The sequence below is a fragment of the Aquarana catesbeiana genome, linkage group LG06 (genome assembly GCF_042186555.1).
Source record: "Aquarana catesbeiana isolate 2022-GZ linkage group LG06, ASM4218655v1, whole genome shotgun sequence".
Lineage (NCBI taxonomy): Eukaryota > Metazoa > Chordata > Amphibia > Anura > Ranidae > Aquarana > Aquarana catesbeiana.
This window is the reverse complement of record NC_133329.1, coordinates 188878687-189022865: the sequence shown is the minus strand read 5'-3', so window position 1 is coordinate 189022865 and position 144179 is coordinate 188878687.

The following is a 144179-nucleotide window of genomic DNA, read 5'->3' as shown; positions in this document are numbered from 1 at the left end:
TAAGCTAGTGATGTAGCTGGGGGCGAAATTGTGGATGACTTTGTACGTAGTTGTTAGAATTTTGAATGTAATTCTTTGGCCGAGCGGAAGCCAGTGGAGGGATTGACAGAGAGGAGTGGCAGACACAGAGCGATTGGTAAGGTGGATGAGTCTGGCAGCGGCATTCATAATGGATTGAAGAGGTGATAGACTATGTAGAGGTAAGCCAATGAGAAGGGGGTTGCAGTAGTCGAGGCGAGAGATGACCAGCGAGTGAATTAAGAGCTTTGTTGTGTCATTGGTTAGAAAGGGGCATATTTTGGAGATGTTGCGGAGGTTGAGGCGGCAGGATTTGGACAGTGGTTGGATGTGTTGATTGAAGGAGAGTTCAGAGTCTAGGACTACACCTAGAACCTTGGCATGTGGGGATGGGCTTATAGTTGTGCCATCGATTTTGACAGAGAGATCAGGGGAAGAGGCATAGGGGGGAGGAAAAATTAGAAGTTCGGTTTTGGCTAGATTGAGTTTAAGGAAGTGGTGAGACATCCAGACTGATATATCTGAGAGTAAATTACTGATACGTGAGGAGACAGAGGGAGTGAGCTGAGGGGTAGAGAAATAGATGTGGGTGTCATCAGCGTAGAGGTGGTATTGGAAGCCATGGGAGGCTATCAGTTGACCCAGGGAGGCAGTGTAGATTGAAAATAGTAGAGGTCCAAGAACAGAACCCTGAGGGACCCCAACAGAGAAAGGAAGAGGAGAGGAGGAAGTAGAGTTATAAGAAATGCTAAAGGTGCGGTTGGATAAGTAGGAAGAGAACCAGCGAAGTGTACAGTCACGGAGACCAAAGGCGTGTAGTTTGAGGAGGAGGGGGTGGTCAACCATATCAAAGGCAGCAGAGAGGTCCAGGAGTAGGAGTACAGAATAGTGTCGATTGGTTTTGGCCGTTAGTAGATCGTTTGTTAGTTTTAGGAGAGCAGTTTCTGTGGAGTGTTGAGGACGAAATCCAGACTGAAGGGGATCGAGAAGGCCATTATCAGCGAGGTGGACGCTCAGTCGGTTGTAGACCAGACGTTCGAGGAGTTTGGATAAGAAGGGGAGCAAGGAGATGGGGCGTAGGTTGTTAAGATTGGATGGGTCCAGTGAGGGCTTTTTAAGTATGGGTCTGACAAGTGCATGTTTTAGAGAGTTAGGGAAGATGCCAGAAGAGAGGGAGAGATTGAAGATGTGGGTTAGAGAGTGTATTATAGGGCCAGAGGGTGAACGTAGCATTTGTGAGGGAACAGGATCCAAAGGGCAGGTGGTAAGGTGGACTTAGCAAGTAGTTTAGCAACTTCGTCTGTAGTGGTGGGGTTGAAAGAGGGAAATAATGATTGTGCCTGTGGGCATGAAGTGTAAAGCGTGGAGGGTGTCGGCACAGTAGAGATCTCAGCGCAAATAGTATCAATCTTCTGTTTGAAGTGATTGGCGATCTCCTGTGCAGTGAGTGAGTTGGTGGATGGAGGCGGTGGAGGACGAAGTAGAGAGTTGAAGGTGGAGAAGAGTTGACGGGGACAGGATGATAAGTTGCTAATGAGAGTGGTAAAATAGGTCTGCTTGGCAGAGAGGAGGCTGGAGTTGTATTTTTGGAGGGCAGATTTATATTGGTAGAAATCTCTCTGGGACTTAGTCTTACGCCACAGGCGCTCCAGAGCACGACTACGTTTTTTCAGACTTCTAGTATCATCTGTTTGCCAAGGTTGAAGGGGTCTGGGCTTGATTCTGTGTGTAGTGAGGGGGGCAAGTGAGTTCAGTGAGGCTAGAAGTGAAGCGTTGTACACAGAAGTGGCTAGGTTGGTGCAGGATAGGGGTGAGATTTTGTCGTAGAGGTTGTTGATAGCAGAGTAGATAAGAGAAGGGTTGAGATGACGTAGGTTTCTGCAGGTAACTTTAAGGTGGTTGGAGGGAGAGGAGGTGAAGGAGAGGGAGAGAGTGAAACTAATAAGGTGGTGATCAGAGAGAGGGGATGGATAGTTAGAGAGGTTGCATGGAGTGCAAAGGTGAGAGAACACGAGGTCAAGGATATTGCCTTCTGAGTGAGTTGGAGCATGTATCCACTGCTTCAGGTCAAAGGAGGATGTTAGGCTGAGAAGTTTGGAAGTGGAAGGAGTGTTAGTATTAATAGGGATATTGAAGTCCCCGAGAATGTTAGTGGGGATTTCAGACGAAAGAAAGTAGGGTAGCCAGGCAGAGAAGTCTTCAAGAAAGGTTGATACTGGTCCAGGGGGCCTGTAGATCACAGCTATCCTTAGAGAAATTGGAGTGAAAAGGCGAATACAGTGTGCTTCGAAAGAGGAGAGTGACAGAGAGGGAGGTGGCTGAAGTACCTGAAAGGTGCTATGTGGGGCTAGAAGGATTCTGACACCTCCTCCCTTACGTCCTCTGGATCTGGGGGAGTGAGTCCAGAGAAGACCGCCATGGGATAGGGCAGCAGAAGATGCAGTGTCGGATTCGTGGAGCCAGGTTTCGGTAATGGCGAGTAGGTTAAATGAGTTGGCAATAAAGAGGTCATGGAGAGAGGTGAGCTTGTTGCAGACAGAGCGCGAGTTCCAAAGGGCACAAGAGAAAGGGAGTCTGGATTTGGGAAGAATAGAAATGGGAATTAAATTGTGTTGATTGTGGTGGCTGCTGCCAGAGGGTGCAGGGTGATGGGTGCATGGGGTACAGTTAAATGATGGAGGCCCAGGGTTTGGGGATATATCTCCAGAGGTTAGGAGAAGCAAGAGGGTGAGGGAGGTAATATGGGAGTGGGATTTATATGAAGTGACATGCCCCAGGGTCTTGGAGATTTTTAGTGTATGTGGATTTAGAATTAGCAGGAGTTGGTGGGTGCAGTAATAAGGACAGGACAGGAGTGAGGGTGATATATATATATGCTGTGGGGGGGGGGGGGTGAAGGAGAGATAGTTTTAGGATGGAGGACAGAGTTGTCAAAAGCATGTTACAAGGGAAAAGAGCTAAAGGAGTAAACAAGTTCACCTGATGTCTGTGTGCTGTTTTTCAAAGTGTTTATCTTGTGTTCTTTCATTTGTGCCTTCGCTGAAGTGCAGAGTCAGAAGTGCATTTCACTTGTAGAAATCGCCACTTTGAGAAAGAGCCAAGTTGCAAATGTGTACCCCCCTGCAAATACTTCCCCCAAGAGAAGCTTAAATATATACTGATAGGGGTAGGGTGTGGGCGGATTCAAGAGGTTATAAAGCTTGGCTGGTTAATAGGGCAAAATTCGTAAGTCACAAACAGACTAGCAAGAGGGCACTAAAGTTAAGAGAGCCATAATTTTGGGTAAGACAAGGGAGATAATAAAGCATTGTGGACAGGTCTACAGACAGTTAAGTAAAAATAACATACCAGCATTATTAGAGACACATAAGAAAAAAAAGATAGCAGTGTTTCAGTTTTTGGCTGGAGTTGTAGCAGTAGGAGCATACCAGAGTTAAGAGACATAGGAAACAGATTTCACTAATGCGATTCTGGCTGGAGTTGTAGCATTAGGAGCATGACCTCTTCTGTGCGTTCAGCCCTTCTTGGTGTTTCCATCTCATGAGCAACATCATCTGTAGTAGCAAGTGCACCCTTGCATATAAGTTGCTCTGCAGGTCCTTCATCTGGCACCACAGAAATCATGTCTGCTCCACTTTTACCAACAGAGACCTTTTCCAACAAAGCCAACAGGCTTTTTGCCCACCTGTCCCAGTCTTATCTCTGTGCTCTCAGAGGTACCACGCAGTACCGCTCCTACTCCACAAGGAGACCCAGAGGGTTCAGAGTGGTCCACCAACAGACACATTGCACATATCACTTTGGTTCAAATAAGACTGTGGCACTACATTTTTAACCATAGCAGACTGCAATACCACACCTTCACCACCTTGCTCTGGTGACGCTTTATGAAACGCATGAACGCTTTCATACCTGTCATTGCCAGACTGCAATAACCCATTTCCACCATGAGCGTTTTCAATCATTTCAGTTTTAACATTTAACATCCTGTAATCACCATGTTCAGGTACCCGCTTATCCCTCAGAGCGGCACCATAGCAGTTCCAGGCAACCTCCGGCTCCAAAACGCAGAGCTCCCTGGGGGTTTCTAGGGACACCTCTGTGGCCTTTGTCACAGTTGCTAGGGGAGATAGCACATCTTTAACCACATTCACAGCAATGTTTTTATCTCTAGTGAGCTGCACAACTGGACCATTCACTTTAGCCAACACAATATTAGCAATTTTACCCATCACATTGGTAAACTTGAATGTAACACTTGCCTCCCCACTGGACAGAGCATTGTAGCAAGGCAAGTCCTTTTCCACACAGACAGTGGATCTCTCATTTGAGGTCACTTCCACTCCAGTGTGCACAGCCACATAGTCTCCTTCATGCATTTACCAGCATCAGTCTTACCCATCACTGTAACAGGGGTTTCCATGTTCACTTGAGTACGTGGTCTATCCTTTGTTACACTTTCACTGGCCAACTCTCCCTGGTGACCACAGGATGAAGAAGTTGTAGCAGCCATTTCTGACTCCTTAGCACCCCCTGCAGGCACAACAGGTACTGTTGCCAGGGGTGACTGCAAACATTTTTTCCACAGCTTACCTGTAAAATCCTTTCCTTGGAGTAGCCATAATAACTAACTGGGTTATAAGCCACCTATAGATGAATGTACACCGGCAAACCCAAAAAAAAAAAAAAAGACAGGAAGTCCTCCCCTATATAACCCCTCCTACACAGGAAGTACCTCAGTTTTGTAGCAAGCAATAAACTCCCCAGACAAGAGGGGCGGGATCTGTGTCCCGTGATGTACTCCAAGAAAAGGATTTTACAGGTAAGCTGTAGAAAAAAAATCCTAAATTTCTTTATCGTACATCACGGGACACAGAGCAGCCATAATAACTAACTGGGATGTCCCCAAGCAATGCTTTGAGGGGAGGGAAACCATTATTATCAAAGAAACATCATCAGAACAACAGGATCTATATTGCTGCCTGCAGTACACTGCGTCCAAATGCAACATCCTCCTGAGTCCTAACATTCACTTGATAAAACCTAGTGAATGTATGTACCGAAGACCAAGTAGCAGCCTTGCAAATCTGAGCCATTGTTGCTTGATGATGAACTGCCCATGAAAGCCTTACCCTTTAAACCATACGCCTGAACAATCACTTGGCAGATCCACTGAGAAATAGTGGACTTAGATGCTGCCTGTCCCATCTTGGGACCTTCTGGCAATATAAACACAACATCAGTCTTCCGCATCTGAGCCGACATTCTCAGATAGACTCTGATAGCCCGTACTACGCCAAGAGAATGAAATAATCTCTCTTCTGCAGACTGTGGATTCGGAAAAAAGGAAGGTAAAATAACATCCTGATTTAGATGAAAACTGGACACTACCTTGGGCAAAAATTCTGGTTGTGGCTGCAAAACCGCCCTATCCTTGTGCAAGATCAAATAAGGTTCTTTACAGGACAGAGCTGCCAACTCCAACACCCTCTACTAAGGGTTCACCCTCTACTAATTTTCTTCTTAAGAGGACTAAAGGAATCTGCTGGATAGGCTCAAGGGGCTGCCTATGTAAAACCCCCAGTACTAAATTTAAATCCCAAAGGCACAGAGACAGCTTGACCGGTAGAAGCACACGAATCATCCCCTGTGCAAACGTTCTTACTAAGAAGTGAGAAGTAATAGGCCTCTGTAAAAAGATTGCTAAGGCCAAGATTTGACCCTTAAATTGTACTTAAGGCCAGATTCATATCCTCCCCTTTTTGCAGAAAAGAAAATATTACACCCTGCTTTACAGTCTCTAAGAGCCCTTTCACACTGGGGCGGGCGTCGGCGGTAAAGCGCCGCTATTGTAAGCGGCGCTTTACCGTCGGTATGCGGCCACTAGCGGGGCGGTTTTACCCCCCGCTAGCGGCCGAGAAATGGTTAAAAACCACCGCAAAGCGCCTCTGCAGAGGCGGTATAGCCGCGCCATCCCATTGATTTCAATGGGCAGGAGTGGTAAAGGAGCGGTATACACTCCGCTCCTTCACCGCTCCGAAGATGCTGCTGGCAGGACTTTTTTTACCGTCCTGCCAGCGCATCACTCCCCGAGGGCTTTCACACTGGAATGAAAGCAGCGGCACTTTCGGGTCGGTTTGCAGGCGCTATTAGTAATAATACACTGAGGCGGTTTGCAGGCGCTATTGCGCTAATAATAGCGCCTGCAAACCGACCCGAAACAGCCGCTGCTTTAATTCCAGTGTGAAAGCCCCGAGGGTAAAAAAAGTCCTGCCAGCAGCATCTTCGGAGCGGTGAGGGAGCGGAGTGTATACCGCTCCTTTACCGCTCCTGCCCATTGAAATCAATGGGACGGCGCGGCTATACCGCCGGCAAAGCACCTCTGCAGAGGCACTTTGCGGTGGTTTTAACCTTTTCTCGGCCGCTAGCAGGGGGGTAAAACCGCCCCCGCTAGCGGCCGCATACCGACGGTAAGGCGCCACTTACAATAGCGGCGCTTTACCTCCGACAATGCCCCCGTCCCAGTGTGAAAGGGCTCTAAGTTTAACGGTTTGGCTCCCGATGACACATCTACGGGGGGGTGCCACCTCCTGGCCTCACACCAGGCAATATAGGATCTCCAGACTCTATCAGGAGATACTTCTGGAAATTGGCTTTCTAGCATACAACATGGTAGACAATACTGACCCAGAAATGCACTGGTCCTTTAAGATCCTGGTTTCAACAGCCAAACAATTAAACTTAGAGACCGTAAAGCAGGGTGGAATATTGGACCCTGTGAGAGCAGATCCGGACAGGGTGGAAGAACCCAGGGATTTCCCACCGCCAGTCTTTCAACCTGTGTGTACCAAGTCCTTCCTGGGCCAGGCCAGAGCTACTAGGATTACCGGCTTTCTCTCTTCCCAAATCCTGGGTAGTAGCCTTGGCAACAGCCGGATTGGAGGGGGGGCATATATCAGGGAAAACTGATCCCACGGAATTATCAGGGCATCTGCCCCTAATGACAGCAGGTCCCTCGTTCTGGACACAAAGTTGTCTAGTTCCCTGTTGAACCTGGACCCCAGCAGGTCTACATCCGGAACCCCCCCATTGGCGGCAGATTGATGCAAAGATCTTGGGATTTAGGGAGTACTCCCCTGGTAACATCTGCTGGCGACTCAGAAAGTCCGCCTGCCAATTCTCCACTTCCAGAATAAACACCGCCGATAGGGATGGAACAAATCTTTCAGCCCAGGTCAGCATGCGATCCACTTCCTTCTGGGCTGTCTGACTTCTGATGCCCCCCTGGTGATTGATATATGCCACAGCCATGGCTTTGTCTGACTGGACCCTTACAGGACATCCCTGTAGTCTGGAAGTCCTGAAGCTTAGAACCAAGCGAGCTGCCCGAATCTCCAAAATGTTGATGGGCAAGCTCTTCTCCCTCCAGGACCACTCCTCTAGGACTGCCCCCCATCCAGAGAGACTGGTGTCTGGTCTGGAAGGTGGTGATGACATAGGTAGAAAGGACCTTCCTTTTACCAGATTCCTGGTTACATCCACCAACTGAGACTGACGCACCCTCAGCTGAAGAAACATGTGCCAGTCCAGAGTCTGGACAGTCTTGTTCCAGACAGACAGAATGTTGCTCTGAAGTGGTCTGGAGTGGAACTGTGCATAAGGGACTGCTTCGAATGAAGATACCATCTTCCCCAGTAGCCTCATACACAGGCGAATGGAGGGATATCTTTTCCCCTTTATGACCTGGATGACCTTTTTCAGGACTCTGACCTTCTCTGGTGGCAATAATATCTTTGCCTTGACTGTGTCTAGTATTAGCCCCAAATACTCTAGGCGCTGAACCAGCTGCAGGGCCGATTTTGACCAATTCAGAACCCAACCCAGACGCTCCAAGAATTGAACTGCCCAAGCTACATTCTGCCTCAGGTCTGGAACAGTTTCATCTATCAATAGTAGATTGTCCAGGTATCCTGCAACCGATATTCCCTGATATCTCAGAACTGCCAATACCGGAGCCAATATCTTTGTGAATACCCGAGGTGCCATGGCTAATCCGAAGGGCAGTGCCACAAACTGAAAATATTGGTCGCCCACCACAAATCGCAGAAACCTTTGACGGGACCTGCAGATGTAGGTATGCATCCTTGATGTCTATGGATGCCAGGAATTCCTCCTCGTGTAAGGACGCTACCACTGATCGAATTGACTCCATTCAGAAAGAACGAATGACCAGAAATTGATTCAGAGCCTTGAGGTCCAGAATAGGCCTTACATCTCCATTTGGCTTTGGGATTATGAAAAGATTTGAGTAAAAACCCTTGAATCTTTCGATGATTGGAACCTCTGAAATCACTCCTTGTGACCATAGTTGATCTATTGCCTGAAGAAAAGACCTCTTCTTTACTGGGTCTATGGGGATGTTGGTCCATAGGAACCGAGCGGGGGGGGGGGGGGGGGTTGGGGGGAGGGCCCCCCGGAATTCTATTTTGTACCCCTGAGACACAGTAGAAATAACCCACCTGTCTCGGATCACTTCTTCCCAGGCATCTGAGAACCTTAATAGCCTCCCCCCCACCCGCGTGAGTGGGGGTGCCCCTTCATAAGGAAGGCTTGGGACTGACCTTAGGGGGTCTCTGGGCCCAGGGCTTTTCTGCCCCTGGCCTTGAGGCTTTCCCCTAGAACCAGACGACTGAGGACGTCTATACTGCCTGAAATTAGAAGTGCTGGGTACTGAATCACTAGACACCTTGAAGGAAGGTCGTCTGCTACTCTTCTTAAATGGTAGAAGCGCACTCTTACCCCCTGAAATCTTCTGGATATAGTTATCCAGGTCTTCTCCAAATAGTCGCTCCCCATGAAAGGGAAAATCAGCTAGTAATCTTTTGCAGGGTAACTCTGCAGCCCAGCTTTTTAACCAAAGAATCCTGCGCATATGTACTGACAGCAGGGCCAACCGGGACATGTTGTATGGAAACCTTAATGGCATCTACTAAGAAACATAAGGCCCGAGGTAATTCTGCCAAATCCTCTGCAGGTACCCCTTGATCGGGAACAGTCTTAGTTACCCGCTTCACCTGATCCTTTAAAGACTGACAGATACCGATAGCACTGCCGGTTGTACAGAAGATCCGGCAATAGCAAATTAAGTCTTTAATAAAGACTCCGATTTCTTATCTGCTGGATCCTTAAACACCTGGGCATTATCTACAGAACAGGTAAAACTCTTATTCACAGAGGAAATGGCAGCGTCCACAGATGGCATGCTCCATTTTCTTATAAACTTTTCCTCCATAGGGTACAAAAGTGCAAACCTCTTAGGAGTAATAAACAGCTTATTCAGGTGATCCCAGTCAGCATACATGATTTGCTCTAACAATGGATGCAAGGAAAAAAAACCTGCAAACTCTGTGGAGGCCACAGAGAGCCTAAAGAAGAAAAGGAATCTTAAGGGACCTCCACAGGTGGCAATTTGAAACCTGATCCGACTATCTCCATGAGGGACTGGATCAACAGTCTCTGGGATTGAGAGGCTGAAAATGGTTCTTCAGAACCTGACTCCTCAGAAGTCTGTGGCCTGAACTTCCTCCCGGTCATTAATGATGTGGGAAGATTGGAATCTAGCTTTTTATCAGAATTCTGTGGCGGGACTGGTAAGTGTTTTAAAAGCTTTTTTGCACTTGTTAAACCGTAAGATGTATTTTCAGTCTCTACCCTTTTTTTTTTTTTTTTTTCATAACCTGGTGTCATAATTTTTCTGTCCACTGGGGGCAGTGGTGCTGTGGACGGTGTCGCTTCTTTGTGGAGCTTCCAGCCAGGTTCATCCTATTAGGAGGCGGGCGGTTCTTCGGATTCCCCCACCCCTGTGCATCTAGTTCTTACGCCAGCGCCTTCTGTGGCCCTTTCCTGCCGCTGTTTATGTAGTCGGATGGGGCGTGCGCGGGAATGGCGCAAAAGAATGTGCACGAGGGCTTCAGAACCTGACTCCTCAGAAGTCTGTGGCCTGAACTTCCTCCCAGTCATTCACTGCCACTTCTTCCACATTTTCTGCCCAATCCTGTACCAATGCAGGTGGGGGCTCAGGTGAAGGGGATCTATCCCGTTTCCTTCCCCCTTGGGAAACTGAAGCAATCATACCTGCCATTTTCCCCCTCTATCCCAGCTAAATCTGATGCTAAGTCATCCTTTGTAACGTAGGTTGAGGCAGAAGCATTAGCTGTTGCTACAACGCCTGACAAGCGTAATGGCTCAGACTGGCCAGTTACCTCAGGTCTTTCAGGAAAGTTAAACACAGAAGATCTAAGACTAGCATCCTCCAATAGGGATGGTGGTGCATTTGCACCGCTTCCTGTTGCGCCTTCCCCACTCCTCTTCCGGGAAGACATACCTGAAACAAAAAATTTGAGGTAAAGAAAACCCCACCTTTATGCACTTCAACCGCTCTGTAAATACTACAGCTCTAACAGCACCTGTGGTGCCCTGGTCCATCCACCCACAGTGACTCATGTGCCCAGCTGATGCCGCTCTGTGTCCCCTTCAGCCTGCTTACAGAAGCCTAGGGCTGGAACAGCTCCTAATATGGCCGCTTCCGCCCCTACTGCGCATGTCTGGTGTGCACGCTTGTAGCACCCTGTGCAACTATGCAACTCTCACGCCCCTCCCATGTGCACATTCTTTTGCGCCATTCCCGCGCACGCCCCATCCGACTACATAAACAGCGGCGGGAAAGGGCCACAGAAGGCACCGGCGTAAGAACTAGATGCACAGGGGTGGGGGAATCCGCAGAACCGCCCGCCTCCTAATAGGATCAACCTGGCTGGAAGCTCCACAAAGAAGCGACACCGTCCACAGCACAACTGCCCCCAGTGGACAGAAAAATTATGACACCGGGTTATAAAAAAAAAAAAAAAGGTAGAGACTGAAAATACATCTTACGGTTTAACAAGTGCAAAAAAGCTTTTAAAACACTTACCAGTCCCGCCACAGGATTCTGATAAAAAGCTAGATTCCAATCTTCCCCCATCATGGCGGGTCTCTGTCTCTTGGACCTTCAAGGACCGGGACTTGAATATGGGGCCACTCCCTTGGACCTGTAAAGCACCCTGCTGGAACTCCTTTGGGATCATTTATCTTACCAAGGATCCAGATCCCCAAGGTCCAGTGCCCAAAGAGTCACATTACAGGCAATACCACGTAATCTTCTTGTGTAAGGAGGTTCGGGTACCATCCATTTAATATATCACCGTCCAGATGGATCCAATTATACAGCCCTTTAAATCCTTCAGGATCTATTCCAGGACCATCTTCTTAGCTAGCTCATGGAGTGCTTTTCCAAACCGTGACCATCACCTTACAAGACACTGGCGAAAAAACTGAGGTACTCCCTGTGTAGGAGGGATTATATAGGGGAAGACTTCCTGTCTTTTTTTTTTGGTTTACCAGTGTCCATTCACCTATGGGTGGCGTATAACCCAGTTAGTGTTTATGGCTGCTCTGTGTCCCGTGATGTATGATAAAGAATAGACTTTTGACCAGTAGCACTATCACCAGCTCTATGTTCCACAACCTGGGACAAGAGAAGATTCCATGCCCCAGTTGACCACATTCCAGGCATGATACATTTATGCACATATCTTTAGTGGGACGCTGCACATCTCCACTGTGGCTCCTCCTTTCGGTTAACACTCGATCTTTCGTTGCTAAGGGAGATGGCACTCTTCCAGCTATACTTTGCTGACTCTCCCAAATGCAGCAACTTTGCGCTCCTTGAAGCATTTGCTTTCAACTTGCCGTGATCCTTTGTTGACAATACATTTCTCACGTGGTCCACAGACTTGACATCACCGCCGTTGTCACGGGCAACCACATACCTCTCGAACTTCCGGTCAGGCTGCTGGTCACTCCTGGCACTCAAAATCAGGATTCCCAAACATTGTTGCAGACCTTTGTCTGGCCATGTCACCTTGTATTGGAAACTGAGACAAAGGGCACCTGGAGACAACATGCTCCCACTCTCTGCACCGCAAACAGCACTCTTGCTTCTTGACAGGGCCTCTCCAATCGCATTCTCTTGTAAGCTTGGGACTTTGCACATTCGTAGCTGGCCTGCTTGCACCAGCTTTGCCAGGGGCAACAGCATGCACTTCACCTTTAACTGGAGTTGGTGTAGCAAAAAACAGTCTGCAATACTCGCCGGCAGGCTCAAACCCTTGCTTCATCTTCGCAGTCACTCCACAAAACTTTTGTGCCGCCCAGCAACAAAATGGAGCACTGTCACTTTAAAGCACATTGCTTTTCTCTTCATGCAAGCTTTTCCCACGTGCACACACAGATTGTGCTGTCTTGTGCACACAAACACAGTTCATAAAACAGATGAACACACTTTTTTTTCCCAGGGATCTCTAGTTCTGTCCGTATCCGAGCACCACTGCTCAAGTTTCCACATGGGGCCTTCCTGACTCTTGTCAGCAACCTCAGACACCGGTCTCTGGCTTTTGCAGTGCAGCCTGCACTCTCTAGCTACTCCAGTGCACACCTGCACTCTCTGGGTTCTCCCTTGCAAGCCTGGATTCCTCATGAGGGTGGAGCCCAGAACCATGGTCCTGACTCCAATATCAGGCCCACACACACCTGAACAATCAGTGTGCTGGTGAATCTCAAAACCTGGACCCAGGACTGAGGATTTCATCCCACCTGGATCTCTAAGAAATCCCCGGGCTCCAGGTCCCAAAGTAAACTTTTTTAAATAATGAGTAAATAATGAGGAAACTGAAAAGCCAGTTTCCTCTCAAACAAGCAAATACACTGGAGCCCCTCAACCTGCCTGGTGGAGAATCCTGGACCCATACACTGGTGGGGTACAACACTACCAATATATATACACACACACATACATACATACATACATACACACAGTGCAGTCTGTGAACAGTATATAATACATTTCAGTCAGTGTACAGTATATAATACAGTGCAGTCGGGGTGCACTACATACGGTTGTTTACACGGCGGCCATATGTAGTGTGATACGTGGAGGAGACTGAGAGAACTTGAGCTAGATTAGGCAGGTTAATATATATATAAGATAGATAGATAGATAGATCTGTAGAGGAGAGCCGCACCCAGCCTTAAATTCAGTGCTAGCAAACAGGTCTTCCCACTGACCTTGTATATAAAGAAGAAAATCCGAGAGGTTGCTGCACTTAAAAATCTTTGTTGCTTTATTTCATCAAGTCTTGAAAGAAGATTACAAAGCAGATATAATCATTCCAGACGATATAAATATAATCGGTATCCATTCATATCCGTTTATATCTATATTGTCTGGAATGATTATATCTGCTTTGTAATCTTCTTTCAAGACTTGATGAAATAAAGCAAAGATTTTTAAGTGCAGCAACCTCTCGGATTTTCATATATATATATATTTTCATATATATATTATACAGTTTGCAGGCAGTGTGCAGTATAATGCAGTGCAGTCGGTGTACAGTATATAAGTGCAGGCAGTGTACAGTATATAATACAGTGCAGTTGGTGCTGTACAGTATATAATACAGTGCAGTCAGTGCTATACAGTATATAATACAGTGCAGTCAGTGTACACTATATAATACAGTGCAGGCAGTGTACACAGTATATAATACAGTGCAGTCAGTGTACACTATATAAGGTTGTTTACACGGCGGCCGTATGTAGTGTGATACATGGAGGAGACAGAACTTGAGCTAGATTAGGCAGGTTAGTTAGTGACATGCAGGCAGTTTTATATATATTATACAGTGTACAGGCAGTGTGCAGTATTTAACATGGTGCAGTGTTGTACAGTATATAATGCAGTGCAGTTGGTGTACAGTATACAAGTGCAGGCAGTGTACAGTATATAATACAGTGCAGTTGGTGCTGTACAGTATATAATACAGTGCAGTCAGTGTTGTACAGTGCAGTCGGTGTACACAGTATATAATACAGTGTGTACAGTAAATACACTTCAGGCGTGTACAGTATATAATGCAGTGCAGGTGGTGTACAGTATATAATACAGTGCAGGCGGTGTACACAGTATAGAATACAGTGTGTACAGTAAATACACTTGAGGCGGTGTACAGTATCTAATACAGTGCAGGCGGTGTACACAACATATAATACAGTGTGTACAGGATATAACACACTTCAGGTGCTGTACAGTATAATACAGTGTAGGCGGTGTACAGTGCAGACGGTGTACACAGTATATAATACAGTGTGTGCAGTATATAATACACTTCAGGCAGTGTACAGTATATATTACAGTGCAGTCAGTGTACAGTATCTAATACAGTGATGGCAGTATACACAGTATATAATACAGTGTGTACAGTATATAATACATTTCAGGCGCTGTACAGTATATAATACAGTGCAGTCGGTGTACAGTATCTAATACAGTGCAGGCAGTGTACAATATATAATACAGTGCAGGCAGTGTGAAAAAATATTCCCATAATGTCCAGAAGGCCACCAAAGAGAGGCAGACACTCACAGGCCACTAAAAAGGGGGCAAGCAGCCTCTGTATCTAAAGTGAAAAGTGGTGGTCGTGGACATGGTGCATCCTCTGCAGGCGGGGCAAACTTGTCCTTTTTTTTCTGCTGCTGGCCGTTTTATTGAGCCACAACAAGGAGAAGAGTTGGTAGAGTGGTTAACTAAGCCATCCTCATTCTCCATCAACCAGTCTCATACTATTTTGCCTTCCAACGCAGCTGCCAAAGCGGCCTATTCCACCGGCTCCTTGTCCACAGTTACTCCTTCCGTAGCCCCATTATCATGCATGGAGGAGTCACCAGAATTATTCAACCATAGTGTCGGTTACATGCTGCTAGAGGATGCACAGCAATTGGAAGGCTCCGATATTGGTTCACAGGTTGAGGAAGGGAGTAACGCGAGCCTAGAGAGAGGGGGTGCCACACAAGGACAATAAACTTGCAGTCATGTTCCCCCAGCTGCAGCATACTGCCAAATTTTCTGCAGTGATGAGGAGAGAGGAGATGATGAGGTCACTGACTGTACTTGGGTGCCTGAGAGAAGAGAGGAAGAAAGTGAGGAGGAGAAGGAGGAGGCACAAATCCAACAAGGCAGGATGTCCTCCAGGCTCCAGTTTAAGGGCAGCCACCCTATTGCCTCACACCACAGAACTCAACAGGTGCAGGGCGCTGCTGACTCCACGCTGACTTCCAAAATTTCATTGGTGTGGGCTTTTTTTGACACAAGTGCAGTAGATCGCAATGTTGCTGTTTGCAATCTGTCAGAAGTGGATCAAACGTGGCTAGAACAGCACTCGCTTGAGCCCCACATGCTTGACAATACATATGATGACCTGCCATGCAGTCTGTTGGCAACACCACCTGAAAGACCCACATCATAAAAAAAAGACAGACTTCTCCTTGCTCCTCATCTGGGATCTCAACCCCTACTATACCTCAAGTCCTCTCAAAAACCTGCACTGAGAGGAATGACTGCAAAAGAAAATACTGCCCCAGCCATCCAATGCTAGCTTGGCCAAATTGCTAGCACTACAACTGCTGCCTTTTCAGCTGGTAGACTCTGTCCCCTTTCGTGAATTTGTGGAATGTGCTGTATCACAGTGGCAGGTTCCAAAAAGGAATTTCTTTTCACGTAAGGTCATTCCAGCTCTCTACTGTCACGTGGAAGGCCATGTTTTGGCCTTGTTGGACAGGGCAGTCAGCAGCAAGGTTCATATTACCGCTGACTCATGGTCCAGCAGGCATGGTCAGGGACGTTACACTTCCTTCAGGACACACTGGGTAATTCTGCTGGCAGCTGGGAAGGATGCAGGACAGGGTTCAGTGTTGGAGCTTGTTCCGCCACCATGCCTCCAAAAAGCTGGTTGTGATTGTGCCACACCTGTCTGCTCCACCCCTCCTCTTCTTTTTCCTCTATGGCCTCTTCTGCAGAATTGTCCTCTGAACCAGCAGTGCTCCCTAAGCGTTCAAGGGGTCATGCAAGCAGTCAGGCTATAAGATGCAATGCTGTGCTTCAGTTGGTTTGCATAGGGGACAGGAGCCACACTGGGGCAGAGATTCTGTCAGCTCTGCAGGGCCAGGCTCAGAGGTGGGTGACGCCACAGCAGCTTGAGCCAGGAATGGTTGTATGCAACAATGACATTGTCCTTCTCTCCGCCCTCCGACAGGGACACTGGACACATGTTCCATGCTTGGCACACATCCTGAATTTGGTGGTGTAGCATTGACCAGGTACCCAGGCTTACAAGATCTGCTGAGGCAGGGCAGAAAAGTCTGTGGTCATTTCTGGCAGTCATACAATGCCAGTGCTCAGCTGGCTGACATTGAATGGGAATTCAACCTGCCCATCAACCAACTCATTTGTGACATGCCCACCAGGTAGAACTCAACATTGGCAATGCTGCAGCGGCTACACACAAGGCAGGGGGCCATCAATGAGTATGTACATACTGTGTGAGTATGGCTCCAGGACAGGCTCGGCTTAACCAGTGGCTACTGATTAAGGATGCATGCACTGTCCTGTCACCATTTGAGGAGGCCACAAGGATGGTGAGAAGTGACAATGCATGCATGCATCAGTGACACTGTCCCTCTAGTCTTCCTGCTGGAGCACACGCTTTGTGGAATCATGGACAGGGCACTTGAGGCAGAACAGCGGGAGGAAGAGGAGGACTTCCTTTCCACTCAAGACACCCTTTATGCAGATAGCATTCCTGTGGGGCTGCCAAACACACAGGAAGAGGAGGAGGAGGAGGATTGTGTCAGAATGGATGTAGAGGATAACACGCCACAGTCTTCAAGGCATGGTTTTCAGTCCACTGAAACCCAAGGGGTTGTACGTGGCTGAGAGGAGGTAGTTCCTGACAATGTCATCCTTAGTGACCCAGAGGACTAAGAATCAAATGCCTCTGCAAAATTATGCTGCATGGGCTCCCTAATTCTGCAAAGCCTGCAAAAGGACCCTAGGATTTGTGGTATCAAGAGAGCTATCATTACTGGCTGGCAACCCTTCTTGATCCACTTTTCAAGGGTAAAGTTGCAGAGTTTATCCTGCCTTTGCAGAGGGAGCAGAGGATGAAACATCTTCAGGACAAAAAAGTTTGTGTAACACCTTTCCAGACCCTGGGATGTTTATATTTTCTTGTGCTGGTCAATATGTTTCTGAGGTTTCTTTCGGTCAGAGGAAGAGCGGTGGAGAAGGTGGCCGGCTGACCGATGCCTTTAAACAATTTTTTAGTCCTCAGTGCCCAGGGCTGATAGGTTCAAGCAACCATCAGCAGTGTCTGCATTATATGGTGCAGGAATATCTAGGGACAAGAGCAGACTTGGAGACCTTTCAAACTGAGCATCCTGAGTCTTGAGAATGGGCAACTGGCCAGAACTTGCTCAATATGCAATCGAGCTACTGGCCTGTCCTGCATCCAGCATGCTTTCTGGACAGTAGGGATGAGCTTCGTGTTCGAGTCGAACCCATGTTCGACTCGAACATCGGCTGTTCGATCGTTCGTCGAATTGCGAACGATATGGGCCGTTCGCGCCAAATTCGTGTGGCGCGTCACGGCCCATAATTCACTGCGGCATTGCAGTGCATTGCTTGCTGATGATTGGCCAAGCATGCACTATGACCCGCATGCTTGGCCAATCACAGCGCCGCCTTAACAGAGAGCCATAATTGGCCAAAGCCAAGGAGGCTTTGGCCAATTATGGCTCAGGGGATTTAGTACACGCCCCACACTATATAAGGCCGCCTGCACGGCGGCCCTGTGCAGTGTGTTCCGGTGTGCTTAGAGAGAGAGAGAGAGAGAGACAGTGTCATTTCATTTGAGTTAGCTAGATTAGGCAGGACAGTCAGTCAGTTAGCTGCACTTAAAGTGTATTGTGTATATATATGCATCCCAGGTGTTGCACAGTGTTCAGCTAAACCTACAAGCTAGTGGGGTGCGTCCTGCTCACAGTGTTCAGCTAGATCCATTTCTGTTATCTTCTTACTGACAGGCAGGCTTGTCTTGTTACAGTAAATACAGCTACCTGAAGAAAATTGCTGGTGTTCTTTTGATCCTATTAGTACCACAGTCAGGCAGCTAGACTATTTACAGTTAGTGCAGTGCGTCCTGCTCACAGTGTTCTGCTAAACCTACAAGTTAGTGGGGTGCGTGCTGCTCACAGTTTTCAGCAAAACCTACAAGTTAGTGGGGTGCGTCCACCTCACAGTGTTCAGCTAAACCTACAAGCTAGTGGGGTGCGTCCTGCTCACAGTGTTCAGCTAGATCCGTTCCTGTTATCTTCTTACTGACAGGCAGGCTTGTCTTGTTACAGTTTTTTAAAGAAAATTGCTGGTATTCTTTTGATCCTATTAGTACCACAGTCAGGCAGCTAGACTATTTACAGTTAGTGCAGTGCATCCTGCTCACAGTGTTCTGCTAAACCTACAAGTTAGTGGGGTGCGTCCACCTCACAGTGTTCAGCTAAACCTACAAGCTAGTGGGGTGCGTCCTGCTCACAGTGCTCAGCTAGATCCGTTCCTGTTATCTTCTTACTGACAGGCAGGCTTGTCTTGTTATAGTATTTTAAAGAAAATTGCTGGTGTTCTTTTGATCCTATTAGTACCACAGTCAGGCAGCTAGACTATTTACAGTTAGTGCAGTGTGTCTTGCTCACAGTGTTCTGCTAAACCTACAAGTTAGTGGGGTGCGTCCACCTCACAGTGTTCAGCTAAAGCTACCTGTAGAAGGTTGGTGGTGTTCTCATACTACAGGCAGGCAGTTGATTTTGCTAGCTGCAGTATCAGTACATATATATCCCAGCTTAGTGAAGCTACAGGCCATTAGTATGTCTGGAAGGCCAAGAAGGAGAGGCAGACAGTCACAAGCCAATAAGAGAGGGCAAGCAGGCTCTGTGTCTAATGCTGGTCGTGGAGACGGTGCATCCTCATCAGCACGTGGCCATGGGACACGCTTGGCCTTTTTTTCGGCAGCTGGCCATGTTGAGCCGCAACATGCGGAAGACTTGGTCGAGTGGATGACCAAGCCGTCCTCATCCTCCTCATCCTCTCTCACCCATGCCCAAGGTACTTTGTCTGGCAAAGCAGCGGCCTCTTCCCTCGGCTCAATGTCATCAGTGACTCCTTCCCTAGCCCCACCATGTCCTCCTGAGGAGTCCCTCGAACTGTTTGACCACAGTGTTGGGTACATGCTCCAGGAGGATGCCCAGCGTTTGGAAGGCTCTGATGAGGATACTGAGCTCGATGAAGGCAGTAACACGAGCACGGACAGAGGGGGTGCCCAAGAAGGACAGCAATCTGGCAGTCATGCTCCCCCTGCTGCAGCATACTGCCAGGGTTGCTCCAGTGATGAGGAGGGAGGGGATGATGAGGTCACTGACTCAACGTGGGTGCCTGATAGGAGAGAGGAGGAGGAGGAGGAGGAGGAGGAGGAGGCGGCACATCATCAACGAGGCAGGATGCCCTCCAGGGGCCAGCCTAAGGGCAGCACATTGACTGCATCACACCCCAAAGCTCCACATGTGCAGGGCGCTGCAGTCTCTGCGCGTTATTCAAAAAGTTCTTTGGTGTGGGCCTTTTTTGAGACGAGTGCATCAGATCGCACCGCTGCTATTTGCAACATATGTCTCAAGCGTATCTCGCGTGGCCAAAACATCTCCCGCTTGGGTACCACATGCTTGACCAGACATATGTTGACCTGCCATGCAGTTCGTTGGCAAGCGTATCTAAAAGACCCACAGCAAAGAACAAAGAGGACCTCTGCTTGCTCCTCATCAGCTGAGATTTCCAACCCCACTAGACCTTCAGTCCTCTCTGAGACCTGCACTGAGAGGAATGAAGGTGTAGAATTAGGTGTGTCACAGCCACGTACTTGTGGGCAATCTGATTTTGGTACACCGACGTCAGATTGTACCAGGCAAATTTCCCTGCCCCAGCTGCTGCACCGCCGAAAGAAGTTTGCTCCCAGCCATCCACATGCCCAGCGGTTGAATGCTAGCTTGGCAAAATTGCTAGCACTTCAACTGCTGCCTTTTCAGTTGGTAGACTCTGCCCCCTTCCGTGAGTTTGTGGAATGTGCAGTTCCTCAGTGGCAGGTACCCAAACGCCACTTTTTCTCACGGAAGGCGATTCCGGCTCTCTACCAGCATGTGGAAGGCAATGTCCATGCCTCGCTGGACAGGGCGGTCAGCGGTAAGGTGCATATTACCGCTGACTCATGGTCCAGCAGGCATGGACAGGGACGTTACCTAAGTTTCACGGCGCATTGGGTGACTCTGCTGGCAGCTGGGAAGGATGCAGGACAAGGTGCAGCAGTGTTGGAGGTTGTTCCGCCACCACGCCTCCAAAATGCTAATGATTGTGACACACCTCTCTCCTCCACCCCCTCCTCTTCTTCTTCCTCCATGGCCTCTTCCTCGGAACCAGCGGTGCTCCGTAGTCGTTCAAGGGGCTACGCAAGTACGCAGGCCAAAAGATGCCATGCGGTGCTTGAGCTGGTGTGCTTGGGGGACAGGAGCCACACTGGGGCAGAGGTTCTGTCAGCTCTGCAGGGGCAGGTTCAGAGGTGGTTGATGCCACGCCAACTTAAGGCAGGAATGGTGGTTTGCGACAATGGCACCAACCTCCTCTCTGCCCTCCGACAGGGACAAATGACCCATGTGCCCTGTTTGGCTCACGTCCTTAACTTGGTGGTGCAGCGGTTCTTGGGCAGGTACCCGGGCTTACAGGATGTCCTGAGGCAGGCCAGGAAAGTCTGTGTGCATTTCCGCCGGTCATATAATGCCAGTGCTCGGCTGACGGACCTCCGAAAGGAGTTTAACCTGCCCAAGAACCGCCTAATCTGTGACATGCCCACCAGGTGGAACTCAACGTTGGCCATGCTGCAGCGGCTGCACACGCAGCAGAGGGCCATCAATGAGTACCTGTGCGACTATGGCACCAGGACAGGGTCAGGGGAGCTTGGTTTTTTTCCCCACGCCAGTGGGCCATGATCAGGGATGCATGCACTGTCCTGTCACCATTTGAGGAGGCCACGAGGATGGTGAGCAGTGACAGTGCATGCATCAGTGACACTGTCCCCCTTGTCCACCTGTTGGAGCACACGCTGCGTGGAATAATGGACAGGGCACTTGAGGCAGAACAGAGGCAGGAAGAGGAGGACTTCCTTAGCTCTCAAGGCCCCCTTTATCCAGACAGTGTTCCTGCGTGCCCGCCGATCACACAGGAAGAGGACGAGGAGGAAGAGGAGGAGGAGGAGGAGGAAGATTGTGTCAGTATGGAGGTGGAGCCTGGCACTCAGCATCAGCAGCAGTCTTTAAGGGATCAGTCCCAAGAAACACATGGACTTGTACGTGGCTGGGAGGAGGTGGCTGCGGACCATGTCGTCCTTAGTGACCCAGAGGACTCCGGACCGAATGCCTCAGCAAACCTACGCTGCATGGCCTCCCTGATCCTGCAAAGCCTGCGTAAGGATCCTCGTATTCGTGGTATCAAGGAGAAGGACCAATACTGGCTGGCAACCCTCCTTGATCCACGTTACAAGGGTAAGGTTGCGGACCTTATCTTGCCATCGCAGAGGGAGCAGAGGATGAAACATCTTCGGGAGGCCTTGCAGAAAGGTCTGTGCAACGCGTTCCCAGAGACTGGGAGGTTACAAACTCCTGTTTCTGGACAACGTGTTGCTGAGGCTTCGGTCAGTCAAAGAAGGAGCGGTGGAGAAGGTGGCCGTCTGACCGATGCGTTCAGACAATTTTTTGGTCCGCAGCCCCAAGGTATGATCGGTTCCAGCAACCATCGCCAGCGTCTGTTTTACATGGTGCAGGAATACCTAGGGGCAAGATCAGACTTGGACACCTTTCCCACCGAAAATCCTCTGGGTTACTGGGTCTTGAGGATGGATCACTGGCCAGAGCTTGCACAGTATGCAATTGAGCTACTGGCCTGTCCTGCATCCAGCGTTCTTTCGGAACGCACATTCAGTGCTGCTGGAGGCGTGGTAACCGATCACAGGGTGCGTCTGTCCACTGACTCGGTCGATCGACTGACCTTCATAAAAATGAATGAGTCTTGGATCACCACCAGCTACCAAGCACCTGATGCTGATGTAACTGAATAATTTTTTTTGAAATCTCAGATCCCTTCAAAGACTGCCTATGCTGATGCTGAGTGACTATTCCTGAGTAATTATCCTCTTCCTCCTCAATCATCACGCTGATAGCTTGTAAGAGCATTTTTGGTTCTGGGCGCCACCACCAGTGCCTAAGGCACAATTTTTCAGCCCCTGTTTAACAGGGGCGTGTAATTACGATTTTTGATGTAATACTTTGCAGCAGGGCTCGTTCCTGCATTCCAACTAGAGTGTCTGTGAGGGGTTGCAGTGTTGTGGCACCAGCACCAGTGCCTAAGGCCTAATTTTTCAGCTCCTGTTCAACAGGGGCATGTAATTACAATTCTTGATCTAATATTTCACAGCAGGGCCCTGTGAGGGCTTACAGTGTTGTGGCCACAGCAACACCTAAGGCCCAAATTTCTGCTGAGTATATAGGGCAGGACCCTACTTTCAAACAACTCCTACTTGCAAACGGAAGGAGACAACAGGAAGTGAGAATAAATCTACCCCTAGGAAGGGAAATTCTCTCCTGTAAGAGTTAATATGGGGAAAACATTTCTCCTTTCCACTGATGCTTTCCAATCCATTGGGACAAAAAGTGAGGTGAAATCTTCTGAAGAGGAGGAAAGACAGCAAAACAAATGTCACAGGGGTGATAACCCTTCCCTATGTTTTCCAAAAAGCTTAAAAAAGATTTTTTGGCTGGAGCTAAACACATTAAAAATGTACCCGTTCAAAATTACAAAGAGATTCTACTTAACAACAAACCTACAGCCTGTATACTGCTGTTCAGAGTATATAGGGCCTGGTGGCCCCACACCTTTCCTTATTTTAATTTGGGTGCGGGGTTCCCCTTAATATCCATACAAGACCCAAAGGGCCTGGTAATGGACTGGGGGGTACCCATGCCGTTTGTCTCACTGATTTTCATCCATATTGCCAGGACCCGACATTACATTAAACCCGCAAGCAGTTTTAAATGAGATTTTTTTCCTTTAAAAATTACATTTGGTGCAGGGACTGTTCTAAACACAGGAAACACGCGTCACTTTACAGGCATACTATAGACACCCCTCAGGTACGATATTTAAAGGAATATTTCACTTTTTTTTTTTTTACTTTAAGCATCATTAAAATCACTGCTCCCGAAAAAACGGCCGTTTTTAAAAGTTTTTTTTGCATTGATACATGTCCCCTGGGGTAGGACCCGGGTCCCCAAACCCTTTTTAGGACAATACCATGCAAATTAGCCTTTAAAATGAGCACTTTTGATTTCGAACGTTCGAGTCCCATAGACGTCAATGGGGTTCTAACGTTCGTGCGAACTTTCGGTCCGTTCGCAGGTTCTGGTGCGAACCGAACCGGGGGGTGTTCGGCTCATCCCTACTGGACAGGCATTAAGTGCTGCTGAAGGGTTTGTAATGGATCAAAGAGTGTGCCTGTCCACAGACCCCGTTAGGCTCACATTTATAAAAATTAATCAGTCCTGGATCAGCAGCTATCAAGCCCCTGATGCTGATGTAACTGATTGAATTTGCTAGGTATCTGGAATCCCTTGAAGACTGCCTATGCTGCCTATCCTATTCCTAATGGATCTTGATGATGCTAGCTTCCAACAATTATTTTGGTTTAGGGCACCACCAACACCCAAGTCCCAATTTTTCTGCCCCTGTTTAACAGGAGCATGCAATTTCAATTATTGAACAAATTTTGAAAACAGCAGGGCCCGTTCCTGCACCCAAGAGTAACTGTGAGGGGTTACAGTGTTCTGACACCATGAACACCCAAGGCCTAATTTTTCTGCACCTGTTTGACTGAGGCATGTAATGTTTTTGCAGAGTATATAGTGCCGTCTGTATAGTATATATATTGAAGTTCAGAGTATATAGTGCAGTCACTGTAGTATATATAATATAGTGCCAGGAATATAGTGCAGAGTATATAATACAGTGCATCGGGAACCCTATGATAGTAATGGCCGCTTACCTCAAATAATGGACCCCTGAGTGTATCAGTCAGGTCAAACACAGCGGTCCCTTTAAGGGGTAATGTCAGCAGAATCAGCAGGATCAAATACTGGTGGTGGGAATCAAGCTTGCTATATCTCAGGCAAATCGTCATCAGTTTTCAGGTAAATACATGAAACAAAAGCAGCAAAATCTAGTGCTCTCTGCTGAATGGTAAACATTATTTATTTAAAATAGTAAAAACAGTGCACTCACAAATAACGCACTGAGCCCCAGTGCGAAGGATGGATGACATAGATACACATAGTGTTCTACGAAGATCGACGTGTAAGGACGCGGGTGACGTCACGATCCAAGTCACGTGGTTTCCATACGCGTTACATCCCGGGGTCTTGTATAGCTTTTAAGGGAAGCTCCACACCAAAATGTTAAAAAAAAAAAAAAAAGGGGAGTGTGCCCCCCCCCAAATTCCATACCAGACCCTTATGCGAGCAAGCAGCCTGGCCAGGAAAGGGGGGGGGGGATGAGCCAGCACCCCCTCTCCTGAACCATACCAGGCCACTTTCCCTCTAAATGGAAAGGGTGCTTTGGGGTCCCCCCAAAGCACCTTGACCCCATGTTGATGGGGACAAGGACCTCTTTGCGACAACCCTGGCCATTGGTTGTCGGGGTCTGGGGGTGGGGGGGGGGGCTTATCGAAACTTGGAAGCCCCCTTTAACAAGGGGGCCCACAGATCCAGCCCCTTCTATGTGAATGGGTATCAGGTACATTGTACCCCTACCCATTCACCAAAAAAGTGTCAAAAAGTAAAAACCACAATAGAAAGTGTTTGGCAATTCCTTTTAAAAAAAAAAAGTGTCCCGCGATGTCCAAAAAAATGCCGCCTTCATGAGAGGCCTCCCACTGACTGCTGTCTTTTGGCTTTGACAGCTGTTATATAGGCATGGGCGGGGCCATTCACATGGGGGGGTGGGATCTTGGGGCCCCCTTGTCAAAGGGGGCGTCCAGATTCCGATTAGCCCTCCACCCGCAGACCCCAACAACCAATGGCTGGGTTTGTCAGGAAGAGGTCCTTGTCCCCATCAACATCAACATGGGGACCCCAAAGCACCCTCCCCATGTTGAGGGCATGTGGCCTGGTATGGTTCAGGAGGGGGGGCACCCCATGCTAAAAGAAGATTTGTGATACCCCCTCAATAGACACAAGCATGTTTGACCCTCAGGCTGAAAAGCTGAGGATCCATTTTCTCTGGTGAGTAGGGGCACAAGAGGGGTGTGTGCCACACTTCACTGCAGGTTTCTTTGAAGCACTTTAGCACTTTGTTTATTTACTATTGAGCATGGAGCACTTTATTGAAAGATGGTGGATTATGGAATTAATTGCTTTCGAGTTTGGAACAGCCTTTGAATTTGGAACACTTTTTTTGGAATAATAAGGCCATATGTACTGAACATAGGTACTGAAAATATCTCCTAAACATGCGCCGTTTAGGAGATATTTGCCTTGTAGTGCATCGATGATGTCATCGGCACATGAGCAATGAAGAAACGGCCCTCCCAGCCATAACTCCCAGAACACTCTCACTTCAACACAGGCTGCTCATTTCAGCAGCTTCTGTGGAAGCTCTGAGCCCTTGCTTGAACATATGTCACATGCACTGGTAATACATTCATTTTACACCAAGATCTTAAAGCCACCCAAAATGGAACTTCTGCTTTTCCGGTTCCTCCTCCCCTCCGGTGTCACATTTGGCACCTTTCAGGGGGGAGCAGACACCTGTATAATTGTAGGTATTTGCTCCCACTTCCGGCGAAAGATCACCGCAGATTCCACGGCATTCTACGCCATGTCCAGCCCCTCCTCTGCCCCCCCCCCCCAGCAAGGTTTCACTTCCTGATTCCCTTACTGAAGATGCTGACACCTCCACCCGGGAGCCCAGGGACAGATTGGGTTCTGGTGAGGACATCGTGGGCGCCCTAAACAGATAAGTGTCCGAATATTAAAAGTCAGCAGCTGCAGTCTTAATTTTTTTTTTTTGGCAGAACTCCACTATAAGGCTATGTACGCACAACAAAACCGTGGATTTTTTTCCGAAGGATGTTGGCTCAAACTTGTCTTGCATATACACAGTCACACAAATGTCGGAAATTCCGAACGTCGAGAACGCAGTGATGTAGAAAACGTACGCCGACCCGAGAAAAATTACGCTTAACAGCCAGTGCGGCTCTTCTGCTTGATTCCGAGCATGCGTGGACTTTTTTGCATCGGAATTGTGTACACATGCTCGGAATTTCTAAAATTTGAGAACCTGCTCTCAAACAATTGTTGTCGGAGCATACTAGACATGTGCATTCGTTTTCGTCTGAATTTCAGGTATTTTCGTTATCGTTTTAACAAACGATAAGGAAAGTGCAGAATCCGAAAAACGAAACATCCGACATAAACAAATGCTTTATTTTCGTTGCTACAACAGTTCGATATAGATAGGAGATTCGACATGATGATGACAATAACAATCTGTGTCCATCAAACCTGTGGTCGAATGTGCCTAACCTTAACTCTATTAGTCCAAGATTATTCTACATAGAGAGAAAAGATTTGACATGTAGGGGAGAAAAGATTCGACGTAGGGGAGAAAAGATAAATAAAAATAATGATGATGATGAATGTTATTGGCTGATTGTAACCAAAGAGGAGGAGCAGTAAAATAGCTAGAACTAAGTACACACGTACTTTGGCTTATGGTGTCTGTTGGAAGTTCCAAGAAGATTCGACGGAGCAGGTAAACTATACGGCGTTGTACAGTTTAGCTGCTCCGTCGAATCTTCTTTGAACATTCGACAGACACCATAAGCCTTTCCAAGACAGATTCGACCTTAATTTGGATTTTCGGACGAATGCAATTTTTAACAAAAAACAAAATAAATAAAAACAAATTTCGGGAGTAACTAAATAAATTTATTTTTCGGACGAAAACGAAATTCCGAAACAAAATATTTCAGTGTGCACATGTCTATAGCATATACATGGTTGGAATTTTCGACAACAAGCTCACATCGAACATTTCCCGTCGGAAAATCCGATCGTGTGTACGAGGCCTAAGAGATATCTTAGGTGAATATTTATGCCACACAAAACCATCCTTGGTATGTTTGCTTACAAAAATCTTCATTAAAACAAATAAATAAAAACATAAAACCAATAAGTTGGCCAGCAATATTATTTTTTAGAGCAAACAACCAGTGTTAGATCAGAACTGTGGAAATCCACTGTATTTACAAGTCATGAAGTATATGTCATGGGTTCAAAGAGATGTTTAGGTTCAGAGAACAAAGAACTGGACTCAACATCTGGGCTTGGAGACATGTTCGCTGTGTGTGTGGGCATTTTCCAGTTTGTAAGTATCAAGCAAATAAAAGAAAAAAAGGCGCCTCTAAGTGCAGAATTAAAACTTTTAATATCCCCAAACAAGATTAAAAACACTTACAGAATCAAGGATAAGAAGAGGCATAACATGGATGTATGAAGCAGGTGATCCAGCATCAGGAGGTCTCAGTGTATCACAGCTTTCTAGGGATAACGATATGCAGCAGCAGAAGGTCCCAGGATAACCAGCAGGTGAACACCCCAGGCTCTGGGAACACTGGTGAAGCGATCACGTCGTCTGAGTCAGCATGGAGCATGAATCCCAGAAATGACGTCAGAGGGAGGGGACAACAATCAGCATGGACCGCAAACAGGAAATATGTCATCAAAATGGGATGCATTTCGGAACTACTGATTGGTTCCTTCTTCAAGCCAATGACAACAGGTTTGTAGAAGCTGAGCTTCTTATAGTCTATGAGCGGAGCTGTGGGTGGGGCTATGGGCGGTGATAAGGGAAGAAAAACAATGCTGCAGCATCCCAGGAAGTAGTGTGATCCATGGGCATAGAACTGCACAGTAAACATAAAGACAGAGCGGGATGCAGCCCGCACACGAAAAACGGCAAGACAAATACAGCAAGTATATATAAAAGAAAAGGAACTTGAAATCAATGAAAAAATATGTATAAAATGGAACAAAAACGGTCAAACCGTACATTGCTCTTCAGTAGCAGATGCCACTAAAAATTAATCGTTTAAAAAATGATCACTGGATCAATATATGGGGATAACAAACAGAATAAAGTAAATAGGTATACATGCGTGTGCATGCATGCATGCACAAGAAACAACTGCAGACGCAAATAAATAAATAAAAAAATGCATAGATGGAAAAAAATGCATAGATGTAAAAAAACATGTAGATGAAAGAAAAAAAAAAAAAGAAAAAAAAATGCATAGATGCAAAAACAAAACAAAAAACGCATAGATGCCAAAAAGCGCATAGATGCAAAAAAACGCATAGATGAAAGAAAAAAAAAATGCATAGATGCAAAAACAAAACAAAAAACGCATATATTTCCAAAAAAACGCATAGATGCAAGGAAAAAAAAAAAAGTCCATTGGATGAATCATTATGCGCACACGCATACACACACACATGCACACATCCTATATGAAAAACAGAATACAATTGGCCAATGGAGGACATACCTAAGGGGAATATGGGCACTGTATAATGAACATACATATGAAAATAAGGATGTAATGGTGAATGAAGTTCTAAAGTATGGCACTGATTTCAAAATCCTCATTTAACCCTCCAGGGGCCAAAACATTCAAAGAGAAAATCCAATACATCTCTCTGTGGCAAAGCTTTCGGAAACGCTCAGCTGAGGGGAGGTCTCTAGGCATCGCCTCAATAACCCAAACCATTAGACCATCAGTGGATTTGTTATGGTATTGGAGATAGTGCCTAGGGACACTAATGCCCCGTACACATGGTCGGATTTTCCGACGGAAAATGTGTGATAGGACCTTGTTGTCGGAAATTCCGACCGTGTGTAGGCTCCATCACACATTTTTCACACAAAGTTTGAGAGCAGGATATAAAATTTTCCAACAACAAAATCCGTTGTCAGAAATTCCGATCGTGTGTACACAAATCCGATGCACAAAGTGCCACGCACGCAAGAGATGAAAGCTATTGTCCACTGCCCCGTTTATAGTCCCGACGTACGTGTTTTACGTCACCGCGTTTAGAATGATCGGATTTTCCGACAACTTTGTGTGACCGTGTGTATGCAAGACAAGTTTGAGCCAACATCCGTAGGAAAAAATCCATGGATTTTGTTGTCGGAATGTCCGAACAAAGTCCGACCGTGTGTACGGGGCATATGAGTGTCTAATCCATCAGTAATGAAACGGGGGGAGGTCTCTAGCCATCGCCTCAATAACCCAAACCATTAGACCATCAGTGGATTTGTTATGGTATTCGAGATGCCTAGGGACACTATGAGTGTCTAATCCATCAGTAATGAAACGGCGATGTTCGCCAAATCGCTTACGTAATGGTCTGATAGTACGTCCAACATAAAAAAGGCCGCATGGGCATGTCAAACAATAGACTACTTGGTCAGAAGAGCATGTGTAAAAAGCCCTTGATAGTGTATGTTTTACCTTTCACACAAAAATCCTTCTGGCCTTGTTTAACAAACCGACAGGTCTTACGTAGCGGCTTGCGGCATTGATACATGCCCGAGATGGCTAGAATTGGTTGGAAGGGAATAACCTGGGGGTAATGGCTTACCCTTAAGTTTACTAGGTGCCACCTTACTTTTAATATTAGGGGCCTTTCTATAGGCAAATTTGGGCTTATTAGATAGGACAGGAAGAAGGTGCTCATCCTAAAGCAGCAAAGGCCAATGCTTCCGCACGATACCCTCCATCTGTCTGTAACGAGAGTGAAATTGGGTAATAAATCGCAAATCATCCTTATTGTCAGCATGGGTGAGAGGACGTGGTTGGATAGGTGCATCTCTTATGCAATTTATTTGTTACTTTGGTTTGTTGCGGGGTTTTTTGGGTGGTGGTTATTTTACCATGAAATCTTTTTTATGTTGGCAATTTTTGTTTTTACATTGATCACTTTGATTTAACTGTCTGTGCTGCATGCATTATTTTAAAAATTCTTTCTCAAGATATTGTGCCTAATGTTGTTTTAATCCTTAATAGATGTCCATTAGTGGGTGCACTCCTTTTAACTCCTGTTAATTTACACCGCAAAAGGGTCAAACCTCAAACATATTTTGTTAGTGTCTCAAATTAACATACATGTGTGCATTTTGCTTTCATTGCTGCTTTTCCAAGTCCTGTTTTTTTTTTTTTTTTTTGGACCAATAAAATTGTTTCAAATTTTTTAGGTTTTATGTGTGTTCTTAATGCAATGGATTTCCCAGCTGCAGCTTAACTAGGCTGATTGGCATGTCTTAGACAAATCCCCTTTTTTTTTTTTAAGTTTTAAGTTACTTTCCTGGTGCCTTCATGGTAGCACATGCATGGATTGTGCGTATGCTGCCATGGATAGTGACTAGGAAAGTAACATTTCAGAGTGGTAAGTATTCAATTTTCTTTTTGAGCAGCGGTTCTCAGCCTCAGTCCTCAAGTACCCCCCGACAGGCCATGTTTAGGAAATTTATCTTATCTAAAATAGCTGTCCAAAATACAAAGCCATTGACTTTGATTTAAAGTACCTGTGCAAGATGAAGGAAAACCTGCAAACATGGCCTGTTGGGGGGTATTTGAGGACAGGGTTGAGAAACACTGATTTAGAGCACTGAACTAAAATCAAGCTGAAGACAATCCTATTCTAATTGTGGACATTTGAGGGAAATCAAGATTTTTTTAATTTTTTTTATTTATTTATTTATTTTTTTAAGGTTGGGCTTTGTGTCCCTTTTCTTAAAATTGGCTTCACTTCCTGTCACATAGCAGAACAGGAAGTGAGAGTAAAACCCTAACAATATTTTTCCTTGGGGACACACAGGTCAATCTAACTAGTGTCCCCATTATGCAAATTGCACTCTAGCACTTTTTTTGTGTACACCCCAAATTATTAGGTATTTTGGGGTTTATTAAAGGCAAATCCTTTCTGCAATACAAGTGTAGTTGATCAAAATCAGAGGGGAAGCACTGGTGATTTTATCATCCAATCATGTAGAGGCAAAGATGCTGTTTTTTTTTTCTTTTCCTTGCTTGTTCCCCTCGGATCTCCAGCAACTGCACTTCTAAGTACACTTGTAGTGCAAAGTGGATTTACCTTTTAGTAAATAAACCCCAAGATACATAATAATTTGGGATGTACATGGCAAAATGCTAGAGTGCAATTTCCCGAATGGGGAAACTATTTAGATTGACCTGTGTGTCCCCAAGGACAAACATTGGTAGGGTTTTACCCTCACTTCCTGTTTGGCTATGTGACAGGAAGTGAATAATTTTGAATGAGAAATTGGCAAAATTTGGGAGGTGGGGGTGTAGACATCCCCCAAAACTTCTAATCCCTCTGCAGTCTATCCCCAAGCAAAAATAAGAAAGGATTTTAATGAGTTTAACTTTGCAAAGACACATTCCTAAGTTGAATTGTGATGCATGTTAATGGCCCACTTAGACATTTAATAGAAAGTCATCAGTTGCCTTTGATTCTAAACATTGTTTTTGGCCAGTCCTAGAAATCTGCATCTGTTTTTCTATTAACCACTTGGTGTCTGTGCTATAGCCAATCGACTGCCACAGCATGGACCTACATTTCTGGGAGGCTGTCATAGGATGGGTACCCCGTTGTGTTCCCTGCAGGGTGCGCAGCGCGCACTGAGACTCAGGTGATCACAGATCGAAGTAAGGGCCTATCCCGGCCCCTTACCACGCGATTAGCTTGTCAGCCAATGACAGCTGATCACATGATGTAAACTAAAGCTTGGTAATTGTTTATATTTTCTCTTCATGCTGACAGCATAAGGATGAAAATAAAAGCTGATCACTAGCTTAGGTGCAAAGGACATTGGTCCCGAAGAGACAATTCTGTCTCATCTGTGCCCACCAGTACCACCTGCCAGTGCCACCTATCAATGCCCACTAGTGGTCCCAAGCAGTGCTGCCTACCAGTGTAACCAATCAGCGTACATCAATGAAGGAGAAAAATGACCCGTTTGCAAAATTTAATATCAAGATATCCAAAAATATACCAAATTATTTATAAAAATCTATCTTTTCTTTTTTTTGAGCAAAAAAAAAAAAACCACAGAGGCGATCAAATACCACCAAAAAAATGCTCTATTTGTGGGAACTTGAAAAAACAAAAAACAAAAACAACAAGTATGACCGTGCAATTGTCATTCAAAGTGCATCAGCGCTGAAAATTGGTCTGGACAGCAGGGGGGTTTAAGTGCCCAGTAAGCAAGTGGTTAATTTCTATGCCAAATATGGATTTCTCTAATAAAGATGTGTGCCCGCTGTGTATAGGGCATGTGCGCATGGGCGTAAGAAAGTCGCACACATATAAACGACATATATGTGGATGCGGTGCTAAAAATACTGTAACAAAAAAGACCCAAATTATAAATTTGTGTCAAATATTCAGAAGTGGTGAAAAAATCGAATATAAAAAAAGAAAACTAAAACAGAGTCCTATATGTGAATATATGATATTACATGAATAGGTGATATTAGGATAAATAATTCATAATTGATGAGTGACAAAATATTGAAATGAATAACAGATACTATAGCAAATAATTATAGATTCACAAACGTGATCAAAAATGCGTAAACATAGTTACATAGTTAGTAAGGTTGAATAAAGATACCAGTCCATCGAGTTCAACCTGAGTGAGTGTCTACAATTATCCCTATTTTTTTAAATTAAGGTACCCATATAGCGCTGTGTCAATTTTTACGCAGCGCTCCACACATATATGACACACTCACATCGGTCCCTACCCTCAAGGAACCCACAATCCAAGGTCCCTAACATTCATATACTAAGACCATGTTTGGACAGAAGCCAATTAACCTACCAGCATGTCTTGGGAGTGTGGGAGGAAACCGGAGTACCCGGAGGAAACCCACGCAGGCACAGGGAGAACATGCAAACTCCAGGCAGGTAGTGTCGTGGTTGGGATTTGAACCAGCGACCCTTCTTACTGCTAGGTGAGAGGAACATTTTAAAGAATAATGTCCTGGGTTTTGTTATCCCTGATCGACCCGTGGTCATATACAGAGGCGCTCCTTCTTTGTGGCATAACATTGCTCCCAATGTTATTGACCCTCCAAAAACAATATCCTTCTTCCAAACTATGACAGGATTTTTCCCTTGTAGAAGGTGTAACATCTGTCAAATCAACTCTTTCAGAGGCCGAAAATGCGAAAATTTTCAATCCACTCAAACGAATAGATCTTATGACATAGAGTCTTTCATCACATGCTCTACTGAATGTGTAGTGTATCTCATTCAATGTCCTTGCTCCAAACAATATATTGGACGCACCAAAAGAGCATTACATGTCCACCTGGATGAACATGTGGGTAATATCAAGCGTGGTTTTACCAAACACAATTTATCCAGGCATTATGCTAAACACCATGATAAAAAATTGAAGGGAACACTTTTTTTGGCCATTGACAAAATTAAACCTGATTGGAGAGGTGTCAATAAAGTTAGATCAATATCTAGACTCGAAATGAAATGGATTTTTAATATGAAAAGTTATGTGCCCCACGTCCTAAATGTCGAATGAGACATTAACTGTTTCATTAATAACGCGTAATTTACCTTACTCCTGTCCTTTTTTAATAAATATTTTTTTAATAATTTTTTTATCAATTTTATACATTTTATTTATCCTTATTTGTTATGAATAACTAATTTGTACGTCACCTTAGACTGTTAAATTATAATAGATACATACTGTAGATGTGTATTTATAGCATATTCTATGGTACTTTGTATAATCCTTGGCTCCCAATGCCTGCTTTTTGCTATGGATTTTTACTGTCAACATTAGCTCAGTAATATGTAATTTCAGCACTAGGTGGCCACAGTTGTTTTCATCTTTTTCTTTGCAATTAAAGTGCAATATTTTTTATTTACCACTAGATGGCCACAAATAACTTCCGCTTCCTTGGTTTGCTCATGTTATGGTCAGTTTGACCTATACACGGCGGCCCTTAATTAAAATGGCGCAGCGTTAGTACTTAAACGATGTGCGTGATGAGCAGTTCACAGCAGTCAATCCCCCGAAGACGTCCTGTAGTGACGAAACGCGTAGGGCGGGCCTGTGTTTCTGACGTCATCATGTTTTTTTCTCTACGGAGATTGATAGTATAGTGAGCAGCAGGCAGAGGAAGTCCGAGGAGACGCCGCCATATCGTATACTGATACACCGCATGTTATTCTACATTATGTCGTAAGTGCAATTTTATCTGACTTATCAAATAAATCTTTTATATACTGCACTATGGGCGCATTTTTTGCTTATGTTTCCAAGCATTAAAGACCCAGAGGCTGGAGATATCCACCGTTGAGTTTTGGGAGACATAAATCCCTGTGTTTGGTGTGACCGCCGTTGTACATCTGGTAAGGAGATTACATACTCACATTGGGTGAATATTATTTCTTGGAGATTGGGATCTTCCTTGCAATTTTTTCAGTCACAACTGTATGGACGCCTTGACATAATGGGACTCTGAAGAAGTCAAACCCTCAAACTCTACTGCTAAATACAAGAGCGAACTCTTATCCATAGTCGATAATGGCTATCAGACTGGTATTGTCAACAAAAAGGAAAAAGCATACCTGGTGCCCTCTGCTCCAAGGGTACCAGTTATGTATTACCTTCCCAAAATTCACAAGAATCTATCTAATCCACCAGGCTGCCCTATCATCAGTGGCATAGATTCTGTGACGGCTAGAATAGGCAAATATGTAGACGAATTCCTCCAACCATTAGTAGTAACAACTCCGTCTTATTTAAAAGATACCATCCAAGTTATCAAACTGTTGGGTGATTTTGAATGGAAGGAAGGTTACATCTTGGCAACTGCTGATGTTGCTTCTTTATACACCATCATATCCCATCAGCATGGATTGGAAGCAGTGAAATTCTATTTAGATCAGGATCACACCTTAACAACAATGCAGAAAAATGTCATTATCACCCTTCTAGTGTTCGCTACAAGCCACAATTATTTTTGGTTTGGAGGAAAGTTTTTCCTACAAACCTGTGGTGTTGCCATGGGCGCCAAGTTCGCTCCGAGCTTGACGAATCTATTCATGGCCTACTAGGAAAGGGAGGTTATTGATGCTAACCCCCCGAGTGAATTACGTTTTTGGAGAAGGTACATCGATGATGTACTTCTCCTTTGGGAGGGCGACCGACTTTCACTTGAGGCCTTTTTTGTTGGACTCAAATCCAACGATAGAGGTATTTCTTTACAATATGAAATGAGTGAAACACAGATCTATTTTCTTGATCTTAACATTTTTGTGAAAGATGGCAATTTTTGTATACAAAAGAGCATGGGGAAGCTCATGTCCATAATGGGGGTGGTATTGACACAGCCCCCAATGATCCACAATGGCTCAAAAGGGATATGGTCCAGAAATATTTAGACAGAATAAAAGTGGATAAAGCACCTGGACCTGATGGCATCCACCCACGGATCCTAAAAGAATTGAGCTCTGTAATTTCAAAGCCATTGTATCTAATTTTTAGGGACTCATTAATGACAGGAATGGTACCACTGGATTGGCGCAGGGCGAACGTGGTGCCTATATTTAAAAAGGGATCAAAGTCTTTACCAAGTAACTATAGACCTGTTAGTTTAACTTCTATAGTCGGGAAGATACTGGAGCGTTTAATAAAAGACCACATAGACGAGTTCTTGCTGGAAAAAAACATTTTAAGCAACAGACAGCATGGATTCATGAAAGACAGAAGTTGTCAGACAAACCTGATTTCTTTTTATGAAGAGGTAAGTAAAACCTTGGACAGAGGGGTGGCTGTGGACGTGGTTTACTTGGATTTTGCAAAAGCGTTCGATACAGTTCCGCACACACGGCTCATGTGTAAGCTAAAGTCTACAGGGTTGGAAATATCAGTTTGTAAATGGATAGAAAACTGGCTAAAAGACAGAATTCAGAGAGTAGTGGTTAATGATTCTTACTCTGAATGGTCTAAGGTTATCAGTGGTGTACCCCAAGGTTCAGTGCTGGGACCCTTACTCTTTAATATCTTTATAAATGATATTGGGTCTGGGATCAAAAGTAACATTTCTGTCTTTGCAGATGACACCAAGCTATGCAGTGGAATAACGTCCTTACAGGATGTCTCCAATTTACAAGCCGACCTCAATGCACTGTCTAATTGGGCGACTATGTGGCAGATGAGGTTTAATGTTGAGAAATGTAAAGTTATGCACTTGGGGGCTAAGAATATGCATGCATCATACATTCTAGGGGGAGTACAACTGGGGGAATCCGTAGTGGAGAAGGATCTGGGGGTTTTGGTAGATCATAAGCTCAATAATAGCATGCAATGCCAAGCTGCGGTTTCCAAAGCGAGCAAAGTTCTTTCTTGTATTAAGAGAGGTATGGACTCAAGAGAGAGAGATATCATTTTGCCCCTGTTCAAATCATTAGTAAGACCTCATCTGGAATATGCCGTTCAGTTTTGGGCACCAGTTCTCAAAAAGGATATCGGGGAACTGGAGAAAGTGCAGAGAAGGGCAACCAAACTGATAAGAGGCATGGGGGAGCTCAGCTATGAGGAAAGATTAGAGGAACTGAATTTGTTCACTCTTGAGAAGAGGAGAATAAGGGGGGATATGATCAACATGTTTAAATATATAAGGGGTCCATATAGTGAACTTGGTGTTGAGTTATTCACTTTACGGTCAACACAGAGGACAAGGGGGCACTCTTTACGACTGGAGGAAAAGAGATTTCATCTCCAAATACGGAAAGGTTTCTTCACAGTAAGAGCTGTGAAAATGTGGAATAGACTCCCTCCAGAGGTGGTTCTGGCCAGCTCAGTAGATTGCTTTAAGAAAGGCCTGGATAATTTCCTAAATGTACATAATATAACTGGGTACTGACATTTATAGGTAAAGTTGATCCAGGGATAATCCGATTGCCTCTCTGGGATCAGGAAGGAATTTTTTCCCCTGCTGTAGCAAATTGGAGCATGCTCTGCTGGGGTTTTTTGCCTTCCTCTGGATCAACTGTGGGTATAGTATTGGGTATATTGTTTTTTTGTTTTTTTTGTTTTTTTTATGGTTGGACTGGATGGACTTGTGTCTTTTTTCAACCTGACTAACTATGTAACTATGTAATAACCACCACTCATTTTAAAGATACTGACCGCAGTGCCCTCATACCCTTATCAAGTTGCCATCATCCAACTTGCCTAAATGCGGTCCCCAAGGGCCAATTTCAAAGAATTAGGCGGAACTGCATTTCCCTTTCAGACTATTTCCAGCAGGCTTTGATTTTAAAAACAAGGTTTTTGGATAAGGGTTATGTGGAGAAAGCCATTGATGAGACGATTAAAACTGTGGGTGAAATGGATAGAAATATTATGCTTAATGGTCCAGAGAGAGTCAATCCTTTGTTGGATAGCAAATTTAATTTTTCTATGATCACGAGTTATTCTAATCAACATTTTTCAGTTTAAAAAATCTTTAACAAATACTGGAACATTTTAAAGAATGATAATGTCCTGGGTTTTGTTATCCCTGATCGACCCGTGGTCATATACAGAGGCGCTCCTTCTTTGCGGCATAACATTGCTCCCAATGTTATTGACCCTCCAAAAACAATATCCTTCTTCCAAACTATGACAGGATTTTTCCCTTGTAGAAGGTGTAACATCTGTCAAATCAACTCTTTCAGAGGCCGAAAATGCGAAAATTTTCAATCCACTCAAACGAATAGATCTTATGACATAGAGTCTTTCATCACATGCTCTACTGAATGTGTAGTGTATCTCATTCAATGTCCTTGCTCCAAACAATATATTGGACGCACCAAAAGAGCATTACATGTCCACCTGGATGAACATGTGGGTAATATCAAGCGTGGTTTTACCAAACACAATTTATCCAGACATTATGCTAAACACCATGATAAAAAATTGAAGGGAACACTTTTTTTGGCCATTGACAAAATTAAACCTGATTGGAGAGGTGTCAATAAAGTTAGATCAATATCTAGACTCGAAATGAAATGGATTTTTAATATGAAAAGTTATGTGCCCCACGGCCTTAATAATGCGTAATTTACCTTACTCCTGTCCTTTTTTAATACATTTTTTTAAATAATTTTTTTATCAATTTTATACATTTTATTTATCCTTATTTGTTATGAATAACTAATTTGTACGCCACCTTAGACTGTTAAATTATAATAGGTGCATACTGTAGATGTGTATTTATAGCTTATTATATGGTACTTTGTATCATCCTCGGCTCCCAACGCCTGCTTTTTGCTATGGGTTTTTTTCTGTCAACATTAGCTCAGTAATATGTCATTTCAACACTAGGTGGCCACAGTTGTTTGCATCTTTTTCTTTGCAATTAAAGTGCAATATTTTTTATTTACCACTAGATGGCCACAAATAACTTCCGCTTCCTTGGTTTGCTCATGTTATGGCCAGTTTGCCACTAGTTAATATGGCGCTGACCTATACGCGGCGGCCCTTAGTTAAAATGGCGCCGCGTTAGTACTTAAACAATGTGCGTGATGAGCAGTTCACAGCAGCCAATCCCCCGAAGACGTCCTGTAGTGATGAAGCGCGTAGGGCGGGCCTGTGTTTCTGACGTCATCACGTTTTTTCTCTACGGAGATCGATAGTATAGTGAGCAGCAGGCAGAGGAAGTCTGAGGAGACGCCGCCATATCGTATACTGATACACCGCATGTTATTCTACCGTTGAGTTTTGGGAGACTTAAATCCCTGTGTTTGGTGTGACCGTCGTTGCAGTCTGTACATCTGGTAAGGAGATTACATACTCACATTGGGTGAATATTATTTCTTGGAGATTGGGATCTTCCTTGCAATTTTTTCAGTCACAACTGTATGGATGCCTTGACATAATGGGACTCTGAAGAAGCTTATACTCATATTTACATCACTCTTTGGGTGTGTTGCAATCACCGCTTCATGTAATGTTCTATGGACACTTGTTTATTTTTCTCTATGGACACCTGTTTATTTTATTTTATACTTTATGCATTTTTGATCATGTTTGTGAATCTATAATTATTTGCTATAGTATCTGTTATTCATTTCAATAATTTGTCACTCATCAATTATGAATTATTTATCCTAATATCACCTATTCATGTAATGTCATATATTCACATATAGGACTCTGTTTTAGTTTTCTTTTTTTATATTCGATTTTTTTCACCACTTCTGAATATTTGACACAAATTTATAATTTGGGTCTTTTTTGTTACAGCATTTTTAGCGCCACATCCACAGATATGTCTTTCATACTTTGGAGTTTGTATTAGAACTTTTTTGATGCTGGCTGCTCCTTTTGGATACAATTCACTTTTTTTCTCTATCAATGATATCTTTTCCCTTTTGAGCGCAACATCTACCATTTGGTATTTTCTATTCTGACATATAAACGGTACTCATTGTAAATCATGGGGTACAACTTGTGATGCAACTTTTCAGTCCCAAGTGGCCTTACGCTCTCTTTCCATTACTGCGAGTTGTTGTGCGACTTGACACATGTGAAGTTGCAGGACAAGTCAAAACACATGTATTTCAATGTTCCCCCATTCTAATTGTTGCAACTCCAAAAAAAGTTCTTGCACTACTTTGTTCCAACTTCAGTGTGACTTTTTCTCAGATGTTTTGAACTAGTCGCATGACATGGCATTAAGGCTCGGTTTCCACTATTGCAACCCCAGAATTGCGTGTTTTTTTCCCGCGAGTTTCCCGCAACTTTTTGCTGAAACTTGAAGCAATGCCTGTTTATTTTTGAGGTCTATGGACCTCAAGTCGCAAACTGGTGTTTAAGCCTCATACACACAATGGGACTTTGTACAAACTTTCCTGTGTATTTTTGTGCAAAGGGCATTGGCCTTAGGGCTCTTTCACGTGGACGTGTCCGTGTACGGAGCCGGCTATGCTCAGCGGGGGGATCGCTCCGTGGATCCTCGCTGAACTGGCAGATGACAGGTCTGTCTCTGCACACTGGTCCTCTATTGGGGATCGGATGAAGACGGACCGTAGAGTCCGTCGTCACCTGATCCGATCCGCAGACGGATGGAAAAAAAGGTTTTTCCTCCGTTACACTTTTTCGGATTGGAGTGGGTCGGATGTCACCACTGACATCCGACCCTCCATAGAGGTCTATGGAGTGTCCGTTCAGGTCCGCAGGTCAGAGGCAGGCCTTAGGCCCCTTTCACACTGGGGCGGTGCGGGCGGCAGCGGTAAAACAGCACCACTTTACCAGCAGTATTTGGCCGCTAGTGGTTTTAACCCCGGCTATCGGCCAAAAAGGGGTTAAATCCGCCCACAAAATGCCGCCGCAGTGGTGTTTTGCCGGCAGTATAGCCGTGCTGTCCATTTGATTTCAGTGGGCAGGAGCAGTTTATACACCGCTCCTTCACCGCTCCAAAGGTGCTGCTAGCAGGACTTTTTTTTAGGCCCCTTTCACACTGGGGCATTTTTAGGTGCTACGGAGCTAAAAATAGTGCCTGAAAAACGCCCTAAAGAAGCGGCTCCATTCACCCCAGTGAGGGCTTTCACACTGGAGCAGTGCTCTGGCAGGGCGTCACAAAAAGTTCTGCCAGCAGCTTCTTTGTAGTGGTGAACTCACTGCTCCTCCCCATTGAAATCAATGGGGCAGCGCTGTGATGCCGCCGGCAAAATGCCACTGCAGCGGCGTTTTGCGGGCAGATCTAACCCCTTTTCCACCGCTATCAGGGGGGTTAAAACTGCCCCGCTAGCAGCCGAATGATGCCGCTAAAACAGTAAAGCGGCGCTAAAAATAGCGCCGCTTTACCGCAGACGCCCCCACCGCCCCAGCGTGAAAGGGGCCTTACTGTCCTGCTAGCGCACCGATCCAGTGTGAAAGCCCGATTCACACTGAAGTGAATGTAGCCACTTCTTTAGGGCGTTTTTCAGGCACTATTTTTAGCGCTATAGTGCCTGAAAAACGCCCCAGTATGAAAGGGGCCTTAGGCCCCTTTCACACGGACGGATAGAATTGTGCTTTTAACTGCGTTTTCTACCACAGCTAAATGCACACAATGCTTTCCTATGGCCCCATTCACACACTGCGTTTAGCTGCATTTTGATTACATGCGGTTTGGTGAGGATAGAAAAAAATAGAATTGACTGCGTCCAGGAGCAATTTAGCACAGCTATCAGCACATAACTGCAGGTAATCGCAGTGCACTGTGTCAGCTGCAGATAGCAGCGCCGAGCTGGCTCGCTCATCGGGAAAGGAAAAATGTTTTTTCCTTTCATAATGAGCGACAAGCACAGGGATCCGACTTGGATCCCCACCAATGTCAGGCACTGTGGTATGAATCTTGAGGGAGAACTCCATGCCAAATTTTACATAAAAAACCAGCATGGGTTCCCCTCCAAGGGCATACCAGGCCTTTCGGTCTGGTATGGATTTTAAGGGGAACTCCCTACGCTGAAAAAATGGCGTGGGGTCCCCCCAAAATCCATACCAGACCTTTATCCGAGCGAGCAGCCCGGCCGGTCAGGAAAGGGGGTGGGGACGAGCGAGCGCCCCCCCCTGAACTGTACCAGGCCGCATGCCCTCAACATGGGGGATGGGTGCTTTGGGGAAGGGGGGTGCTCTGCGGCCCCCCCACCCCAAAGCACCTTGTCCCCATGTTGATGAGGACAAGGTCCTCTTTCTGACAACCCTGGCCGTTGGTTGTTGGGGTCTGACCACGCCCCATGCCTATATAAGTCACCGCACACCTCTCAGACTGCATTACAGCGGGAGAAAGAGAAAGACAAAGACAAAGAGACCGGGCCACTGCTAGCAAAAGAGCAGCAAAAGAGCAGAAGATAGCGGAGGAGCCCAGCAGAAGAGCCGGAGAGCGCAGAGAAGAACCGGAGACTGGGAGAAGATCCGGAGAGCGCAGAAGAGACCCCCGAAGTCAGAAGAAGACCCCCGGAGCTGCCTAACAAATTACTTTAAAAACCTGTCTAGTGTGTTTTTTTCTTGACACTTTTTTCCCCCAGGTGAATGGGTAGCGGTACCATGTACCCCATACTCATTCACATAGGGTGGGGGGGGTGGGATCTGGGGGCCCCCTTATTAAAGGGGGCTCCCGGATTCTGATAAGTCCCCGCCCGCAGACCCCAACAACCAACGGCCAGGGTTGTCGGGAAGAGGCCCTTGTCCTCATCAACATGGGGACAAGGTGCTTTGGGGTGGGGGGGCCGCAGCGCGCCCCCCTTCCCCAAAGCACCCATCCCCCATGTTGAGGGCATGCGGCCTGGTACGGTTCAGGAGGGGGTGCTCGCTCGTCCCCGTAGTTAAGGATCTATCCAGCGCACCAATTAAGGTCTGAACCAGCGCAGTGCATTCATCTTAGTAAATGACCCCCATAGTGTCCCTAGGCACTATCTCGAATACCATAACAAATCCACTGATGGTCTAATGGTTTGGGTTATTGAAGCGATGCCTGGAGACCTCCCCCCAGCTGAGCGTTTCCGAAAGCTTTGCCACAGAGATGTATTGGATTTTCTCTTTGAATGTTTTGGCCCCGGAGGGTTAAATGAGGATTTTGAAATCAGTGCCATACTTTAGAACTTCATTCACCATTACATCCTTATTTTCATATGTATGCTCATTATACAGTGCCCATATTCCCCTTAGGTATATCCTCCATTGGCCAATTATATTCTGTTTTTCCTATAGGATGTGTGCTTGTGTGTGTGTATGCGTGTGCGCATAATGATTCATCCAATGGACGTTTTTTTTTTTTTTCCTTTTTTTTCCTTGCATCTATGCGTTTTTTGGCATCTATGCGTTTTTTTGTTTTGTTTTTGCATCCATGCATTTTTTTCTTTCTTCCATCTACGCGTTTTCTTGCATCTATGCGGGGTTTTTTTTGCGTCTGTGGTTGTTTCTTGTGCGCGCATGCATGCACATGCATGTATACCTATTTACTTTATTCTGTTTGTTATCCCCATATATTGATCCAGTGATAATTTTTTAAAAGATTAATTTTTAGTGGCATCTGCTACTGAGGAGCAATGTACGGTTTGACCATTTTGTTCCATTTTATACATATTTTTTCATTGATTTTAAGTTCCTTTCCTTTTATATATACTTGCTGTATTTGTCTTGCCGTTTTTCATGTGCGGGCTGCATCCCGCTCTGTCTTTATGTTTACTGTGCAGTTCTATGCCTATGGATCACACTACTTCCTGGGATGCTGCAGCATTGTTTTTCTTCCCTTATCGCCGCCCATATACCCACCCACAGCTCCGCCATAGACTATAAGAAGCTCAGCTTCTACAAACCTGTTGTCATTGGCTTGAAGAAGGACCAATCACTAGTTCCAAAACGCGTCCCATTTTGATGCCATATTTCCTGTTTGCGGTCCATGCTGGTTGTTGTCCCCTCCCTCTGACGTAATTTCCGGGATTCATGCTCCATGCTGATTCAGACGACACGGTTGTTTCCCCAGTGTTCCCAGAGCCTGGGGTGTTCACCTGCTGGTTATCCTGGGACCTTCTGCTGCTGCATATCATTATCCCTGGAAAGCTGTGATACACTGGGACCTCCTGATGCCGGATCACCTGCTTCATACATCCATGTTATGCCTCTTCTTATCGTTAATTCTGTAAGTGTTTTTAATCTTGTTTGGGTATATTAAGTTTTAATTCTGCACTTAGAAAACAAATAAAAGAAAAAAAGGCGCTCTATTAGAGATTGCTTCCCTCTTTGAGTACAACCCTAAGTGTTTGAAGACCACTTCATCCATCCAACAAAGACACTAACTGCCGGGTCCTGACATTCTGAGCGCCCTTGAAGGCTGGGCCTTCAAATGTCTATGCACATTAGAGAAGTGAAGTCCGCATAACGAGAGAAACATATTATATCTCTGTTGTGGCTCCCCTATCCCTTTTTGAATCCATATCTGCTTTTATAAGAAGACATTGATATCTGCCTTGTCAATATACTTGTACTGTATATTGACAACAGCAGCAGCAATGTCCCCGCAGATCTTCTCAAGCCTGTAAGAACAAGTAGAATGATCTTACTAGATACTGGTTACTCTGAGCAGTATTGAGTGGGCTCCATGCTGACCAAGATGGTGGATGTGCATGCATGTGGCTGGGCGGAGGGCAGTGTACAAGCCTCAAGTGGATGAGACGTGCACTTCTCCCTCCCACTCCTGTGGATGCCCTCCCCTTTAGTGTTGTAATTTCCTGTGTGGTCATTTCCTGTGATGTCATTTTGCATGGAGGAAGTGATTGGCTGTTGGGACCAAGACTTCCAGTTTGTCATTTCTTTTTGTTGGTGATAAATAAAAATGAAGTGCCTGGGCTCATAAGGACAGACAGTCGAGATGAGGATGTAAGATGGTGGTCATCTCTGTTTATTTATACGGGTTTAGTAAGATGCATTATACCAAAAGGCTGAAAGGGTGCTTATTAGTGTAGGAGACATGGATTATGTGTAGCGTATAGCGGAATCTCCATGTCAGATGGCAGGCCAATTAAGGAGTGAACAGAACCTCTTTTGCATTGGATCAGGGGGGAGAGAGCGGATCCCAGTCCAGAACATCAAACTGTTTGAAATACTTTGTTGTCCTAAAGAAAAGGGGTAAGTTTTCTCTGTCTGATGTGTTGGGTGAGTTCTGCTTTGCAAAAGAACTAATTTTTCATCTTTTGGTATAATGGCGGGATTTTAATTGTATGTGTAGCGCCCAAAATATATATACAATAATTCTGCGCTACCAAAAAAAAAAGGGGGGGAAAGCAGCTAACACAACCAACAAATGTAAAGAACAGACAAAGAAACAAAATATGTGTAGCGCTAAAAAAGGGGGGGGGATACACAATTTTATCCCCCCCCTTTTTTAGCGCTACACATATTTTGTTTCTTTATGTGTAGCGCCCCCCTGGGTCTACTGGTACCTCCAGATACAGGGAGCAAGCTTAAATTCACCCCAGAGCTGAGTACATGGCTATAATGGGAATTTAGAACAGATTTTAGGCGCCAGTCACTTTAGGTATTTTTCAATGCTTTAATGAGAACTTGAGAAAAGTAGTAGGAGGGAGGTTTAGGGTAGGTTTCACATACACTTTTTAGCAGATCACTTACAGACTCCTTGAATCCAAAGGACAAAACAGCTTTCTTTTAGCAGATCTTCAATACCTGGGTAAGCCTCTCTCACATACTTAGCAGCCAGCAGAACTCTTGGATAAGTCTCTCTCACAGACTTAGCAGCCAGTAGAACTCTTGGATAAGTCTCTCTCAAAGACTTTGCAGTCAGGAAGCTAGTTACCTTGATTAGATTGTTGAACAGCTTGACAGTACCAGAACCTTTAAGCCGACCCAGCGGTACTGTAAGGGTAGTTTAAATATAGGTGTGTCCTCCAAACGAGTCACCAGGCCCTTCTGAGGGACCAGCCTTCATTCTGGCTCTCTCCAGCAAGGGTCCTCCCCTGGATCTCCTCAGCTTGTCTCTGCTTCTTCCACACAGGCAAGACAGCCGAATGACCACCTCAGGATTAGTAGGCCCCAGACAGGCTTCTGGGCCTACTGCAGAACTGCAGCAGCACATCCTCAGGCCAGAAGGGCCCCTGAGGTAACGACTAACTAGAGCACATGGCATCTGTCCAATAAATACCCCTTCCCAGAATTCACAGCGGCCAGGAACCTCCTACTGGGCTGTTTCCAGAAAAATAATATTCATTACAGCTCAGCCTAGTTGTAATTCTCACACTGTCCTGTGGTACCAGTGACACCTACTGGCAACAGTGGGAAATGCACAACTCAGCCAAGTTTAGAACAGAATCAAATATACAGTGGGGCAAAAAAGTATTTAGTCAGCCACCAATTGTGCAAGTTCTCCCACTTAAAAAGATGAGAGAGGCCTGTAATTGTCATCATAGGTATACCTCAACTATGAGAGAGAAAATGTGGAAACAAATCCAGACAATCACATTATCTGATTTTTGAAAGAATTTATTTGCAAATTATGGTGGAAAATAAGTATTTGGTCACCTACAAACAAGCAAGATTTCTGGCTCTCACAGACCTGTATCTTCTTCTTTAAGAGGCTCCTGTGTCCTCCACTCATTACCTGTATTAATGGCACCTGTTTGAACTTGTTATCAGTATAAAAGACACCTGTCCACAACCTCAAACAGTCACACTCCAAACTCCACTATGGTGAAGACCAAAGAGCTATCGAAGGACACCAGAAACAAAATTGTAGACCTGCACCAGGCTGGGAAGACTGAATTTGCAATAGGTAAGCAGCTTGGCATGAAGAAATCAACTGTGGGAGCAATAATTAGAAAATGGAAGACATACAAGACAACTGATAATCTCCCTCGATCTGGGGCTCCACGTAAGATCTCACCCCGTGGGGTCAAAATGGTCACGAGAATGGTGAGCAAAAATCCCAGAACCACACAGGGGGACCTAGTGAATGACCTGCAGAGAGCTGGGACCAACGTAACAAAGGCTACCATCAGTAACATAGTACGCCGCCAGGGAGATCCTGCAGTGCCAGACATGTCCCCCTGCTTAAGCCAGTACATGTCTGGGCCCATCTGAGGTTTGCTAGAGAGCATTTGGATGATCCAGAAGAGGATTGGGAGAATGTCATATGGTCAGATGAAACCAAAGTAGAACTGTTTGGTAGAAACACAACTCGTGTTTGGAAGAGAGAGAATGCTGAGTTGCAACCAAAGAACACCATACCTACTGTGAAGCATGGGGGTAGCAACATCATGCTTTGGGGCTGTTTCTCTGCAAAGGGAACAGGACGACTGATCTGTGTACATTAAAGAATGAATGGGGCCATGTATCGTGAGATTTTGAGTGCAAACCTCCTCCAATCAACAAGGACATTGAAAATGAAACGTGGCTGGGTCAGCATGTCAATGATCCCAAACTCACCGCCCGGGCAATGAAGGAGTGGCTTCATAAGAAGCATTTCAAGGTCCTGGAGTGGCCTAGGGAGTCTTCAGATCTCAACCCCATAGAAAACCTTTGGAGGGAGTTGAAAGTCCGTGTTGCCCAGCGACAGCCCCAAAACATCACTGCTCTAGAGGAGATCTGCATGGAGGAATGGGCCAACATACCAGCAACAGTGTGTGAAAACCTTGTGAAGACTTACAGAAAACGTTTGACCTCTGTCATTGCCAACAAAGGATATATAACAAAGTATTCAGATGAACTTTTGATATTGACCAAATACCGTATTTATCAGCGTATAACACGCGCCGGCGTATAACACGCACCCCAAGTTTAGGAGGGAATTATAAGGAAAAAAATGTTTTAAGGAAAAAAACTTACATTTAAATGCCCATCAATGCAGCCTTGCACAGCGTCCATCTGCATGCTTGTCCAGTGTCAGCATCCTTGGTGTCATTTGCAGCCTTGCAGTCAGCAGCCTTGGTGTCATTTGCAGCCTTATCAGTGTCCATGTGATGCCTTGCAGCTTTTACAGTGATGATCTGCAGCTTTCTGTGTCCATTTGCAGCCTTGCTTTTCATTGTCACTGCAGTTTGAAAATGGCACCGCCGGCGCCGAAATACACAGAGCCGGTCCTCGGCTCTTCTCGGCGGCTCTCGTTCACTTTCGGCTCCACTTGTAGTCCCGCCCGGGATGGGCGTGACTGTGAGCGGAGCTATCCGAACCTAGCCGAGTACACTCGGCTAGGTTTGGGCGGCGCTCAAGTGAAGCCGAAAGTGGCTGAGAAGAGCCGAGGACCGGCTCTGTGTATTTCGGCACCGGCGGCGCCATTTTCAAATCGTGGTCGGCGATTTTGAAGAAGATCAGTCAGCGGGGGATCGCAGGGGATCGGCGTACAGTAGGTGACCGCGATATTGTGTCAATCTCGCCGCACTTCTCGGCGAGATTTGACACCTACGAGCCCCGTCGCAGGAGCCAGCGCCGAGATGGCTCGCTCATCGGGAAAGGAAAACGTTGTTTTCCTCCCGCGATGAGTGACAGGCAGCGCTGACAGCTGTCTAGTATGAATCCTGAGGCGGGAACACCGCGCCAAATTTTAAATGAAAAAACCGGCGTGGGTTCCCCCCTCGGGGGCATACCAGGCCCTTAGGTCTGGCATGGATTGTAAGGGGAACCCCCTATGCCGAAAAATCGGCGTGGGGGTCCCCCCCAAGTCCATACCAGACCCTTATCCGAGCACGCAGCCCGGCCGGTCAGGAATGGGGGTGGGGACGAGCGAGCGCCCCCCCCCTCCTGAGCCGTACCAGGCCGCACGCCCTCAACATGGGGGGGTGGGTGCCTTGGGGGAGGGGGGCGCCCTGCGGCCCCCCCACCCCAAAGCACCTTGTCCCCATGTTGATGAGGACAAGGGCCTCTTCCCGACAACCCTGGCCGTTGGTTGTCGGGGTCTGCGGGCGGGGGGCTTATCGGAATCCGGGAGCCCCCTTTAATGAGGGGCCCCCAGATCCCGGCCCCCCACCCTGTGTGAATGAGTTTGGGGTACATGGTACCCCTACCCATTCACCTAGGCAAAAGTGTCAATATAAAAAAAACACACTACACAGGTTTTAAGAATAATTTATTAGTCAGCTCCGGGGTCTTCTTCCGACTTCGGGGGGTCTCCTTCCGACTTCTCCCGGTGTTCGGCCTCTTCTCCCGGGCCCCGCCGCTATCTTCTTCCAGCTCTATTGCCAGCGAGGGGCCCGGTCTGCTGCCGCTGTCTTGTCGCCGCTGTCTCGCCGCCGCCGCTGTCTCTCCGCTTCTTCTCTTCTTTTCTTCTTCCCCGATGTTGACACGACGCTCTCTCCGGCTCGAATGCTGTGTGCGAGCTGCGGAGCCATTTATATAGGCGGTAACCCCGCCCCCTTATGACGTCATGGTCCCAGCATGCGCAGGGACTCTGGGGCCACGCCCCCTTATGACGCCAGAGTCCCTGCGCATGCTGGGACCATGACGTCGTAAGGGGGCGGGGTTACAGCCTATATAAATGGCTCCGCAGCTCGCACACAGCATTCGAGCCGGAGAGAGCGTCGTGTCAACATCGGGGAAGAAGAAAAGAAGAGAAGAAGCGGAGAGACGGCGGCGGCGGCGGCGGCGAGACAGCGGCGACAAGACAGCGGCGACAAGACAGCGGCAGCAGACCGGGCCCCTCGCTGGCAATAGAGCTGGAAGAAGATAGCGGCGGGGCCCGGGAGAAGAGGCCGAACACCGGGAGAAGTCGGAAGGAGACCCCCCGAAGTCGGAAGAAGACCCCGGAGCTGACTAATAAATTATTCTTAAAACCTGTGTAGTGTGTTTTTTTTATATTGACACTTTTGCCTAGGTGAATGGGTAGGGGTACCATGTACCCCAAACTCATTCACACAGGGTGGGGGGCCGGGATCTGGGGGCCCCCTTATTAAAGGGGGCTCCCGGATTCCGATAAGCCCCCCGCCCGCAGACCCCGACAACCAACGGCCAGGGTTGTCGGGAAGAGGCCCTTGTCCTCATCAACATGGGGACAAGGTGCTTTGGGGTGGGGGGGCCGCAGGGCGCCCCCCTCCCCCAAGGCACCCACCCCCCCATGTTGAGGGCGTGCGGCCTGGTACGGCTCAGGAGGGGGGGGGGCGCTCGCTCGTCCCCACCCCCATTCCTGGCCGGCCGGGCTGCGTGCTCGGATAAGGGTCTGGTATGGATTTGGGGGGGACCCCCACGCCGATTTTTCGGCATAGGGGGTTCCCCTTACAATCCATGCCAGACCTAAGGGCCTGGTATGCCCCCGAGGGGGGAACCCACGCCGGTTTTTTCATTTAAAATTTGGCGCGGTGTTCCCGCCTCAGGATTCATACTAGACAGCTGTCAGCGCTGCCTGTCACTCATCGCGGGAGGAAAACAACGTTTTCCTTTCCCGATGAGCGAGCCAGCGCGACATTCACAGTACCCTGTCGCCGAGAACCAGCGCGATGGTATCGCGCTGGAAACACAATCTCGCGGTCAGGTACTGTATAACATGCACCCGCGATTTTCCCCTGATTTTAAGGGGAAAAAAGTGCGTGTTATATGCCGATAAATACGGTACTTATTTTCCAACATAATTTGCAAATAAAATTCTTTCAAAAATCAGACAATGTGATTGTCTCGATTTGTTTCCACATTTTGTCTCTCATAGTTGAGGTATACCTATGATGACAATTACAGGCCTCTCTCGTCTTTTTAAGTGGGAGAACTTGCACAATTGGTGGCTGACTAAATACTTTTTTGCCCCACTGTACAATCAAATCTGAGCTGTTTACAGCTCAGCCAAAAACTAAATTTACACTATAGCCCCAATTTTAGAAACAGGGGGCTACACATGTTTGTCAGCAATAATAGGTCTATTGTTTGGGATACTTACCTCCTCTAAAGGACCCATTTAATACAACCTAAAATGTTTGCGTAAGTAACTATATGTTGTGTAATAAGTTTGTGATGTATATGAGAAATAGAAATGTATGAATTGTGATTATTACCTTTGTATGGGACCAAGCCAGTTGTGTATATTGTTTCAAGACACATGTCCCCATAAATGTAATAATATTTTTCACCTACAGATGATTTAGTGAACTTTAATGGTTGTTTAGAAAAGGTTTTCTTTTGAAGTTGCTTTTGAAAATGGTTGCCGCATATTCAAATGGCCATGTGGCTGAGAGGGGGAAGGGCAGCCATGTATTGCTGGGACATCATTTACAATAGTGACTGTTTGTTGAAAGGGCTACGCCCTGTGGATGGTCTCAGGTTTTTTCTGGAAGATAGCATGGGGGAGCTCTATTGTTATGAGATGAAAAGATCATGCATGCAACCATCGCTGTTTGTATTTCTCTTGTTGTCTTATTCCTATGGAAGCTGATATGAACTTTATTTGGGAACAAGAGTGTAAGTTTGAACCCGTGTTATTTTGTGTTTTATGTAACTTTGGCGGTTAGGGATGTGACTGGAGAGCCTTTGTTTTAAGCCTCCTATGGGCCCTAGTTGATGTAGCCTAAAGTGTGTGTCTATGGTTAAGTGTTCATTCTCAATTGTGTAGTCAGTTTTTGTGGAGAAAGTTTTTGTTTTCTAGTGAAGAAATCTCAGTATGTGCTGGTTTTGGCGGGATCAGCAACTGTATTTCATATGTTAATATCACCATGTGGTCCGATTGTCATCAGACAGTTTGTTGTAGTCACCATGTGGCCCGACTTTCGTCGGCCATTTCATTGTAGTCCGGATTTTATCACCATGTGGTCTGACTGTCATCTGCAATTTTGTTGTAGTCACCATGTGGCCCAGCTTTCGTTGGCCATTTTGTTGTATTCACCATGTGGCCGTGGCCCGGTTTTCATTTGTTGCAACTGCCATTTCGTGTCTGCTGTGCTTTGGTTCTGGTGGAATTGCTCTGCTTTTGGGCCAGGTTTCAGTGTTTAGTGAGGTTGAGTCATCTTTTTGCAGGAGTTTCAGTGGTCTGACTGCCCAGGGGATATGGGATTCGTGGGGGATTCCCTCCTATTTGCAACATGGGGGGTTTGTACCACCCTTTCCTGGAAAAAGGGTTTTAAAATTGTTGAAGTCTCCTATATGATTGTTAGCCATAGATTTTTTGTGATGTCTTGACAGCCATAATATGAAGTTCAGGGAAGATGAAGCTAGGCTTCCCCTCCCCCTCCCCCTCCCCCTCCCTCTCCCTGTCCATTGATATGTAATTATACCAGTTAGATGGGTTTTTTAGAGCTGAGCAGACAACAGGAAGTTCTTTACAGGATGTGATGCATGCAACAGTATGTGATGTATCAACAGGGAGTTGGTGGGAGGAGCTTTTTGAAACAAGCATGTGGACAAAGGGACTTGTGTTTGGAAGGATGAAATCACTTTGGTTTTTAAATTTAATTCCAATTATTTTGTAAAGTTTTATACTGTAATACAGTTTTGGGTAGAGAGTATACGGGAGGCATCCACATTATTGTTGTAACATCTAGGTACAGATAGAAACCATAATATTGTTTTGAATAGTGGAGGATTTCATGGTGCTTTGTAGTTTGTCTGACAAACACATTTATAGGGCTACCAATAATCGGTTGGAGAGCATGTAATTGTAAGGAGTACAGTAGATTCTAGCATACCGGGAAGCCCTGTATAATAATCAGAATACGCCGTGTGCCAGTACTATAAAAGTAGGCACTAGGCAGTACTGCTCCGAAAGTGTGAGGGTGCCTTGGATGCAGGGACACGTCATAAGCTATTCGAATCGTTATGGGTAATGTTGGCTATCCATGCGTTGGAGGAAAAAAATTAGGCGCCACACCAGTCAGACAGCTGCATAGTACATAAGGTCTGGGTTTGAGGCTCCGGACATGAGACCCCTTAACCGCTTCCCGACCGCCTCACGCAGATATACTGCGGCAGAAGGGCAAGTACAGGCAGATTAACGTACCTGTATGTTGCCCTTTAAGAGGCGGCTCGCGGAGCTCCGTGACCATGATCGCGGGTCCCACGGACCAAATGTCCGCAGGGATACCCGCGATCGTCTCACGGTGAGGAAGAACAGGGAGATGCTAATGTAAACAAGCATCTCCCCGTTCTGCCTAATGACACTCTCACTGATCACAGCTCCCTGTAATCGGGAGCGGTGATCAGTGTAGTGTCACACACAGCCCCTCACGGTTAGAATCACTCCCTAGGACACACTTAACCCCCACAGTGCCACCTAGTGGTTAAGCCCTTCATCGCTAATGACATTTTTACAGTAATCAAAGCAATTTCTTAGCATTGAACGCTGTATTAATGCCAATGGTCCCAAAAATGTGTCAAAATTGTCCGATGTGTCCGCCATAACGTCACAGTCATAATAAAAATCACTGATCACCACCATTACTAATAAAAAAAATTATCAATAAAAATGCCATAAAACTATCCCCTATTTTGTAGACGCTATAACTTTTGCGCAAACCAATCAAACGCTTATTGCGGGTTTTTTTACCTACAATATGCAGAAGAATACGTATTGGCCTAAACTGAGGAAAAACAATTTTTTAAATTTTTTGGGGGGATATTTATTATAGCAAAAAGTAAAAAATAATGCGTTTTTTTCAAAATTGTCGCTATTTTTTTGTTTATAGCGCAAAAAATAAAAACTGCAGAGGTGATCAAATACCACCAAAAGAAAGTGCTATTTGTGGGAAAAAAAAGAATGTCAATTTTGTTTGGGAGCCACATCGCACGACCGCGCAATTGTCAGTTAAAGCGTCGCAGTGCTGAATCGCAAAAAGTGCTCTGGTCTTTGGTCAGCCAAATGGTCCGGGGCTTAAGTGGTTAAAGATTGGCATATATCGTCAGAGGGTACAGTAAGGTGTATTCCTTTGGAAGGTACTTTTGTTGTCTGGAGGTACGAGACCCCATAATAAAAATACCTTGGAAGTAGATCAGCTGTGGCTTCAGAAATCTGTAATGATGAGTGGGTTGAAGGATGTGTAGTATGCGTTTGTGTGATTAAAATTCTCATGCCCGTTTTTGAACTTTGTGTGGCTGGCCCATGCAAGGTTTGGAGCTGCTCTCGTGTTTTTCCCATTGTATTTTTTTCTATTGCTAAAAGAGTGAAGGCAGTATTCCGTCTGGGTGTTTTTGTTTTTTATTTTTTATTTTTGTTTTGGACACTATGAAATATCTCCTTCACGTTTGTATCTAAATGTTTGTCTCATGTCTTTGTCTCAAGAGCCTGATGGGAGCTTTTCATCGTATATTCCGATCGTGTGTATGCCCCATCGGACTTTTCCCGTCGAAAGTTCAGACGGACTTATAGGTAGAACATGTTTTAAATTTTTCCGACGGAACTAATTACTATCGGTAAAACCGCTCGTCTGTATGCTGTTCTGACATACCAAAAACGGCGCATGCTCTGAACCAAGTACGAGATGGAAGCACTTGGTCTGGTAAATCTAGTGTTCGTAATGGAGATAGCACATTCCTCACGCTGCAAATTCTGTGATCTTTTAACGTATACTTTTATGCTTTATAATGCTAGAAGAATTAAGTTGTTTTGCTGCTGATATTCTCACAGAGTTCACACAAACTTATTTGTTTAGTATTTCTCGTGATCTCATGAATAATCTTTTATTATTTTAAAGCCAGATCTCCAGAACAACATTATGAAATATTTTTTATAGTCATCTTTTTTAGAATTTTTTATTTCATCAAGATCTCCTTTTCTGGATTATTGCAAAATTATTTTCTAGTGATCTCCATAATATTTTTTTTTTGGTGTGTTGTATTTTGTAAACTCAAGGAGGCTGGTTGGTGTCCCTTGTTAATTTGACATTGTATTTTTGCAATGTACCTGCATACTCACAAACAATCTCTCCTATTTTTATAAAAACACATAGGCAAGTATTTTCAGAAAATAAAACTATCCATTTATTCTGGGTAACAAAATAAAGAGGAAGGCAACACTGGAGAAACTTTTGTAATTTGCGAAGCCTTTTGGCCCCAGGGTACCTCAAGTCTGTGGAAAAAAAAATTGTTATCTTGAGGAGTCCATATAATTTTGAGCCCAATCTGGTCCAGGAATCCCAGAGATCAGGACCAGCAGCAGATGATATCTAAATCCCCAGGCTGTGGTACTACACCAGCCTGCGTCTTCTATCCAACCAGACTAAACCCAGGCCATCACTTTCTTCTCTTCCCTGCAGCCTTCCATCCACACTTCCCCGTGCCCTTCCCTGCAGCCTTCCTTGGAGGCTGTGGCTCTGGTGGTGGACTTGTGGCAGGAGGAGGAGGAGCAGAAGGAGGAAGAGGATGGGCGAGCTCATATACATGGCTGTTCTCTGTCAGCTGGCCCCTCAACCCCTTCTGAAGGGCCTCAACAATAATTCCCTCACAGAGGAAGCGTTGGCCCTCCTCTAATTTTCACAATCTTGTGGCTAGATAGCAGCCATAGGCCTCTTCAGCGTCGGGTTGGCTTCTGAGGACATCACTTGCTTCCCTAATGAGGCCCAGTGCTGCCTCCTCCATGCTCGTCCCCTTCCTGGGCCTTTTTGTTTGAAGGCGGAGGGGAGGCACCTGGGATTGGGTGAGGCTCCTACTGGGCCCAGCCCTCCTGGCTGACACTGGGCCCGCCCACCTCCTGGCTGACACTGGGCACGGCCACCTCCTGGCTGACACTGGGCACGGCCACCTCCTGCCTGCCACTTTCCAGACCCTCCTCCTGGCTGAGCTCATCCTGTTTATAAAAAAGGGACATAGTTTTAGTTTTTGCTTCATCAATCACACACAATTTTTATCTCATGACTTGCAAATTGAATGTTAATAAATAGAAAGACTATCATTCTGACCCCAGCATTTTTCTTTCTTGTCCCAATCATTTTTGGCCACTACTGTCTATTCATATGTAAATCACTTGGTTTTAAATCATTAATTAGTTATCAATTATAACATCTAGTTAACATCATTAATATTAGGACAATAAATATGTAGTAAAATAATATACCTGGCTCCAGCTGGGCGCATCCACTTCTTCCAGGATGGAAGGCCCAGGTTGTTCCTTGTCAGCCTCTGCTGGGGTTGAGGGAAGGGTGGAGGGAAGGCTGCAGGGAAGGGTAGAAAGTGATTCCCTGGCTTCAGTCTGGTGGTCCAGAAACCGCAGTTTGTTGAAGTACCACAGCCTGGGTACATACACTTGCGCTGCTGATGCTCCTGATCTGAGTGATTTCTGGATCTTATTATGCTCCTTCTTATACATGTTCCTCAAGATCCCAATTTTCCTTTCCAAAAACTGGATGGTTGCATCGGGGACCCGAGTCTTCACAAATTCCAGAAGTTTCTCCAGCGTTGACCTCCTTAGCTTGTTTATTATAATACAAGGTGTTTTTCACCTCCCACAAATTCCTCATCTCCCTGTTACTGTCTATGAAACTGGCCATGAATTCTGGGTCCTTAAAGTGATTCATCTTTGCTGTTAGACAATACACAAGACAAAAACACTAATGTCAGCCTAAACTATCATTATCATATCCCAATATAGGCCTCAATCTTGAAGCAGTATAGGCCACTGTGATGGGCCAAGTTCAAATTTTACCTTCGTTTAGGACGCTCGCTACTTCCGTTCATTCTTCCCCAGCACACAGATCGTACATACGACACATGCGTGTTAGCTTGATATACACTGCGCATGCGTCAAACTCCATCCGTCCCTGATGTTCTTTCTAGAATATTCTCCACCCCTTCTCTTTTCAGCGCACAGTAGGAGCAACATGGCGGATAAAAAGCAGGTGTGTGGTAATTCCACTAATGAGGAAGAGGAAAGCCCGGAGCCCGAAACGACCCTATCCCGGAGGAGGAGATTTAAGGCCTCCAATATGGCCTTTATAGAGATGGTGGAGATGGTGGACATCTTGAGGAGGAACGACTATTATGGGAAGCATGGACCGTACCTAAACCCTAATTTGAGAAAGGCCAAGATCATGACTAAAGTTGTGAAGAGTCTGCGGCAGAGTTTTGGTGTACGACGCTCCAAGGAGCAATTAAGGAAACGCTGGTCAGACCTGAAACTGAGGGAGCAGGATCAGTATAGAAGAATCAAGAGAGTGCTTAGAAAAAGTAAGTACTTGTCATGTGTTCCTATCATTATTATTATACTTGCATGCTGCTCCATGTGCTTTTCTTTACTGTTGTACAGTTTAAAATGTCGACTTTCATGTTTGTGGGCACAGTAATCGGTCGTAGGAAACATCGTTAGCTCATTAAATACGATGTTTTGGGCAGATACAGGTAAATACATTTGGTCATGCCTATTTGTATAAAATTAAGTTTTGTACATTGCTGTCTAGATGTGTTTGTAACTAGAATTAAATGCAAGCTTCACTCAGTGTAATGTAAGGAGAGGGCACTCAGCAGCTGTTTACACATCTGGACTCAGGAGCACTAGTGTGGGACACAAGAACAATCTTTTTAGGGTGTCCCACACAGGTACTCCAGTGGATACTTGGGGTGTCTACATGCAGGGGTGGACTGACCATTGAGCCACTCGGGCACTGCCCGAGAGCCCTGGGCCACTAGGGGGCCCCATCAGGGTTGCCAGCCTCAGTAAAACCCAGGGACATTATGTATAAATCTGTGTTTTTTTTACATCTGTCTGTGTATACTGTGCGTACATGTATGTGTATACTGTGTGATTGTATACTGTGTGGCCCCATAATCTCTGATTGCCTGGGGGCCCCATAATCTCCTATTGCCCGGGGGCCCCATGAGTTATCAGTCCGCCCCTGTCTACATGTGTGAAAATTGTCACAAAAAGGTAAGTATTCCAGCTTTGGTAAGGTAAAAAATAATTTCTTCAGCTTGGAACTCTGCCCAAAACAGACAATTGTACCTCCTTTCCCAGCAATGTTTTATATTCCTATTTCTGGACTCAAATATCTGTGTGCTAAGTATACCTTTTGTTTCATTCTCATAGGGGAGAAAAGACTCGGAAGACACCACTCAGAGGACACCAGGGACCCCACACATCACCAAGAAGGGGAAGTCAGCCCAAGACAACACCCCGAGGATCTGAAGGTGAGTGTCTGACACCCCAGCTTTAGGTAATATATGTATGCCTGCATATTTATAATATGTTTTTAATCCAGTGTTTTTGACAGTGCCCAAAGGCCCATCCACGACATCATGGTGTGGAATGGTGAAATCGACATTATAAGGAAGAAACTGAATGTTATGGAACAACAAATGAAGAACATGATTGATGTATTGGGGAGAATATAAATTTCTTTCAAATCCCATCCATTTTCACATTTGTAGGACTAAACCAATTTTTTATACATTTTAAAAGCCAAATTTTAAAGATACACATGGTGTGTAAACATGTGCTATCTGCCATCAGGGGATCTCAATGTACGCGTTTTGTGGGTGCAACCCCTTACTCATAACTCTAGTAGGTGAGAGGGTTGCACCTCCAAAACACGTCCATTGATCCCCCATGTTAGGAGATAGCACATGTTGACATTAGGCATGGGATCAGGAGGGAAATACCCATTTTGACTCCCAAATTGTGTGCATCTTCAAAATTTGGCTTTTACAGGGGTGACATCACCCCATCTGATGAGGGCAATATCAAGACATTTTTGACACTATAATGTCTGATATTGCCTTCAGCTTTTATACGTTGAACTTGGTAAGTTCCAGAGTTGTGTATGTTATGTTTTGAAACATGTCTGTTTCTAAAAATAAATAAATAAATAATTGAGAAAAAAAAATATATATTTTTCAAAAAAATGTTACAACGCACATGTGAATGTGCACAGAGTAAAAAGTTTGCTAAGCAACAGTGTGTGGCTTCTTCTTTGAATGCTCAATACCAGTTTTGGAAGTAATTTTGTGTTTACAGTGGCAATGGGGCTTATTTACTAAAGGAAAATCCACTTGGCACTACAAGTGCCCTAGGAGAACCTAGGAGACAGCCAAAAAGAAACACAAGCAATAAAGAAAATGCAAGATTTTATCAGATATTATTTTTTTATTTTTTAAAAAATATTTAGACATTGTCTGACATTGCAATGGCCCCCCTACCCGTAAAATAATTGACATATTTATCCCGAACTTCACGGGCGCTTTGGGGTGCCAAGTCAGGACGGCCAGTATCCAGGCCCGTCAGAGGATTTGAAGGAAGTCCGGCCTCCGGCCCAACTGAGGCAATATAATTGTGGGCATTTTTTCTTAAAAAATTGTGCAATATGCAGCAGGATAAAATGATGTGGTTGAGTTTGTATTCCACCATGTGTATGGCTGTCAGAAACAGGTGGAACCGGCTGGCCATTATCCCGAAGACATTCTCAACGACTCTTCTGGCTCTGGCCAGCCAGTAGTTAAAAACCCTCCTCTCTGGGCAGAGGGTCTTCTGGGGGAATGGCCTCATCAGGTGCTCGCCCAGACCGAACGCTTCATCAGCAAGAAAGAAGAATGGGAGTCCTTAAACGTTGTCCGCATTAGGTGGCAATCCCAGGCCACCACGCTGGAGCCGTTGGTAAAACTCCGTCTGGGTGAAGACTCCTCCATTCGACATCCGGCCATTCTTCCCCACGTCCACATAGAGGAACTCATATTGTGCCGACACCACTGCCATTAACACTATACTATTAAAACCCTTATAGTTATAATAGTAAGACCCCGAATGGGGTGGTGGCATGATGTGGACGTGCTTCCCATCTATAGCCCCTCCACAGTTGGGAAAGTCTCAACGGTCGGAAAAATGGGAGGCCACAGTCTGCCATTCCTGTGGCATTGAAGGAAACTGTGGAGTCACAACAGAAAAGTTCAAAAATGTTTTATAATGCAAGCAGATTAGACACAAACATTCTTGGCCAACATCAGTATAACATTTATTTTGAGGAGTATTTTAAGACAAAAATATAAAGTCCACTTTTCAGAGTCCCCCCGCCCTCTGATGGCCAATTGTAAAAATTTTAGGGGGGGTTTGAGCTGAGTTTGGGACCCCCAAAAAAGTCTATGGCACTCTGCCTGAATTTAAGCATAACAATAACATTTGTACACATTTTAGGGGATGTTTAGGGTAAGCACTATAATGGAGCTGACAAAATACATTGTTAAGTGACTAGGCTATAGGTGTATATGGGCCCAGGATAGCATGCTGGGGAGGTTAGTGAAGGCAAATATGCATGAAGGACAAAAAAGGAGCATTAAAAGACTACAGCATGCATGAGAACAAAAGGGGACATTCACAGCATATTGCAATCATGGAAATTATGGAATGAGGAAAGAAATACAAAACATTAGCAAACATTAAGTACATAGCATGTGATGATAAAGGAGAAAACTTACCCTAATATAGTCCTTCTGCAGGACCTGAATTAGCCTGGGGGAGATGCTTATTGAGAACTCGAGGTCCTGCAGGCTTCTCCCAGTCGCCAAGTACTGCAACATGGCGACTAGCCTCTGCTCCGGAGTGATGGCTTGCCTCATGCAGGTATCCTGCCTGCTAATATAAGGGGTCAGCAAAGCCAAAAGACGGTGAAAAATGGGGTCCGTCATCCTGAGAAAGTTCCTGAAATCATCAGGATTATTCTCACAAAGCAAAGGCATATGAGAAAATTGGTCACGCTGGAGCAACCAATTCTTGGTTCATGAACTCCTCCCCACCCTGTTCATGGACTGGGCTTGGGTCAAAGAATGAACCCCAACACCAAGCCCCCACACAGCACGAACTCTACAACGAGCACGTCCCCGCAACATGACTTCAAAACGGTCGGCTGTTCAGAATGATCTAACAGAACGCACTGAAGAACAGCAAGGCCTGTGAAGAGCGAGCTGAAAATCAGAAATGAGCTGACAAGAACACACTGAAAAAACAGATGCAAACTGTCTACACGCTCTGAAAAGCAAATACAAACCCACAAGCACAAACTGAAGAGCAGTACCAGACTGAAAAGCATGAAAGTTGAAAAGCGCGAATCGTCTCTCACCAAACTTCTACTAACATGAGATAAACATGAGATTAGCAGAAGGAGCCCAAAGGGTGGTGCGCTCGCTATTGCACTTCCTTTTTCTAGTCCCGTTGTACGTGGTGTACGTCACCTCTTTCTAGACGGTCGGACTTTGGTGTGACCGTGTGTAGGCAAGACCGCTTGAGCGGAATTCTGTCGGAGTTCCGTCGGAGAAACCTTCGGAGTTTATTCCGATGGCAAAACGGTCATGTGTATGCGGCATCAGAGTTACAGAGGGTTTCGTTGTTGTCAATTTTGGGGAATGTCAGTGACAATTTACCAATGTACATGAATGTTGTATTGTTTACCATTCTTTGCAGGTTAAAGATGAAGGATAGAGTAATAACTTTTGTTTATAAGTATCTGTTCAGATCCAAGGAGTTTCTGAAAGTGTATGTACATAGAAAGAAGGTGTATGTAGACAGTTGTATGTCACGGTACTACTACAGTGAGCCCACAGGTGAGCAGGTGACACGGGATCCCCCAGGGCTTAGCTGCGTGCTGACCCCAGGTCACGACCCCGGGTTCACCCTGCTCGCTAGGGGAGTACCAGAAGACACTGTCAGACAAGGATGGATGGATGGATGGATGAAGCAAAGGAGAGCCGGATAGCGAGCCAAGGTCATGGCGGACAGCAGACAACGTAATCAAGAGGACTAGCCGAGTCGGTACACAAGAGATCAGTTCACGAGAGGTCAGGTTAAAACAGGTTACATGAAGGGAGCTCAGAGACAAGCGTTGCTCAAGTAACCAGAAACTGGCCTGAGAGGAATTTAAATAGAGAAGCACATGGGAGGCTGGACAGGAAGTAGCAGGAAGGAATGATATATTAAGCAACAGGTGAAGTCAGTGACACCCATAGCTGCAGAGTGCAGCCAGAGCTGAACACAAGCTAATGGAACAACAGGTGCCAGCCGACCTACAGCAGTAAAGGTAAGACACAGATCAGCTCTGCAGCTGATCTGTGACAGTACCCCCCCACACGAGGTCCCCCTACACGTCTGGCGGCTGGCTAGGAGGGAAATTTCTGATGGAATCTGGTCACCAAGCATGGGGCTGAGACATCGGTGGCAGGAACCCAAGACCTCTCCTCCGGATCATAGCCCTTCCAATCAATCAGATAGAGTAGCTTCCCTTGGGAGTATTTGGAGCCCAATATTTCTTTAATCTCATACTGATCCGTGGTATCAGCCACAGGAGCGGGGTGAGAAGAAGGGCGAGAGAAGCGATTGAGGACCAGTGGCCTGAGCAGGGAGACATGGAAGGCGTTGGGTATCCTGAGATGAGAGGGCAGATGGAGCTTGAAAGCAACTGGACTGATCTGACGGAGAATAGGAAATGAACCAATGAAGCGAGGGGCAAATTTCATTGAGGGCACCCGGAGTCGGATGTGCTTGGTAGAGAGCCAAATTCTATCGCCAGGCAGGAACTTAGGAGCCGGACGGCGATGACAATCTGCTGCCGTTTTATGCCTGGAAGCAGCTAGATGAATATTCTCAGAGACCTCTTTCCAGATTGAGTTGAATGACCTTTGGGTTTCAGCTGGTGCTGGTACAAGAGGAGAAATGGCAATAGGAAAGGGAACAGATGGATTCTGCTCGTAAACAATGAAGAAGGGAGATTTTCCAGAACTGGCATTGGAGTGATGGTTTAAGGCAAACTCTGCCCAGGGCAAAGGTCCACCCAGTCATCTTGGGGGGCTATTAAGGCACGGAGAAAACATTCTAAATTTTTATTGACATGTTCCCTTTGCCCATTGGACTGGGGATGAAAGGCAGATGAAAAATCCAATTTAATCCCAAAGGAGCTGGCCAAGGCTCTCCAAAACCGAGCAGTAAATTGAACTCCTCTGTCAGAGATGATATGTGAAGGCATCCCATAAAGATGAAAGATCTCCTTAATGAAAGTTGTGGCAAGACTGGGAGCAGAAGGTAGGCCTGGGAGAGGAATCAAGTGACCCATTTTGCAGAACCGATCCACCACTACCCAGATGACAGTAAAACCTGTTGAGGGGGGCAGATCTGAGATAAAGTCCATGGAAATACAACGCCAAGGTATATTGGGAACTGGTAAGGGCAGAAGCAACCCAGCTGGGGCGGACGTGGAAGACTTGGATAGTACACAAACCGTACAAGTTTGAACGTACTCTTTGACATCCTTACGAAGAGAGGGCCACCAGTAATGACGCTGAAGAAGGTCACAAGTACGAAGTATAGCAGAATGCCAAGAGAACTTGGAGTCATATGCCCATGCAAGGAGTTTGGGATGAAGTGCAGTTTGGGATGAACTACAAAAGTTTTACCTGGAGGAGGCTGCGTAGACCGGAACTGAGTAGTGGCTAGAATACAATGCGGAAGGATGATGGGACCAGGATCTAGGTGATTCTCAGAATCGTTGACATCAAACGACCTGGACGAAAGATAATGTTAAAGTTGAAGCGGGCAAAAAAGAGGGCCCAGCGAGCTTGACGTGGGTTCAAGCATTTTGCGGATTGTAAATACTGCAGATTTTTATGATTAGTATAGATGGTAATACAATGGGGAGAATCCTCTAGAAGATGTCACCATTCTTGAAGAGCTAGTTTAATAGCCAGTAGTTCACGATCGCCAATGGTATAGTTCTTTTCTGCATCAGAAAACTTCTTGGAAAAGAATCCTCAAGGCTGAGACTTGCCCTTCTGAGCTTGGAGTAGGAAGGCACTGACTCCTACTGAAGAGGCATCAACCTCCATAGAAAAGGGTTTGGTAATGTCTGGACGTAGTTTGTCGAGTTTGTTGAAAGCATCAACGGTTTCAGGGGACCAGAGTCGGGCATTGACACCCTTGCGGGTGAGAGATGTAGTAGGGTCCACCAAGGTGGAGTAGTTATGAATGAACTGGAGATAACAATTGGTGAAGCCCAAGAAGCGTTGGGTGACTTTAAGACCAGAGGGCTGGGGTCACTCAGAGATGGCCGAAGTTTGGCTGGGTCCATGAGGAGGCCCTGTGACGATATTATGTAGCCCAGAAATGGAACTTGTGTTTGATCAAATACATATTTCTCCAATTTTGCATATAGACATTTGTCCAATAGATGCTGAAGCACAGCTTTCACATGGAGACGATGGGTAAGTAAGTCTGGTGAGAAAATAAGAATATCATCCAGATATACAATAACACAGACATACAGAAGGTCACGGAAGATCTCATTAACCAAATTTTGGAAGACAGCTGGGGCACTGCATAAGCCAAAAGGCATCACAAGATATTCATAATGTCCGTCCCTGGTGTTAAAGGCGGTCTTCCAATTGTCTCCTTCCCAGATTCTTATTAAATTGTAGGCCCCTCTAAGATCCAATTTGATAAAAACATGAGAACCTCGCAGTCTGTCAAAGAGTTCCGAAATTAAAGGAAGAGGGTATCGGTTCTTCACGGTGATGGCGTTAAGACCCCTGTAGTCGATGCATGGATGGAGTGAACCATCTTTTTTCCCTACAAAGAAAAACCCGGCTCCGGCAGGTGAGTTGGATTACCTGATGAAACCCTTTTGCAGGTTTTCCTGAATGTATTCAGACATGGCTTGTGTCTCTGGGATAGATAGAGGATAGACTCGGCCTTGGGAGGAGAGGTCCCTGGTAAGAGATCAATGGAGCAGTCATAGTCTCTGTGAGGAGGGAGGCGATCAGCGGAATTTTTGCAGAAAACATCTCGGAAGGACTGATATTGGAAAGGCAACATGGGAGTTGTGGAGGTCAGAGGAATGGAAGGAGGTGGTAGTACCTTGGAAATACATTGTTGCTGACACTGAGGACCCCAAGCCAATACTTGTCCAGAATTCCAGTCAAGATGCGGGGAGTGTTTCTGCAACCATGGAAGGCCCAGGATGATGGGACTGGAGGACTTAGGCAGAATTAGGAAAGAGATTTCCTCATCATGCAAAACCCCAATGCATAACACAATAGGAGGGGTTTTAAACCAGATGGGGCTTATTGGCAAGAAGGAGCCATCTACTACGGTCACAGAGAGGGGTATAGCTAAGGCAACAAAGGCGATGCCCAACTCAGAAGCCAAAGATTGTTCAATGTAATTCCCGGCAGTCCAGAGTCCACGTATGCAGAGAGTTGATAGGCATTTTGAGCCCAGTGGATAGCCATGGGAAGGGTGAAACGAGGGAAGCGGACAAAATTAAAGGATCGGTCTAGATCACCTCCCTCTGAGTGACCTAGACCCTGGAGTTTCCAGGACGGACTGGACAGGAGTTAAAAAGATGTCCTTTATCGCCACAATAAAGACACAAGCCCAATCCCATGCGTTGGGCACGTTCATCTGGAGTGAGGCGAGTTTGCCCAAGCTACATAGGTTCTTCCAACGTGTAAGAGGTTGAAGATGGAGAGGATTCCACAGGTCTTTGGACTACCTAGGGGGATGACTGGATCTGGATTTCTCCAAGGCCCGCTCCTGGAAGCGAATGTCTATTTGAATGCTCAATGCGATTAAATCATCCAATGTGGTAGGAATGGTGCGTCCAGCAAGTTCATCCTTTACGGACTCAGATAGGCCTTGCCAGAAGGTAGCAGTAAGGGCCTCATTGTTCTATTTGAGTTCAGCGGCCAGCGTACGGAATTGAACTGTGTATTGGCCGACTGTCATTCCTTGCTGACAAAGACGAAGGAGGACCCCAGCAGCAGAAGACACTCTGCTGGGCTCATCAAAAGTTTTCCGGAATGCATCCAAAAAGGACTGGAGGTCAGAGGTGATAGAATTGTGTGATTCCAAGAGTGGGGAGGCCCAAGCTAGAGCATCACCGGAAAGGAGAGAGATGATATATGCGACTTTGGTGTGATCAGTTGGAAAATGGTGGCTGGAAAGTTCAAAATGGATGAAACACTGATTAATGAAGCCCAAAACAAGCTTTAGGGTCGCCAGAAAAACGAAGTGGCGGCGGCAGATGCAAGCAGGGATTGCCAGGTGTAGCAGGTAACACAGGAGCAGTTGAAGCAGAAGCAGGAATTAGAGGAGCTGTTGCTTTGAATTGCAGACGATCCAGACGGGAGGCAAGATCCTGTAGAAACAGCATTATTTGCTCTTGATTTACTTGCTGGGAGTTAAGTCTCAGAAGTAGATGTTGCATTTGATCCTCGGTCAGTGGCTGACTCTCTGAGGAGCTCATGGCTTGAGCAAACTGTCACGGTACTGTTGTGGAAAATTTTATTTAGGTATGTTGTCAGATGCCCCCAGTGTCTGTTTTGCTGCAATACTCTCGTTTGAGGGTATTCGCACATACAGATGCTGGTGGAAGACCATTGGATGCGGAAACCTTTCCATGGACACGGCGGATCTGTTTGCTTTTTTAAGGATGTTTGTTTATGTCTCTCCAAGGAACTGGCCACTCCATGGTGACCACATTTCAACTCCTAAGTAAACAAGTTTGCGTACTTTGGGAACCATAGTATAACCATACAATATTATGGCCCACTGGGCCATGGTATAGTACGGCTCGCATCACTGGTAGCAGTGGGAATGTGCACACGGTTGTGTTCAAAGCCATGTGCTTGCTGCATGGTTTTGCACACCACCGTCTGCACACGTCACTACTGCTTTTATATTTGATTATATGCATGTGTGTCATTGGTTCTTTTGAATGAATACAAGTGTCTGATTGGCTGATTCTGAAGTCAGCAGCCTCTTTTGTTATCCATGTGTTTAGTATAAATAAAAGCCACTTGGCTATTTGGCTCAGGATTTTACACGGAGCTTGAAGTGATACCAATGTCTGTTTGTGTTACTTTTAGAGAAAGAAAGGCGCGCTTTCCCGGCATTATATAAGAGAGCTTTTTGTGCTTTTAAGCGCAAAGAAATTATATGCTTATAGGGAGAAGCTTATATTTCCCCAGACATTAATGGCGAGCCAGAAAGGAAGCCAACAGATCTTCTAAATTCAGCAGACCTCGAGGGGCAAGAGACCTCCAGAACCAGACCAGCAAAGGCCGGCCTATGGTAAGACAACCATACTTCATGTTTTTCTTTTGAACATTTTTGCTGTTCTGTGTTCGGGATCTTGATTCTCTGTCCGCTGTATGAGGTAAGATCTGGCAGGCAAAGAACCTTTTGTTTTTTTTGTTTTTTTGTCGCTTTCTGTATAATGACGGGACTTTTATTGTAGGTTATACTTTTGTCATTGTAAGTAGGTCTATTAATTGGGGGAGCACCTATATTTAAATCCTCTATAGGTCCCATTTAATACAAACCTAAAGTGAATGTTGTGTGTGACTGAGTAGGCTGTGTAACTGTATGTTGTGTGTATGAATGAACAGGCTGACACCATGTGCTAAGATGGCTGATGCTATGTAATTGACCATGTGGATGAATGGGGGAGGGGCAACCAGTATTGTTGATGCTCCTGTGTACCCATTGTCTTACCAACTTTCAGAACAAAAGTTTGTTTTGTATTTGAGAACAAGAGTGTATGTTTAAAGCGTGTTATTTCATGTTTTATGTATCTTTGGCGTTTTTGAATATATTATTTATTTAAATATGCCTATATTTTAGCATGGCCCCTAATTGATATAGCCTAAAGTGTTTGTCTAGGGAAAAGTGTTAATATTGGTCTCTCAATTGTATAGTCAGTTTTGTTTCTGCTGATTTTAGTCCTAAATGAAATATAGTTTGTCTTTTGTGCTGAATTCCATTTCTAGTAGAATCAGTTTGTTTTTTTGTTTTTTATTTTTTATTACAGTTGTTTTAGCAAAGTTTTTTTACTACTATAATTCAGTTTTGCATAGAGAGTGAACAGGAGGCATCCCCATTATTGTTGTAACATCTAGGACGGATAGAAACCACGTTTTTAAATTTTGAATAGCGAAGGATTTCATGGTGTTTTGCAGTTGTCTGACAAACACGTTTAGAAGGCATAAAACGTGAGGAGTAGTACGCTAGCAGCCCCGCTCAGGCCATGTAAAATAAACGGGACGCGGGGGCCGGTTATAGTGATAAAGGCGCAAACAATAACCGCTCCGAAAGTAAAGCGCAGGGTTCTCTGGACGCAGAGTCCGCCAAAAAAAAACGATTCGAATCGTCATGGGCAATTGGTTGTCCTTGATGGGGAGGAAACAAATAAGCCTCCCCACCAGTCAGACTGCTGCACAATACATGAGGTCTAGTTTTGGGGCTCAGGCAGTGAGACCCCTTAAAGATTGGCATAGATGGTCAGAGGGTACAGCATGGTGTATTCCTTTTGGAAGGTACTTTTGAAACCTGGAGGAGGGAGAAACTCATCACTGAGTTTAGAACCAGACTCCAGGCTGCAAAGACTTTAGACATAGCTCAGTTGTGGTTTCAGAAGTCTATTATAGTGAACCGGCAGGGTATACAAAAGGCAGTTTCAGTCCGGAAGAAGCGCATTATGTATACCTGGCCAGAGGGGATTGCCGAACCTAGTAATCCAATAACAGAAACGGAGGAAGCCCTCTCTGGGCTAACCCTGCTGAGACAAGCAGGATCAGCTGGATCTGTAACTGCTGTTGTCTCTCCTGAATTTCCCACCGTTCCTACTGTCTCTGACCCTCTTCCTGTCTCTCTCCCTCAACCATCTTCTATAACCACTGAAGCCTCTGCTCTCCAGCCTAAAGCTAACTATGATTTGTTTTCCACTACAGATTTAAACATGTTGTGTGAATCTAGAAGAATCCCTATCAGGGACAGGAAAAGAGGAGACTGTATAAAGGCTCTGAAAGAGTATGATTTAGCCGTTCCTACTCTATATCCTTCTCTGGGGGATTATTTATCAGAACCCACTGTAGGTGAAACCGTACATTTTAGTTCACTATCAAAACCACCCCCCCAATATACACCCACTCCCCACCCTGGGACTTATCCAGTCCGGGTACAACAATTTGAAGGTGCCCCCAATGCAGACGGAGAAAGGACTCTAGGGGAGAGGGTAGTATGGCATGTCCCTTTTACCTCCTCAGAGATCAGGAACATTCTAACTGAACTACCAGACTATAGGACGAATCCGCGGGGATTCGCAAGAATGTTAGTTCAGAACCAATTTAGTTACGGAATGAGCGGGACAGACTGTGCCAGAATTCTAAGGGCTAAAATAGGAGATGAAATGGCGGAGGCTGTAATGTCTCGTTGTAGCATCACCACACATGAGCAGATGACATCTGGTGGTAAAGAGTTTTGTAAGGCCCTTCTAGGAAAGCTTCCGGAACTGTATGGTGCAACCTCTACCACGGATGTAATGAAATTAAGCCAGAATCCTGGAGAGGAATGCGTTTGTTTCTGGCGTCGCCTGAAACAAGCCGCAATAGACGCAGATCTGGAGGTTGGTCCCGATGTACCACCCGAGGGACAAAAACTTACCGCCATTCACCTCATGTTAAGAGCTAAATTTCTAGAGGGAATCCATTCAAAAGTTCGGGACAGGTTATTATTGGCCAGGCCCGAATTTAATGAAATGTCTATGCCTGCCATCCTATCCACTCTCTCTGCTATAGAGAGGGATGTGGACCGGAAAAAGCAGGAGAAGACATCCAAAATCCTTGTAGCACAAACTCCCTACACTGGACCCCAACATAAAAACAAACAGGTCAAAAATGCGACACATCGCAAGAGACCTTTTATTTGCTTCAATTGTGGGAAGGAAGGTCATGTACAAAGATTTTGTAATAATGAACCAGCTAGACCTCGGGGTAAGTGGCAGTTTATCCCAGAGGATCAAACACCTCAAGTTGTAGCAATAGCAGGAAACGACTACGACTCGTCATAGGTCATTGGCAAACCGGTATCCACCCATATCAATCTGTATGTTAAAGAACTTAAATATCCACTACCATGCCTCATCGATACCGGTGCTGCCCGCACAGTTTTAAGAACTAAAGATGTTAAAGGCAAAATTCCCTTTTTGGGAGAAACCACCCCAACCATAGGTCTCACAGGTCAGACAGTGTCCTTACAAACAACAAAACCTCTCCATTGTAGGTTGGGCCAACACACAGGCCATAAAGTCTGTGCTAGTATCGGATGATGTCCCTATTAATCTATTGGGGGCTGATATTTTGTCAGAGATACAGGCGGTTATTGAATATACTCCAACAGGTATTGTGGTTAGTAGTGCATTGTCGGATGAGCGCCTATGTGCAATGGTGGCTCTACCATACATGACAGAGCTTGGTTGTTTTTTGGGGTTGGATGTGCTGGTGGAGGTCGATCCCAAACTTTGGGCGATTGACAAGTATGACGTGGGTCTGTTGCCAGTTCCGCCAGCCACAGTAAACATCAGACCAGGAAGCGTTTTACCCCAATTACCACAATACCCTTTGAGTGTAGCTCAGATGGATAGTCTTAAAATCCAAATTGACCGGTACCTACTGATAAAAGTTCTCACGCCAACCAAGTCCCCCTGTAACACTCCTTTGTTTCCAGTGGCTAAAAAGTCTGTCAAAGGTCAGGAAGCAATTTTCCGTTTAGTACATGATTTAAGGGCCATCAATAAAATCATTATCAGTGATGCCCCTTTGGTACCCAACCCACACACCTTGTTGGCCTCTATACCACCTAACGCAATTTTTTTCAGTGTCATTGATCTGACTAATGCATTTTTTCTGTACCACTGGACCCCCAGTGCCAGTACCTTTTTTGCTTTTTCATTCAAGGGTCGACATCTGACTTGGACGCGTCTCGTTCAAGGGTCTGTGACTAGTCCTTCGGAGTACAAACTCAAAATAGTGTTGGATCAGTGGACCGCAACAAATCCAGAGGTGGTGCTGTTACAGTATGTTGATGACTTGTTGCTCTGTTGCCCCGCAAGGGATGTCTGTTATCAGCATACTGTCTCATTGCTTAACCATCTGGCGTCCACGGGGAATAAAGCTAGCAAAGAAAAATTGCAGTTTTGCAGGGAGAAGGTCACCTTTTTAGGACATTGTATATCTCAGGGCACTCGACACCTGACAACCCAGAGAATTCAGACACTGAAAGACTTCCCAAGACCCCGAAACGCACGACAAACCAGAGCCATTCTTGGTCTTATCAACTACTGTAGAGACTGGGTCCCTAACATCTCATCCACCTTAGGACCCCTTTACGAAATCCCATCCCAAACACCCTTTAAACTGACTGATGATAACTGGTCAACCCTACAGGACTTGATCCAAGAACTCTACAAAGCACCTGCTTTAGGTCTGCCCAACTACGACCTCCCTTTCTACCTCTTCTGCTATGAAAGCAAAGGCCACGCCACTGGAGTACTGACCCAACTACATGGGTCCAGGTACCGACTCATCATGTACCTATCGACTGCCCTAGATTCAGTCATTCGAGGCTCACCAGGTTGTGTACGAGCCGTAGCCGCCTGCGCTGTATTGTTACAGAAGGTAGGTGACATAGTCTTGGACTCCCCACTGACCCTCTTTACTCCCCATTCAGTGCAGGGGATCCTAAATTAAGTTCAGACAAAACACCTCTCTGCTGCCAGACTGACCAAGTACAAAGTGGCTCTGCTAACCTCTACTAACCTAACTTTAAGACGATGCACCACTCTGAACCCAGCATCTCTTCTTCCTTTCAATGAGGAAGAGAAGAGGGGAGATAATGGTGTTAAAAGTAACAACACTCAAATTTGACAGACTAACAATACTAATCTCTCTACCTCTAACCAACTTTTCAACTTAGAAGGACAACATGTTGATGACCACCACGACTGTGTTTCTTTATTGGAACTTGAGTCAACAACCATCAGTCCAGTGAAGGAGGCTCCTATCCCAGGCGCTAAGAACCTTTTTGTAGATGGTTCCAGGTATTATACCCCAGATGGTAAGCCACACACAGGTTATGCAGTGACTACAGTCGGTGAAATTGTAGAAAAGGGTTCATTGAGTTCAAACATGTCTGCACAAGAAGCCGAGCTGTGGGCACTGGCAAGAGCTTGTGAGACCCAAGAAGGCCAAAGGATCAATATCTACACAGATTCCAGGTACGCTTTTGGGATAGCACATGATTTCGGTCCCACCTGGAAAGCAAGAGGGTTTCTGACTAGTTCGGGGAAGCCCGTGAAACATGCGCAGTTAATCAACAGGTTATTTGTTGCTTTCAATCTGCCACGTGAGATAGCCATTCTAAAAGTTAAGGCCCACACTACTGATAGGACTCTGGAGCCTGATGGGAATGCCTTGGCAGATAGAGCTGCTAAGGAAGGTGCTCTGGACCCTCCCGGGGAAACCCTGATGCTAGCCATCCCCTCTGATGTGTCTCTGGAAGAGTTTAAGAGACTACAGTCACAAGCTGAATTTCAGGAAAAGAGGAGATGGACAGCACTAGGGGCCATGAGAGGTCCAGATGACATCTGGGGTCTTGGTATAAAATGGTGTCTACCAAGATCGCTTTTTCCAATGATGGCCCATTCGGCTCATTATCCAGGGCATCAGTCAAAGATGGTTATGTGGATGAGGTGGATGAGCATTGGATCGCCCCTGGATTTACTACCATAGCTGCTAACTTTGCAGCAGCCTGCTTGGTTTGCGCATTGCACAACCTAGGTAGAATGGTATCAGTACCCAAACGACACTCCCCCCGACCAGAATATCCATTTCAGCGCATCCAGATAGACTACATTACGTTGCCAAGGAGTGGGCCGTACGAACACGTCTTGGTTTGTGTAGATATGTTTTCAGGTTGGCCAGAGGCATGGCCGGTTCAGAAAGCTAACGCCACCACCACAGCCAAGAAAATCCTGTCCGAAATGGTGTGTCGCTGGGGCCTACCTGAAACGATCGAGTCGGATCAAGGCTCCCACTTCACTGGTCAGATATTTGCGGAAGTATGTAAAGCCCTCCATATCAATCAGGGATTACACACCCCTTATCACCCCCAAAGTAGTGGTAAGGTTGAAAGATTGAATGGAATACTTAAAAACAAAATCTCAAAAATAATAGCTGACACAGGAAAACCATGGCCCGAATGTCTCCCTATAGCCAACCAAAAACAGGGTTGTACTTTCCTCAACAGCTGTCATCTTTACATTCTCAGCTGACGGGGTATGTGCAGTCACTGCAACGTGAGCTCCAAAAAATCCATCACAGGGTCCATGAGTTCCTTTCAGACCCTGACTCCATAACCGGTTTACACTCTATCCAACCAGGTCACTGGGTCGTGGTAAAGAAACACCAGAGGACAGGACTAGAGTCGAGATACCTCGGGCCATTCCAGGTTCAGCTGACCACGCCGACCTCTCTAAAGCTTGAAGAACGGGACAACTGGATCCACGCCAGCCACTGCAAGAAGCTGCTCAACTACACCAAAGAATGAGGAGTATCTTTTTTATTTATATTTTTAGTTTAGTGTATTTTAGCAAGTGTAACGATGAAAAGCATCCCAATTTATTGTTTAAAATGCACCTCCATCTGGCAAAAATGGCGAACAGAACCAACTGCTGGGTATGCTCCAAACCCCCACCAAGCCTTGATGCCCCAGCAATGGCAGCAGTACATGCTATATATGATGTCCGTATCGGCATGAGAAAAATCAAAGACACCAAACAGACACTTGTCAATAGAACTTAATGATACATTCCTAGAGGGTAAAATTAGTTATAGTTTTAACATTAGCTCTGGCTTTTGCCCCTCCCTCACAAAACCAATATGGGTATGAAACGATTGAACAATTTCTCATCCGTTGTGGATGGGATATTCAATGAAACCGTAGAGGCTGTAAGGGGAATTTCACAGGAACAACGTCAGATCAAGACCCTTCTCTTGCAGGAAAAGATGGTCCTTGATTATCTGTTGGCATCCAAGGGGGGTTTCTGTGAATTCATAGGTAAAGACTGTTGTACCTGGATTGAGGATACCAGTGACAAAGTTCAGGCCCATATGGATAAAGTTAGAGCCCTGCAAGGGAAAGCCAGAGCTATAGCTGGTGAAGGTTGGAATCGTTTTAAGGGTTTGGGAAACTTGGGGGATTTTTTATTTTCCATCGGATCATGGTTGAAGGAAGTAGGGGTATATATACTCATGTTGTTTTTATTTCTATTCCTTCTATATGTCGTGATGAGGTGTTCCTGTTGCCTGATTGGACAAGTGACCAGAGCCCGAGCAGATGACCACATCTTCCTCACCGAGATGAGACGCCCCGCCACGTACGAGACACAGAGGATCCCAGACCTACCAGCGATTACTACAGATCACCAGGTCGTGTCCTCCTTATAAGTCATTCCTCCTGAAGAATAGAATCTACAAGTCAAGCCGCATTTTCCTTTTTTTATGGACTCATATGGACTGTAAGGATTGATACATTTCCAGGTGTAAGAAGAAGATCAAGATTCATCGAGGGACACATGGGAGGATATGACAAAGAGGAGGAGCTGTTGTGGAAAATTTTATTTATGCATGTTGTCAGATGCCCCCAGTGTCTGTTTTGCTGCAATACTCTCGTTTGAGGGTATTCGCACATACAGATGCTGGTGGAAGACCATTGGATGCGGAAACCTTCCCGTGGACACGGCAGATCTGTTTGCTTTTTTAAGGATGTTTGTTTATGTCTCTCCAAGGAACTGGCCACTCCATGGCGACCACATTGCAACTCCTAAGTAAACAAGTTTGCATACTTTGGGAACCATAGTATAACCATACAATATTATGGCCTACTGGGCCATGGTATAGTATGGCTCGCATCACTGGTAGCAGTGGGAATGTGCACACGGTTGTGTTCAAAGCCATGTGCTTGCTGCATGGTTTTGCACACCACCGTCTGCACACGTCACTACTGTTTTTATATTTGATTATATGCATGTGTGTCATTGGTTCTTTTGAATGAATACAAGTGTCTGATTGGCTGATTCTGAAGTCAGCAGCCTCTTTTGTTATCCATGTGTTTAGTATAAATAAAAGCCACTTGGCTATTTGGCTCAGGATTTTACATGGAGCTTGAAGTGATACCAACGTCTGTTTGTGTTACTTGGAGAGAAAGAAAGGCGCGCTTTCCCGGCATTATATAAGAGAGCTTTTTGTGCTTTTAAGCGCAAAGAAATTATATGCTTATAGGGAGAAGCTTAGATTTTCCCGGACAGTACTACTACAGTGAGCCCACAGGCGAGCAGGTGACACGGGATCCCCCAGGGCATGGAGTCTAAGGGCCAGCCGGTATTCTGCCAGGGACCCCCTCACGAGGGTTTGGGCTTAGCTGCATGCTGACCCCAGGTCATGACCCCGGGTTCACCCTGCTTGCTAGGGGAGTACCAGAAGACAATTTCAGACAAGGATGGATGGATGGATGGATGAAGCAAAGGAGAGCCGGATACCAAGCCAAGGTCAGGGTGGGCAGCAGACAACGTAATCAAGAGGACTAGCTGAGTCGGTACACAAGAGATCAGTTCTTGAGAGGTCAGGTTAAAACAGGCTACACGAAGGGAGCTCAGAGACAAGCGTTGCTCAAGCAACCAGAAACTGGTCTGAGAGGAATTTAAATAGAGAAGCACATGGGGGGCTGGACAGGAAGTAGCAGAAAGGAATGATACATTAAGCAACAGGTGAAGCCGGCGACACCCATAGCTGCAGAATGCAGCCAGAGCTGAACACAAGCTAGTGGAACAACAGGTGCCAGCCGACCTACAGCAGCAAAGGTAAGACACAGATCAGCTTTGCAGCTGATCTGTGACACTGTACACATGCATAAATACACACGCCTAAAAGAAGGTAAAAGTATCATGGGTTGGAGGGGCGTGTCGGGATATGAGCTGAGGAGGACACGCTGGAGAAGTGCTCCGCTCATCCTGTCAACAATCCGCAGCCATCCTGCTTAACCTACACCCTGGTGAGCCTCAAATACCATCCTATCTGTCCCTGGGCAACCCCTGCCTCGACCCCAGCCTAAATCTTGGAGCACGGCCGACTGATTAAGGAGTTACACGGCCCGCAGCCCTCTCCATAAATCTGGGACCGGCCGCCATTTTGAGGCCTGCGGAGCCTCCGGATCCCTCTGCGCTCAGGTACCGTGATCGTGGGACGGGCGGACGCCACACGCTGACCCACCTGTAGCAGCATCTCCGGAGGGGGTTGATTAGGTGATCAGCATAAGTGGTTTCTGGAAGGTCCCGAGCGGCCGGCCCTTCTCATCCGTGGCCCGCCGCTATCTTGAGGTCTACTAGGCCTGCTGTATCCTTCCTCGGCCGGGTGCTGCGATCTGCGGGCAAATTGGCTGTCCCGCACTCCTACCCCAGTGACAGCATCCTTGAAGGGGACTGTAAACAAGTGCAGCATGCGCCAATAGGCCACAGTGGAACTGACACGTACCTCGTATGTGAGCCCGACATGCAGAGGGAGACCTCTCGTACAGCCCTGGTTCCTGGGTCACTGGAGTTGAGGACAGTGACCGTAGAAGCACAGTGGGGTAAGAGTGCCTGGTGAATTCTCTGGAACTGGAGATGATGACCACTGGGAGGCGCTGGAACTGGCTGGAGTGCTGGATGCAGGTCAGCAGGGTGCAGGTAAGCTGGATGCAGGTCAGCAGGGTACAGGTACGCTGGATGCAGGTCAGCAGGCTGCAGGTGAGCTGGATGCAGGTCAGCAGGCTGCAGGTAAGCTGGATGCAGGTCAGCAGGATGCAGGTAAGCTGGATGCAGGTCAGCAGGCTGCAGGTGTGCCAAGAAGCAACAAGCGCACAAGGGTGCGCACAGCAGGCAGAAGCAAGGTCAGACAAGACGGGTCATACACAGTGGATCAGTTCAAACAGAATCGGCAGGCAAGGGATGGTCAAGTTCAGGCTGGTTCTGGTAGCAGGAGATCAGGCAGGCAGGTAAACAGGATCAGGGTCAAGGAAAGCCAAGGTTCAGGATTGGAGACAACAGCGTAGTTAGAGAGCCAGGTCGGAAGGTAATCGGATGCAGGTTACAGGAACAGATCACAGGGGAAGCTGCAGATCAGACAGCAAGAGCTGAACGGTGGGAGCCCCTCTTAAAGGCCACTGGCCACCAAAGCCGCGTCACTGTGCGTGCGCGCACAATCTCCGCGATCGGTGTGCTCGCGCATGCGCATTGGCGCACGTCCGTTCGCTACTGGAGACCTGTTGACGGGGATGCGCCTGAGCCCTGTTGCAGGTCTGGAAGTAGTATGTCCATGACATTGCCCCCCCCCTTAAGGGAAACCTCCGGGTGCCCAAAAGAGCTCTTTTCTGAGGATGTCTGCGGGAGAAGGCCTGGATCAGTTCTTGGGCATGCACATTTTGCTTAGGTTCCCATGAGTTCTCCTCTGGTCCATATCCCTTCCACTTGATTAAATATTGAAGTTGGTTACCTCTCCTCCTGCAGTCTACGACAGCCTCCACCTCATATTCCTCGTCCTTATCAATAACGGGTTCGGGTGGCCCCGATCCTCTGTCCGGGAAGGGGTCATGTACTGTGGGTTTAAGCAGAGACAGGTGAAACACTGGGTGCACTTTGAGCGAATCGGGCAAGGTAAGTTCATAGGAGACCTCATTCAATTTACTTTTAACTGGGAAAGGGCCAATCAATCTGGGTGCCAGCTTCTTTGAAGGTCAAGCCATCTTGAGGTTGGTGGTAGATAACCACACCTGATCACCTGGTTGGAGACGTAATTCACCTCTTCTCTTCCTGTCGTAAAGCCTCTTGTTGGTTGCCTGCGCTTTGGCCATAGCTTCTTGCAACAACTTGTTGTTGTGACCCAGGAACTTGACAGTGCTTTGCACTGCTGGAACTGGAGATTCCGGGATAATGTTAGGAAGAGGTTCGTCCTCTCCGTTTGTCCATTAGTCCGGGGGTGGAAAGCAGATGACAAGGAAAGTTCAATTTTCAGGATTTGGCATAGTGATCTCCAGAAGTGGGAGGTGAACTGGACTCCCTTGTCAGATACAATGTTTGTTGGTACCCCATGCAGCCTTACGATCTCCCTGACGAACACCTGAGCGGTTTCCAAAGCAGAAGGCGTATTCTTTAGGGGTGTGAAGTGTGCCATTTTGGACAAACGGTCGACCACTACAAAGATAGCCGTATGTCTTTCAGAAGGGGGTAGATCAAAGTCCATGGCAATCATGCTCCAGGGTCTGTCAGGAATATGTAGTGGTCTGAGGAGACCCCAGGACTTGGTCCTGGCAGACTTGCTTTGGGTACAGATGACACATGACTTGACATAGTCCTTACAATCTTTCTCAAGCTTCGGACACCAAAAACATGCGCTGGATTAGTTCAAGAGTCTTGTGAACCCCAAAATGTCCGGCCAGCGGGTGGTCGTGACACAAGCTCAGTACTTTTGTCCAGCACCTTTTTGGCACAAAAATTTTGCTGTCCTTCCAAAGCATCCATCCTTGGGTATCAGGGCTGATCCTGGTGGACCGGACACCCCCTCTGACGCTTGTTTTAAACCGGACATCAGGTCTGTCTGGAAAAGCAGAAAGTTGCCCTCAGATAAAATGGTGTCCGGGACTGAAGTTTCCTTGGGGTCATCGTACATCCGAGAGAGAGCGTCAGGCTTGATGTTCTTTGATCCTGGCCGGTAGGTGATGTGAAATGAAATCTGGAAATGAATAGCGCCCACCGTGCTTGGCGCACAGGGCCGGACTGGGAATAAAAACCAGCCCTGGAAATAATTTCATACCAGCCCCATAGTATTTTTATACCAGCCCAAATGCATAACGTCATTATTTTCTTGTTCACAAAAGGGAAAACCATGCATTTTAAAGCACATTTGAAGAGTGTATTATATATAGATAAGAGAGACATGGAATTTACAAACAGCAGCAATTTTTTTCAAGGCAAAAATCATGCCATTTACTGGCACATTTTTTATTGACACTGCAAAAAAAAGGTGCCGTAAATGGCAGTTTTCAGTGCAAATATCAATATTTAAGCTATAAACTGCTATTAGCAATGTGTTAAGTTAAACAAAAGTCAAAAACCATATTTCTCCATTTACATGAAAGTCAGATTAATATAACCCAACACAGAGTTCCCCCATATATCAGGAGGATTCCCCTTTACAGTGCAAGGGAACTCTGACATAAAGGGGAACATTGCAGATCATTATCTAAGCGGTAACTCTGATATAAAAGGGGGGCACTGGTGACCAGAGACCCCACTTATATCAGAGTCCTCTGCATTCCTCTTTACATCAGAGTTCCCCCTTGCACTGTAAGGTGGAATCCTGCAGACTATGATGTAAAGGGGAACTCTGGGAATGTGGGGAGGACTCTGGTGACCAGAGACCACCTTCCGCAGAAAGAAAACACTAAAGTAAGGGGGTTTACTGATATAAGGGGTAAACCTTTATATCAGTGCCCCCTTACAATATTGTATTGACCCCCCCTCTCAGGCTGACCTGGCGGCGCTGTCACTGACCTCCTCTCAGGTGCACCATGCAGGGCTCAGTCAGTCGGCTCCAGCTCGGTGGCTCTGGTTTTATCCCATAGTTTCCTCTCCACAGTCCATACATGTCTGACTTCTCCCATGACCCCCATCCCTGAGGCACTCCCACTGTTGACTCCACTCCAGACTGCAGACGTGATATAAGACAATAGATGGTCAGAGGCTGCGGATGGTACAGGAGAGGTCAGAGGCTGCGGATGGTACAGGGGAGGTCAGAGGCTGCCGATGGTACAGGGGAGGTCAGATGCTGCCGATGGTACAGGGGAGGTCAGAGGCTGCCGATGGTACAGGGGAGGTCAGAGGCTGCCGATGGTACAGGGGAGGTCAGAGGCTGCCGATGGTACAGGGGAGGTCAGAGGCTGCCGATGGTACAGGGGAGGTCAGAGGCTGCCGATGGTACAGGGGAGGTCAGAGGCTGCCGATGGTACAGGGGAGGTCAGAGGCTGCCGATGGTACAGGGGAGGCCAGAGGCTGCCGATGGTACAGGGGAAGTCAGAGGCTGCGGAGGGGGGGGTGACAGGAGGTCAGAGGCTGCAGGGGGGGGACAGGAGGTCAGAGGCTGCAGGGGGGGGACAGGAGGTCAGAGGCTGCAGGGGGGGGACAGGAGGTCAGAGGCTGCAGGGGGGGGACAGGAGGTCAAAGGCTGCAGGGGGGGGACAGGAGGTCAGAGGCTGCAGGGGGGGACAGGAGGTCAGAGGCTGCAGGGGGGGACAGGAGGTCAGAGGCTGCAGGGGGGGGCAGGAGGTCAGAGGCTGCGGGGGGGACAGAAGGTCAGAGGCTGCAGGGGGGCAGGAGGTCAGAGGCTGCAGTGGGGGCAGGAGGTCAGAGGCTGCAGTGGGGGCAGGAGGTCAGAGGCTGCAGGGGGGGCAGGAGGTCAGAGGCTGCAGGGGGGGCAGGAGGTCAGAGGCTGCAGTGGGGGCAGGAGGTCAGAGGCTGCAGGGGGGGCAGGAGGTCAGAGGCTGCAGGGGGGGACAAGAGGTCAGAGGCTGCAGGGGGGGCAGGAGGTCAGAGGCTGCAGTGGGGGCAGGAGGTCAGAGGCTGCAGTGGGGGCAGGAGGTCAGAGGCTGCAGTGGGGGCAGGAGGTCAGAGGCTGCAGGGGGGGCAGGAGGTCAGAGGCTGCAGGGGGGGACAGGAGGTCAGAGGCTGCAGGGGGGCAGGAGGTCAGAGGCTGCAGTGGGGGCAGGAGGTCAGAGGCTGCAGGGGGGGCAGGAGGTCAGAGGCTGCAGGGGGGGCAGGAGGAAGAGGCCGCCAGACGAGTACTCACTGCGGTACTTTTAAAAATGGCGCAGATCGGCGCCATCGTCACTGCGCATGCGCCCGCATTTCCGAGAATTGCCGAGTGTGTACGGACTTTCCCGAACACGGCTAGCTCGGGAAAGCCTGTACACACTTCCGAGAGTAGTGCTGGCGCATGCGCAGTTGCATGTCAGCCTGGCGGCCCCGCGGCCATGTTTCTTTCAGGCGCCGCTGCCCTCATAGCGGCACCAGGGGCAGCCAGACAGCCGGCCCACCGGGGGATTTCCCGGTATCCCGGTGGGCCAGTCCGGCCCTGTTGGCGCAGCTTCAAACATTCGGCAGTTCATAAATATTCCAGATTTTTAGGATCCGTGTAGATAAGTATGGGATGTGCAGCTCCCTCTAGCAGGTATCGCCATTCTTCGAGCGTGGCTTTAATGGCCAGAAGTTCACGGTCACCTACATCATAATTCTTCTCGGCAGGCGAAAGCTTCCGGGAAAAGAAAGCTATGGGGTGCATGAAATCATTGAGTCCTTGGTGCTGAGAGATAACTGCCCCCACAGCTGTTTCTGAGGCATCAACCTCGAGTAGGTAGGGTAGAGAGGGATGCGGATGGCTCAAGATGGGGGCAGAGGTAAAAAATCCCTTAAGGGTAGAAAGGGCAGCTTGGGCCTCAGGATTCCACTGGAATCGGACGTTTTGTCTTGTTAGCTGGGTGATCGGGGAGATAATTGCAGAAAATCCTTTAATAAACCCTCTGTAAAAATTGGCGAAGCCAACAAAACGTTGCACCCCCTTCTTGTCTGAGGGTGCAGGCCAGTCCAGGCCAGCTGTGACCTTTTGTGGGTCCATCTTGAACCCTTCTGTGGAAATTACCAGGCCCAAGAATTGGATACTCTGCCGCTCGAACTCGCACTTTTCTGGTTTGGCGTATAGCCCATGCTGACGGAGTCGGCAGAGTACCATCTTGACGTGTTTCCGGTGCTAATCCAGGGATGAGGAAAAGATCAGGATATCATCTAAGTAGGCTATGATGAAGATATCTAGATAGTCTCTGAAGATATCATTTATCACATGCTGGAAGGTAGCAGGGGCATTACACAGGCCGAAGGGCAACACTAGGTATTCGTAGTGGCCAAACCTGGTACGGAAGGCCATTTTCCACTCGTCCCCTGCACGAATGCGAACCAAATTGTAGGCCCCACAAAGGTCGAGTTTGGTGAACACAACAGTAGTTCTTAGTCTTTGGAAAAGCTCAGACACCAGGGGTAAGGGATACCGGTTCTTGACCATGACTTTGTTCAGCTCCCGGTAGTCCACACAAAGACGCAATGAGTAGGTTTTTCTTTTCCACAAAAAAGATCCCTGCCCCAGCCGGAGAGGTGGATGGCCGGATGAACCCCCTCTTAAGGTTTTCATCAACGTATTCCTTTAAAACCTCCAACTCCCGCTCAGACAGAGCAAAAATCCACCAGAAGGGGATTTCGGCTCCGGGCAGCAACTCGATCGGGCAATCAAAGGAGTGATGAGGAGGAAGTGTCTCTGCCCCTCGTTTACTGAAAACATCTAAGAACTCATGGTACTGATCAGGTACCGCTGAGCGTAATTCTGAGTCAGCTTCCAGGCACAGCAGAGGGCCAGATATCTTGGGAGGTAAGGGCAGACAGTGTCCTTGACAGTAGTTTAATGTAATGTCGGATCCTGGCAATATGGATGAAAATCTGTGAGACAAACGGCATGGGTACCCCCCAGTCCATTACCAGGCCCTTTGGGTCTTGTATGGATATTAAGGGGAACCCCGCACCCAAACTAAAAAAGGAAAGGTGTGGGGCCCCCAGGCCCTATATACTTTGAACAGCAGTATACAGGCGGTGCAAACAAGACAGGGACTGTAGGTTTATTGTTAAGTAGAATCTGTTTGTCATTTTGAACTGGTACATTTTTAACGTGTTTAGCTCCAGCCAAAAAATCTATTTTAAGCTTTTTGGAAAACCTAGGGAAGGGTTATCACCCCTGTGACATTTGTTTTGCTGTCTGTGCTCCTCTTCAGAAGATTTCACCTCACCTTTTGTCCCAATGACAAATGTTTTTTGAAAATTTTGGGTTTTTTGTGAAACAAGGATTGGTGATAAAGCATCAGTGGAAAGGAGAAAAGTTTTTCCCATATTAACTCTTACAGGAGAGAATTTCCATTCCTAGGGGTAGATTTCATCTCACTTCCTGTTGTCTCCTTCCGTTTGCAAGTAGGAGTCGTTTGTAAGTTGGATGTTTGAAAGTAGGGGCCTGCCCTATATACTCAGCAGAAATTTGGGCCTTAGGTGTTGTTGTGGCCACAACACTGTAAGCCCTCACAGGGCCCTGCTGTGAAATATTAGATCAAGAATTGTAATTACATGCCCCTGTTGAGCAGGGGCAGAAAAATTGGGCCTTTGGTGGTGGTGCTGGTGCCACAACACTGGAACTCCTCACAGATGCTCTAGTTGGAGCGCAGGAACTAGCCCTGCTGCAAAGAATTGCATCAAAAATAGTAATTACATGCCCCTGTTAAACAGAGGCTGAAAAATTGGGCCTTAGGCACTGGTGCTGGTGCCACAACACTGCAGCACCTCACAGATACTCTAGTTGGAGCGCAGGAACTAGCCCTGCTGCAAAGAATTGCATCAAAAATTGTAATTACACTCCCCTGTTAAACAGGGGCTGAAAAATTGGGCTTAGGCACTGGTGGCGGGACTGGCGGCGCCCAGAACCAAAAATGTTCTTACAAGCTATCATCATGATCATTGAGGAGGAAGAGGATAATTACTCAGTATAACAGGATAGTCACTCAGCATTAGCATAGGCAGTCTTTGAAGGGATCTGACATTTCAAAAAAATGTATTCGGTTACATCAGCATCAGGTGCTTGGTAGCTGGTGGTGATCCAAGACTGATTCATTTTTATGAAGTTCAGTTGATCGACCGAGACGGTGGACAGACGCACCCTGTGATCGGTTACAAAGCCTCCAGCAGCACTGAATGTGTGTTCCGAAAGAACGCTGGATGCAGGACAGGCCAGTAGCTCAATTGCATACTGTGCAAGCTCTGGCCAGTGATCCATCCTCAAGACCCAGTAACCCAGAGGATTTTCGGTGGGAAAGGTGTCCAAGTCAGATCTTGCCCATAGGTATTCCTGCACCATGTAAAACAGACGCTGGCGATGGTTGCTGGAACCGATCATACCTTGGGGCTGCGAACTAAAAAATTGTCTGAACGCATCGGTCAGATGGCTCCTTCTCCAGCGCTCCTTCTTTGACTGACCGAAGCCTCAGCAACACGTTGTCCAGAAACAGGAGTTTGTAACCTCCCAGTCTCTGGGAACGCATTGCACAGACCTTTCTGCAAGGCCTCCCAAAGATGTTTCAACCTCTGCTCTCTCTGCGATGGCAAGATAAGGTCCGCAACCTTACCCTTGTAACGTGGATCAAGGAAGGTTGCCAGCCAGTATTGTTCCTTCTCCTTAATACCACGAATAAGAGGATCCTTCCTCAGGCTTTGCAGGATCAGGGAGGCCATGCAGCGTAGGTTTGCTGAGGCATTCGGTCCGGAGTCCTCTGGGTCACTAAGGACGACATGATCCGCAGCCACCTCCTCCCAGCCACGTACAAGTCCATGTGTTTCTTGGGACTGTAAATGATCCCTTAAAGACTGCTGCTGATGCTGAGTGCCAGGCTCCACCTCCATACTGACACAATCCTCCTCCTCCTCCTCTTCCTGTGTGATCAGCGGGCACGCAGGAACACTGTCTGGATAAAGGGGGCCTTGAGAGCTAAGGAAGTCCTCCTCTTCCTGCCTCTGTTCTGCCTCAAGTGCCCTGTCCATTATTCCACGCAGCGTGTGCTCCGGTGGACAAGGGGGACAGTGGCACTGATGCATGCATTGTCACTGCTCACCATCCTCGTGGCCTCCTCAAATGGTGATAGGACAGTGCATGCATCCCTGATCATGGCCCACTGGTGTGGGGAAAAAACCAAGCTCCCCTGACCCTGTCCTGGTGCCATAGCCGCACAGGTAATCATTGATGGCCCTCTGCTGCGTGTGCAGCCGCTGCAGCATGGCCAACGTTGAGCTCCACCTGGTGGGCATGTCACAGATTAGGCGGTTCTTGGGCAAGTTAAATTCCTTTTGGAGGTCTGCCAGCCAAGCACTGGCATTATATGACCGGCGGAAATGCACACAGACTTTCCTGGCCTGCCTCAGGACATCCTGTAAGCCCGGGTACCTGCCCAAGAACCGCTGCACCACCAAGTTAAGGACGTGAGCCAAACAGGTCACATGGGTCAGTTGTCCATGTCAGAGGGCGGAGAGGAGGTTGGTGCCATTGTCGCAAACCACCATTCCTGCCTAAAGTTGGCGTGGCGTCAACCACCTCTGAACCTGCCCCTGCAGAGCTGACAGAACCTCTGCCCCAGTGTGGCTCCTGTCCCCCAAGCACACCAGCTCAAGCACCACATGGCATCTTTTGGCCTGCATACTTGTGTAGCCCCTTGAACGCCTACGGAGCACCGCTGGTTCCGAGGACAAAGCACAGGAAGAGGCCATGGAGGAGGAAGAAGAGGAGGTGGTGGAGAAGAGAGGTGTGTCAGAATCATTAGTAGTGGCATTTTGGAGGCATAGTGGCAGAACAACCTCCAACACTACTGCACCTTGCCCTGCATCCTTTCCAGCTGCCAGCAGAGTCACCCAATGCGCGGTGAAACTTAGGTAACGTCCCTGTCCATGCCTGCTGGACCATGAGTCAGCGGTAATATGCACCTTACCCCTGACCGCCCTGTCCAGCAAGGCATGGACATAGCCCTTCACATGCCGGTAGAGAGCCGGAATCGCCTTCTGTGAGAAAAAGTGGCGTTTGGGTACTTGCCACTGAGGAACCGCACATTCCACAAACTCACGGAAGGGGGCAGAGTCTACCAACTGAAAAGGTAGCAGTTGAAGTGCTAGCAATTTTGCCAAGCTAGCATTCAACCGCTGGGCATGTGGATGGCTGGGAGCGAACTTCTTTCGGCGGTGCAGCAGCTGGGGCAGGGAAATTTGCCTGGTACAATCTGACGTCTGTGTACCGAAAGCAGATTGCCCACAAGTACTTGGCTGTGACACACCTAATTCTACACCTTCATTCCTCTCAGTGCACGTCTCAGAGAGGACTGAAAGTATAGTGGGGTTGGAGATCTCAGCTGATGAGGAGCAAGGAAAGGTCCTCTTTGTTCTTTGGTGTGGGTCTTTTAGATACGCTTGCCAACGAACTGCATGGCAGGTCAACATATGTCTGGTCAAGCATGTGGTTCCCAAGTGGGAGATGTTTTGGCCACGTGAGATACGCTTGAGACATATGTTGCAAATAGCAGCGGTGCGATCTGATGCACTCATCTCAAAAAAGGCCCACACCAAAGAACAATGAAATAACGCGTAGAGACAGCAGCGCCCTGCACATGCGGAGCTTTGCGGTGTGATGCAGTCAGTGTGCTGCCCTTAGGCTGGCCCCTGGAGGGCATCCTGCCTCGTTGGTGATGTGCCTCCTCCTCCTCTCTCCTATCAGGCACCCACGTTGAGTTAGTGACCTCATCATCCCCTCCCTCCTCATCACTGGAACAAACCTGGCAGTATGCTGCAGCAGGGGGAGCATGACTGCCAGATTGCTGTCCTTCTTGGGCACCCCCTCTGTCCGTGCTCACGTTACTGCCTTCATCTAGCTCAGTATCATCATCAGAGCCTTCTAAACGCTGGGCATCCTCCTGGAGCATGTACCCAACACTGTGGTCAAACAGTTCAAGGGACTCCTCAGGAGGACATGCTGGGGCTAGGGAAGGAGTCACTGATGCCATTGAGCCGAGGGAACCGAGGGAATAGGCCGCGTTGGCAGCTGTGTTGCCAGACAAAGTACCCTGAGCATGGGTGAGAGAGGATGAGGAGGATGAGGACGGCTTGGTCATCCACTCGACCAAGTCTTCTGCATGTTGCGGCTCAACACAGCCAGCTGACGAAAAAAAGGCCAAGCGTGTCCCACGGCCACGTGCTAATGAGGATGCACCGTCTCCACGACCAGCACTGTTGCCTCTAGACACAGAGCCTGCTTGCCCGCTTTTATTGGCTTGTGACTGTCTGCTTCTCCTTGTTGGCCTTCCAGACATACTAATGACCTGCAGTGAGATGTAGCTGCACTAAGCTGGGATAAAAAAAAATATATATATATATATATATATATATATATATATATATATATATATATACATATACTGATACTGCAGCTAGCAAAATCATAGTATGAGAACACCACCAATCTTCTACAGGTAGCTTTAGATCAGTGGTTCTCAACCTTTCTAGTGCCGTGACCCCTTGATAAAATTTACCAAGTTGTGGGGACCCCTAACAGTAAAACGCCCTAATGTAGCATGAGTTGTCAGCACCCAAGGCAAGACAAGTAATTTGTGCCCCTAACCCACGGACGTCTAGCGCTCCCTGAGTCCCTTACACTCGTACAGTATTAAAACCCCCTATGGTACATTTTAGGATGTATCACTCTTTCTTGTTGTTCTCCTTTCTTTCCCTTTTATCTCTCTCTATCCTAATTTCTTGTTTTTTTTTCTCCATTTCTCTCTCTAGCCGTCTTTCTTATTCTTTCTCTCCCTTTTTCTTTGTTCCTCCCCCTCTTTTGGGGGGATTTCTGATTAGCCAACTTGGTGCTCTTGATCAAGGTCATCTGCTGATCTGAGAACTGTAGTGGAGACTTTTAATGGCAACTATAATCCCAGGTAGTGTTACTCACTGTGTCTCCGACTTCGTGGTGTCTCGTAGCAGTGACACCTATGCCGAAATCAGGAGATAGGGTCTCCTCCAGCCCCTCCCACTTTACATTCCTCACCAGTCAGCTGACCTCTAGTCTCTGCCCCCCAGCCATGCCATGAACCGAATGGACGACTGCGAAGAGGCTGAGTGGGCAGCCATGGGCTCCAGGGACAGCCCTGCTGGGCAGCTGCAAAAAGGTTGGGAGAGCGGTGCGGGATTCAGAAACAGCCCAGGATTCGGTGACCCCTGGCAAATCCTCATTCGACCCCCGAGGGGGTCCCGACCCCCAGGTTGAGAACCACTGCTTTAGATGAACACTGTGCAGAGGTTGCACTACACTAACTTGTAGCTTTAGCTGAACACTGCAGAGGACGCACTACACCAACGTTAAAATAATGTAGCTGCCTGCGGTAGTGATAGGATCAGGAAAACACCACCAACCTTCTACAGGTAGCTTTAGCTGAACACTGTGAAGAGGTCGCACTAGACTAACCTGTAAATAATGTAGCTGCCTGCGGTAGTGATAGGATCAGGAAAACACCACCAACCTTCTAAAGATAGCTTTAGCTGAACACTGTGAAGAGGAGGCACTACACTAACGTTAAAATAATGTAGCTGCCTGCGGTAGTGATAGGATCAGGAAAACACCACCAACCTTCTACAGGTAGCTTTAGCTGAACACTGTGCAGAGGTCGCACTAGACTAACCTGTAAATAATGTAGCTGCCTGCGGTAGTGATAGGATCAGGAAAACACCACCAACCTTCTACAGGTAGCTTTAGCTGAACACTGTGCAGAGGTTGCACTACACTAACTTGTAGCTTTAGCTGAACACTGTGAGGAGGACGCATTACACTAACTTGTAGCTTTAGCTGAACACTGAGGAGGACGCACTACACTAACTTGTAGCTTTAGCTGAACACTGTGCAGAGGTTGCACTACACTAACTTGTAGCTTTAGCTGAACACTGTGAGGAGGAAGCACTACACTAACTTGTAGCTTTAGCTGAACACTGTGCAGAGGTCGCACTACACTAACTTGTAGATTTAGCTGAACACTGTTCAGAGGATGCACTACACTAACTTGTAGCTTTAGCTGAACACTGTTCAGAGGATGCACTACACTAACTTGTAGCTTTATCTGAACACTATGAGGTGGACACACTACACTAACTGTAAATAGTCTAGCTGCCTGACTGTGGTACTAATAGGATCAGAAGAACACCAGCAATTTTCTTCAGGTAGCTGTAAATACTGTAACAACACAAGCCTGCCTGTCAGTAGGAAGATAATAACAGGAACGAATCTAGCTAAACTGAATACAGTGTATATATATATATATATATATATATATATATATATATATATATATATATATATATATATATATATATATATAATATATATATATATATATATCTCTCTATATATATCTCTCTATATATATATATATATATATATACACACATATACATATATACACATAAACACACACACACACAACACCTGGGATGCATATATATACACAATACATTGTAAGTGCAGCTAACTCACTGACTGTCCTGCCTAATCTCTGTCTCTCAACGCCGGAACACACACTACACAGGGCCGCCATGCAGGCGGCCTTATATAGTGTGGGGCGTGTACTAAATCCCCTGAGCTTTAATTGGCCAAAGCCACCCTGGCTTTGGCCAATTACAGCTCTCTCTACAGACGGCGCTGTGATTGGCCAAGCATGCGGGTCATAGTGCATGCTTGGCCAATCATCAGTCAGCAATGCACTGCGATGCCGCAGTGAATTATGGGCCGTGATGCGCCACATGAATTTGGCGCGAATGGCCCATATCATTCGCAATTCGAACGGGTGAACAGACGATGTTCGAGTCGAACATGGGTTCGACTCGAACACGAAGCTCATCCCTAGCCAGGTGACTGGGAGATGGGATGGATGAAGAGCTATGATACTTGGCAGGACATGAATGTACATAATGGTCAGTTCCCCCTCAGTACAGACAAAGGTTGAGCTGTTGCCGACGTAGACGTTCCTCAGCAGACAATGCGGGTCTCATTAGTCCAACCTGCCCAGATTTATGAAAGTACGGTGTTAGTTTGGTTGGTGCAGGATTAACTGGGACCAGTCTGAAGGGAACAGGATAAGAGGTTGTAGCCACTTGGTAACATCCAAGTTGGTTGAGACTGCTGGATCACCCTCTCCATCCTGCGTTCCCGAAGACGACGGTCTATCTGAATAGTTAGGGTAATCAAGGATTCCAGAGAATTTGGTACACCGACCCGAGCCGATTCATCCTTTAATTCTTCTGATAAGCCTAGGCGAAACTGGTGCCTTAAAGCTGCATGATTCCATTGGGTATCTGCGCTCCAGCGCCTAAAGTCTGTTATATAGTCTTCGACCGCTCTGCGGCTTTGTTGGAGCGTGCTAAGAGCAGCTTCGGCAGTGGAAGTTCGTTTGGGGGTCATCATATAAGAGTGACATTGCGTCGAAGAAGGATGACAAAGTCCAGAGAAACATGGTGTTCTTCCAGCAGGTGATGGGCCCAGGCTTGTGGTTCTCCTAGCATAAGTGAGACAACAAACCCCACCTTGGTGTTTTCCTGCAAAAAGGTTAAAGGTAGTAAGGAAAAGTACAGTTCGCATGCATTGCGGAATGTCCGAAACTTGCTTTGATCCCTGGAAAACTTCTCCGGAATTGGGACCCTAGGTTCTGGAGATAACATCATTACAGGGAGTGCGGAGGAAGCCTCTGACGACAACCCGCTGGGAGGAAGGTTTGTAGTAATCGTCCGGGACTGCACTTGTCTCTTAAGGTGTTCATAGCTGTCCTGGAGGGATTTCACCTCTTGATTGAGGACAGAGAGCAGTTGGCAGATTTCATCAGTAGCGGAGGTCCCTCTTGCAGGCTTAGGCATGGCTGTCTGATACTGACACGTACCTCGTATGTGAGCCTGACATGCAGAGGGAGACCTCTCGTACAGCCCTGGTTCCTGGGTCACTGGAGTTGAGGATAGTGACCGTAGGAAAATAGTGGAGTAAGAGTGCCTGGTGGATTCTCTGGAACTGGAGATGATGACCACTGGGAGGTGCTGGAACCGGCTGGAGTGCTGGATGCAGGTCAGCAGGGTGCAGGTAAGCTGGATGCAGGTCAGCAGGGTGCAGGTACGCTGGTGTCAGGAAAAGCCCTCTTGTAGTCATTCCAGCAAACAGAAGATTAAAAGAATGCCTGTAAGCGCCATCCGGCGCTCGCGCGCGTGCAATAGCGCCAATAGCGCTAATGGGCGAACGCGCGTGCGCAATAGCGCCAATAACGGCGCACGGGCGCGCGGGTGCGCGCACGCGCCCCCTGTAACACTCTTGGCGCCAAGATGGGCTATTTAAAGGAGACTGTTCCAATGCTGCCTTGCTGTCCGGTCTACAGCGTTTCCTGAGACCTCTGCTCCCTTGTTACCAGTTTCTCTGCATCCAGTACCTACTTGGCTTGATCCTGACTTACCTGTTTGCTGCCTGCCCCGATCTCGGCTTGGACTCTGACTACTCTCTTGGTTTGCCCTCCTGTACCTGATCTGCCCGCCAGTACCTTGACCCGGCTTGTCTGCACCTTCCTGCTGTCTGCAACCTGCTACTGGACTACAGTGCACCTCCCTACTGTCTGCAACCTGCTGCGGGACTACAGTGCACCTCCCTGCTGTCTGCAACCTGCTGCGGGACTACAGTGCACCTCCCTGCTGTCTGCAACCTGCTGTGGGACTACAGTGCACCTCCCTGCTGTCTGCTACCTGCTACTGGACTACAGTGCACCTCCCTGTTGTCTGCAACCTGCTGCGGGACTACAGTGCACCTCCCTGCTGTCTGCTACCTGCTACTGGACTACAGTGCACCTCCCTGCTGTCTGCAACCTGCTGCGGGACTACAGTGCACCTCCCTGCTGTCTGCAACCTGCTTCGGGACTACAGTGCACCTCCCTGCTGTCTGCAACCTGCTTCGGGACTACAGAGCACCTCCCTGCTGACTACAGGATCCAGCTCTCTTCTCCAGGGTTCCAGCCAGGCACTTGTGCCCCTCTGTACTTCTGAGCCCCTGTTCTCACCTTCAGGGGTTCCTAAGTCAGAGGTATACGAGAGGCCGTTCTCTGCACTCCGGGCTCCACCTACCAGGTACGTGACAGCTGGATGCAGGTCAGCAGGTACGCTGGATGCAGGTCAGCAGGGTGCAGGTATGCTGGATGCAGGTCAGTAGGGTGCAGGTACGCTGGATGCAGGTCAGCAGGGTGCAGGTAAGCTTGATGCAGGTCAGCAGGGTGCAGGTAAGCTGGATGCAGGTCAGCAGGCTGCAGGTAAGCTGGATGCAGGTCAGCAGGCTGCAGATGTGCCAAGAAGCAACAAGCGCACAAGGGTGCGCACAGCAGGCAGAAGCAAGGTCAGACAAGACGGGTCATACACAGCGGATCAGTTCAAACAGAATCGGCAGGCAAGGGATGGTCAAGTTCAGGCTGGTTCTGGTAGCAGGAGATCAGGCAGGCAGGTAAACAGGATCAGGGTCAAGGAAAGCCAAGGTTCAGGATTGGAGACAAAAGTGTAGTCAGAGAGCCAGGTCGGAAGGTAATCGGATGCAGGTTACAGGAACAGATCACAGGCGAAGCTGCAGATCAGACAGCAAGAGCTGAATGGTGGGAGCCCCTCTTAAAGGCCACTGGGCGCCAAAGCCGCGTCACTGTGCGCGCGTGCATGATCTCCGTGATCGGCGCGCACACGCATGCGCATTGGCGCACGTCTGTTCGCTACTGGGGACCTGTTGGTGGGGATGCGCCTGAGCCCTGTTGCAGGTCTGGAAGTAGTATGTCCATGACAGGAACACAGACTTGCACAAGTTGGAGGTGTGTGCTAAACCTGCTTGTAAACCTAACTATCTAACAAAGCACAATCTCTTAAAGGGGACACAACCACCACCCTGCACTATAATCTGCAAAGCCCTAAATTGCCTGCTTATGCCCTCAAATAGCAAAACAGCGAACAAAAAGGCGCCTGCACAGCCTGCCCAGTGTCCCAGTGCCATTCTGGACCAGTTTAAAGCGCTATTAGCAGACATGGAACAGGCAGCAAACTCATCGGCCTCTCCACCTCCGTAGGCACCACCAGGGCCATCTTTAGCGCAGGGCAAACGGGGCACTTGCCCCGGGCCCAATCTTTGTTGGGGGGCCCGCGCTAGCCGTGAATTGGGGCCCCGATCACAGCTTTGCAGAGCGCACAGAGGACACGGGAGGATATATTCCTCGCTAGCCAGCTGAGAGGGGGCGGGGCCGGGAGCTCCACTGACGCTCTGACCCCGCCCACGTGCAGCCTGTGTACTGGGTATAGAGCGCCTGTAGTGAGAGCCAGTGATCGGAGTGCGAGTGTCAGTGGAGCTTCCGGCCCCGCCCCCGCCCCCTCTATATTGGCTGGTGAATACAGAGGTCCGGGGGCGGGGCCGGGAGCTCCAATGACACTCCCACTCCGATCACTGGCTCTCACTACAGGCGCTCTATACCCAGTACACAGGCTGCACGTGGGCGGGATCAGAGCGTCAGTGGAGCTCCCGGCCCCGCCCCTCTCAGCTGGCTAGCGCGGAATGCATCCTCCCATGTCCTCTGTGCACTCTGCAAAGCTGTCATCGGGGTGACAATTCACGGGTGATGTGGGCCCCCCAACAAAGCATCAGTGGAGCTCCCAGCTGCTTTAGTGAGAGCAGAGAGTGGAAGCCCCGCCCACAGTCTTGAATGTATGTAGTAAGTTTGGCTGGCCAGGTATGTCCTTACAACCATAAAATGCCTGACTGTTTAAACCCTGAGCTGTGTTATTTAACTGTAAAGCTGTGCATTGCTGAAAGTTCTCTGACCATCCCCTGTATAATGTCTGTAGTCTCTGTCTCCTGCAGTATGTCCGCAGTCTCTGATTGTCTCCTGCAGTATGTCCGCAGTCTCTGATTGTCTCCTGCAGTATGTCCGCAGTCTCTGGTAATCTCCTGCAGTATGTCCGCAGTCTCTGATTGTCTCCTGCAGTATGTCCGCAGTCTCTGGTAATCTCCTGCAGTATGTCCGCAGTCTCTGATTGTCTCCTGCAGTATGTCCGCAGTCTCTGTCTCCTGCAGTATGTCCGCAGTCTCTGGTAATCTCCTGCAGTATGTCCGCAGTCTCTGATTGTCTCCTGCAGTATGTCCGCAGTCTCTGATTGTCTCCTGCAGTATGTCCGCAGTCTCTGGTAATCTCCTGCAGTATGTCCGCAGTCTCTGATTGTCTCCTGCAGTATGTCCGCAGTCTCTGGTAATCTCCTGCAGTATGTCCGCAGTCTCTGATTGTCTCCTGCAGTATGTCCGCAGTCTCTGATTGTCTCCTGCAGTATGTCCGCAGTCTCTGATTGTCTCCTGCAGTATGTCCGCAGTCTCTGTCTCCTGCAGTATGTCCGCAGTCTCTGGTAATCTCCTGCAGTATGTCCGCAGTCTCTGATTGTCTCCTGCAGTATGTCCGCAGTCTCTGATTGTCTCCTGCAGTATGTCCGCAGTCTCTGGTAATCTCCTGCAGTATGTCCGCAGTCTCTGATTGTCTCCTGCAGTATGTCCGCAGTCTCTGATTGTCTCCTGCAGTATGTCCGCAGTCTCTGATTGTCTCCTGCAGTATGTCCGCAGTCTCTGATTGTCTCCTGCAGTATGTCCACAGTCTCTTGTAATCTCCTGCAGTATGTCCGCAGTCTCTGGTAATCTCCTGCAGTATGTCCGCAGTCTCTGATTGTCTCCTGCAGTATGTCCGCAGTCTCTGATTGTCTCCTGCAGTATGTCCGCAGTCTCTGATTGTCTCCTGCAGTATGTCCGCAGTCTCTGGTAATCTCCTGCAGTATGTCCGCAGTCTCTGATTGTCTCCTGCAGTATGTCCGCAGTCTCTGATTGTCTCCTGCAGTATGTCCGCAGTCTCTGATTGTCTCCTGCAGTATGTCCGCAGTCTCTGGTAATCTCCTGCAGTATGTCCGCAGTCTCTGATTGTCTCCTGCAGTATGTCCGCAGTCTCTGGTAATCTCCTGCAGTATGTCCGCAGTCTCTGATTGTCTCCTGCAGTATGTCCGCAGTCTCTGATTGTCTCCTGCAGTATGTCCGCAGTCTCTGGTAATCTCCTGCAGTATGTCCGCAGTCTCTGGTAATCTCCTGCAGTATGTCCGCAGTCTCTGATTGTCTCCTGCAGTATGTCCGCAGTCTCTGATTGTCTCCTGCAGTATGTCCGCAGTCTCTGATTGTCTCCTGCAGTATGTCCACAGTCTCTGGTAATCTCCTGCAGTATGTCCGCAGTCTCTGATTGTCTCCTGCAGTATGTCCGCAGTCTCTGAGTGTCTCCTGCAGTATGTCCGCAGTCTCTGATTGTCTCCTGCAGTATTTCCGCAGTCTCTGATTGTCTCCTGCAGTATGTCCGCAGTCTCTGATTGTCTCCTGCAGTATGTCCGCAGTCTCTGATTGTCTCCTGCAGTATGTCCACAGTCTCTGGTAATCTCCTGCAGTATGTCCGCAGTCTCTGATTGTCTCCTGCAGTATGTCCGCAGTCTCTGATTGTCTCCTGCAGTATGTCCGCAGTCTCTGAGTGTCTCCTGCAGTATGTCCGCAGTCTCTGATTGTCTCCTGCAGTATGTCCGCAGTCTCTGATTGTCTCCTGCAGTATGTCCGCAGTCTCTGGTAATCTCCTGCAGTATGTCCGCAGTCTCTGAGTGTCTCCTGCAGTATGTCCGCAGTCTCTGATTGTCTCCTGCAGTATGTCCGCAGTCTCTGATTGTCTCCTGCAGTATGTCCGCAGTCTCTGATTGTCTCCTGCAGTATGTCCGCAGTCTCTGATTGTCTCCTGCAGTATGTCCGCAGTCTCTGATTGTCTCCTGCAGTATGTCCGCAGTCTCTGGTAATCTCCTGCAGTATGTCTGCAGTCTCTGGTAATCTCCTGCAGTATGTCCGCAGTCTCTGATTGTCTCCTGCAGTATGTCCGCAGTCTCTGATTGTCTCCTGCAGTATGTCCACAGTCTCTGGTAATCTCCTGCAGTATGTCCGCAGTCTCTGATTGTCTCCTGCAGTATGTCCGCAGTCTCTGATTGTCTCCTGCAGTATTTCCGCAGTCTCTGATTGTCTCCTGCAGTATGTCCGCAGTCTCTGATTGTCTCCTGCAGTATGTCCGCAGTCTCTGATTGTCTCCTGCAGTATGTCCACAGTCTCTGGTAATCTCCTGCAGTATGTCCGCAGTCTCTGATTGTCTCCTGCAGTATGTCCGCAGTCTCTGATTGTCTCCTGCAGTATGTCCGCAGTCTCTGATTGTCTCCTGCAGTATGTCCGCAGTCTCTGAGTGTCTCCTGCAGTATGTCCGCAGTCTCTGATTGTCTCCTGCAGTATGTCCGCAGTCTCTGATTGTCTCCTGCAGTATGTCCGCAGTCTCTGATTGTCTCCTGCAGTATGTCCGCAGTCTCTGGTAATCTCCTGCAGTATGTCCGCAGTCTCTGATTGTCTCCTGCAGTATGTCCGCAGTCTCTGGTAATCTCCTGCAGTATTTCCGCAGTCTCTGATTGTCTCCTGCAGTATGTCCGCAGTCTCTGATTGTCTCCTGCAGTATGTCCGCAGTCTCTGATTGTCTCCTGCAGTATGTCCGCAGTCTCTGATTGTCTCCTGCAGTATGTCCGCAGTCTCTGAGTGTCTCCTGCAGTATGTCCGCAGTCTCTGATTGTCTCCTGCAGTATGTCCGCAGTCTCTGATTGTCTCCTGCAGTATGTCCGCAGTCTCTGATTGTCTCCTGCAGTATGTCCACAGTCTCTGGTAATCTCCTGCAGTATGTCCGCAGTCTCTGATTGTCTCCTGCAGTATGTCCGCAGTCTCTGGTAATCTCCTGCAGTATTTCCGCAGTCTCTGATTGTCTCCTGCAGTATGTCCGCAGTCTCTGATTGTCTCCTGCAGTATGTCCGCAGTCTCTGATTGTCTCCTGCAGTATGTCCACAGTCTCTGGTAATCTCCTGCAGTATGTCCGCAGTCTCTGATTGTCTCCTGCAGTATGTCCGCAGTCTCTGATTGTCTCCTGCAGTATGTCCGCAGTCTCTGATTGTCTCCTGCAGTATGTCCGCAGTCTCTGAGTGTCTCCTGCAGTATGTCCGCAGTCTCTGATTGTCTCCTGCAGTATGTCCGCAGTCTCTGATTGTCTCCTGCAGTATGTCCGCAGTCTCTGATTGTCTCCTGCAGTATGTCCGCAGTCTCTGGTAATCTCCTGCAGTATGTCCGCAGTCTCTGAGTGTCTCCTGCAGTATGTCCGCAGTCTCTGATTGTCTCCTGCAGTATGTCCGCAGTCTCTGATTGTCTCCTGCAGTATGTCCGCAGTCTCTGATTGTCTCCTGCAGTATGTCCGCAGTCTCTGATTGTCTCCTGCAGTATGTCCGCAGTCTCTGATTGTCTCCTGTAGTATGTCCGCAGTCTCTGGTAATCTCCTGCAGTATGTCCGCAGTCTCTGAGTGTCTCCTGCAGTATGTCCGCAGTCTCTGATTGTCTCCTGCAGTATGTCCGCAGTCTCTGATTGTCTCCTGCAGTATGTCCGCAGTCTCTGATTGTCTCCTGCAGTATGTCCGCAGTCTCTGATTGTCTCCTGCAGTATGTCCGCAGTCTCTGGTAATCTCCTGCAGTATGTCCGCAGTCTCTGAGTGTCTCCCGCAGTATGTCCGCAGTCTCTGATTGTCTCCCGCAGTATTTCCGCAGTCTCTGAGTGTCTCCTGCAGTATGTCCGCAGTCTCTGATTGTCTCCTGCAGTATGTCCGCAGTCTCTGATTGTCTCCTGCAGTATGTTCTCAGTCTCTGATTGTCTCCTGCAGTATGTCCGCAGTCTCTGATTGTCTCCTGCAGTATGTCCGCAGTCTCTGATTGTCTCCTGCAGTATGTCCGCAGTCTCTGATTGTCTCCTGCAGTATGTCCGCAGTCTCTGATTGTCTCCTGCAGTATGTCCGCAGTCTCTGGTAATCTCCTGCAGTATGTCTGCAGTCTCTGGTAATCTCCTGCAGTATGTCCGCAGTCTCTGATTGTCTCCTGCAGTATGTCCGCAGTCTCTGATTGTCTCCTGCAGTATGTCCGCAGTCTCTGATTGTCTCCTGCAGTATGTCCACAGTCTCTGGTAATCTCCTGCAGTATGTCCGCAGTCTCTGATTGTCTCCTGCAGTATGTCCGCAGTCTCTGATTGTCTCCTGCAGTATTTCCGCAGTCTCTGATTGTCTCCTGCAGTATGTCTGCAGTCTCTGATTGTCTCCTGCAGTATGTCCGCAGTCTCTGATTGTCTCCTGCAGTATGTCCACAGTCTCTGGTAATCTCCTGCAGTATGTCCGCAGTCTCTGATTGTCTCCTGCAGTATGTCCGCAGTCTCTGATTGTCTCCTGCAGTATGTCCGCAGTCTCTGATTGTCTCCTGCAGTATGTCCGCAGTCTCTGAGTGTCTCCTGCAGTATGTCCGCAGTCTCTGATTGTCTCCTGCAGTATGTCCGCAGTCTCTGATTGTCTCCTGCAGTATGTCCGCAGTCTCTGATTGTCTCCTGCAGTATGTCCGCAGTCTCTGGTAATCTCCTGCAGTATGTCCGCAGTCTCTGAGTGTCTCCTGCAGTATGTCCGCAGTCTCTGATTGTCTCCTGCAGTATGTCCGCAGTCTCTGATTGTCTCCTGCAGTATGTCCGCAGTCTCTGATTGTCTCCTGCAGTATGTCCGCAGTCTCTGATTGTCTCCTGCAGTATGTCCGCAGTCTCTGATTGTCTCCTGTAGTATGTCCGCAGTCTCTGATTGTCTCCTGCAGTATGTCCGCAGTCTCTGAGTGTCTCCTGCAGTATGTCCGCAGTCTCTGATTGTCTCCTGCAGTATGTCCGCAGTCTCTGATTGTCTCCTGCAGTATGTCCGCAGTCTCTGATTGTCTCCTGCAGTATGTCCGCAGTCTCTGATTGTCTCCTGCAGTATGTCCGCAGTCTCTGGTAATCTCCTGCAGTATGTCCGCAGTCTCTGAGTGTCTCCTGCAGTATGTCCGCAGTCTCTGATTGTCTCCTGCAGTATGTCCGCAGTCTCTGATTGTCTCCTGCAGTATTTCCGCAGTCTCTGAGTGTCTCCTGCAGTATGTCCGCAGTCTCTGATTGTCTCCTGCAGTATGTCCGCAGTCTCTGATTGTCTCCTGCAGTATGTTCTCAGTCTCTGATTGTCTCCTGCAGTATGTCCGCAGTCTCTGATTGTCTTCTGCAGTATGTCCGCAGTCTCTGGTAATCTCCTGCAGTATGTCCGCAGTCTCTGATTGTCTTCTGCAGTATGTCCGCAGTCTCTGAACCTCTCCTGTAGTATGTGTATTAATGTGCCCCTTTACTTGCTCAATTATTTGGGATTCCTCCACTGCTCAGTGAGAGGTAATGATGTGCATGAACCTCTAGCAACCAATCAGCAAACAGTAGTGATCTGCTTTAATCTCTAGCAACCAATCAGTAAGCGCTAATGATGTGCTGTAACCCCTAGCAACCAATTAGTGAGCGCTAATAATGTACATTAACCTCTAGCAACCAATCGGCAAGCAGAAATTATGTGTTGTAACCTCTAGAAACCAGCCATTGAGCAGTAATGATAGGCTGTAACCTCTGGCAAACAATTGCAATCGCTGCGTGATCTGCTGCAGTAAACTGATTTTGAGTCTACCTGCTATTTTTTGTATGTCTCAGAATGGAGGGGGGGCCCCAAGAAAATGTTTGCCCAGGGCCCAATCAAAATTAAAGACGGCCCTGGGCACCACCACAAACAAATGACACCACTGTTATCCTCGCGGCCATAGAACAGAGTAGAACCTCCTTACTGATCCGCATCGATCACCTGGCTGAGCAATGTAACCTCATCAGGGCAGATTTGGACAAATTCAGGGGCAGACTGTCTGAGACTGAGATGCGAATCTCTGCTATAGAGGACTTCACTGCCCGCCATGACGATGCCCTCCACACACTGCAGCGCACCGTCCATTCCCTGGTGGCTAAATCTGATGACACAGAAAATCGCCTCCGGAGAAATAATGTCAGGGTCTTGGGGTTCCCGGAGGGGACTGAAGGGGACCACCCAGCTGAGTTTGCGGAGTATTCTTTAAGACACTTCTTAACCTGACCGAGGTCCCCCTAACCTATGTAGTTGAAAGGGGCACCACTGGGGCCCCACCAAGGGGTAGTGAGGTTTCTCATCTACAGAGATCGTGATCGTATCCTCCGTGAAGCCGGCAAACACCCCACCCTCCCTTTTGAGCATACAGTGGTGCATCTTTACCCTGACTTCTCCTCAGACCTACAAAGACACCGCAAAACCTTCACTGATGTTAGATGGCGACTCTGAGAATGCAACATCAAATACTCCATGCTCTACCCAAGTCGCCTGCGAGTTCAACATGGAGGTTTGGTGACATTTTTTGAATCCCCCGATGAAGCAGACACATGGCTACTATCCTTGCAGTAACTCTAGTGCTTGTTCTCCAATCTACAATCCTGTTATGGTTGAGGTTTTCTTTTTTTGTTTCCAAGGTCTGTTTTTTTATGTTCCATGGCAGATGGCTTAACCCAGTATATTACAACGTGTGGTGAGTTGCTGCCCTCCGGTGGAGGGGCCATGCGGGGGGACTCATCTACTCAGCTGTCTACCATCCTCCTCCGTTCCTGGGACCTCCTAGTGGGACTGCCCGGATGCCTCTGGGCATTTACCCACATTGGGGGGTAGGCTGAACTTCCACTTGTCGACTCCTGTTGCTCCTGGGGTCTCACCGTGGGTCCCTGGTGCGGCTTACCTCCCCAATTGGGGTTATATACTCTCCTGTTCTCACATGATCCTAACTAATCGGAGCTACAGCAAGATAAATCATCACACCTTCACGAGGACTTTGTGCCCACGTCAGGCATCTACGGAATACCCGGTCTCCTACCGGATGTGATGAGACTCACGTTACCCCACCCTCACCTAGTATTAAAGGTCAGGGCTCAACTACAAGCCCGGTTGGTGCTTCATCTACCACGGCCCTGTGTGCAGGGCTTCCAGGGGTCCAAGTGACCTGAAGGTTTCATTAGTTTTTCTGTTATGGGAAACAGCCCTACATCAATTTTTTTGGCTTTTTGGCCTCCTTTTTTGGCCACTGGGCTTAGTTTGTATGGTGTTATGTTTTTGGGGAGAGGTATTTTTCTGTTTTAAAACCTTACATATTGTTGCTCAAATCTTCCATCAGCTCAAGACTCAAATGACTGTTTGTAATAAAATGGGTATTTTCACATGCAATGGCCAGCTGGTTTCATCCTACTCCTGTTCCCTCCTGACATTCCATGATTTCTAACTCTGATACCGAATCCCTGACCATTTTGTCATGGAATGTCAGGGTGCTCAACTGCAAATATAAAAGATCAATGCATAACCCTCACATAGTGTTGTTGCAGGAGACGCACCTGATGGGTAGCAGGGTCCTGGCTCTTAAGAGGCCATGGGTGCAGAGAGCGCTCCATGCGACTTACTCCTCATACTCCCGTGGGGTGTCTATTCTGATTAGCAAATGTATACCATATGTGTTTCAAGATGTTCATTTGGATCCCCAGGGCAAGTATATTATGTTAGTGTTAACCATCTATAATGTGAAGTATATTATTGTAAATATATATCTGCCTCCTCCTAGTCAGATACAGGACCTGTACTCGTTGTATGGGGGGCTGGCTCTGCATTGTCCAGCCCGCATTCTGTTTATGGGGGACTTTAACGCCACATTATCACGTGACCTGGATAGACCCTCCCCCAATCCAATTTTAGCCCAGAATTGGGTACCTGGGCTCAAGCCACTGAATTTACCGAGATATGGAGATGGTTGCATCCCCAGCATAGAACATACTCATGCTTTTCAACTACCTTTAAAACCTCCTCCTGTATTGACTTGGCTTTTGCAAATGCAGCCCTCCTGAATGACGTTCAAGAGGCAAGTTACCTCTGGCCTCTCTGACCATAACCCGCTTAAATTGACCAATTAGGACTACCAGGTCGTGTAACCGAGCCCTTTGGAGGTTACAACCCCACTGGATCAATAACGAGCCAGTCCATGACAGAGTTTCCCCTCAGCTGCAGAAGTATTGGGCACACAATGTGGAGTCTGCCTCTCTAGAGATGATTTGGGACACCTTCGGGGCTCACAGCAGAGACAGTATGTTGTTTCTGCTGTGGCTGAGATGAAGGCGGAGCTTGGGGATGTGGTCTCTGAACTGCAGAGCAGGGTTGATGAGGCCTTGAGCCAATACTCGGCCTTGGCCACAGTCCAGAACTTTGAGCATCTCTCCTCGCTTAGGAGAGAATTGCGTCTTCAGGTTTCTGAAACCACTAAGCTAGGCTTACAATCTAGCAGACAGGAGTATTTTGAACATGGAGACAAAAATAGCAGACTACTGGCCCTATTAGCACAGCAGGACAGACCCCTTGCGATTATCTCTGAAATCCTCGCGCCTAGTGGTGCATTGGCCACAACACAGGAGGATATCCTAACAGAATTCACCAAATTCTATACCACACTGTACGTTTCTTCATTGCCGGAAAATTTTGAGACTGCACCTATGATTTCTATGCTGGACACCCTGGCACTGGGATGGCTCTCTCACACTGAAAGGAACTTCCTAGTTTTAGAAATAACCTCAGAGGAAATTACACTTGCCATACAGTCTTTCCCAGCAGGTAAAGCCCCAGGGCCGGATGGCCTGCCCCTGGAATACTATAGATCCCACACTGCATTGCTTTCCCCTAGATTGACAAAGCTGTTCCAAACCTGTTTACTAACGGGTTCTCTACGTCTCTCCATGAGAGAAGCACATATCATTCTTATCCCAAAGCCCAATAAGGACCCTAAGTTGTGCGCCTCCTACAGGCCATTCGCACTCCTTAATTGTGATCTAAAGATACTTACTAAAGTACTGGCCACTAGACAAAATAAAGTTATAAAATCCCTCACTGACTCTGATCAAACGGGCTTTATGCCCGGTAGGTCCACAGACATCAATATACGCAGATTATTTGCTAATATCCATGCCGCGCACACCAATCAGGGTACTAGAACTATTGCCACCCTGGATATGGAAAAGGCATTTGATACAGTGGAGTGGCTGTATCTTTGGGAGGTGCTGTGAAGAATGGGATTCCCATTCAAATTTATTGATTGGATACGTACGTTATACACTGGCCCCTTGGCACCTATTAGGCTAAATGAATCTTTGTCTGCTCCATTTCCCATGCAGAGGAGAACCAGACAGGGATGCCCTCTCTCCCCGGCCCTCTTCACCCTGGCCATGGAGCCCATTGCTGAGGCTCTCAGGTGCTCGGCTGAGGTCCGTGGTTTCCGGGTGGGATGGTTGGAGGAGAGAGTGGCTCTCTAAGCAGATGATCTGCTCCTTTATTTCAATGATGCTGGGGCCTCTCTGTAGGGTGCCCTCAAAATCATTGATACCTTCTCCACCTTCACGGGTCTGAGAGTGAATTGGCACAAATCCCAGCTCTTTCCAGTGGATGAGGAGGCTAGATCCTCCTCACACCCCTCTCTCCCATTGCAATGGGTTGACCATTTTACCTATTTGGGTATAGTCATATCAAAACAGAGTGGGGATTTTGTACGGCTCAATCTTGACCCTGTGTTGACTGGAGTAAGGACCACACTGAAGGCATGGAGTAACCTACCCCTTTCCATCATTGGACGCATCAACCTGCTAAAAATGAAAGTCCTTCCTAAATTCACGTACATTTTTAGAAACTCCCCACAATGGTTGACCAAGACATTCTTCAATTCCATTAAACAACTTTTTACCTCCTTCATTTGGGGGCCCAATCCACCTAGATGCAAATATAGCACTCTGACCAGGCCTGTGGATAATGGGGAGTTGGCTCTTCCTGATTCTCACAAGTATTATTTGGCCACCCAGCTTGTGACCGCCCATTGGTGGTTACAGCCGGACTTGACCAACTCTGCAACGGTGCTGGAGGCGGCTATAGTTGGGTCTCTGGAGGCCTTGCAGGGGCTGTTGTTCAGGGGAACCAAAATCACATCACCTTACTCCTTCCATGCGTACCACCATACAAGCATGGAGGGTGAGTGAAGCTCTGAGGGCGCCCCAACCGAACTCCTGGTCTCCTCACACCCCGCTTTGGCTGAACCCTAACCTTTTGCAGTTCAGCACAATACCAGATCCACAGGCCTGGGCTAAATATAAAATAGTGAAACTGGAACACATTATCACAAATAAAGAGCTGACCCCTTTTCACATTTTACGCACCAAATTTAATGTACCTTCACATGCACATTTTAGGTACCTTCAAATTGCGCATGCCTATAGGTGTCAGTTCCTGGGCCAACCAGTTGAGTTATTATACTCAGAGCTTGAATCTACCCTTTGGCTGAAGGACTTGGAGAAACCCATGTCCCAGCTCTATGGGTGCCTGCTTGTTGCTGCCGGTCCTGAGTTGTCCTCCCTCCGCAGGGAATGGGTGGGGGACAACTGGATGATGACGACTGGAGGGAGATTTGTGACTTTCCCTTCTCCCATCTAGTTTCAGCAAGAGATAAACTGGTCCAGTACAAAATACTGCACAGAGCTCACTACATACCCCACAGGCTCCACAGGATGTTGGCAGCATACTCTCTGTTGTGTTGGCGTTGCTCACACCAGCCTGAAGAGTTTCTTCACATTTTTTGGAGCTGCCCAGTAATTCAGCATTATTGGCAGGAGGTTATTCAGGTAATTGTAAAGGTCACCAGGACCCACTTTCCTTATGATCCTAAATACTGTCTGCTGGGGTTGGTTGAGTAAATGCCAGTGATTAGAGCGCGAAAAGTACTTATATCCCTACTACTGTATTACGCTCGTAAAGCCATCGCGATGACCTGGAAACAATCACCCCCCCCCTTAGATTTTGGAAAAGCCAGCTTGCCCTTATACAAGGCCAACTATTCGAACAGGGGTTGCCCACAAAAGTTTGATAAAGTGTGGACATGTTGGCTAGATGATGACACCACAGCAAGTGAAGAAGTAAGAAAGACCTAGATTAGGATTATATTTCTAGTGAATGTACCCAGATATTCTTCTATTTAAGTACCTTGCTAACACCAGTTTGAGCACAGATCCCCCTGAACTGGAACCTCTCCCCACATTGGGGTAGTAGTTTAGTTGTTTATGTTAAGTTGTACATAGTATCACTGTTACGGCATCTTGCTGTGACATGAGACTTGCCCCTGCATGGGCAAATAACGTTAGGCCCCTGTGTGGGCTAGTTTTGTTTTGAATGAAACTAAAAACTCAATAAAAAAGATTTTTCAAAAAAAAAAAAAAAAAAGTATCATGGGTTGTTTCATTGTTTTTTCTGCACTATTCTAAACCCTGCGTCTCTTCCTCCAGTTTGTAATGAGGAAGAAAATGGGAGGATAAAGGTAAGAATGACAATTTTCAAACCAATAATACTCTAATTCTAGCCAAGTTTGTGACCTAGTAGGATGACATGTTCCACTGGGTCGTTGTAAAGAAGCTTGATGAACGAGACAACCTGATCCACACCAGCCACTGCAAGAAGCTGCTCAACTACACCAAAGGATGCGGAGTATCTTTGTTTATTTATATTTTTTAGTTTAGTATATTTTGGCAAGGGTAACGATGAAAAGCATCCCAACTTATTGTTTAAAGTGTATTCTCCAACTATCTAAGAAAGCGAACAGGACCAGTTGCTGGGTCTACTCTGAATCTCCACCGAGCTTTAGTACCCCAGCGATGACAGCGGTACATGCTATATATGATGTTCGTATTGGTATGAGGAGTTTTTGACAAACTAGTAAAAACTCCAAACAGACACTTGTCAATAGAATTTAACGATACATTTCTAGAGGGTAAAATTAGTTATAGTTTTAAAAATAGCTCTGATTCTTGCCAGTTTTGGTATCGGGACAACTAGGTAGCCCAAAAGTGTGCTTCAACTTTAGTTTGGTATTTATGTGGGTCTACAGCTTATAAGGTAATTCCCCCTAATGCAAGAGGTTCATGCGTCCTGGTGAAACTCCTCTCAGCATTGTATGTCGCGGCCGATCGTGAGGATCTGATGTCGCGAGAGAAGGTAAGAATGGCAGGGATAACTAGAAGTGAATTGTTCACCAACCCCAACCAGGTCTGGGCATGGTTTCCTGCTTGTACATGGTGGGGGCTTGAGCTTTTGAAACGATTGAACAATTTCTCATTCATTGTGGATGGGATGTTCAATTAAACTGTTGAAGCTACAAGGAAGATCCCACAGGAATAACAGCAGATCAAGACCCTTCTATTAAAAGATGGCCCATGATTATCTGTTGGCATCCAAGGGGGGTTTCTGTGAATTCATAGGTAAAGATTGTTGTACCTGGATCAGGGATACTAGTGACAAAGTTCAGGCCCATATGGATAAGGTTAGATCCCTTCAAGGCAAAGCCAGAGCTATAGCTAGTGAAGGTTGGAATCCTTTTAAGGGTCTGGAAATCTTTGGGGATATTTTTCAGCGGATCATGGTTGAATGAAGTAGGGGTATATATACTCATGTTTTAGTTTCTATTCCTTCTATATGCCGTGATGAGGTGCTACTGTTGCCTGATTGGACGAGTAAAGAGAGCCAGAGCAGATGACCACATCTTCCTCACTGAGACGCCCCGAAGCCCAACCCACATACAAGACACAGAGGATCCCTCCTGAAGAACAGAGTCTACAAGTCAAGCCATGTTTTCCTTTTTATGGACTGTAAAGACTGATTCATTTCCAGGTGTAAGAAGAAGATCAAGATTCATTGAGGGACACATGAGAGCATATGACAAAGAGGAGGGCCTGTTGTGGAAATTTTATTATATGGACTTATGTGGACATTTTATTCTAGGATGTGTGTTTTATAGATTGTCATCTGTCTCCCTGTGTCTGATTTAACCAAGGAGCGCTCTAGCAGAGCGCACTAGGGTTGAATTGGGACCAGCAGTAAAACCGTCTGTATGAAAACCTTCTCATGGGCTTGGAGACGTGTTCGCTGTGTGTGTGTGTTTGCCGGTTTGTAAGTATCAAGCGCAATGTGCTGGGCTTCTTGCCTTCAAATGTCTATGCACATTAGAGAAGCGAAGTCCGCATAACAAGAGAAACATAGTATATATCTGTTGTGGCTATGCTATCCTTTTTTGGATCCATATCTGCTTTTATAAGAGGACATTGATATCTGCCTTGTTGGTATACTCGTACCGTATATTGACAACAGCAGTAGCAATGTCCAAGCAGATCTTCTCAAGCCTGTAAGAACAAGTAGAATGATCTTACTAGATACTGGTTACTCTGAGCAGTATTGAGTGGGCTCCATGCTGACCAAGATGGTGGATGTGCATGCAAGTGGCTGGGCGGAGGGCAGTGTACATGCCTCAAGTGGATGAGACATGTGCACTTCTTCCTCCCACTCCTGTGGATGCCCTCCTCTTTAGTGTTGTCATTTCCTGTGTGGTCATTTCCTATGTTGTCATTTCCTGTGTTGTCATTTTGCATGGAGGAAGCGATTGGCTGTTGGGGCCATGACTTCCTGTTCGTCATTTCCTTTTGTTGGCGATAAATAAAAACGAAGTGCCTGGGCTCCTGAGGACAGACAGTCGAGCTGGGGATGTAAGATGGTGGTAGTGTCTGTCTATTTATACAGGTTTAGTAAGATGCATTATACCAAAAGGGCACTTATTAGCGCAGGAGACATGGATTATGCGTAGCATATAGCGGAATCTCCACGTCAACAACCCTATAAGATTTCTCAAAGTTCTAGCTGTGCCTGATGGAAACTCTCACTCTGCTGTTGCTCATAAACACATTGCTTTCAGCTAAAATTACGTGTGCGACATATTGTACGAGGACATTGTATGTTGATGAGTGGATTGGGTGACCCCAAATTGGCGTTAACATCTGCTGAACTTTGGCTTAAATTGGTTTCTTTGTTGTGGGAACTTTTAGACGGTGGCCGAAGGTTGACTGGCTGAGCACTGACATTAAGCTGCTGTTCTTGAGCTTGGCTGATGTCATCATTCTTGTCAGATGCAGAGAAAGCTACATTTACATCAAAGTTGGGCCATGTCCTTCCACTCTTGAATACTCACCCAAGTCCAGGATAAATCCAGCGCTGGTCAAACATACTCCATGGGCACCTGTAGGGCAAGTTTGCCAAAGGAGCATTGTATTCTGAAGAAATACTGTCAGCATACAATAGGGCTGCAAGAGAGAACCCAGCATCAACATTGAACATGCATCTAGAATACTTGTAAACACAATGTACTTACCTCTCTTGTTGTGCAAGGTATCGTAAACCTTTGGCCAGCCCTGTAACGGTCTCTTCATGGATGTAAGGCATCAGCGTTTTCTCATATTCCAACATCTATACAGAAGCTTGTAATCCACCACCAGTTTTTTGCCTAGAAGAAAAGGGATAAGCAATGAAGCAAATAAGTTAGACATCCAAGATATACAGTAGAAAAGATGAAGTGCCATTTACTTGATACAAATTCCAGACATTTGTAGTCATGCTTTCTAATGTCAGTACACAGGATCAGACTAACCTTTGGGGGCGTGGCCTGGACGAGCTAGGAGATGGCTGCCTGAAAGAACAACTCCCGCCGTAGCATTCCTTTTCATCGGTATTACCGGAGGTAATTATCGCTTATTCATACGAGACACAATGGGAACAGCTTCCCGTGATACCTCGGCCTCACGGTCCCGCTCACCATGCGAAAATACAGGGAACCCGAGCCAAAGTATCCCTGAAATGTTCAGGACACAGAGGAGCAATATGGCGTCATCCCGCCACAGCTCCTCACAGGCTTCAGGACCACACATAGAGGGACAGGTGATTGCACCCCAATTATCACAACCTCTGACATCTGGAATGACAGATAACCCTCGTCCTCCCGGCCTCAACATACATGATCTGAGGGCTATTGCTAATGACATTAAAGACACCCTGTCAGCCGCCATTGCTGAGCTCAGAGTAGACATTCATACCTTAAATGACAGGGTTTTGGAAGTTGAAAAAACCACGGCAAAACATGACACTGTCCTTCGTAAAGCCACAAGGAAGATTGATACCCATACCATGCAACTAAGAGAGGCACAACGCCGCATTGAAGACCTCGACAACCGCGGCCATCACAACCTCAGAATTAGAGGCATGCCATAAGAACTGTTTAATGGCCTACTTGACAGACCGCTTCAGACTAAAATTGAGATGGAAAGGATCCATAGAGCATTACGCCCCAAAGGCAGAGAAAATGACCCTCCTAGAGACATTATATGCTGTATAGTAGATTATAAGCTGAAGGAAGATATACTGAGGCAGGCGAGGGGCAAACACCCACTGCAATACAATGGCGCGCATCTTCAGATCTTCCAAGACCTGTCTGGAATCACTTTGCAGCATCGCAGGGATTTGAAACCACTACTTGATGTTCTACGAGCTCACGGGATTCTATACAGATGGAAGTTCCCGTTCTGTCTAGCGGCTACTCATTTAGGCCGCACAGCCTTTCTAAAAGTGCCGGAGGATCTACCCCTCTTTTGTGACAGCCTGGGCATACCCCTAGTGGACGTTCCGACCTGGTATGCGGAATTCCGCCATTACGCTGGTAGGAGAAACTCATCCCAGGAAGAACCGATGGAAGCGCAGAACTCACTTCACCGCAGGAGAAGATCCCCGTCAGGCACCCGACCACATACCATGTCTCAGGATGGCCAGCGCGTTCACGGTCCCGTGATCTCACCGAGCTCGAGGAGAGCCCGAAGAGAGCCCGAAAACAGGTTCAGGAACTCAGGTTGCCGCGTTTGGCCTAGTTGTTAAACCACACCAGCCTCTACAATTCTTCTTGATGCATATATCAGAATCGGCTTGTGTTCTTCTCAGTCAATGACTTATTCCCCAGACAGCGGATGGATCTTACCATAATTACCTACATGCTACGTTTCTCTTATGTCACCGCTGTCTCTTTTCCTGCTGTCAGCGATACATGCTCTCTAGTGTTCAATATATTCTCTCTGGAACTCGGTTGAGACTTTACTCTGAACAAAAGCTATGTTTCCTCCAACGGACCGATCATCTCAGCACCCTGAAAACGGATCCGCACAAACTTTGCCAGCAGGTGACTATCTAAAAGCATAGGATTGTTGTACAGCTGAAAGCTGGAGACTTCAGTACTACACATTCGAGTTCAGGTTTCAGCGTCACTGTTATTTACATCTGTCGGCGTAGGTAATGTTCACTGCTCTCTGTATTAACGACCATACTATGGTTTTACGTTATTGTTCCAATAGGGTTGTGATTCGAATACTTATATATGGGTGCAGGAAATAGCAGACGACAATACTACATACTTAGCGATTCCATGAAATTTCAGTACATCACTTAACACAGGCTCCCCCTTGCTCTCAGCCATAAGAATAGCAATCAATTCTGTGCAGTCTTACATCCACCACCCCCCCTCCCTTCCTTAGACATCACCCACCCCCATCTTGCTGATACTCATATGAATATAATCTCGCCATAGGGCTTTAACCTCCAAAAGGTCCGCACTTTATTTAGTTGTCAAAACAGTGGACCATAGGATTAAAATTATACCAAGCTATGCACACATAGTCTCAATGTGATAAGTTTGAACGGGAAATCTAAGCAACAATGACGACAGATGGATTGCATCAGATAACACTTATACCAAATTGGTCAGATGTAATTTAAATGACATCCACTATAATATGTACATGTCGAGTAACATACATCCCACCAACAAATCTGCATTTATAAAGATTCTAGAGGTTTATACATATGCGATAATCAATGAACATACACCTTAAGAGGTGGGGTGAAGTTGACAGACGAAGAGTTAAGGTGAAATGGGGGGGGGGGGGACAAAAACAACAAAACAAACAAAAACAAAAAAAAAAAAGAAGAACACAACAAAAATATATAAGGGGACACAATTACAATACAGAATATATGATCACCTTTATATACGTATAAACAAGTTTTTTCTTTCTGATTCACTATGTTTTAATGCTCATTATTCGCGATGTGCCCTTAGAGAAGGCGGTTTAACAAAACTGTTTGAAATGCTGTATATATAGAATATGATTCAAACGGCTAATTTTGGCACCAACCACAACTCTGTGTATTGTTATGTCACCCCAGCACTTACATCTCTGCTACTAAGGGTATAGTGACAACACATGACCTTTCGACACATGGTACCTGAAGTTTAACGAATTTCCCTCATCCACTGGGTTTTCTACCTCCTCTCCGCACTCACTTGTTCTGCTTCTATAGTAGGTTACATGTACAATGCAGGCTGACACATATATAACCATATCTGCAACATTTATTAAGACACCCTCCACTCATGCGATTACATGGACTGCAACGGAGGGTCATCCCCTCTACGTTTCTTACAAACTATCTCCCACGTTCGGTACATCCCAACCCCCACACAGTGCAGTGAGGAGATCCAGATTTGGTTCTGGGCTGCTTTTCACGGATAAAGCACTGTAACGGTCTGACCTAGCTAGTAGTAGACTAGGTCAGTTAAGTACTCCCCTTTCCCATTCCTCCACCCATGCCCTCCTTCCCCCTCTTCTTTCTTTTTGAACAATTACATGAACGGTACTCTATTCCTCTCATAGGAATCCTCAGATTTTTTGCTCAGCTCCAAGTCGGACACTCACAACTCCCCCCTAACATGGCAGCTACGAGCCCCTATAAACATGGGCGTATGGCTCTCGCAAGGACAGATCTGCAGATAAAGCTAGGCTCACTAAATATTCGAGGATTGAACACCCCGGAAAAAAGATCCCAATTGCTATACACGTTACAAAAAAACAAAACGCAAATCGCATTCATTCAAGAAACTCATTTTCGCACTGACAGTATACCCAAATTAGGTAACTATCATTTCCCCACAGTGTTCCATGCCACCAATGACACCTCCAAAACATAGGGGGTTGCTATATTGATTTCGAAATCCTGTCCCTTGCAAATCTCGGAAACCAAACAAGACCCTAATGGCAGATACCTATTTCTCAAAGGAACGATACACAACAAACCCATTACCTTGGCAAATATATATGCCCCTAATAAACAACAAGTCACGTTCTTTTGAGAAACATTGCAATTACTCACGGAATTTTATTCTGGTATTCTTATAGTCGGCGGAGATTTCAATATAGCACTAAACCCGCAACAAGACTCTTCTACTGGTTCGACCTCTTTACCTTATAGAGCGCTTAGGACAATCAAAAAACATTTGCAGGAACTAACACTACATGATGCATGGCACACATTACACCCAAACGATAGGGATTTTACGTTTTACCCATCACCCCACAACAAGTATTCCAGAATCAATAATTTTTTTATTTCCCAGAATGATTTATCTCTTCTCAAACAAGCGACCATAGACCCCATGATACTCTCTGATCACAATCCCATTTCAATGACACTGACTTTTTCATCATCTCGACACACAAACTCGATATGGCGATTAGACAACTCCTTGTTGACAGATCTAGACATCACAAAAAAAAATCTCCACCCGACTCGCACACTACTTTCAGGATAATTCTACAGATGGCACCAGACCACCCACCATATGGGCCGCTCATAAATGCGTAGCAAGAGGAGATTTCATTTCTATGGCTGCTTTCCGCAATAAACAAAGACGAGCTCGTATCGCTGCTCTCTCCTCTAAAATACATACATTAGAAAGGGCTCATAAATCGTCCCTAGCCACTAAATCCCTCAAGGAGCTTTTACAGGCAAGGGAAGCTCTCAGAGAGGAAATAAATAAATCACTACGACGCAAATACATTCTGAACCACAAACTATATTACGAATTGGGCAATAAATCTGGCAAGTTATTAGCTAAAGCATTACAACATAAGAAAGCAGCACATACCATACACGAAATTAAGGACTCATCCGGGAAATCTTTTACATCCCCAGATGACATCGCCACCCAATTTGTGAATTATTTCTCTAAACTTTATAACCTACCCCATACAGAAATGACGGATCCCACTCGCAATAGACAGGAAGTGATATCTTCCTTCCTATCACAATATGGTGTACCACCTATTTCTAATGATGATGCCAAGACTCTTGATTCCCCCATTAATATTGAGGAAACCACTGCAGCACTGAAACAACTCAAAACAGGAAAAAGTCCTGGTTCGGACGGACTAACCGTTGGTTACTATAAGACTTTTCAGGATATTCTTGCACCTCAGTTTACCAAAGCATTCAATTCATTATCCTCATCTCCCCAAGACAATAAAGACCTACTAGAGGCACATATCACCCTAATACCGAAACCCGGCAAAGATGAAACACTAGTGACCAACTATAGGCCCATCTCCCTCCTAAATGTTGATTTAAAATTATACGCCAAAATTCTCGCTAACCGATTACTACCTATCCTCCCTAAACTTATCTCCCTTGACCAAGTTGAGAAGCTAGGGATAACACCATAAAAGCCCTCCACATCCATCACCATCTTAGATCATTCTCCACCCCCAAACAACAAGGTTTTCTCCTGTCGCTCGATGCGGAGAAGGCGTTCGACAGGGTGGCATGGGACTATATGTCAGCAACTTTACAGGCAATGGGGTTTCCCACACATTTCCTCCAAATGATATTAGCACTGTATTCCTCACCCACGGCCAGAATAAGAGTCAATGGTCGCCTGTCAGATGCCTTCTCCGTGTCGAATGGCACTCATCAGGAATGCCCACTATCACCCTTATTTTTATACTCACTTTATAACCCTTTCTACGTAAAATTAGGGCAAATCCCGATATAAAAGGCATAGATGTCAGCACCAAACAATACAAGATTGCAGCGTACGCTGACGATATCCTACTATTTCTTTCTGACCCTCTGATCACCATGCCCAATCTGCTAAAAGAGTTTGCCTCCTTCAACTCCCTATCCAACTTTAAAATTAATTTCACAAAATCCAAGGCCCTCAATATCTCCCTCCCGCAGAGGTTGGTGACGCAATGTAAGACGAACTTCCCGCTCAAATGGGAACCCCATGCCCTTACATATTTAGGAATACAACTACGACCCATCTAGATGAACTTTATGATAGAAACTACTTACCAATACGCGCTAATATACAAAAAGACCTCCTTAAATGGACTTCGGGCCAATCCTCCTGGTTTGGAAGAACTGCCATCATAAAGATGAATGTCTTACCCCGAATATTGTATCTCTTACAGACCGTTCCTATCAAATTACCCACATCTTTCTTCACCACATACAAGAAATTATGCCGGAATTTCATATGGGCCGCAAAATCCCCTAGATTGAGCTGGGAGAAAAGGATTACCCCCAAAGTAAAAGGAGGTTTAAGTCTTCCCAACATTCATAAGTATCACTCAGCTTGCCACCTTACAAGGATAATTGACTGGCACATTCATAAATCCACTAAAAATTGGGTAGACCTTGAAGATTCCTTTGCACCAGTTCCCATTGCCCATCTGCCGTGGATTGATACGAAAGCTACACCTAAAGAATACGCCTCGCACCCATTGACGGGACCCACACTCACTGCTTTTAGGACTATATCCCAAACACTTCTATGGTGCCCATCCCCGGGACTGCTGATCCCCTTAGTTGACAATCCTGATTTTGTGCCTGGAGTGCCATTAAACAACCAACCTCATACCCAGATAATACATCCTCTTAGAGCCTCACAATTTTTCCACAATGGGATTCTCCTTCCATTCAATGCGTTACTCTCTCACTTACCAGACTACCACATACCATTCTTTAAATTTCTCCAAATTAGGCATTTTCTGAACAATGCCAGACCCATATCCCAGTGGTTTAGAGATCAGACACCCTTTGAAACACTCTGCACTAGCACTCCTCCACAACGACATCTTATCTCATAAGTATATTGCCTACTATTCAGCGAGTACGACCCCAAAACCAATACAATCAACCAAAAATGGGAAAGGGAACTTGGGTTAGACATCCCTACTGAAGAATGGGAAACCATATATGAACACAACCATAAAGGATCCATAAATGTATCAGCACAGGAAAACTCTTACAAACTATACTCGAGATGGTACAGAACACCGGATATTATCCATCGGTATCACCCATCTATTTCACCTCTACACTATGTTGGAGATGCAATACTGACGTGTGTTCTCTGCTTCATATATGGTGGAATTGCCCACGAATTAAATCATTCTGGGAAAAAGTGCATGAGATGATCACATGCTTGCAAATGGTGTCACTGGAACTTTCATGATATCAGCTGTTTTTAGATCTTGAGAGAGCGGGCTTCGTGCAAGCGTCACTGGTTGTCAGTGGAGGGTTTCCTGAATTCTTTAAGCTATGGTGATTTCTTACCAAATATACAAATATCTTCCAACTAGATTAATAAATAAAGATAATTTATTAATATTCAAGTATATTTACAGTGTATATATATATATATATATATATATATATATATATATACACACACACACATACATATATATATATATATATATATATATATATATATATATATATATATATATATATATATATATATATACACACACACACATACACACACACAAAACCAAATTACTGGTGATTTATGCTTCAAACACTATTAAAGAACAATAATACAATAATGCAATTACTTTTGAATTTCAAAGGCAAACACAAGCAGATATACAGAAAAAATGCGATGAACCGTGATTTCCCAAAGATAGCAAAAATTTAAAATACCCTGAACACACCTAAGCAATTTCCCACTTTCTGCAGCCGAAGGAAAGAAGGAAACCACTGAAAAGAGCAGAAACAATTATAACTAAATGTGTTCTTAAAGTGGAGTTCCACCCAAAAGTGGAACTTCTGCTTATCTGCTTCCTCCCCCTCCTCTTGTGCCACATTTGGCACCTTTCAGGGGCGAGGGGGGAACAGGTACCTGTTTTCGACTTTTCCCTACTTTCAGGAGACTGCGCCGTGGCACCTCGGAAGTGTTGTCCCCCTCCTCCTTCCTCCGCAGGGCTAGTTGTAAAGCACAGCACGCTTTGTGCATGCGCAGTAGGGAATCGACTGTGAAGCCGAAAGGCTTCACTGCTGGTTTACCTTACAATGAATGGCAGCGGCAGCACCCAAAAGCCTAGTTGAAAATCCCCTGAGGGTACCCTCAGACAAAGATGTAATGATGAAACACGTCAGAGAGTGACCTTATGGCAAACAGAAGTGACGTTTGTGTGTCACCACCAGAGAGAGACAACCAGGATTGATCAGTGTTTGCTGCTCCTATAATAGTTGGTTGATCCTCACTTCAACGGACTGGTGTTGACGCTTACCTATTTCATTTGCTTGTTGATGCTTACTGTTTGTAAGTACTGTGTAAAGGAGGTTTGGGACTGCAATAAAAGGTAAACAGGTGTCATGACCTTGCAGTAATACATTCATGACCTGTCTGTCTCTTACCTGGTCTGTGTATCAGCCTTGAGGCTTGTACTCTCACACCTGCATGCTTAAGTAATCTTCCCTCTGTGTGGCTCCACCCTAGCCTCAACAGGAACCACTATTTAACACCGTATTCTCCAAGCCTGCCTTGCCGTGCAATATTGTGTGTTTGGCTTCCTGTTTGCCTTAAGTTTGTCTCTGTCTCTGTTACCGATCTTGGCGTGTTCCCGACTATCCCTGTCTGCTTGTGACCCTGACCTTTGGCGCATTCTCAACTATCCCTGTTTGCCTGTGACCCTGACTTTTGGCGTGTTCTCTGTTATCCTTGTCTGCTAGTCGCCCCGACATTTGGCTACCTCCTTACTATCCCTTGCTGTCCTGGGCTGCTGTTTCCTCTCCATCCTCCTATAGCCTACCATGAGCGTGAGCTGGGAGACCCTGGGGGCTGCGACCTGGAGCCAGTTGAAGCCCAGTCCATCCTCACCACTAGAGGCTCTGGTGAACACCTGCTGGCTCTTAGACTCCGCGCCCTGGGGAATCTATGCTCTAACTCACTGTGGGATCCATGTTGGTGGCTCCAGGGGACCTGCCTTCCTGAACCACCCCGAGTTCCATTCACAGCAGTCAGCCTTAGGGTCCACTATCATAGCGGTGCACTCCTGACCCCAACAGGGTGCATCTGTCACCTGGATACAGGTGACCTGACAACAGGATCATGCTATGTGGAGTTTTTTCTTTTATGTCTGATTACCTGTGGAAGTGTTACGCAGCTCTGATCATACCTGCTATTTGGATGACTGCTATATGAGAATTTCAAGGCTTGAGATATACTGATATCTGGTGAGTTTGAACCCCTAGGGGAGTGTGATGCACAAGTTTTGGATCTTGGTGTATGGTGCACGCTTTTCTATTAATCACTAGGACCACCATCTGCTATCTGGACTTTAATCACCAACTGTCATTCATCTGTTTCTTATATGATCCAACCATATGAATGCCGGTCAGATTATGGACTGACAGGAGAGTTGCTATAGTATTTGATGGTGTATTAACATATGCATCTGGACTGGATACTATTAGTTTATTAATTATTTCACCAAATTTCAGTGGCTGCTTTTTATGTAAATTTTTATGTTAATTCTCATGTTGTTTTATTGGTTTATTCATTGTATTATCTTTTAAGTAACTTAGCGCTCAGGTAGTGTAAGTAGGCCCCTAAATACACTCAGATTATTAAGTAAAATACCATTAATAAGATTTTGGAAGAAAGAAAAGTTAGTAGCGATACTTTGTCTAGCTCTCACCACCACTTCAAAGATAATGTTTGTAGTATGATTGTATAAGAATGGTGGTTTGCAAGAATTCAGCGAGAATAGTCACGTCTTTCAGATGTCATCAGTGGTCAGCCTGGTGCGATCAATAAAGGTTTTTTTTTCCTTCTTCCTGTTCTTATACGGACTGTGTCCATTGTCCATAAGCCCCACCTTAGACCCCTTTCACACTGAGGCATTTTTCAGGCAATTTAGCGCTAGAAATAGCCTCTAAAAAGCACCTGCAAACTGCCTCCTGGTGTGCTTTCACAATCGGGCGGTGCATTTGCGGGACGTTAGAAAAAGTCCTGCAAGCAGCATGTTTGGGGCAGCTTGGCAGTGCTATAAATAGCACTCCCAAAATGCCCCTGCCCATTGAAATGAATGGCCAGCACTTCCAATGCGCCTTAAAAGCGCTTTGAAAGTGCTGCTAAACAGGTCATTTTTAGTTTTTTTAAGGTCCCATTGACCTTAACCAGTTGCCAACCGCCGCACGCCGATGTGCGTCGGCACAATGGCATGGGCAGGCATAAGGGCTTACCTGTACGTCCCTGCCTGCCCGATCGGAACCCCCCCAGTGCTTGCGGCGGTCGGATTATCGGCAGGAGTGATCCGAGGTGAGGGGGAGGCCACTGGTTCATGGCCACCTCCTCACGATTGCTCCTGGCGAATGGAATGCTTCCTCTGCTGCTGTAATGTAAACAGCGGCAGAGGAATTGATGTAATCTCTCCTCGTGAAGCCTTATCGTTTCGGCTTCCAAGGAGAGAAGACATCAAGTAAGTTTGCACTAACACTACACGTACAGTAGAACAAGCAGGCACACTTTTCACCCCCCAATCACCCCCCTGTCACAGTGCCACCAATAGCAGTTTTTTTTTTTTTTTTCTGATTGTTGCATTGGTGTCATTTTGTGACAGTTATAAGTGGTAGGGCAGTTAGTGTTAGGCCCCTTTAGGTCTAGGGTACCCCCTAACCCTCTTTAATAAAGTTGTAACCCCTTGATCACCCCCCGTCGCCAGTGTCACTAAGCAATCGTTTTTCTGATCGTTGTATTAGTGTCACAGGTGACGCTAGTTAGGGAGGTAAGTATTTAGGTTCACCGTCAGCGCTTTATAGCGTCAGGGACCCCAGTATACTACCTAGTAAAGGTTTTAACCCCCTGATTGCCCCCTAGTTAACCCTTTCCCCAGTGATCACCATATAACTGTTACGGGTGACGTTGGTTAGTTCATTTTTTATAGTGCCAGGGCACCCGCCGTTTATTACCTAATAAAGGTTTAACCCCCTAATCGCCCGGCGGGTGATATAAGTTAGGTATTAGGGTCAGATAGGGTCTGCGCCGCCCCAGGCAGCGTCAGGTTAGTGCCAGTACCGCTAACACCCACGCACGCAGCATACACCTCCCTTAGTGGTATAGTATCTGAATGGATAAATATCTGATCCGATCATATCTATACTAGCGTCCCCAGCAGTTTAGGGTTCCCAAAAATGCAGTGTTAGCTGGACCAGCCCAGATACCTGCTAGCACCTGCGGTTTGCCCCTCCGCCCAGCCCACCCAAGTGCAGTATCGATTGATCATTGTCACTTACAAAACACTAAACACACATAACTGCGGCATTCGCAGAGTCAGGCCTGATCCCTGCGATCGCTAACAGTTTTTTGGTAGCGTTTTGATACAGTCGCTAACAGTCAGGAGCTTTTTCGCCTGTGAGTCTCACTAGTGTACCACTAAATTTAGAGCCCAAAATGGCAAATCGAAGGTACACTAGTGAAGAGGCCTACACGTTTCTGAGCATGACAGATAGTGAAGAGGAAGTCACTCATCTGCCAGATTCAGGCTCAGAATACGAACCTGTAGACAGCAGCGGCTCGATGACAGATAGCTCTGACGACGGAGTTGTGGTCCCTGCCAAGGTCAGGCGTACCAGACCCTAATCTTCTTCTTCTGCTGTTGAGGTGCAATAACCGCAGGGCTGTCATATGGAGCAGAGAAGTACTAGCGTCGCTATTCCTTCTGGTGAACTGGCAAGCACCAGCAGCCAAGTACACCCTGGTCGTACATCCAGCACTGCAGTAACACTTGGTGACGTGGCGAGTCCTATAAGTGCAGTTCAAGATGGCGAGGTGGCAAGCACAAGTAGTGTCCCACTGCCACCAAGAAGACGAACACAGGCCCGTCGTGCCCATAGTGCCCTTCCTGCTGCATTCACCAATCCTAATTGGGAACCCACCACTTCTGCAGCACCCGTACTTCCCCCATTCACTGGCCAACCCGGCATTCACGTCGAAACAGTTGATTTTATGTCACATGATTTTTATTCGCTGTTTTTCACTGAAGATCTCTATAGATCTATTGTGGACCAAAGCAATTTGTACGCTGGTCAACACATCGCCACTATTCCCCAGTCCTCCATTGCCAGAGATTGGAAACCAATTACGGTTTCCGAATTTAAGATCTTTCTGGGCATTTCCCTCCTCATGGGCATAACCAAAAAGAGTGAGTTGCGGTCATATTGGTCCACTGACCCAATTCACCATATGCCCGTGTTCTCTGCTTCCATGGCCAGGGCACAATACGAGCAGATTTTGCGGTTCATGCAGTTCAACAACAATGAACTCTGTCCTCCTCGTGGAGACCCTGGATACGATCGGCTCTACAAAATTCGGCCCCTCATAAACCACTTTAACCACTGTTTTGCAGACTTGTTTACTCCCCATCAAGTTGTCTGTGTTGATGAGTCCCTGATTAAGTTTTCTGGCCGCTTGTCATTCAAACAGTACCTTCCCAGCAAGCGTGCCAGATACGGGGTCAAGATGTATAAGCTCTGTGCAGGGCCACAGACTATACATGTAGTTTTATGGTTTACGAGGGAAGAGATAGTCACATAGAGCCGACAAACTGCCCTGACTACATAGGAAGCGCTGGCAAGATTGTGTGGGACTTGGTGTCACCCTTATTTGGAAAGGGGTACCATTTGTATGTGGACAATTATTACACGAGCGTGACACTTCTTAGTCACCTTTTTGATCATCAGATTGGAGCATGTGGCACTGTGCGATCTAATCGCCGGGGCTTTCCCCAGCGGCTTGTAGATTCCCATCTTAGGCTGGGGGAGAGAGCCTGCTTGAAGTGTAATAACTTGCTCGCTATGATGTGGAGGGATAATAAGAATGCTTTCCTTCTTACCTCCCTTCATGTAGACACGACTGTCCAAATTACTACGGCGACTGGTGTTGTGGAGAAACCCCGACCAGTTGTTGGCGCCGTACCTAATTGCCCTTAAGGCCAGATGCTGGTATAAAAAAGTGTCTGTATACTTATTTCAATTGGCTTTGCTGAGCGCTCATGTGCTATACAGAGCTTCAGGATGAACTGGATTCTTCCTTAAATTCCAAGAAGGGATCGTCAGAGCCCTTCTGTTTCCAGACGGTGCTCTACCTTACCTACCCCAACCAAATGCAGTAAGCCGGCTGCATGAGAGGCATTTTCCCTATGTCCTCCAGAGTACCCCTACCCAATGAGCCCCCCAAAGAAAATGTCGTGTCTGTAGAAAGCATGGATATAGGCGTGACACCAGCTATTATTGTCCCTCCTGTCCTGACAATCCTGGTCTTGCATTGGTGAATGTTTTGAGCGCTACCATACAATAGTTGAGTTTTAGCGTAGGATACAGCATTGCACAGACTTGGCACACTTTCACAGAGTCTTCCAAGATGCTATCGCATTTTGAGAGACCCGTACCTGGAACCGGTTACACAGGGCTTTTTTTCTCAAACAATAGGTGCTGGAACTTAACCACGGCCCCACAAACCCCTCCCCCTACACACACCCTCCAAATCACATCAAATAGTGGGTGTGTTCAGTCAAATTTCACGAAAACAGTAGGAGGGTCTTAAAGGAGCATTAAATACCAGGATTGCATTACATACAGAGTGCAGATCTATCACTTGTAAACACAGAAACCAGATTTCTGTGTATACAAGTGATTGTGGTGAGCAGGTACCAAAGGGTCTGAGCCAGAGGTGGTGGAACTGAGTTCCACCAAGTTCCCCCTGAAAAAAAGCCCTGCGGTTACAGTTACAAAAGTTAGTTATAAAAAAAAAAAAATACACAAAAAAATATAAAATAAAAAAACCAAAAATAGTTGTTGTTTTATTGTTCTCTCTCTCTCTACTCTCTCTCTATTGTTCTGCTCTTTTTTACTGTATTCTATTCTACAATGTTTTATTGTTATTATGTTTTATCATGTTTGCTTTTCAGGTATTTAATTTTTTTATACTTTACTGTTTACTGTGTTTTATTGTTAACCATTTTTTTGTTTTCAGGTACGCCATTCAGCTGCAGCGCGGATTTATTTATCTTGACAGCAACAGCATTTGCTCCCACGATACATAAAGCCGTGACTCCAGCGCTGTCAGAGGTGATTTCATCACCACAGTTAAAAAAAAAAGCATATATGCCGAAGCATGGGGGCAGCAGCGGCGGAGGAGCGATTTGCTCCTACCTTTTGCGGGTGGATGCCCCCATGCTTCGGCATATATAAATGGTGCATGTATGCCCATCATTGGAAGTGGGTGGATGAAGGGAGGTATTCTAATGGTGGGCATACCCACCGATCAATCTCTTTTTCGTTCAGCCCACAGGCTGCATGAAAAAAAAGATTACAATATATGCCCAACAATTACCAGCAACGTACTGGTATGTTGCTAGACTTTGAGTGGTTATACCAGAATGATGCCTGCAGGTTTAGGTATCATCTTGGTATCATTCTTTTCAGCCAGCATTTGGCTTTCATGTAAAAGCAATCCCAGCAGCTAATAGCGCTGCGTAAACTGTCGGCGCTATATAAATCCTGTATAATAATAATAATATAATAATTAGCCTCTAGACTGCTTTTACAAGCAGTGGGAGGGAATGTCCCCCCCCCACAGTCTTCCATGGTTTTCTCTGGCTCTCCTGTCCCAACAGGGAACCCGAGAATGGAGCCGGCCATTCGGCCAGCTGACCATAGAGCTGATCAGAGACCAGAATGGCTCCAATCATCTCTATGACCTAAGAAACCGGAAGCTACGAGCATTTCATGACTTAGATTTCGCCGGATGTAAACAGCGCCATTGGGAAATTGGGAAAGCATTTTATCACACCGATATTGGTGTGGTCAGATGCTTTGAGGGCAGAGGAGAGATCTAGGGTCTAATAGACCCCAATTTTTTCAAATAAAGAGTACCTGTCACAACCTATTGCTATAATAGGGGATAACAATAAAAAAAATTAAAAAAAAATGAAAGGAACAGTTTAAAAATAAGATAAAAAAGCAAAAAAAAAATATAGAAAAAAAAGGCGCAAAGGCGAACACAAGCGTCGGTCTGGCGTCAAATGTAAACAGCAATTGCACCATGCATGTGAGGTATCATCGCGAAGGTCAGATCGAGGGAAGTAATTTTAGCAGTAGAACTCCTCTGTAAATTTAAAGTGATAACCTGTAAAGGCTTTTAAAAATGTATGTAGTTTGTCGCCACTGCACGTTTGTGCGCAATTTTAAAGCATGTCGTGTTTGGTATCCATGTACTCGGTCTAAGATCATCTTTTTTATTTCATCAAACATTTGGGCAATATAGTGTGTTTTAGTGAATTAAAATTAAAAAAAAGTGTGTTTTTTCCAAAAAAAAATGCGTTTGAAAAATCGCTGCGCAAATACTGTGTGAAAAAAAAATTAAACACCCACCATTTTAATCTGTAGGGCCTTTGCTTTAAAAAAAATATATAATGTTTGGGGGTTCAAAGTAATTTTCTTGCAAAAAAAAAAAAATTTCTTCATGTATTTTTTCAGTGCCAGAAAGGGCTTTGTCTCCAAGTGGTTAGAAGAGTGGGTGATGTGTGACATAAGCTTCTAAATGTTGTGCATAAAATGCCAGGACAGTTCAAACCCCCCCCCCCAATTGACACCATTTTGGAAAGTAGACACCCCAAGCTATTTGCTGAGAGGCATGTCGAGTCCATGGAATATTTTATATTGTGACACAAGTTGCGGGAAAAAGACAAATTTTTTTTTTTTTTGCACAAAGTTGTCACTAAATTATATATTGCTCAAACATGCCTTGGGCATATGTGAAATTACACCCCAAATTACATTCTTTTGCTTCCCCTGAGTACAGGGATACCACATGTGTGAGACTTTTTGGGAGCCTAGCCGCGTATGGGACCCCGAAAACCAAGCACCATGTTCAGGGTTTCTAAGGGTGTAAATGGCCGACCAAATCTCCCGAGATTTGCTTGTCCTATCAGGACACCAGGCCAAAATGGTGCTGGAGACAATTATAGATGCCAAATAGCTCTGAACATATGTACACATAAACATATTAAATCGGCTGAAGAGTATATACATTTGCTAACCCACTTCCTCTTGCAGCCAGCTAGGCTGCCCTGCACTACAGCTGCCTACATTCCCTCCCACTTTAAGAATTGCAATCCCTTGCATGTACCTAGGGAGAGGTAATTAACACAGTGCAATAATATAGCAAGCACGAAAAACAAGCAATACATAACAGTTCAAGTCATATAGTCAGAATACTTGACAGGTTTCAGTCCCCTGGTAATACGCTTTGGTAAGGGAGGCTCCAGGACTTCCAAATGTCCATCTCCTTCCGAGGTAGCAGGGCACTGTCCCTCCTCAACAACAGGATCGGTAGGCGCTATTTCATCCATAAGAGGCTCATCCTCCTCATGAGTGGGGGCACCGTGCACATCTGGCTCCCTCACAGATAAGTCCCATTCAGTAGCAGCAGCCTGGTTCTCTGTATCTCCCCCAGCTAGGGATAAGGTCTCTACCGTCGGCAGAGGGGGCATGTACCAGGTTGCAAAGTCACTGTTGAGGACATCCTGGCTGTTGTCTCATCTAGCAGATGGGGGAAAGACAGGAATAGGATTATCCATTCGTGAATCAGCACTGAACACACAGGGACGAAGGAGATTGCGATGCAGTCACTTGTGAGGTCCATCCGGCTTCTCTGAAACCAGATCATACACAGGACGCCCAGGGAAAGGTTGTTGCTTGATTTGATATGGACAGGGCTCCCACTTGGGCTCCAGCTTGCTGCCCCTCAGGTGTTTAGGATTCATCACCAAGACTCTGTCTCCTGGTGTAAGTGGCAACAATTGAACAGTACTTTCCTCGGCTAAATCCTGGTGCTTTCCCAGTACTATCTGTTTGGCTTGATCCAGGCGGTGCCAGTGATCTTGGACCCATTCCTCTGGGGTCCTTGACGTAATAGGCTCTGGAGTTTCCAAAAGTAAATTCACCAGTAAACGGCCACAAAGCCCAAACATCAAAAAATGGGGAGTATAACCAGTGGCTTGATGCAAAGTCTGATTGTAAGCCCAAACAACATCTCCTACATACTGTGGCCAACGTTCTCGATGCTCTTGCTCTAATGTGCGAATCAATCCCAACAATGTGCGATTAAAACGTTCACAGGCTCCATTTCCCTGGGGGTGGTAAGGAGTAGTATGAGACTTCCGAATACCACTATGACGGCACAGTTCAGAAAACACCTTGGACTCAAAGTTTGGCCCTTGGTCAGACAGAATCCGTTTGGGGCACCTGTAGGGCTGGACTACATGGGTCCAGAACAGTTTAGCTGTGGTGGCGGCAGTCTGATCTTTAGTTGGCACCACAATGGCGAACTTAGAGAAGTGGTCCACAAACACCAAGGCATAGCGATACAGTGAAGAGGTGTCAGCCACTGTCAGAAAGTCTATGGTCAGTAATTCAAAGGGTTCTCCTGTGCTCACCACCAAAGGGGTAGTTTTCCCTGTTCTCCCTTTGTGGATGGCACAACTCTTACACCCCTGACATGCCTTCTGCACCCACTTGGATAACTCTGGACAAAATATATACTTATGAATAAAGGCCTACGTCCGTTCTGCACAGAAGTGTCCTCCAATATGGTGAAAGACTTGACAAACCTCTAAGGCCTCCGATTGAGGGATAATCAGTTGATGAATAACTCGTGGCTCCCCTGGAACACATGCCTTTCGGTATAAGAGTACATTATATCTTTCCAGCCTATCCCACTGCTTTAGAAGCTGACACAGCGTCGACGAGAGCATCCTTCGCTCTCGAGAATCTGGTTTCCGATTCCTGTCCCAATATCTCATGAGCTGATCAATGTCAGGGTCTTTCCACTGGAGTTGCAGCTACTCTCCAGGAGTATGAATCTCTGGCCCTCTTGGCAGAACTTGGTTGCTTTGCAGAGCCGTGGAAGCCAGTTTCTCTTGCCGGTGGGTCCCGGAGGGAACAACCTCATCCTCTTTGAGTTGTTGATCTAGATCATCCTGAGGCCTGTCGAGGGGAAATCAGGAGAGAGCATCAGCATTACCATTGGAGCATCCTGGCTTGTAGTGAATGGTATAGTTTAACTGGGCCAGTCGTGCCACCCAACGTTGCTCCAAGGCCCCCAGTTTAACAGTCTCTAGATAGGCAAGAGGATTGTTGTCAGTATATATGTCTACGTAACCACTTACTAAGTACTCAGCAAACTTTTCAGTGACGGCCCAGACTACCGCTAACAACTCAAGTTTAAAGGAACTGAAGTTGGCTGGGTTACATTCGGTACGGCGTAAACTCCGACTTGCATAGGTGATCACACTCTCCGTTCCATCTTGTTCCTGAGCCAGCACAGCCCCCAATCCTTGGAGACTGGCATCGGTGTACATCCAAAAGGGTTTACGTTAGTCAGCGTAAGCCAATATGGGAGCGGAAGTCAGCTTTGCCTTGAGGGCCTCCAATGCCTCACTTTGTGCTGCCCCCCAACTGTCAGTAATGCTGGAAAAAGATTTTGCTTTTCGATGGGCTGGGTCAAAGGGGCTGCCATAGTAGCAAAGTTCGGAATGAATCTGCGGTAGTAACCCACAAGCCCCAAGAAAGAGCAAAGCTCTGTTACCGTTTTAGGGATTGTCCATGTCTGTACAGTCTGAATTTTTTGGGGATCTGGGTACACCCCTTTTGCCTCAACCACACGCCCCAAATACTGGATTTTTGTTTTGTTTTCATGAGATGACATTTTTCCGGTTTGAGCCGAAGGCCTTACTGGGCTAGCCGCTAGAGGACTTGATCCAGGTGTAGCAAATAATCCTCGAACGTTCTGGAAAAGATGATGATGTCATCTAAGTGAATCAGAACAGATTCAAATTTCTAGTCTCCCAAGCAATGTTCCATTAGCCTTTGTAATGTACTGGGGCATTAGTCAGGCCAAAGGGTATCCGATTAAACTCGTATAGTCCCATAGGGGTGATAAAGGCCGTTTTTTCACGATCTTCCTCTTTTACCGGGACCTGCCAATATCCGCTGGCCAAATCTAGAGTGTAAGTACTAAGCCTGTCCCAAGGCCATTAGGGATTCTTCAACCCGGGGCAGGGGGTAGGCATACCGATGGGTACAGGCATTCAATATGCAATAGTCCACACAAAAACATACGTTGCCATTCTTTTTCCACACAAGAACTATGGGTGCAGCCCAGGGACTACGACTCTCATGAATCACCCCCCCTTGCAGCATTCCGCGTAATAGGTCTTTGACCTCTTGACAAAGAGCCGGGGGTATATTACGATACCTTTTCCGAATAGGAGCCGTGTCTCCAGTGTGGATGGAATGATCCAAAGCATTAGTACAGCCATAGTCTTCAGGGCCTTGAGAGAATGCCATCAAATGTCTGCAACTAGTTGCTGGAGCTTGTTGCTTTGTTCTGGGGTCATCCCCTGCACCGGAAGTGCCAGTTGTGTTAACAATTTCGGGAGATGGGTCTCAGTTGAATTAGGTAGAGCCATCTGAAAAGCAGCACAGGCGGCCTCCACCTTAGGGCAAGGATCAGTAATGCAGCTTTTGGGTACTGTATACAAATCTGCAATGGCCACATCCATGGGCATTTGAAGAGGTGTGGACCCCAAGTTAACTAGTTGCACCAACACTTGTCCCTGACATACAACAGACAGAGTTCTGGCTACCATCCATTCACCTTTGGTTTCCAGGTTGCGTTGTGGTTCGACCATCACCGTGGCCCCTCTTACGTGTCTTCTAGCTACCACAGGAAGGGGGCACACCATAGTGGTGACTTCTGATCCATTGTCCACCAGACATCTGGCCGGCTGTCCATTGAACATCACTGTCGCCACTGGGCACCCAGAAATCATTGTAGGATCATGATAAGGCAGTGAACGAACATTTGCTGTGGGTTGCCCCTCCGCCACAGGAATCTCTGGTTTAAAGGAAGGTTTTGTATGTTCTGGGCTCCCCGTCTCGCACAATTTCTTGCGACGTGGCTTAACCTTCCACACTGGCAGCATTTTTGGTCAATATCGGGGTCCCTCCGGAGGGGGTTGATCGCCGCCTGGGGTTGTTCGGACCCGCTTCGCAGAGCTGCCACCTCTTGCCTGAGGGAGGCGACCATATCAACTAGGTCTCATACGACCTTTTCCATCGAGGGCATCCCCGCATTTGAGGCGGTGGCAGGGCATGGGGTAGTCGCTTCCTCCCGCACCACTGGCCACCTGGCTCCATGAGTGGTGGTAACCTGGCTTCTGGCACCAACCCGTTCATGGTCCGGCTCTTCCTGTTCCCTCTCAATGGCCTCTTGTAGGATAGCAGCGAATTTCACCGTACCATCAGCCCTCACTCGATCCCTTAAGGATCTCTTTAATGAAGAGGACCATACACCAGCGAGGAACTGGTCCAGATAAGCTGATCAGAGTTAGGGACCCCAGTTCCGGCGGGGGCCATTTTCTCCTCCAACCGGCACCAGATTTCCTGTAGGGCCACTGCAAATTGAGGGATAGTCTCTCAGTCATGCTACTCCCGACAATAGAAACTCTTCCGGAGTTCAGCTATGGAGGTACTCCCGCCATACAGGCTTTCTAGGCTGCCCTCAATAGCTGTTCTGCTATCCCTTTCCTTCTCGGGCAGAACCATCACAGCCTGGCAGGCTTCTCCTTCTAGCGCATTAACCGCCAAATCTGCAAAGTGTGCTGCGGGTATTTCGAACAAGCGGACTGAACTGTCCAATCTCTCCACCCAATCTGTCAGGGGAATATTCATGCCACTAAATTTTGGAATTAGGGCCAAAGCTGCTCCATATGGTGCCATGATTGACCCTCTAGCCACTCCCCGGCTTGAGAACTATGGTTCTGACATCCTGCCGACTACGCCAAAATGTAAGCGGGTGTAGGGTGTAGCGGCTTCACCGAAGGAATCACACGTACTGACTTTATAAACCAGGCAACGTTTATTACCGGAGAGGTAGTAGGAAGAGTATTTACAGCAGTAATGCAAGTAGTTTCACTCCAAGCATGGAGGCACAGATACACAGCAAAGTCACTTCTGATTTAAGCGGTAGTATTCGTCAGCACTATAGGCACTTTCCACTGACTGACACAGTATAAACCCAAGCACACAATGTGTATCGGTAGAGGCTGATATTCGCACACGTTACCCAGTAACAGCGGTATTCCTTCAGCAGATGGATATAGGCATCTGATACACTTGTCCCTCCCTCACAGCGAGGATACTGGATTTATTATCCGCAATGGGGAGTCTTTCATCCAACCAGGATTGCCGATACAGGACTCCGTAGGAACCCTGAGCTATCCCTCACAAGCCGGAACACTCTCCCTACCTTCTCCTAACTCTCCCTCACAGCGAGGTCTCTCTTCCTGTCTATACACACACGTGATCTCCTCTCAATGTGGCTGGGCTTTCCTATATCAGATATCCAACCAAATCTCCAGAAATTTGCTTGTCCTATCAGGACGCCAGGCTTCTCCAAAATGGCGCTGGAGACAATTATAGAGGCCAAACAGCTCTGAACATATGTACACATAAACATATCAAATCGCTGAAGAGTATATACACTTGCTAACTCACTTCCTCTTGCAGCCAGCTAGGCTGCCCTGCACTACAGCTGCCTACACGCTGTTGTGTGAAAGGAGTCTTATGCCGTGTACACACGAGTGGAATTTCCGACAGAAAGAATCCGATGGGAGCTTTTCATCGTATAATCCGACCGTGTGTATGCCCCATCGGCTTTTCCCATTGAAAATTCAGACGGACTTAGATAGAGAACATGTTCTATATTTTTCCGATGGAACAAATTACTATCGGAAAAACCGCTCGTCTCTATGCTGTTCCGCCGCACCAAAAACGATGCATGCTCTGAAGCAAGTACGAGACGGAAGCTATTGGCTACTGGCTATTGAACTTCCATTTTCTTATACCGTCATACGTGTTGTATGTCACCGCGTTCTGGACGGTCGGAATTTGGTGTGCCCATGTGTATAAAAGACAGCTTGAGCGGAATTCTGTCTGAACTCCATTGGAAAAACCTTCAGAGTTTATTCCGACGGTAAAACCGGTCGTTTGTACAGGACATTACTCAATATTGACTGTCTTCTTAATGGCCAGTCAAATGTAGGAGGTGACTGGTTGTTTCTTTACCTGTCCACTAGAGGTCATCCCAGTCTCAGAAATGTGATTCGGACTTCCCTGCAGGGGGAAGATTTATTTGGAATTTTTAATCTGTGTCTTGATAAGATTAATAGGTGTCATATTGCAGATGATATCATGGCTGCCTTCCTTTTTAATTTAATTTTGTGTTAATATTGGGCAATATGTTGGTTAAATGAGAATAGGATCTTTGTCTTTATCCATCATGCAAATATCAATTATTCATGAAAAAAAACTCTTTCCTCCATTGTCCCAATAATATTTAGTCAAAAGCTGTATTGCAGTCCATTTATCTGAATGTATCATATCCCTTGCAGTGTAGTATAATATCTCAAAGGTGATTTTGTGATATGATATTTCGTTTTGACAGATGGATTTGAATGACCAGTGACTTAATACTTGGATTCTTTTAAATCTTTTCTTATATCACAATGCTGAGAAATATTTATACTTCCGTTGTGAATCTTTTCCAACATTGTCTTTGGCAATATCAGTGGCGGAATTACCAGGGTCACAACAGTCGCACTTGCAACTGGGCCCTGGCATTCTGCCAGTGTGGGGGACCCCAAGACCCCACACCTCCCCCTGTACCTCCGGCTGGCATCTAACTAAACAGGGGAGGGGGGCGGCAATCGGCAGCTATGTGATGTCCGTGGGATGTCCGTCCAGCCAGCACATTCACTTCCCGAGTCTTAGAGTATACAATGGAGAGGGGAGGAGCCTCTGACCCGAGCAGAAACCAGATTCAGTGCACAAGTTTGTCCCTCTGCTTTTACACTCTGAGTCTTGCTGATACATGCTCGGGTCAGAGGCCCCTCCCCTCTCCACTGTATACACTGACACTTGGGAAGTGAACTGTGCAAGCTGGAGGGACATCCCGCCTGACATCACAAGGAAGCATGCTGCTTCTTGCATTTGGGCTTCTCATGTAAGGTAAGCCTGACACTGGCCCCCCACCTGTGACATTGGTCCCCCACCTGTCACACTGGCCCCCCACCTGTCTCCTGTGACACTGGCCTCCACCTGTCTCCTGTGACACTGGCCCCCACCTGTAACACTGGCCCCTCACCTGTCTCCTGTGACACTGGCCCCCCACTTGTGACACTGGCCCCCCACCTGTCTCCTGTGACACTGGCCCCCCACCTGTGACAGTGGCCCCCTACCTGTCACCTGTGATACTGGCCCCCACCTGTCACCTGTGACACTGGGCCCCCACCTGTGACAATGGCCTCCCACCTGTCTCCTGTGACACTTGCCCCCACCTGTCTCCTGTGACACTGGCCCCCCACCTGTCACACTGGCCCCCCCACCTGTCACCTGTGACACTGGCCCCCATCTATCATCTGTCACACTGCCCCCACCACCTGCCCCATAGGATGTCCCTCCAGCCAGCACATTCACTTCCCGAGTGCCAGTGTATACAATGAAGAGGGGAGGAGCCTCTGACCCAAGCAGGCACCAGATTCAGTGCACAAGTTTGTCCCTCTGCTTGTACACTCTGAGTCTTGCCCATACATGCTCGGGTCAGAGGCCCCTCCCCTCTCCATTGTATACACTGACACTCGGGAAGTGAACTGTGTAGGCTGGAGGGACATCCTGCAGACATCACAAGGAAACATGCTGCTTCTTTCATTTGGGCTTCTCATGTAAGGTAAGCCAAACACTGGCCCCCCACCTGTGACACTGGTCCCCCACCTGTGACACTGGCCCCCTACCTGTCACCTGTGACACTGGCCTCCCACCTGTCACACTGGCCCCCACCTGTCTCCTGTGACACTGGCCCCCCACTTGTGACACTGGCCCCCCACCTGTCACCTGTGATACTAGCCCCCACCTGTCACCTGCGACACTGGCCCCCCACCTGTTACCTGTGATACTGGCCCCCACTTGTCACCTGTGACATTGGCCCCCCACCTGTGACACTGGCCCCCACTTGTCTCCTGTGACACTGGCCTCCCACCTGTCTCCTGTGACACTGGCCTCCTAACCTGTCACCTGTGACACTGGCCCCCCCCACCTGTCACACTGGCCCCCCACCTGTCACACTGCCTCCCCACCTGTGACACGGGCCCCCCACCTGTGACACTGGCCCCCTACCTGTCACCTGTGACACTGGCCCCCCCATCTATCATCTGCCACACTGCCCCCACCACCTGCCCCATAGGATGTCCCTCCAGCCAGCACATTCACTTCCCGAGTGTCAGTGTATACAATGGAGAGGGGAGGAGCCTCTGACCCAAGCAGGCACCAGATTCAGTGCAAAGTTTGTCCTTCTGCTTGTACACTCTGAGTCTTGCCGATACATGCTCGGGTCAGAGGCCCCTCCCCCCTCCATTGTATACACTGATACTTGGGAAGTGAACTGTGCAGGCTGGAGGGACATCCTGCGGACATCACAAGGAAGCATGCTGCTTCTTGCATTTGGGCTTCTCATGTAAGGTAAGCCCGACACTGGCCCCCCACCTGTGACATTGGTCCCCCACCTGTAACACCTTCCTCCCACCTGTCACCTGTGACACTGGCACCCCACCTGTCACACTGGCCCCCACCTGTCTCCAGTGACACTGGCCCCCACCTGTGACACTGGGCCCCCACCTGTCTCCTGTGACACTGGCCCCCCACCTGTGACACTGGCCCCCCACCTGTTTCCTGTGACATTGGCCTCCTAACCTGTCACCTGTGACACTGCCCCCCCACCTGTCACACTGGCCCCCACCTGTCTCCTGTGACACTTAACCCCCCGTGACACTGCCCCCCCACCTGTGACACTGGCCCCCCACCTGTTACCTGTGATACTAACCCCCACCTGTCACCTGTGACACTGGGCCCCCCCACCTGTCTCCTGTGGCACTGGCCCCCCACCTGTGACACTGGCCCCTCACCTGGCTCCTGTGACACTGGCCTCCTAACCTGTCACCTGTGACACTGGCCCCCCCACCTGTCACCTGTGAAACTGGCCCCCCCACCTGTCTCCTGTGACACTGGCCCCCCACCTGTTTCCTGTGACATTGGCCTCCTAACCTGTCACCTGTGACACTGCCCCCCACCTGTCACACTGGCCCCCACCTGTCTCCTGTGACACTTAACCCCCCCCGTGACACTGCCCCCCCACCTGTGACACTGGCCCCCCACCTGTCACCTGTGATACTAACCCCCACCTGTCACCTGTGACACTGGGCCCCCCCACCTGTCTCCTGTGGCATTGGCCCCCCACCTGTGACACTGGCCCCTCACCTGTCTCCTGTGACACTGGCCTCCTAACCTGTCACCTGTGACACTGGCCCCCCCACCTGTCACCTGTGAAACTGGCCCCCCCACCTGTCACACTGGCCCCCCACCTGTCACACTGCCTCCCCACCTGTGACACTGGCCCCCTACCTGTCACCTGTGACACTGGCCGCCATCTATCATCTGTCACACTGCCCCCACCACCTGCCACATAGGATGTCCCTCCAGCCAGCACATTCACTTCCCGAGTGCCAGTATATACAATGGAGAGGGGAGGAGACTCTGACCCGAGCAGGCACCAGATTCAGTGCACAAGTTTGTCCCTCTGCTTGTACACTCTGAGTCTTGCCGATACATGCTCGGGTCAGAGGCCCCTCCCCTCTCCATTGTATACACTGACACTCGGGAAGGGAACTGTGCAAGCTGGAGGGACATCCCGCGGACATCACAAGGAAGCATGTTGCTTCTTGCATTTGGGCTTCTCATGTAAGCTAAGCCCGACACTGGCCCCCCACCTGTGACACTGGGCCCCCCACCTGTCACACTGGCCCCCCACCTGTCTCTTGTGACACTGGCCCCCCACCTGTCACACTGGCCCCCTGTCAGGGCTGGCTCAGCCCTTCCTTATCTGAGCTGGCCGCTCAGCTGTCGGCTAATTGGCCAGCTCTCATCTCTCTCCACAGTTAACCAGCTGTTGTGGATCTGCTTGTCAGTCCCACCTACTTAAAGATCTCCAGCTCACTTCATTCCTGCCTTCGCCTTGGCTCCCTCTGCAGGTCGATGCCACGCCCACATGTCGAACGGGTGACGTCATTCATGACGCCGTGCCACCGACGTGTGCATCCATCTGCGTATCCCACGTGGAAGGCATGGGCGCCAAATGCCGAGCACATATTGTTGCTCAGGCGGTGGCGCCGCCTCCCCCAATGACGCTGCGTGACGTTGATGGTCATTCCTGATACACGGCCGCTACTTATATGACTTACATCCCACGCAGACACACTAGCTGGCTTCACCTGCAAGACACATACTGCTGCATGGTTTTTGGATTAGTTTCCCACACACATTTTTGCAGGTACTTATGCTATATCACACCAGTCTCACATTTAATAGTTCAACTTTATTCCCCCACTTATTCTCATTCCAACACCTCTCTCTTTTCATTCACATGGTTATTTTCTCACCACACCCTAATATTGGGGAGTTTCTCCCCGGTTTCTCAGCTGTGGAATTAGTTCATTTTTATTTTTTACTTATTGATCCCCACAGATACCCCCGGGAATCAACTACAATATATACCACTAATTATACACCACAGCTGCAAATTGGATATCTTATTCCTATATCAACTATTGGCTATTGGTGCCTTGCCGTGCCTCAAGGTCTTCCATCTCAGCTTCCAGGGATAACATTCTCTATAATGTCTTTTACCTGTGATACTATCTACATTCGTACCCATATATTACAGATAGGTGAGAATGACTGGGACCTTCTGTGTTCCCCCTCTCTCCTCTATGTCTATACATTTTTTATTATTATATTAATTTGGTAATTTTATTTCATTATAGATACCCCTAAATCCTGCATCTGCTCCTGATGAGTGATATTTTAACCACAAAACGCGTAGAGCTTTCCTATGATGCGTTGTCACAGTACATAGTTGAATATCTGTACTATATTACATTCTATTTTAATGAACCGATCCGCTATTTTCTTTTTATACCCATATGTCGCTACTACTACAATTGTGGTCTACATACCTAAGGTCTAGTACAGGGATCCTCAAACTACGGCCCTCCAGCTGTTGCGGAACTACACATCCCATGAGACATTAACAGACATGACTAGGCATGATGGGAATTGTAGTTCCTTAACAACTGGAGGGCCGTAGTTTGAAGACCCCTGGTCTAGTACAATGTATATTATATTGAATCAATTATGTATTATGAAATGTTTGCATTCTGCCACTCAATGCCTATCAGCATATTATTACATTATCATTTAGTGTTGATGATTCAATCTATCATGTATTATCATGAAATGTTTAGACCTACTTATTGAGAATTATTAATACATTATTATTTCAATTTATTATTTATTACTTTATATGTGTATGTATGACTTTTTGCAACTAATAAATAATGTATACACTGATTGGCTCATTTAACTTAGTGATATGCTTCATATAAAGTCCCATCATTTATTCTCTTTTTCAATGTATCAGGGATGGAGGCGTATGTATATTTTTTATTGCCTCATATAAAGTCCCAACTTTAGTTTTAGGTATAGTCAATTCGCCTTGGTCACATCACATCACAAACCATCTCCTGCGTTCCTTTTTAAAGACTGGCTTTGCTGACATCCCTTCTGGCTCCTTAGCCTGCTTGCTGTTCCTCTACTTGGATACCTGACTTCTGGCCTGGCTGATTACCTGATCTGGTTACTGAACTCTGGCTTGGCTGATTACCTGATCTGGTTACTGAACTCTGGCTTGGCTGACTACCCGATCCGGTTACTGGACTTTGGCTATGCTTTGACTACGCTTACTCTATTTACCTTTTTTATTTTTATTAATAAACAAGTGTGATTTTACTCTACTTCTGTCTAGGTCTGGTTCATGGTTTCTGACAGTAGGCGAAGGCCCTGAATTCAGAAGATACAGTCAATCTACTTGTTGGTAATATTTTTTCCAGATTGGATGAGCAAGATCACCGCATGAATCAGTTTGCCATGGCGTTACAAACGCTCCTGAGTCACGCGGCTCACCTGGAATCCCCCACCGTGGCTGCTCCGGTACAACCTAGGGGACTGGGATCAAAAGTAACATTTCTGTCTTTGCAGATGACACCAAGCTATGCAGTGGAATAACATCCTTACAGGATGTCTCCAATTTACAAGCCGACCTCAATGCACTGTCTGATTGGGCAACTATGTGGCAGATGAGGTTTAATGTTGATAAATGTAAGGTTATGCACTTGGGGGCTAAGAATATGCATGCATCATACATCCTAGAGGGAGTACAACTGGGGGAATCCGTGGTTGAGAAGGATCTGGGGGTTTTGGTAGATCATAAGCTCAATAATAGCATGCAATGCCAAGCTGCGGTTTCCAAAGCGAGCAAAGTCCTTTCTTGTATTAAGAGAGGTATGGACTCTAGAGAGAGATATAATTTTGCCCCTCTACAAAGCATTAGTAAGACCTCATCTGGAATATGCAGTTCAGTTTTGGGCACCAGTTCTCAAAAAGTTTATCGGGGAACTGGAGAAAGTGCAGAGAAGGGCAACCAAACTGATAAGAGGCATGGAGGAGCTCAGCTATGAGGAAAGATTAGAGGAACTGAATTTATTTACTCTTGAGAAGAGGAGAATAAGGGGGGGGATATGATCAACATTTTCATATATATAAGGGGTCCATATAATGATCTTGGTGTTGGGTTATTCTCTTTACGGTCAACCCAGAGGACACGGGGGCACTCTTTACGTCTAGAGGAAAAGAGATTTCATCTCCAAATACGCAAAGGTTTCTTCACAGTAAGAGCTGTGAAAATGTGGAATAGACTCCCGACAGAGGTGGTTCTGGCCAGCTCAGTAGATTGCTTTAAGAAAGGCCTGGATACTTTCCTATATGTACATAATATAACTGGGTACTAATATTTATAGGTAAAGTTGATCCAGGGAAAATCCGATTGCCTCTTGGGGGATCAGGAAGGAATTTTTTCCCCTGCTGTAGCAAATTGGAGCATGCTCTGCTGGGGTTTTTTGCCTTCCTCTGGATCAACTGAGGGTATACAATTGGGTATATTGGATTGTACGATATTTTTTATTTAATTTATTGTTTTTAAGGTTGAACTGGATGGACTTGTGTCTTTTTTCAACCTAACTATGTAACTATGTAACCTGAGTTGCAGGCCGTCCCTGCTGCTGCGCCAGTCTCTGTGCAGGCACCCGCCTTGAGTATTACCTCTATAAGAGGTATGTCTGGTTCCGCCCTGCTTCCCCAGCGATTTGGGGTTCATCCAGTTCAATGCAGAAGGTTTCTCAACCAAGTTGAGATATACTTTGAGATGCTGCCCCAGGAGTTTCCCCATGGACAGAAGCAAAATAGGGTTGTGATATCTTTGCTTTCTGAGAGAGCCTTGGCCTAGGCTAACCCTCTATGGGAGACACAAAAACCTGTTGTCTTGAGTTACCCTGAGTTTGTGGCCTCCTTTAAAAAGGTATTTGACATTCCCGCACGCTCTGCTTCTGCTGCCAAGTGCCTCATGTCCATCAAACAGAGTACGAGAACTGTTGCCGATTACGCCATTGAGTTCCGTACTCTGGCAGCAGAGGTTGCTTGGAACAATGAGGCCCTCGTGGCTGCTTTTTCTCATGGTCTCTCGGATTCCATCAAGGATGAGATAGCAGCCCGAGATATACCCACTGAGCTGGAGAGCTTGATCTCGTTTGCCATCCTCATTGACTCCAGACTCAGAGAAAGACTTTCTTTTAAGGAGTGCTTGCAGAAGCCTCCTGTACATTTGCCTCCGAGCTTTGCAGTCTCACCTCCCTCACCTCCCATGCCTCCTGGTACCGAGTCGGTCAGTGAAGATGAACCCATGCACTTGGGCTTCACACGTCTTTCTACGGATGAGAGAGCCATTAGGAGGAAGGAGAGATTGTGCCTTTATTGTGGCCAGGCAGGTCACTTTTTGAAGGCTTGCCCTACCCATCCTGGGAACACCCGAACCTTGAGGTCCTGTCATGGACAGACCTTAGGTGATGTTGTGTTGTCCCCAGTTATCCAGAAAGATAAGCCCCTGGTTTCGGTCACCCTTTTTTGGGCTAGGTCGTCTATTGAGATACAGGCTCTAATCGACTCTGGGGCTGCAGGCCTGTTCATTGATGCTGCCCATGTGACTCATGAGACGGTTCCGTTGTCCATGGCCGTAGGGGCCCTTCACCATGAGATAATCCAATTCCAAGTGATTTCCTCTCCTAAGTTTCCGCTGATTATTGGTTATCCTTGGTTACAGAGGCACAACCCCTCTTTTGATTGGCTCCGTGCTGAGGTTCTCTCCTGGTCACCACAATGCAGTGAAACATGCTTCCGGAAGGTAACCAAGGTCCTGTGTACCTCTTCACTCTCCTCCCTGCCAGAGGAGTACCGTGATTTTAGCGATGTCTTTGACAAAGGTCAAGCCGGTAGTTTGCCTCCACACCGTCCGTATGATTGCGCAATTGACCTTCAACCTGGTGCCACTCCCCCTCGTGGCCGGGTTTACCCTTTGTCGGTCTTGGAGGATAAAGCCATGGAGGGTGAACTGAGACCTTGTATTGATTATAGGGGTCTCAATCATTTCATAATTAAGAATGCCTACCCGATCCCATTGATTACAGAGTTATTTGACCGCCTCAAGGGAGCAACGGTTTTCACTAAGCTTGATTTGAGAGGGGCTTACAATCTTGTGAGGATTAAGGAGGGCGACGAGTGGAAAACTGCATTTAATACCAGAACAGGCCATTATGAGTATCTCGTAATGCCTTTTTGCCTTTGTAACTCTCCAACAGTTTTCCAGGAATTATTAATGATGTCCTCCGAGATTTGTTGCAGTTACGTGTGGTGGTTTATCTCGATGACATCCTCATATTTTCCAAGTCCCTGGAGAGCCACCACACAGATGTCTGTCGTGTGCTTCAGAAATTAAGAGAGAACAATCTCTATTTTAAACTGGAGAAGTGTGAGTTCCATCGGGAACAGGTTAAATTGCTGGGCTATGTCATTTCCACTGCTGGTTTTTCGACCCAGAGAAACTTTCAGCAGTCCTACAGTGGCCTCGACCCGTGGGGTTACGTCCTCTGCAGCATTTCCTGGGTTTGCCAACTATTATCGGAAGTTTATTCATAACTTATCATCTCTGGTCAAGCCCCTGACCAATATGACCAGAAAGAACGGTAATCCACAGAGTTGGTCTCCGGAGTCCATTAAGGCCTTTGAAAGTCTCAAGGCTGCCTTTGTTTCTGCTCCTGTGTTGGCACATCCTGATCCTACGTTAACTTTTATCCTTGAGGTTGATGCTTCCGAGACTGGTGTTGGCGCCCTTCTGTCTCAACGTCCTACCTCTGAGAGTGCTATGCATCCTTGTGGCTACTTTTCCAAGAAATTGTCACCTGCCTAGTGCAATTACGAGATTGGTGACAGCTCTGTCACCAATTATTTTAGCCCTGAAAGAATGGAGACATCTCCTCGAAGGTACCACTGTGCCGGTTCTCATTCTTACTGACCATAAGAATCTTACATTCTTGTCTGAGGCTAAATGCCTCTCTCCCAGAAGGGCGCGATGGGCTCTTTTCTTGTCAAGTTTCAATTACATTGTCTCATTCTTACCCGGTACTAAGAATGTAAGGGCTGATGCCTTGTCACAACAATTTTCCTCCACTTACAAGTTGGAGTCGGTTCCGGCCCCTATGATTCCTCCTGATCGTATTCTGGCTACGGTTCGCACCAGTCTTACTTCTCCTTTGGGTGACAATATTCTTGCTGCTTAGGTCGATGCTCCTCCTGAGAAACCTTGTGACCGCTGCTTTGTCTCAGAGTGTCTCCGTACTGCCGAGCTCCAGACTTACCATTCTCCCAAGGCAGCTGGCCACCCTGGTAAGAATCAACTCGTTTGGGCCATTTCCCAACAATTCTGGTTGCCTAGTCTACGTGCTGATGTAATTGCCTTCGTAGCTGCCTGTTCTGTGTGTGCTCAGAGTAAGACTCCACAACACCTGCCAGTGGGCCTCCTACAACCCATACCCAATGAAGAGAGGCCCTGGACCCACCTGTCTATGGATTTCATTGTGGAGCTGTCCAACTCCCAAGGCAACACAGTTATCCTTATGGTGGTTGACCGGTTCTCAAAGATGTGTCATTTTATTCCACTTAAGAAGGCTTCCATTTTTGCTTGGGAGATCTTTCGTTTACATGGGCTACCCAAGGTGATTGTCTCGGATAGGGATAGTCAGTTTGTGTCCCGGTTCTGGCGAGCCTTTTGTGCATAGCTGGAAATTCAGCTTGCTTTCCCCTCTGTGTATCACCCACAGTCTAATGGGGCCGCAGAACGAGCCAAGCAGTCCTTGGAGCAAATCCTTCGTTGCTATATTTCTGACCATCACAGCAACTGGTCAGACCTATTACCATGGGCAGAGTTTGCTCACAACGGTGCCTTGAATTCTGCTTCACGATTGTCTCCGTTTATGGTGAATCATGGTTTCCAACCTTCCATGTTGCCTGACTCGTTTGTTCCACAGAGTATTCCTGCGCTAGAGGAGCATCTTCGTGGTCTTCGTTCCACTTGGGCACAAGTCCAGGAGGCTTTGCATCATGCTAATGATAGGTACAGACTCCATGCTGACCGCAGACACCTGCCGTGTATTTTAAAGCACATTTGAAGAGTGTATTATATATAAACAAATTCCAGTTAAAAGTTGTCAATCATCAAGGGGGGCCCCAGGAACACAGAACATGGGGGGGCGCACCTTCTGCAGAAAGAATACACTAAGGTAAGGGGAGTGGGTTACTGATATAAGGGGGAAACCTATATATCAGTGCCCCCTTACATTATCGTATTCACTTCCTCCTTACATCAGTGACCCTCTCCCCCCTCAGACTGGCCTAGCGGTGCTGTCACTGACCTACTCTCAGGTGCACTGTGCAGAGCTCAGTCAGTCGGCTCCAGCTTGGTGGCTCTGGTTTCATCCTATAGTCTCCTCACCACAGTCCACACACGTCTGACTGCTCCCATGACCCTCATCCCGGTGGTGCTCCCACTCTTGACTCCTCTCCAGACTCCCTCAGAGAATGTAGACATGATACAGGAGATGGTCCTAGACTGCAGACATGATACAAGAGCTCAATGCAGCCTCACCAGTGCCCATCAAATGCATCCTCACTGTGCCCATCAATGCAGCCTCACTGTGCCAATCAAATACAGCCTCACTGTGCCCATCAATTGCAGCCTCACTGCTCACTGTGCCCATCAATTGCAGCCTCACTGTGCCAATCAATTGCAGCCTCACTGTGCCCATCAAATGCATCCTCGCTGTGCCCACCATTGCAGCCTCGCTGTGCCCACCATTGCAGCCTCGCTGTGCCCGCCATTGCAGCCTCACTGTGCTCATCAATGCAGCATCACTGTGCTCATCAATGCAGCATCACTGTGCTCATCAAATGCAGCTTTACTGTGCCCGTGAATGCAGTCTCACTGTGCCCACCATTGCAGCCTCACTGTGCCCATCAACGCAGCATCACTGTGCCCATCAAATGCGGCCTCACTGGGCCCGTGAATGCAGCCTCACTGTGCACATCAAATGCAGCCTCACTGTTCCCAAAAATGCAGCATCACTGTGCCCACCATTGCAGTGGAAATGTGAGGCCTATGATTTTTTACCTTCAATGATAATCAACATTAATAAATGGACATGTAATGTGGCTTAAAAACAGTGTGTCAGGAAATTGCCTGGACATTCTGAGAACAGCTGACATCCTAAAAGAGCTCTGTTTTAAGCTCTGTTTATAGTGTCATTTATACCACCTGGTTTATAGATGTACTATCCCTTGCATGGAGGGAATCACTTGGGGGTTGTAAGGCTGACAGAGTAATGTTACCAAACTTGTTTTACTTAAATGGGTTGGGCAGAGAGGGGTTTATGACATGTAAAGACCTCCAGTTGGCCAAGTGTGGCCACCTGGCTTATGTGCAACCCCCCACCCTTGAAGGAATGTGGCAATGCGCCACCCCTCCTCACCCCCCCACCATATGGAAGGGGTGTGAGGAGGGGTGGGGTTTTACAAGTGTGTATATATTGGAACACAGTTCATTGGCTCAGTCCATTTGGTTCGCAATCTAAGAAGCATAAGGTTTCTCTGTAAATGTACCTCTTTCACTTTTCTTAGTGTGTGACTTCATCTTTTCTGTAACTTTTCCTATCCTACAATTTGTCCTCATATACTGAATGTCCTTTATAACAATATTACAAGTTTCTTTTCTATACAATAGTAAGTTTGAACAATTATTGTTATTATTTTCACACAGTTATTATCCGTTCTTAATTTAATTGGTTATAGTTGCAACCGCAGGGGTCGGTTCTCAAGTAGACAAGGTTGTATTCACTTATTTGATGGATTAATAAGCGTGTAAGTGAGGTAGGTATAAAGATTGCCATATCAGATGGTGCTGCATGTGAGGAAGTTTAACGTTTGGGTGAATTTTATTTTGTGTATGGAAGACAGAGCTGGTCTATACAGTCCTAACTCCAGAAACCCTAAGTATTTTTTATGCCTTTTGTTTTTACCTGTCTCTGAATACCCAGATTAACAAACTTCTCAGAACTTTTATTTTTTCACCTTTTGTCTATGTGAATATTTTGATGAGACTGATTTTGAATATTGTGTATATATAAAATGCAATTGTAAGAGCGAATGATGAGGGCTCCATTTGGAATCTTGGAGGCAGTGGAAAAGGATATGTGCTCACTGCCAAAAAGCAATTTCAGTTGACCCTTTGAATGAGATTAGGCCAATTATTGTGACTGAAACGCACCAGTGGGCATAGAACTACGTTTCCACTGATGCAATGCTAAGGTCACACGATTGAGTGTGACTGAGTTGCGACTTTAATGCGACTGTGGTGTGGCTTTGAATGTGACTTTGATCCAGAGTCGCATCAGAGTGGTGCAGGTACCCTTTCAGAGTCGCTACAGCTTTGAGTCGCATCGATTGGAACGGGTGCTATAGAAATCAATGGGCTGCGACTTGTAATGCGACTTTGTATTCAAAGTCACATGACAAATTGCATCAGTGGAAACGGAGACTAAATCACACTGAATGATCTTGGGTATGAATCTTTCTTCTTTGCAATTACTAACTGGGAATTACTTGATTTGATTGTAGCCGTATTAGTGCAATTATGACAGAGAAAATTGAGTACTGTCCGTGATACAATTTTGAAGGGGAAGAAGGGGAAGGGGAAGGGGAAGAAGGGGAAGGGGAAGGGGAAGAAGGGGAAGAAGGGGAAGGGTTGCGACTGAGTTGCGACTTTAATGCGACTGTGGTGTGGCTTTGAATGTGACTTTGATCCAGAGTCGCATCAGAGTGGTGCAGGTACCCTTTCAGAGTCGCTACAGCTTTGAGTCGCATCGATTGGAACGGGTGCTATAGAAATCAATGGGCTGCGACTTGTAATGCGACTTTGTATTCAAAGTCACATGACAAATTGCATCAGTGGAAACGGAGACTAAATCACACTGAATGATCTTGGGTATGAATCTTTCTTCTTTGCAATTACTAACTGGGAATTACTTGATTTGATTGTAGCCGTATTAGTGCAATTATGACAGAGAAAATTGAGTACTGTCCGTGATACAATTTTGAAGGGGAAGAAGGGGAAGGGGAAGGGGAAGAAGGGGAAGGGGAAGAAGGGGAAGGGAAGAAGGGGAAGGGGAAGGGGAAGGAGGGGAAGAAGGGGAAAGAAGGGGAAGGGGAAGGGAATAAGGGGAAGAAGGAGAAGGGGAAGAAGGGGAAGGGAAGAAGGGGAAGAAGGGGAAGAAGGGGAAGGGGGAAGGGGGAGAAGGGGAAGGGGAAGAAGGGGAAGAAGGGGAAGGGGAAGAAGGGGAAGAAGAAGAAGGGGAAGAAGGGGAAGGGGAAGAAGGGGAAGAAGGGGAAGGGGAAGAAGGGGAAGAAGGGAAGAAGGGAAGGGGAAGAAGGGGAAGAAGGGAAAGAAGGGGAAGGGAAGAAGGGGAAGGGAAAGAAGGGGAAGGGGAAGAAGGGGAAGGGGAAGAAGGGGAAGAAGGGGAAGGGGAAGAAGGGGAAGGGGAAGAAGGGGAAGAAGGGGAAGAAGGGGAAGGGAAGAAGGGGAAGAAGGGGAAGGGGAAGAAGGGAAGAAGGGGAAGAAGGGAAGGGGAAGAAGGGGAAGGGGAAGGGGAAGAAGGGGAAGGGAAGAAGGGGAAGAAGGGAAGAAGGGGAAGGGGAAGAAGGGGAAGAAGGGGAAGGGGAAGAAGGGAAGGGGAAGAAGGGGAAGAAGGGGAAGGGGAAGAAGGGGAAGAAGGGGAAGGGGAAGAAGGGAAGAAGGGGAAGAAGGGAAGAAGGGGAAGAAGGGGAAGGGGAAGAAGGGGAAGAAGGGAAAGAAGGGGAAGGGGAAGAAGGGGAAGAAGGGGAAGAAGGGGAAGGGGAAGAAGGGAAAGAAGGGGAAGAAGGGGAAGGGGAAGAAGGGGAAGAAGGGGAAGGGGAAGAAGGGAAGAAGGAGAAGGGGAAGAAGGGGAAGGGGAAGAAGGGGAAGAAGGGGAAGAAGGGGAAGGGGAAGAAGGGGAAGAAGGGGAAGAAGGGGAAGAAGGGGAAGGGGAAGAAGGGGAAGAAGGGAAAGAAGGGGAAGGAAGAAGGGGAAGGAAAGAAGGGGAAGGGGAAGAAGGGGAAGGGGAAGAAGGGGAAGGGGAAGAAGGGGAAGAAGGGGAAGGGGAAGAAGGGGAAGAAGGGGAAGGGGAAGAAGGGGAAGAAGGGGAAGA